Source organism: Corvus cornix, chromosome 21 (assembly GCF_000738735.6).
Source record: "Corvus cornix cornix isolate S_Up_H32 chromosome 21, ASM73873v5, whole genome shotgun sequence".
Taxonomy (NCBI): Eukaryota; Metazoa; Chordata; class Aves; order Passeriformes; family Corvidae; genus Corvus; species Corvus cornix.
In genome coordinates this window covers 4210068-4336244 of record NC_046350.1, presented here as the reverse complement: position 1 = coordinate 4336244, position 126177 = coordinate 4210068, and the positions used below count along the sequence as shown (strand labels likewise).

Genomic DNA, 126177 nt, shown 5'->3' with positions numbered 1-126177 from the left:
ATATACGTTCTTGCTCAAAACCAGGTGGAAAAAGTTATGTGTTCTTGTGAAGCATTAGAAAGAATGAAGCAAAATTTGCTGTCTGCAATTTCTTTATTTTTTTCTCCAACCAAAACTTGAAATTTTGTGTTATTATACACATCTCATCCAAACCCTCAGTGGCCTGGTTCCCAGGAGAGGGAACACTTTGTCAGGAAAGTCGTCTCATCAGAAGCCCTTGGATGCTGTTCAGATCTGAGGAGCTTTTGGGGCTGAGCACATGCAAATGCTTACAGACACAAGAATTCTCTCCCTCCCTGACTGACAGGAACACTCCTGATCACTGTAGGAGGAAATGGCCATCACTGAGAGAACAGTTTACTTTGCAGGACGTCGATTTGCGCAAAGCCAGCGAACAATTACGCTGGAGTCTCTATTTTCTTGTACTGAACTCTATGTGCTCACAGTTCCCCTTGGAGATTCACTCTTATCTACAGAACAGAAAGCTCTTACTACAAGAAAAAGAAAGAAAGAAAATCAACCCATTTGCTTACTTTGATTTTGTTTTTGTTAATTTCTGAACAGATGGTAACATACCACAATGGAAGTTTTATAAAAATTTCCATCTTTTAACTGAGTGCAGGCCTGAAAATTTTCCCTGGTGAAAAAGCGGAGTGTGAGTCATTAAACAGGCTCTGTGCTATCTGCCTGGGATTTTCACTCTGCAGTCAGAAGAGTCAGAAAGCCCTTCCATTACAGAAACTACCTTTTTTTTCCCCCCTTCAGCTGGGCAAATGGCCAAGTCCATCATCTCAGGCTCAGTAGGAACAAGGAAGGTACAGTCTGAGGAGGGATATAATGCACAGACAAGGGGAGAGGTACTGCTACAGGCCAAGAGCAGGAGTCCAGTTCTAGAGCTCAAACAATTGTCAAAAGGAGTGGCCTGATTTATGATTTCTCCAGTCCAGTCTGAATTCAGTAATTGAAAAGTTATGGCCTGGGTTTACAAGTGAGACGTTCTGTTGCCTGCAGAGTGCTCAGCACCTACTGACTCTTGGCCCCAGATTATCATTATGGAGATAAAGAGTCTAAACTTAATCTTTGTTTGGACTCTGTTTGAAATTTGGCACAGATTGCTGTGGGACAAATAAGGCCCAGAGATGCTGAGTGTTCTTTTCTGCAGGTCCTCTGATGTGACCTTGGAGAGCTGGAGGAGTCCAAGCTCTCTGGTCTCCAGTACTGTTCATCTTAGTGAAGTTATAGAAGTTTGCTGGAGGGGCTTGGAAATAAAAAGGGATTTTTACATTGAGGCTTCAGGGCATTTGTAAAATCCTTTGTGTCTCCCCAGGGCCCTGAGTGCAGGCTCTGGTGCCCAGTCCTCACACACAGCATCTCCCTGAGCAGTGCAGTCCTCACCAGTCTGTTCCTTGTCTAGGCCTTTGTAACACCTGTAGAGCAAAATTACCTTGGAAAAATCAAATTGGGGTCTGAAATTTGCATTTTGGAATTTCCTCCGTATCACCTCGAGGTGATGTCTTCAGCTTTGGAGTGGAGACGTGACAAAGTTGCTGACAATTAATGGGTGTGTTAGAAATGCAGAAGGATGGATGGATGGATGGATGGATGGATGGATGGATGGATATATCAACTTTCAAGGTCTCTCATTCAGGAAAAGATGAGTTAATCCTTCTCAGTCTTAGTGACACTTAATGACATGTACAAGAGAGGTGAATGGCATCTTGTTGCATAGCAAGGGTAATATAGAACACAATTTCCCCTGAAGAAATAGCTCACATACCTTATATAATGAATGAGCTCATTTTGCCTGTGTTTGCCAGAAACAATAAAAGTTAGAAAATGTCCCAGTAATTAAAATAAAGTGTTACCCAGATTTATGGTGAGAAATGTGAAATGTCAGGCAATTGAGTGCAGCTCCACACTCACAAATAAGCTTCACATTCGCTAGAACAGGTTGCATTCATTAGGAGGAACAGTGTGGGTCCAGTGCTGGCCCCAGAAGGCAAGGAATGGCTTCTCCTGCACAGGGAAAGAAAGCAGAGGGGAGGGAAGGGTGCCAGCTGGCACATTCCCTGATGGATCCTGGTCCTAGTGGTGATGCTGCAGCAGGCACGGGACAGACAGGATCATTGCTTCAAGATGGGCCTTGGATTACATGATGGATGGCAGGGGGAGAAGAGAGAGAGTCCCCTTGTCAGCCTGCCACGTGCAGGAAAGAAATCCAGTAAAAGTTTTTGAAGGGTGGAGATGAAAAAGGGAATCTAAGCACAGCCAGCCTTTCCTGCAGTTCTTCCTCTCACAGTCACTGTTCATTATTTTAATATAAATGCTGTACCCAGGAATAGTTTAGAAGTTTACTAGATATGAGCTCATCTCTTGCTTAAAATAATCTTAAACCCTAATTATTCTATGCACCATTCTTTGTCAGAGGGCCACGTAAGTGAAGTGGGTTTAATCTACATAAATACCATTCCTGTAGCCATAGGGAGCTCTGAAAGTGCAGAGCTGCTGGAAAGTGGAAGTGGAACTCTCTGAAAGTCTGGTGGAAGCTCATTTGAGCAGATCCTGCTGGAACATCCCCAGTGCCTCTGGGGCTGTGGAAATGTCCTGCTGGGACACAGGGACTGGAATACTGGGAACCTGCTGCCCCAACATTGCCTGTCACCAGCTTTTGTGCTCCTCTCTTCTGACACAGCTAATTAAATATTGAAGAGACTTGAAATGGAAATGCTTTACATAAAAGCTAGTCTGACAGTTGATGCTGTCTAGAAATGAAAATGTTCAGTGCCTTTTTCCTGAAAAAGAGAACAGGGCAGTGTCAAACCAGACACTTCAGTAAATACAAATCTAGTGGGGGACGTTCACTACCTGCTTCTACCAGACTGAAGTGTCTGGTTCAAAACACAGCCTGTCTTGCCTACTGAAGTATGGAACAGGTCTTATGGACAAAAAGAAAATAATTCAGACAACACCAGTCCTCTTTGTTTTTCAGTGTTGGATTCTGTTATTGCATAGTTTTGATTTGGGAGTAGTTCTAGGAATATTGTGGAGTTTTGTTAGGAAAAAACCCAGTCACGAAGTTAAAAGCAGTTGATTTTAACTTGGTAAAAGATTTGGATTGTGATAAAGATCTGCAGGGTGGCCTTAAGCCAGTTGTATATCCTCTCTGTTCTGCAGTTCCACATCTGTAAAATGACAGAATGAATTTGTTTCATTTTCATTACATGCTTGTAGGAAAAATCTCATTATGCTAATGAGGTGTGCATGTGCTTTAATCACAGGTTCATTCAGAAAGGCCATAAATGAAATAAATATGAGATCAACGCATAAGAATTTGTGAGAAAGGAGTAGAAATCCAGGATTTTTAGGACAGCACGTTCTGAATGAGTGTGAAGTGATGATGCAAGCACTGATCTCCACAGAGAGCCTGGTGCTCTGTGTGTTATTTATAGGAGGCACAGGCCTCTACAATAAATTGCAGGTTCACCTGTCAGACCAGCAGACAGGGGATCACTTTACAACAAGAGGGAAGAGGTTGTAAATTTCAAGCAGATTCATTCCCTGCCATGATTTTGGATGTTGAGCTGTTGTAAAGGATGTACCAAAGGACATGAGGAGAGACACCAGGATCAGAAGCCGTGGTGATAAAAACCCAGCAAGCAGATCAGAAGGTCTGACAGAGTCTTTCTAGCAAAGGGGCATTAAGCTTATCAATATTATTTGCAAAATACAGATATCATGATGATGAGAAATGATCTCAAAGATGGAAGAGATTACGTAAGAGAGAGGTGAATTCCCTGGAGTCTGTGAGAGGCTGTGGAGGGAGGAATGTTTGGCCTGTGGGTTCTGGATGAGGGGGAGCGAGGCCGTGTCACTGCTGCTGTCACAGTCGGTCACACCAGTTGTGGAGCCCAGCTCTGCTGCCCTTTACTCATCCCAGCAGCTGCAGCAGATCCAGTCAGCATTCCCAGAGCTTCTCCTGATGGCAGAGCGTGTGGGGGAGGGCAGGGGAGGGCAGGTCACCCACCTTGTTTGGTGCAGCTCGGGTTTTGCTAATCCAGAGCTCCTGGAGGGCAAGGCTGGCACACTCATTTCCTTTGATATGGATTGCTTTGGGATAAGCTATGGGAGAGACCTGCTTAAATCCAGGCTGAACTTTGTCTGAAATGTGTTGATTTTTCTTCCCTAGAATGGTGATGGTGGCTCTGGGAGGAAATGCTGAGGGTGGGCAGCAGCAGTTCAGTTCATTCTTTGCAGGGACAAGGCTTTGGCTTGGTGTTCTTGTCCCTTCCTCTGCTGGATGTGGATGCTCTGCTTTGTTTGCTCATTGCTGGCTGTGCTGAGAAATGAAAGATTTGGTGTTCAGATAAGTGCCAAAAAGTCTGTGCAGCTCTGACTCCCCACAGGACTATTCTGTGAGCTCCTTTGGGAATCCCAAGAGTTCCAGCTTTATTCCCTTCTCTGACTCTGATTTTCCCAGTGAATTATTTTTTTTATTGGCAGTAGCTAGCATGTTTTTTGGATTTTTTTTTTTTTTGGTGAGGTGTTTGGCAGCATCCACTGGGGCATGTAGGTACAGAGTGTGTGAGGGAGGGAGGGGCAGCCCTGAGCAACATACCAGGCAACTTGGAACAAAAAAATTCCAAAAGATGGAGAACTCTTTCATGTGTTTGTAACAACCCCTCACCTCCCATACTTCCTGGGATGCCTGATGATTTCCTGCAAATTAAATATGAATTTTAGGTGAGAGCGAGTAGTGTTTTAAGCAGGTCATATGTTCATTACATGTATTCATCATGGATATATGGCCACCAAGAGGTTCTGTGCTTGGGAAGGAAATAAAAGATACAGGAGACAGGCTATGGAGCTGAGCTGGACAGAGCCAAGAACTGGGGAAAGGGTTAAGAAAATAACGATGAATTCTGAATCCATGGGTAGAAGCTGCTGTGAACATGGTAAAATAAAATCAGTTAGCTGGACCAAAGCCCTAAAACAAAGCCTTGCTGCCATTGCTGAAAAGTCACAGCCACCTCACTGAGCTCTTTGCCCTGAAAGGTGTGCTGTAAATAGTTGGTTTTTCCATTAATTAAAAAAAAAAGACTATTTTTGTTGTCACGAGTCTATTACTGATCTTCTCAGACAGTGAAAAGTTTTGTTTGGTTCATCTTAAGTATGACTGATTCTTGAAACTTTTTTTGGTGACTTTTTAGATGTCTTAAATTCACTTATTTCAGTGCATATCTCAGAGAAATATGTACAAAAAAGAAGTGCTGTCTTTAAAATAAATGTTTCAAAAAATTTTTTGGCAAAAAAATAGCTTAGTTCACATTTGTGAAATAATTTTCTGTAAACGGAATATGTGTGTTGATGAAAAATTGAAAGATTTGAATGCAAAAGACCACTTGACCCTCAGATAATCCTTTCCAATAGAGAATTTGAAACCTTATTCCACAGGTTCTGGCTAGTTTGGAATTCCCCAGTTTCGCTGTAACTGATCAGTGAAAATGACGACCTTGATAAATGATAATCTCTAAAGGAAAAAAGGGAAGGAAATATCCTGGCCATGCAGAAATTGTTTTACTTCTGTCACAATTAGCAATGAATATGTACAGTACAAGCATGGAGGAAGTGGAAATTGGCTGCTCCAAGGGCTGTGCTGTCTAATGTGAGCTGCAGCAGGAATTTTGACGTGTCGCATTCGCACCCACGCTCCCCCCCTTCCTTCTTCACAATCTTCACAATAGGCCCTTCCCAAACGTTTTTTCAAATAGCTGCAATATGCAGCACAGCCCTTGCTAATCCCCAGTTCTCCCCGAGCAGGCAGGCAGTGAGAACCAGAGGGGGCTGGGGGGAACCCTCTCGGAACACACTTCTCCTCTGTGTGTACAAACATAGGCACAAACATCCCCTCAGCCTGGGGGACGTGCAAAAGGTGGGACCCGGTGCTGGGGAGAGGCACCGGCTTCTGGGAGTGAAGGCGATGGGGAGGGAAGCGAACTGCCTGTTAAATATGGAAAATGGAGTCTGCTTTTTGTTCTGGGCCTTTGGAATCTGTGGGTGGATTGGAACTGGCAGGCAGGGAGCAAACACCCACCCACCATAGGGCTGTGTGGTTCAGAAGTTTACAAGAGTGTTTGTGTTCCAGGAGCTGTTGGCCTTGAAGCCAATGGAGAGGGGGAGGAGAAGAGGGAGAGAGTGAGAAAAACACTGTGGTGTTAGGGCCCTTCCTCGGAGATATTTTTCCCCTCTTCTTTCTCCAGCTCCAGGGCTTTGGAACTGGAGCAAGACAAACAGTTACTGTGGGACAGATTAATCTGATTTTAGGATGCGCAGCACTCACAGTCCGTCAGCGAGAGGCAGAGACGCCACTGTCACCTTCATGCCACATGACGGCTCCCTTTGCTCCCCCTTCTCCTGCCCTGCTGCTGTTCAGTTCTGCAGAGTCTGTGGGATGTAAAGACATGGAAGTTTTGCTGTGTTGTTACTGCAGGAGTTGAAGCTTGGTTTCTGTCCCGTCATGGCTTTCGGTTTGGAAGCTGCCACTCCAATTGCTCACTGTCTGGGTATTGCAGATACAGAAACTGAGGCACAGAGAGACTGAACAACTTGCCCAAGACAACAGGAAGTCTGTGGGAGATCTGGGAATAGACCCCAGATGTCCTGAGTTTTCTGTCTTAACCGCAAGACCATCCTTCCTGTCTCTTTGGTAGTCCCCTCTGCTTCAGGAATTCCATTTACAAATTCCACCCATAAACAATCTGTTGCATGATCCAGTGATTTACTTGCATTAAAAAGTCATTTGGAAGAGAAAATGGCACCTCTCTTAAAATGAACTGCAGCTACTGCTTGCTGTCCTTTTTTTCTAGGAGATCAAGGAGAGGGGAAAAAAACCCCCAGCTTCCAGAGCTGAGAAGCTTTTCCATTGCTATCCAAACTTCCTGCAGGCATTAGTTTGGTTCTTTAACAGAATCAGGAACTCCGTATGTGATGTTTGAGTATATCTGGCCATTTATATTTTAGTGGATTAAAAAAAATAATAATAAAAAAGCCTGAAACTGCGCTAAATCCATCTAGGGAATGATCCTGCTGCTGCTCCCCATTGTATCCGAGTGTCTCTGATGACAGTCTGGTCAACTGCCACAGCCCTGGGGGAATTCACTGTGTGTCTGGTGCTTCTCCCTTGTCACAGTCACAGTCAGAGCTTCTCCAAGAGGAGGCTGAATGCTGGGAGGGGTTCTCATTCTACCAAAGCACACCTTTTGGTTTGGAAATGATGGAGTGGATGGATGTCCTGCATATTATCAAAAGGTACCATACACACCTTCTGAAGAATATAATTAAAAATTTATTCTTAACTAAAACCTTTTATATACTCCTGTTACCCAGTGAAGAATATTCCTAGCCCTGCTTTCTCTGAAAGTGGTAACTTCTTTAGCATCAGGAATCAACAAGGACTGTATGGCCTAGATTGTTAAATCCCATCTTTAGACCTTGGTATTGTGGCAATATCTAAAAATCCCACTCGTGGATCACCAAATCCATGTGTGCTGGATTGTATAAACAGAAACTTCAAGGGTCGTTCTTGCCACCAATGGCTTTCTATTAAAGCAAATTGGTGAAGACCCTACAAGTGTCTTCTCTGAGCACATGAAGACAGCTGCTGACTTGGACCAATGTGTTTGGTTCCTGCCTTCTCTGAAGCCATGTAACACTTTAAGGGTTGATGTTGAAGTTGAGTATGTGAGAGTGCGTTCCTCTCTGGGGAATTGCTGACTTAGAGGCAGGGTTAAAGCTCTTACACAACTCTGACACCTTTTCCCTTTATTCTGAATGGGATTTCAGAATATAAAAGTACAAATAAAACACAAGAGCTTGGTGTGTGCCCTGCCCCATTACAGTGAGTATGAGTAAATCACAGTGGGTTTGTTTTTGCAATTGCTCTTTTAATCACTGTTTGGATATTTGTCTGTTTGCTCCTTCTTTTTTGTCCTGATGGGTTTTTTCTGCTGTTCCACTGCCATGGTGACCTCTTTCAGAGGAGACTGTCCAAAATTCAGTGTCTGTGTCACTCAGTCACACTCTGTGGATGAGCAGTGCTTAAAGTCCTTGTTGCATTACAAACACTATTAACAATTGCACTGGTGTGAAAGTGCTCCCCAGCCCTTTTTGGCACACACTGTTGACAGAGCAGTGAGATAACAGTGGAAACCTTTTCAGCTTGTTCCTTATGGTGGTGCTAAGTGGTGATTGAAATGTTTGTTAGAATTCTGGGTGTGCAGTCCATGGAAAATGGGAGAAGACACAGTTTTTTTTGCTTTGAAATTTGATATTAATAGAAAGTAAGAGCATCTCACTCCTGATTTGAATAATAAATCCATAATGGAGTTGGCAGTGCTGCTGGGTGCCCGTGCCTGGTCATTGGGTGTCCATGCTGTGGTCCATGGGTGTCCATGCCCTGGGCACTGTGTGTCCATGCCCTGGGCAGTGGTGTCTATGCCCTGGGCAGTGGTGTCCGTGCCCTGGGCACTGTGTGTCTATGCCCTGGGCACTGTGTGTCCGTGCCCTGGGCAGTGGTGTCTATGCCCTGGGCAGTGGTGTCCGTGCCCTGGACACTGTGTGTCCATGCCCTGGGCAGTGGGTGTCCGTGCCCTGGGCAGTGTGTGTCTATGCCCTGGGCAGTGTGTGTCTATGCCCTGGGCAGTGGGTGTCCATGCCCTGGGCAGTGTGTGTCCATGCCCTGGGCAGTGGGTGTCCGTGCCCTGGGCAGTGTGTGTCCATGCCCTGGGCAGTGTGTGTCCATGCCCTGGGCAGTGGTGTCTATGCCCTGGGCACTGTGTGTCTATGCCCTGGGCAGTGGGTGTCCGTGCCCTGGGCAGTGTGTGTCTATGCCCTGGGCAGTGGTGTCTGTGCCCTGGACAGTGGGTGTCCATGCCCTGGGCACTGTGTGTCCATGCCCTGGGCACTGTGTGTCTATGCCCTGGGGAGTGGTCAGTGGGTGTCTGTGCCCTGGGCAGCGGTCAGTGGTGTTCGTGCCCTGGGCAGTGGGTGTCCGTGCCCTGGTCATTGGTCAGTGGTGTCCGTGCCCTGGGCAGTGGTCAGTGGTGTCCGTGCCCTGGGCAGTGGTGTCCGTGCCCTGGGCAGTGGTCAGTGGTGTCCGTGCCCTGGGCAGTGGTGTCCGTGCCCTGGGCAGTGGTCAGTGGTGTCCGTGCCCTGGGCAGTGGTGTCCGTGCCCTGGGCAGTGGTCAGTGGTGTCCGTGCCCTGGGCAGTGGGTGTCGTGCCCCGGTCATTGGTCAGTGGTGTCCGTGCCCTGGGCAGCGGTCAGTGGTGTCCGTGCCCTGGGCAGTGGTGTCCGTGCCCTGGGCAGTGGTCAGTGGTGTCCGTGCCCTGGGCAGCGGTCAGTGGTGTCCGTGCCCTGGGCAGTGGTGTCCGTGCCCTGGGCAGCGGTCAGTGGGTGTCCGTGCCCTGGGCAGTGGTGTCCGTGCCCTGGGCAGTGGTCAGTGGTGTCCGTGCCCTGGGCAGCGGTCAGTGGTGTCTGTGCCCTGGGCAGTGGTGTCCGTGCCCTGGGCAGCGGTCAGTGGTGTCCGTGCCCTGGGCAGTGGTGTCCGTGCCCTGGGCAGTGGTCAGTGGTGTCCGTGCCCCGGCGGCGATTGCGCGGGGCGGTCGCGGTGATCTCTCGTCGGTCGGTAGAGGGCGCCCGTCCCCGGCGTGCGGGGGCGCTTGGCGCCCCCGGACAGCCCGGACACACCGGACAGCCCCGGACACACCGGACAGCCCCGGACACGCCGGACAGCCCCAGCCCCGCGGGTTGGGTGCGAGTCCAGGAGCCGACCCGCCCGTGTGCCACCAGCGTGGCCTTAGTGCTGCCTCTGCCTTCCTGCTCCAGCGAGGGCTCGGGCAGCCCCCAACCTCTGTCCACCCGCGCTGCGGTTGCGCCTCTCGCTCCTTCCCCGCGTTAAGCGTCGCCTGTGGATGGAAGGAGCGTGTGACGTGTGCCGGGAGCGGGGAACACATGTGTGTCGGGACAGGGAAGCACATGTATGTCGGAGCAAGGGAGCACACGTGCGCCGGGACAGGGGTGCACACGCGTGTCGCTCGCCTGTAGCGCTCGGTGGGTTCGGGGCTCCGGTGCCCCGTGGCGCCCCGAGGATGCGCTCTCGTCCCGCGCGGTTGTCGCCCATCAGTCGCGCTCTCACGCCTGTGATTGCTGTCGGCGCGGGGCGTGTGCCCGCAGTTGACGCCGGGCAGGGCGCTGTGAGTGCTCACACACGCTCCGTGCCCGTGCGAGCGCGACCAGCGCCGCTCCGTGAGCCTGCTCCATTTCACCGCTGCCAGAAATCCAGCGGCGAGAGGGAAAAAGCCCTCGCCCTACCGCCCCTCCTTGGCGGCGCGGCGGTCCGTGAACCCAGCAGTTTATCCTCCCCCCCCGCTCCCTCCCTCCCTCGCCGGCGCTGCCGCCGGGGCCGCGCCGCGCGCCCGCCCGTGCAGCAGTTCGGCTCGGCTCGGCTCGGCTCGGCTCGGCTCGGTTCGGCTGAGCTCGGCACGGCTCGGTTTGGCTCGGCATCATCAGCACAGCTCGGCTCGGCTTGGTTCGACTCGGTTCGGTTCTGTTCGGCACAGCTCGGTTCGGCTCGGCACGGTTCTGTTCGGCTGGACACGGCACATCCCAGCTCGGTTCGGCTGGACTCAGCTGGGCTCGGATCAGCTCGGTTGTGCTCAGCTCGGCCGGGCTCGGCTCGGCTCGGCCGATCCCGGCACATCCCGGCCGGTCTGGGCGCAGCGCGAGGGGGGAGGCGGGCGCTGTTCCTGGAAGAGCCCGGCCCGGGGAGTTGGTCACATTCTTGGCCGGGATTCAATGACTGAGGCAGACACCAACAAACAGAGGGGGGGAGGCGGAGGGCGGGAGGCTGAGCCCGCCTGCATTAGCTCAGCTCTCAGGCACTCTCAGTCACTGCTGGAAAGAGGAGCTGGGAGGATGTGTGCGCTCTCACCGCGGCTCCCCACGGCACAACGAGAGCACCGGCAGAAATAAGGGAAGGAAGGCGAACCGAGAGCCGAGGAGCCCTCCCAGGCCGAGCAGAGGGACCACGAGGGGCAGCGGAGCCGCTCTTCGCCCGTGCGGAGCCCCCGCGCCGCTTCGGCAGTGCCGGAGATTTGGGCCTTTTCTCCTGCGTTGTTCCTTCCACAGACCGAGCGTTCTGCCTCCTCCTGCTTTTTACTTTCCTCCCCCGCGCCTTCCCTCGGTGGATATGGACAGAAGGGAGATCACTGCAGAGAAGCAGCAGCCGCCAGAACATATTTGAGCCCCGGGTGCTCGGAGCGTGGCACAGACTTTTTGTGTTTCTGTGGGTGGTGTGTGTGTGTGTGAGTGAGTGTGTGTTGGAGGTGTGGGAGGAGGGATTGGTTTGCCTGGGGGTTGGCTGAGGGGGTGAGTGCTCGGATGAAGACCTCGTTTTGCCGTGATTCTGTGCTCCATCGGGGCAGCTTGGAGACTTGGAGGGTTTGAAATTGTAACGCGAACCAAGAGAAAAGAAAGAAGAGAGAGACACGCATACAAAAGGATTTATTTCCTCTCCGTTAGTGGATTGCTGAGTGAAAAGGAGGAAAAACACAAGGGTGGGTTGTTTTATTTTGTTCATATTTTTCCTTAAAAAAATCCCTTAAGTGGATTTGCACCAGGGTGGAAGATAATTGGGGATTTTTGCTGTTTGTTTTGGGAATAGAAACTAAAAAATGGAGACTGTAAGTAGAAGCAGCTTCCAGCCTCATCCAGGACTGCAGAAGACCTTGGAACAGTTTCATCTGAGCTCTATGAGCTCCCTGGGTGGCCCTGCTGCTTTCTCAGCACGATGGGCACAGGAGATGTATAAGAAAGACAATGGCAAAGACCCAGCGGAACCTGTACTGCATCTGCCCCCGATCCAGCCTCCTCCGGTCATGCCTGGTCCCTTCTTCATGCCCTCGGACAGATCCACAGAGAGGTGCGAGACCATCCTGGAAGGGGAAACCATCTCCTGCTTCGTGGTGGGCGGAGAGAAGCGGCTTTGCTTGCCCCAGATCCTGAACTCGGTGCTCAGGGACTTCTCCCTGCAGCAGATTAATTCGGTGTGTGATGAGCTACATATTTACTGCTCCAGATGCACTGCTGACCAGCTGGAAATCCTCAAAGTCATGGGCATCCTGCCCTTCTCCGCTCCTTCCTGCGGGCTCATCACGAAAACTGATGCTGAGAGGCTTTGTAACGCTTTGCTTTATGGTGGCACCTATCCTCCCCACTGCAAGAAGGAATTCTCTAGCACAATTGAGCTGGAGCTCACGGAGAAGAGCTTCAAGGTGTATCATGAGTGCTTTGGGAAGTGTAAGGGACTCCTGGTGCCAGAGCTTTACAGTAACCCCAGCGCAGCCTGCATCCAGTGCTTGGACTGCAGGCTCATGTACCCACCTCACAAATTTGTGGTTCACTCTCACAAATCGCTGGAAAACAGGACTTGCCACTGGGGCTTTGACTCTGCAAACTGGAGATCCTATATCCTCCTCAGCCAGGATTATACTGGGAAAGAGGAGAAAGCTAGACTGGGCCAGCTCTTAGATGAAATGAAAGAAAAATTTGACTATAACAACAAATACAAGAGGAAAGCCCCCCGGGTAAGTGGCGCCTGTAATTTTAAAGGGGGCGGGGGGGATTTCGGTAACATTTATCGATATACCCAAATTGTTGCCAGCTGCTTTTCCTTGGAGTCATTTAGCAATTTTAGTCGTGTTCTCCATTCTCCCCGTGTGTGTGTTGCTGTGAAGCAGCAGCGCTTGTGATGGCACATTTATTTCTCTGGTTGTGTTCTGAGCACGGTGTTTGGAGTTTGTTTAAATTACGTATGTGTATTTGTATATTTTACTATACGTGGACCCTGGTCTTTGAAGCCCATCACCCTGCCCCAGACTTTATCTGGAAGTGCGTGAGTTCGGCTCTTAAGGGCTTCTTCACTCAGGGGTCAAGACAAGGGAGAAGCCAGAAAAAAGGAGCAGGTACTGATGGCTCCAGACACAAGTCCGTGCACTCTTCTGGTCGATTGAGTGTCGCCAGGGATGGAGGTGGGGGTTAATGCTCTAAATGGTTGTATGGAAATAAAATGTGCCTGTTAAGAAAAAAATCGTGCCGGTAGTGCAGGTTACTGGTTTTCAGATGAAGAGTGCGGAACGTGAATGGAGAAGTCCCTGCTTTTAGAGTATCCCTGTGGAGCCTAAATTTCCCCAGCAGACAGGCTTTTGTATATTGGATTATGTCTACATCCAGCAAATGACTCTGTCTAGGGCCAGCTGCAGCAGCTCCTTAAGGTATTCCATGCCGTGCTGTGCTGAGCCAGACAGCTAAAGCACATTTTTTTTTTTTAGGTGTCGCTTGTTTTTCTTTCAGTCTGAGCTGCCTTTAGATCCCAGAATCCCTGGTGTGTGGGTGGGAGGCTGCCTTGGCATCTGGCACCGGTCCTGCTCCATGGGCAGCAGTGCCACAAGGCCTTGAGGACTCCCAGACAGCGGGATGTCTGTCTGGCTCCTGGCGATGGTGCAACTGGCTGGGGATGAGCAATTCTGCTTCCTGCTCCTTCCCCCCGGTGCAAGGGGAAAGCAAACTCCTGCCTCCCGAGTTTTCCCCTGCAGGTTTGTTGCTTGGGCTCTGCCTCATTGTCAGAGATTTCCAAACTTTGGGTTTTTATGTCTGGAGTGGAAGGGCAGTACACAAGCCTGGAAAAGAGAAGCGATATTTAAAGCCCACGGTGAAAAATCTCAATTAACTTACCAAATACCTGTTTAAAGGGTCAGCCACGCACTCTGACTAAGGTAGAGCTTTTATTTCTAAAAAATTGCAACAAAAATACCCAACCAAAACCCAGATTTTTTTTTTTAAATATGCTGTGCAAACAGTACAGTAATTCCACAACCAGCCTAGGAGGCCTAGTGAGCCCATCTGACTGGGCTCCACGCTTCTGGATTAGGGAGCAGAGTCTCACTTTTCCAGTTCCAGTTTCTCTCCTGGCCCCCGGCTCAGTCCTTGTCTTCACCCCTCCTTTTCCTCCCCGGAGTGTCAGGACGCTGTGACAAAGCTGGGCTGTAATGAGGCACATTATCCCCGTGGTTGGAGGTGGATGTGTTTTTAATGGCTTGTCTATTCTCCGTCAGTCATGTGCTGAGATGGAATGGTGGGATAGATCTACATGGATGTGAGAGGAGAATATGGCTCTCAAACTGGAAACATTTTTCATGCTGGGAAAGGAATTTTCTAGGGCATGCTTCGTTTGGGAAGTAAAAGTAAAAAACCTCCACATTCTTGTTGTAGAAAGGTCTTGTGCCCCTGACTTGGTCATTTCCAGAGTTTAATTAAAATGAATGTTAGTAGAGGAGTACTTTCCTTTTCTTGCAAGGCTTTTTCAGTGTTCTCTTCAGCTGCATCATTTATCCAACACCCTAGGCGAGGCTGCAGGACGAGAACAAGAAAAGGTTACTAAACCTTGGCTGTGCCTCAGTTTTTTTGGGGACCCTTTCATAGGTCCTAGTTCAGAATATGAGAAGCACTCTTCCCTCACCCTCCAAAATCTGCCTGGAGCACAGCACTTCTTGCAAGAGTGAGTTAAAGTTATCTAATAGTGAACGCCAAAAATTCTGTGAGGAAATGGTGGCCATCTATTTTTTGGAAAATTTTGCCAGAAATCCATCATGGTGAAATGCTAAGTCTCCTGCATAAATTCATTTGAAAGGTGGCAAGGGGTAAGGTGGGGAAGAATAGAGTGGTGTCTGCTCAGACGATGGGGTAGAGAAAACAGAATGTTTTATCTCATATTAAGTTTCAAGGCTTTTGAGCTGCCTTCAGGATGCTTCTATTGAACCAGTGCAGTCCTGAGGAGACCCTGACAGTGCTGGCAGTGTTTTGTACGCTTATCCTTCCTTTTCCTGAAGTCTTTTTCCATTGGGCTTAGCCAACGGATATCATATGCTAAGGTCATTTGTGTTGTAGCAGTGTGTGTGGATAATTATGGAGAGATTTAATCAGGCTCTAAGATTGGTAGGCTGTGGCCAGGGGCAAGTAACATTGGAGTAAAGTTTAGATGCCTAGTGAGGAAATGACAGGATGGTCCCATTCCATGTGTGTTAAATCCTGTGTGGGTTTTGTGTGTCTGTGGGGCTCTGGCTGTCTCTGGGGATGAAAGGGTGAAGCACATGTGTCTTTGTGGTGGGCTTCCTTTTTGATGTAGATCTCAGCTTTGCTTTGTTCTGTTTCATACAGAGGTGTTCCTGTGCGTGGCGTGCCATGAGCTGCTGTGTCAGATATTGGGTTTTCTGCTTTCAGGAGTGGCCTTATTTTTTTCAGTTTCTCAATTTATTTATTTCTCTCTGTGTGTACACGCATTGCGTTGTGTGGTGTGTTTGCCCTGGGGTTCTGGTAGTATGTTGGTAGCATGGGATGCATATGACCAATTTTATGGCTGTTTAAGCAGCAGTGAGTGTTTTGACCTTTTCATGTGTCTCCATGAGGTTTCTGTGATGAGGTCGGGAGATTTCTGCCAGCACAGCTCTGCCTTTTAAGGGTCTGACTTAAATGGAGGAGCTGGGTTGGCACAAGCCCCTGATGCAGATTCAGCGTAGTGGCAGAACTGCCTTTTTTTCCTCTCTTTTTTCTTGTTTCCCTTTTCCTTTTTTTTCCTTGGCGTGGTTTTAAAGCTTTGCTACAAGGTGTAGCTTTTCCTAGATATTTCATTCCCAGTGCATATTTCTCTGTACATCAAGTATCTGTAGTGCATATCCATCCGTCTGTACCAGGAGATGGATGTGTAGCTGCAGAGGTCTCATCTCTCGGTCAGCGGTGTTGGTTGAACAAGACTCCTGTTGCCTGGTCTTGCAACTTGCAGAAGAATCCTTTGTCTAGACCTGTGTGAAGCCAGCAAAGGGTCTTAACCAAAAGCTGGAGGGAGTTGTGACAGCTGGAGCCCCCCCACTAGAGCAGGGACCATAAAGGCCTCAGTCACTATCCTTTACCCTCTTTTAAAATTTTCGTTTTTATATCCTCCTTGTTCATGCTTGGATGAGTAATTGACTGTCCATAAGGTCTTTCACCTTCCTGCCACTTCCCAATGCTCTTTCTTTTCTTGAGCCCTATAACTTCTCCGTTTTACTTATTTTGTATCCTTCACTGGGTGTTCCACCTTCCCATGCAGGGTTTGTTGTGCTTTGCTTTCTCTCTGCACCAACACGGCTTTTACTTGTGTGGGTGTCCTGTTTCCCTACCTGTCTCATTTCATCCACCATTACTGGCATGCAGCACAACCATTACATTCTGGGGTATTTCTAGAAATTAAAAATGTGAATAACCTGATGGGGTTGCAAAACAGGGTCCTAGATATCCACCATCAGTGCCAAAGCCTTTTTCTTGGGCTCAACCTCTGGTGCCTGGTGCATGTTCTCCTGTGGGACTGATGTGGCTTCAGTGTGTCTGTGGCGCTGCTCTCCTCTCCCGTGTGACAGACAGCTCCCTGCTTGCCTTACATCAGGATGCTCCACTCGCACAGAATTAATTCAGACGCAGCCCTGAAGGCTTTGTTGGTTGCTATTTCCAGAAGAGGAGGGTGGGTTTGACTGTGTCTGTTTCTAACCTTTTTTCTCCAATGCTGAACCGAGCAACATTTCACAGCGCTTTGAGATTCCCCACCTGTGTGCCAGACATCTGTGCCCTGAGCAGGACTGGCTGTGAGCAGGGCGCAGGAGAGCCAGAGCTGTCCTTGCACGCGTGTGAGCACACCCACACACCCAGTGCTGCCGTGTTCCCACGGTTCAAGTCCCAGCAGCACTTCTATGAAGTCGCTGGAAGCCAGAAGCAGCATTCTGGGTACTGACACACAAATGAGCACATGAGGCCTCCCACTTTATTTCACAATGCCTCCCAACCCAGTGCTGCCACAACATGCAGCTCGCTCAGCTGGAGGAAGGTTTAGCCAGGTCAAGTGTGCAGCCGAATCAAAGAACCCAAATTGCTGCGAGTGGAGCGGCGCGGCGCTGGCGCGGCTGGAGGGAGGACGTGGGCTTTTAGGTGCTGCCCAGTGGTTGCTGTGCTGTGCTTTATGGCCACCTGAAAGGCTGCAGGAGTAGGGCTGGAATGTGTGTCTTATCCTAAAGTCCTGCCTCCTGGCAGTAGTAACCTTTATGTGTTAATAGGGTATATCCTATGGTGGGTGTAGCAGAGAGGTTCTGAGTTTATTCCCTGGCAGTGGTGTTCAGACTGCAGGATGGATTTATTCTTGATGCAAACTGACACAAGAAATACTGTTGGAAAATTTTTGCCTGAGAACTGAGGGTTCAGTTGTTTTCCCATAGAATATTGAAGTCCTGTTTTCTACTTGATGTCCAAGAATTGTTTTAGAGATGCTCCAGTAAAAATTTAGAAGTCCCTAAAACAAAAACATTGATGTCTTGGGGCAGTAGCTTGGTTAAGAAGCCTTTTACAGCTTAAAAGTTGGACTTCAAAAGTGACACCAGCCTGAATGAAATCCCATGTACCTGGGGAGATTGTCAGTGTTTAAGCAAACATCAGCAGTTTTTCTCAACCCTGCAAACAGTTTTACAGATGTTGTAGATCGAGAACAAAGCAGCAGGTACGTGCATGTGTGTTGGACAAAGAGTGTGCTGTGAATGATCTAATGGTGTTGAGTCAACCATGGCTCTCTCTTGCTGCAGAAGAGTTCCTAAGTTCCTCAAGTCAGTTCTCTTGAATTAGGGAGGGAATTATATGCAATCTCTGCTTTTGAAAATCGCTGCCTAAAATATTTAAACCTCTGCCTCTCCCTCCATTGTCTGGGCTGTCTCGCTTGCCTCTCCATTTCTGTGGTTTCAGGCTTGGGCGTGTGTTCTGCCCAAACAGTAGTGTGCTTTGAAGATGCGTGTAAACACCGCTTATTTTTTGGATGTGCTGGGAGCCCGACACCTGGTCCCTGGCAGGCTGAGAGCCCAGTTATCGCTGGCTGGGGCTGGCTGACCCGGGAGGGTGTGTTTGCACTTGCTGAGAGGCGCCTTTGGATCGGTGTTGTAAAAGCATCTGGAGGCGTCTGCGCCAGGCTGCTCCAAGCGTGTCCGGGCAGCGCAGCAGCCCTGGGCTGGAGCCTCTCGTTCCTTATCTGCACCCCCAGCACCAGCACTGCCAGAGCAGGGGGGCTCCAGAGCCACAGGCATTGGGTGTCTACAGAGAAGCAGTGTCTAGTCTCACTGAAAACTCACCTTAGGTTCATCTGCCGGCAGAGTAATTTCACCGAAGCGAAGGGTTTGAATGTCCCCAGTGCCGTAAGGAGTGGGCTGGCTCTTACTGGGGATCACTGGTGATTGAACTCACATTGCTGACTCAGCTGGCCAGACTGCTTTGCCATCACATGAGGAGCTGTGTCTCCATGTGTGAAGTATTAAGACAGAGGTTTTTTTTCTAAAAAATATTTGGCTTGGTTTGGTTGTTTTGGTTTTATTTTAAAGCACACTTTGGACTTGACACTGTAATTCTTACTTAAGAGGGAACTGTCGTGGAAGAGTTACAGCAAAACCAATAGGAGGATCTTGGAAAAAATAAGACAAAAATGACTTATACTGGATTGTGGAGAATCTACTGATAGAATCCCATCAATTACTAGGCTGATCTATTTTAGCTGAGTGGCCGTAGAGCACTTAATTCAAATTAATCTTCACATACAGGAAGCATTACTTTAAAATGTAGGAATATAGCATGTTTTTGTTTGAAGTCTGTCAATTAAAGCATGTGTGCTAATGACACATTTTATTAGATAATATCTACTTTGCATATGTTTTGTGTATCTGGGTAATGTGTATTATGAATTAATAAATCAGCACCAGTTTTTTAATGCCATTCCACTCTCTGTCTCTAATACAGGCAGTGTATATTCTTGGAAAATAATTTCAAAGAAGCAGGTTTGCTCTGAAAAGATGTGCTCTGGTCCCTTCCCTCCTCCTTTACACCTTGTGCAGTCTTGTATGCCTTACATTTCATTGTCAGCATAGAGATTCAGACTCAAATCGTTACTGAAATCACCTGCTCCGTATCTTCTGGAGCACCAGAGGTTAATCCGAAGGTTTGGGGCTTTGGAGCCGGTTCTACAGCTCCCACTGAAGCAATCAGCCCACAGTAATTGGAACCAGTTCACCCACAAACCACAGCAGACTCTGTGTAATAGACTCCTTCCTGTGTGTTGACTGGCAGTAGTGGCAGAGACCAGGGACAGACTCTGAACCAGAATGTCCCAGTGCTGAGGCAGAGTGGCTTCACCAAGTTAATGGCCTTAGCTGGTATTTACAGGACTGTGCTGACTCTGAGACCCTGTAGTTCTGCTACTTGAAGTATTTTCATTTTGCTCATTAATGAGGATTTGGTTTAGTAGACATTTGGTGCTCTGATCCTGGTGGACCTCACTGAATGGGGCAACTGAGAGCTGGCTTCAGACTGAAGGGGTTTTGTCTGTTGGTCACTACATGCAAGATTTGGTTTTAAGGTTGTGGTAGAGATCTACCACAGAGATCTTCTCTTCCTGTATTGTCCTTTTTTGTTTGTTTGTTTTTTTAACAATGAAGAAATATGTCTAAGGTTGGGATAAGGATCAGCCTTTTTTGCTGATGCAAATTCAAGGACCGTAAGCTTGGCCTCAGAGTTAAATCTGACGCAGTTCATGGGGTGTGCAGCTTTCCTTGGCGTTGGGGACTCCTGCTGGCTGATAGAGACTGGCCCCTCTGCACTGAGATAACGATTTTACTTTGACTTTTGGTTGGATGAGGTGACGAAAACACTGATACTAATTCCAGCTCTGATCCTGTCAGTGTGTGATGGACAGAGCTCTTCTGGGAGCCAATGGGAATTCCCATGTGTGGAGCTCTTATCATCGCCTCCATCTATGGTTTGGTTGCTATCATGTAAGATTGGGCTTCTCCAAGCAGTGGATGCATATTAACACAGCCTGATAAGCTGCAGAGACATATGTGCTGTGAAATGAGGCAGGTCCTGCCATCCTAACTCAGGCAGTCTTGTTCTAACAGTCCTGTTTAAAGAGTCAGGGAAAATGTACCCGAGGCTGGAGATTCTATGGGTATGTAAAAATTGCAGCATCATTCTGTATGCTGGAGGTAAACAGCAAAGTAGCTAATCAATAACGTAGGCTCTGGCTTTGTTGTTTATTGATTTCTGTACAGTTACCTTTGCACATGCTTTGTAGAAAATGGGACTTTTATGTTTGGTTTTCTGTAGATTTTTTTTCTTTTTTCTTGAAGAAAAAATGGAAGCTGTTTCTGTTTTGGTATGAGAATCAGTGCCACTGGAAGCACAAGGACTGCTCAGGCTTTAAGGATTAAAAGACAGCAGCAATATCAACAAGATAAGGTAGAGCCTGGTGCTTGTCTTTTCCTGGGGAAGACTTCAGTGATGGATTTGGGGGCCGTGGTACCCTGTGCTTTGTTCCTCGCCCGCTGTTCACTCAGTGGTATCGTTTTATAGAATAAGGTCATTGACTTGGATTGCTTCTTGGTTTCTCAACTCTTTTCACCAGCCAGTTTGTGTAATGTCTGTCTGAAACATTGAGTAAGGGCATTGAAATAGCAGACAGGATATCAAGTGTTCGGAAGTCTGGGTTAAGTATAACAGACAGTTCTGGCTGGTGAAAGGGGAGCAGCCCCTGGAGCTCTCTCACAGCTCAGTCTCTGTGGAAACAGCAGACTCGGGGCTCTGCATCCCTGTTCCAGCTCTTCCCCTCTGTTCCCTCCACACCCATATAATTAATCGTGTGTGGGTGCACCTCTTTTCTAGATATGTCTTCCTTGTTTCTTAGTGGCACAGAATTGTATGTAATAATGTCTCTTTCTAAGGATTACATAAGTTGAAGATGATTTCTCCACTGGGAGAATTATGCAAGTTTAAACTGAAATGTATTTAGAAAGCTTTTATGTGTGTGTTTTCTGACTTGCAATGCAGAGGGTGATTTATTTGCATCCTTAATTGAACAACATCTGTTGGGGTTGGAAGAAAAACCATTTCATATCTTTTCACTGTCATATCCTGCATTTTTATTAAGTCCTCTACCCCCTCCACTTCCCACATTACCTGTGTTACAGGTGGTGATTTTTGTCCAGGTAGATCAGCCAGGCACTCATGTGGGACATCCTTCTGGACTCTGCAGCACTGTTGATGCATATCTGCTGTAGTGTTTTCTTTCAGTTGTTGGATTTCAGGGAATCATGCAATCATTGAGGCTGGAAAAGACCTCTGGGGTCCTGGAGTCCAGCCACTGATCGCCACCTTGTCTAGAGACACTTGAGTGCTGTGTAAGAAGTCGTTGCCTTTACTACCATTAAAAAGTCTGTAATGCCTCTGTAATGCTGCTCTTGGTATTCTTTGACCATTTATTAAGGAAGTTCCTGCTGCCCTTGAGCAAAATCAAAGTTTGTGTCCCAGGAGAAGAAAGCACTGCAGTCAAGAGTGTTTATTGAACTTGAAGAGGGTGAAACAACTTCTTGTTTCAGTGTGAATTTCTGTGGGAGGCTCTTTGTGTGACTGAGTCCTGGCACCTGTACCCATTCCAGAGGGTGCACAGGTCTGGAGAGCTGTTCCTGCAGTTCCACTGGCATTGGGAGAGTCATTCTCTTTCCATCCCTGTGGAATGCTGGAGTGCTGCACTCATGGTGCTGGGAGCTGCTGTTTCCAGGATCGAGCTCACAAAATTAATTCTGCTGAGTAGTAAAAAACACAGGTTGCACAGGCATCCTGCTGCTTACTGAGACAGAGGTTGCAGTAGTACCAGTTAGAAGCAGTGAATTACTTTCAATAATTAAAAAACTAACTATTAAATTTTTCTAGGTTCGATATTTTTTCACCCTACAAATTCCTCAAGATTGTTCAGGTTTACCTATTCATAGTAGTAAAATAAGTTTTATAGCTTTTATAAAGAGTAATGGACTAAAAAAGGCAGAAAATGCGCAATATTAAGGCTAAAGTATGGTTTGATTTTGGTAACCTTCATTGATGTAGTGGATTTCAGACTTAAACTTCTGTTATTGTGAATTATATGTCAAACAGGCTTTTCTGAAGCACCATCATTCCACAGTTGGAAAACTTATCTGAGTTGAAAGGATAACAGTCATCCAAAAAAAAAAAAATTGCCATTCTTAACTCCCCACTGGCAGTTCCAGTTTATTCAGTGAATTATCTCACCCATGCTGGTATAATTTAGAAATATTCCTTTGAAATAACTGTGTTTAGAGTGGTGCAGAGCTGCTGGGAGAAGTAAATCAGCCTCAGAGGAGCACAGACTGCAGCATCAGGTCCATCATTGATATTTCTTTGTTCCCATTCAGTCACTAATAAGAAACAGGGCATGCAATGAGTCCTTGCACTAATATAGCCAAAGATTTACTTTCATTTGGCTTTTTGCCCTTTTCTTACCACAACAGTGGAGTTTTTTGTAAAACCAGGGGAGCCAAATAACCTTTGGGCCATATTTAGTGACAGACAGGGATAAAAGTGGAGTAAAGTGCTCTCTTTTCCTATCAGTGAGTATGCAGAACTACTGCTCAAAGGTCTTGGCCCTCACAGCCTGCAAATTAGATACTCCTTTTCTAAAACCTTAATTTCTAAAAACATTTCTGTGACAATCTTTTTTTATAATGGATTCATTGATCTTTCTTTTGCCCTGCTGATTCTAGAGCAAAGGTATTGTATTGAAGACTACTGAGTTCTGAAGGAAAAAATTAAATTATATTTTTATTATTATATGGTTTTATACTTTTATTATATAAAATTGTGAATACAAAATAAAAGTAAATCAGTAATTTTGAGGGGAAAAAGGAGTAGGAGTTGGCAGTGCCTTAACTACTCTTTGCTTGTATTTGTTGTATGACTTTCTTGATTATTTGTAGCATTAACTTACTCATGTGTCTTTTAAGTAAATTTGGTCTTTTTGCAGTTTTTTGGCAATTAACCTAGCTGTGATGAGGCTTGAAAGAATATCATCTGCACACCTGTTTAATGTTAAAGATGAGGCATTCAGTGCTTTGTGGCTTTAGCTTGAAATTCAAGTTGCTTTGAGTCATCCCTTTAGTCTTTTGTTTGGGTGGAAAAAAGGAGTGGCAGCAAAGGGCCTGCAGCTAAGAAATGAAAGAGTTGAATTAGGTTTTAGAAATGTTAGTCTTGGCATTTGGGCCATTTGCATTTGTAGAGATCGTCACGCTTCGCTTTAGCTGGGGTTGAGCAGTTCGGAGCTGGGGATGGAGAATGTTCCACGTCTCTGTCCCAGTCACTCCGCAGAGGTACTGGGACAGTGGGGAGGAGCTGGAGTGGGAGCTGTGGGCTCACTTTCCACCACATTCCCTCATGGGGATTATTGCCTCACCTGTATTTCCATGCTGTGGTGCACAACTGACTCGTTTTTTTCCTGACAGCAGCTTCTAATTCTGTGACCCAGAGGACTCTCCACTCTCTAAATCACAAACTGAGTCCATGGGACACAAACTGCTACCAAAGAATCGCAGTGTTCTCTTTGTTTCCCTTGTTTTGGGTTGTTTTGTGAAGCTTCATGAGTTCCTGCAGCTCCAGGAGAAGCGACAGTGGCACAAGCAGAGGGGACAGCGTGTGGGGAGGTTCCCAGCAGGAACATCTTCCCTGGAATCATGGCTGAGAATTGTGTGAGCAGCCCAAGCTTGTGTGACATCACTGCACTGCTTAGTCCTGCACTTCCATTGGTGTACCCATGGTGAGCTTTAACTCCTGCCGTTAGAGAAAAGAGAGAATATTCTAAATGTCCCTGTGCTCCACACCTTGAGGGTCTTTACCCAGTTCTCTTGGCCTGGGATGCAGCCAGGATAATCCATGTGGCATCAGTGCTGTCAGGGAAACCCTGCCAGGGTTCGATGCAGGGAAAGGGAAGAAGTTGGAGCTTCCCTGCCCCAGACCCTGCCATGGAACCTGGACTGCCTCGCTCCAGCCTCTGTGGTTTGACTCCAGTGAGGTCACTGGACTTGGTCCAAATTTATTAAAATGTATCTCAAAGTGGAAATCACTCCCAAATGTGGCCAGGTTTTCCTCACTGGCAATAATCTGAGGGTCACATTCTGCTGAGATGTTACAAGTGAAAATTTTAGTAATTGATGGGATTTCAGTGGAGGTTTTCCTTTCAGATGTCTATTTCAACATTTGAATTCTGCTCTTACAAATTTACATGCAAATTTATAATTTAGGTTTCTAAAAATTTTATCAAATTTGTCCTTGTTAGCTGGACTAATTTATTGGTGCAGTTTTCTCGTATTATAACTTGATTTGATTTCAGTGGAGTCACACAAAACTCCATATATTCCTTTGTTTCTAAGAGGGATGCTCATTCATATGCTTGTAAAGGAGCAGCTGGATCCCATCTTAGCAGATGTGAAACCCTTACATTGAAATTGCTGTACTTCTTGTATGTGGGTTTTGTCCTTGAAAAAATCTCTTATTAATTAGATCCCCCTCACTTTTGAACTTTTTTGCTCCCTCAGCCAAAATCTTAATTCCCTGTGACATCAGAATTAACTGCTGTAGACAATTATGATGTCACAAAGTCTCAGGGAAGAGAAATATGGAGACACACAGATGCTGCTCAAACCAATTTCTTAACTAAGAAAAGGTTGCTTGGGTTTTGTTTTCATTTTAAAACCAAAACCAGTTTTTGCCTCAGATTATCATGTCAAAGTAACAGTTGAGTTGGTCCAAATTCACCCTCAGCCGTCGTGTAAAGGCTTCTCCAATCTGTGATTCCTCCTTGGGCAGGGGAGAGCTGCAGCTTTGGGCGGTGTCACCGTAGGGCCAAAAGTGAATTGCAGCCCTGGAAAATTTGGTAAAGACCAGCAGGGCAGAGCCATGTCCCGAAGGAGAAGTCTGCAGAAGTAAATTCGTAATTACCAGCTCCGTTGCTCCTCTTCCTGCTGGTTTGGACACACTTGGTAGCGCTTCTTTTCCTTCTTTTTTTTGGAGGGGGTGTGTGATGGTGTTTTTGTTGTTAGGTTTGTTGGTTTGGGTTTTTTTCTCCAAGCTCCTTCTCTAGGCTCTGTGCCCGAGTGCATCTCGGGATTTCCCTTTTGCTGAATGAGCTGCTTGTTTGAGAGGGAGGAAGTAAGGTCCCTTCTGGATTAGGAGGGAATGGGGGTGGAGGGTGGGGAAATGTCCTGTTTCATATGCAAAGCACACTGAACTGAAAAAACCCCACATGAAAACCTTTTAACAAAACCATCCATGTCACAGACTGGCAGAGCAGCTGCTGGCTTTGTTAGGGAGAATATTAATGTTTCAAAGACTTACAGAACCTTTTAAAATGAGATAAAGAATTGATTTTATTTTTTTTTTTAAGATACAAGATGAGGTAAAAAAATATCTCCTTATCAATATATCTGTGAATGGAATGTGCAAATCAACTGATGTGACACCAACTTCTACACCAAAGTGGTGAGATGTTGTTAGGATCTACACTCTTCTTTTGGAGACTGGAATGCCAGAATGGCCCTGATTCTCCAGGTGCTCATGTGTACATTGGTGTAAGAACTCTCACTTGAAAAGCAGATTATTGAGAGGAACTCCTAGAACCGGTTTTTACCATGTGGAGAGATTGTGTTCCTGACTCTGAGTCTTTACCCACTTTAAAAAAACCTCATCTGGCCTCCTTGGAGCAGAGCTTCTGCCAGGCTGGATTCATCCTGCACACCTTGGGTCATTTGGGGTGGGAATGGCAGATAGTTGTGCATTTTCCTTGACTGTAGTTGATCTTAAGAGTCAAAGTGTTTCTTTGCTGCTACAGGTCTGGAGGCTTGCTCAAACCTTCCTTAAATGCACACTAAGTTTAGTGGTAGAGAGGGACAGACACTGATACTTTTTATCCTATGGTTATTGAAATGAAGGTTATGGGAGTTTTCCAAGTAGAAATGGATTCTCTTGGTTGTAAACCCATTTTTTAGAGTAACTGGGAGCTGTATGGATGAGCAGTAAGTGATCATGGGTTAAATAGTAGGGAAATAGAACAGATATAAAACATTTGCTGTAGTTCTGAATATTACTATTGGGTAGTAACTGATTGCAGAGAGTTCTGTTCTAATGTTCCTCACAAAACCATGTTGAAAATCTCTGCTGAAAATTTCTATTTCATTCAGAAACTGGGCATTGTTTTTGTCTTATAACTTAGTTTATGTTACTGAGCTGCCTTCCTGTACAAGGAAGTGCTTGTGTAATGCCCAAGCCATTCCCATTCCTCACTGAATGATATGCAAATCTAGTCAATTAAGCAGGGGGGATTTAATTAGCAGTTTAAGTTCATGTGTGAAGTGTCTTGCCTTAATTACTTAACAGTTTTGTTGCAAATTTGCTAAGGTTTTTTTTTTTTCCCACAGAACTATCAAAACTGTGATTATATTTATTTATTTATTTAATTTTTTTGGTAACATTTTCCAATCCTGAGCATTGTCCAGTGCCTCTAACCTCTGTGTGCGTGTGTCCCCCTCTTTCTGCAGCTCTTTTCAAAACTGGAGGGACAAAGCAGAGCTATGGTTATTGTCTCAGAGCAGAACAACACATAGAGGAAAGGAAAGAAGGAACTTTGGAGTGAAAAGCCATTTATTTGTTGTTTTTTTGCAGCTAGGTGACACCATTATAGTATCAGTAGCAGCCTGAAGGAGCCCTCAGGACCATGTCGGGGGTGGATGCTGTGGCTTTCTGGCCCAAGGGTTTGACTGAAGCCTGATCCAGGCTGTGGGATGGAGCCATCCTGAACTCTGATCCCTTGAAGAGCCTTTCTTGATGGACTGAAGGTGTCCATCTGTTTGTCTCTCATGGCAATGTGCCAGTTGTGATCCTTTTCCTGCTCCCTGGCTCCAGTTTTGGATCTGTGAGGTGCATGCATGGAGGAGAGGCTGGTGAGGGACAAGAACATTTTCACATCCAAGGGCACTGCACCAGATTTACAGGTGTGATCCAGTGATTTTTTTAAAGGGTCCGTTCTTTAGGATTGACATAACTTTTTGATTTCCCTTCACTACCTTGTGGAATTTTGTCTTCCACAAAGCACGAACTGCCTTTAACTTCTCTGGGTAGTTGATGCTGTAGTGGTGACATCCTGGGTTTAGAACTTTCAGACTTGAAAATGGGGTTTCTGCTACACGGGAGTTTGAGACACATGGGTAGGAAAGTACTGCATTAGTTCTAGTGACTAATTCTCACATCTGGGCATCTTGTAGAGAACAGATTTTAAATAATTCAATGCACAGATTGAATTGTCTGCAGTAGGAGCGTTGTTAGAATCACTTCAGTCAGCAGACTTCCAGTCTGGGCAAAAGGCTGGGGTGCTCATGTTACCTTCAGGTCCTTGGGTTAAAGGATCCTGTTTAAAGATTTACTGTAGCACCCTGTGATGGGAAATTCACCCTTTTAATAATTCTCTTTATGAAGACAGGACTCCTCATTTCATGTAACTGCTCTTTATAAATTGCTTTTGTGAAACAAAGTGATCAAAAAAAAGAATAAAACCACTACACTTCTTACAGGCAGAGACTGAAATCCTGAGTTATCTCCACCACCCAACCCCCAATATTAGTGGAAATGCCAAAGAATACTGTAATACAAAGCACTTCTCCCTCTCCATGGCACGCAGCACATTTCATATCAGCCTGTTGAGGTCTTACTTCCTAAGTGCGATGTAAGGGGCTCAAGAAAGCAAAAGTTACCAAAGAGCATGGAGTGACCTGACCTGTTTGGTTTCCAGAGGTGTAAACGATGTGATTCAGAGTTTTCATTTTGCTTTTAAATTTCATACCACTTCTAAAAATAGAATAATAAAAAATACCCACTTTTAATTGGATGTGTTCATTCCTTCATTTTTTTCTTGTGCTTTCCCAAGCTACGTTCTGGAGGCATTTTCTGCAAATTTATTATTATTACTAATCTTACTAAGATCCTGCATTGGTACCAGGATATTTTTAAAGAGAATTTCTTTCCAGTTCAGCCAGGGCAACCCCTTTTGTTGAACCTTCTTTTGGATAGTGTTCCCATGTGCTGCAAAGGCGCTGACACATGACCTCGTTACACATAGAAAATCCTAAATGTCCTGCCCCTTGCCAAACCTATCACAAAACTACCCATCACCCCCTTTTCAGGATCCCAGATGGTAAATAGCAGCAGGAGGTGAAAGGGGAGCTTTGTCTCCATTCTGAGGCCTGTTTTAAGTATTCTGTGTCTGTCTGTATCCCTCTGCTTTTCCCACTCTGCCCATAAATTAGCAAGCCAGCTTTTCTGACGAGGGAAGACAAAATGTCCATAAGCTGCAGTAACATCACCTACTCAACAGAATGTTTTTGAACAGTTCCATTTATTTGCTTGTCATCTCTCTTCGTTTTGCTAGAACCTCTGCCTGCCCTGCCCACTGCAGCACTGAGGGAAAGGCGGCTTTCCCCAAATACCAGGCTGCAGTTTATAATCTCTGTGCCACATTGGAGTTTACCTACAAACGAAAAACCCGAACCCAAAAAAGAAAAACCCTACAACGATCTGCCTGTCTGGTTCCAGTGTTTTTATAAAGCCAAAGTGACAGGAGGAGCAGCAGTTCCTGCTGGATGGGGAGTGCTGGGAGCAGCTGGGAGCTGAGTTAGGAGGGGATTTCTCAGGCAGGCAGTGAGGGGAGCAGGGATATGGGCAGGGGATTCAGCAGCAAATCTGGGACCGTTTTGAGGAGCTGTGGGGATGCACCAAGCAGGATACTGTCTCTGCACACTTCCCATGGAGTTCCCCTTGCTGGCAACAATTTCCTGTCGCTTAGTGCAGGAAAGATGTTGTTGACTTTTGTGCAGGGGGGAATTGTGTGGTGTGAGCTGTGCTGCCCTCTGGACCAGCCCTGGCAGGGTCTGTATGGAGGCAATAGCTGGGTACTCGCTGTGGGTTTGTGCTGGCAGGGGTGAAGGACGTGTGGAATTCACACATGAGCATCTCTAAAAGCCAGATGTCAAACTGACCTAAACATGCAAGAATAGGAGACTTGGTGGTTTCTGTGCCCTGCTCTGTGCAGATTTCACACAGTGGCTCCAGTAGCACTGATTTGTGCTGCCCGAGTACATATCCTTGTTTGTTGGCACAGGTTGTTTGTTTTTCCTTAATTAAGATACTGCATTCTCCTTATTCTCCCTTATAATTCCCCAACCATCCTGCATTCATCCTGAACCTGGAATCTGGCAGCTTTGTCAGTCTGGTACTAGTCTTTCCTCTGACCTGGGCTGTAGCTGAAGTAATGACTTTCCAGTTTCAGCTGACTGGAAATCAGAGACTGGTGAACTGAAATACTGAAGGCTTAATGAATTCCCTGGATTCCCTGGTGGTTTTTTGGTACATCTTTATTTTAAACTGTTGAATATTAATAAGGAAAGGGGAGTGGGAGTGCAAGGCCTGTTTACTGTCTAGTACTTGAAAGGGATATTCTTTTTTATTTGTTTGTTTCATTTTATGTTACAAATATTGTTGTAGAAATCCTGTATGTTTGCCAAGTTCCTACCTAGCCTTTGGATGCCAAGTTGTTGTCAGCTGGGAAGCTGCTAGGAGGGATTTAAAGCAATATTACCTCTTTTGCAAATGTGGCTCTCAAACCAAGAGTGAGTCCACCTTTGACCATTTTTTAATGAGCTTTCATTTGTAAGTTATGAGGAGAACGATGAAGAAGAGAGAGAAGAGCTCATGTGTCATTTGCTCCTTTTTTCTGGGTGAGATTACTCTGCTTTTCACATTGTAAATTAATTAGCAAAGGTTTTTTCCTCCTCTGAGATCTTCTGTGTTTCTCCTGACCTGTAATTCTATGTATAGTCATCAAGTAAACTCGATCTGATGGGCTCAGTTCTGACATGTTGTGTTTTGACAGCACATTTTGTTCATACTGACTCAATACTTTTGAAGCTGTAGTTGCTTGGTCACTTTAATTTGACATATACTTAGTTGCTGCCAAAACTCCTTTTGGCTTCTGCCCTAACACCAGCCTACTGTTCCTGTCACCTTCTTTGACTGTCACTGGTGCTTTTATGGCTGCACAATGTGCAACAACTCACCAGGGAATCAATCTGCCTGAAAATTAGTTGTTATATAAGGGAGAGTCACAAAAATGAACTGAACAAATGTGCTGTTGAGTGCCCAGCAAAAGCACTTTGGGGTCGGCTGGTTTGTTTGCTGGGGTTGTGTGTTACTGTTTGAGATTGCCAAAGGTGTTAGAGTTTCACTTAAAAGTAGGGTGTGTTCATGTTGATGGTTTATCCTTTATCCTAAACCCAAAACCCATAAATAACAGCCCAACAATGGTGGGTGTGTGGGTTAGAATCAAATAGTACTTCTCTAAGTACATCTGTAATTTGTTAAACTTTTGTGTAGTAGATATGGCTGCTAAAGCTTAGGTCAATGTCTTAAACACCTTATTACGCTGTTGCTCTAAACCAGGAGCTTCTGGGAATGCATTTTTCAATTTTTTAGAAAGGCTTTTGATGGATGAAGCTGTAAAATGAATAGAAATAGTGTCTCCCTCTTCCTTTTTCCTCCTACTCAACGCTCACACACAGTCAGCCCTGGGGTCTTTTCTTTCTGTGTGGTTGGCAGAACAGAGGAAAAGAGAGAGAGCAGGAGACTGTCTGGGCCCCTGGTGCTGTCAGGAGAAGAATAGCCGTGCTGTTACCGCTAAATCCAAAGGGACAGCCTGGGAGATGTGTGCTGCAGCAGCCAGCGGGCTGAATTAGTGCCATTTAGGCACTGCTAAGAGGCTAATTGAGTCACTGGTACTTGCTGATTAAACCAGCAAATCCAATAATGTATGGATGTGCATGTTTGGGTTTGGTTCTGTGCTCCCTAGAAAATAAGCACGCTGGGTTTTCTGTAACCCCTTCCACTTTGGTCAGGTTACTCAGTAGCTTAAGGAATATCAAAATGTCAAAATGAATGTTTTGGGAAGAGCTGCCTGTATTTCTGTATTCGATTCTCCTCCTCCTTTTTGCAGTAGGATTGGATGAGAAAACATTTAAGCAGTTCCATTGCCAATGGCTGAACTCCACCAGTTTTAAAAACACTGCCTTAAGTGAGCCCTTGGTTTAATGTGGGATAATCTGAACTGGGAGGTGACAGAAGGTAAAGAACTGAAGCCATCTCTGGTGGGTGATACATCCGTGCCACGTGGGGATGACAAAGCCTGTGTTGGAATTTTGGTTGGCAGCTATCTCCAGCCACCCCACCTTCTCAGAGGTGTGTTAGTAATGCACAGGTGGTGCTGGCACTGTGTAATAATGAGGATTAGAATGTGGGTAAAGAGAATTCCTGTTTTCAGTGGGTTATAAGGGGAGTTCATTGAGAGTCTGTAAAGCTGACCTAAACTTTAATACACGCTTGCCGTGTATTTTCTACTCCATTGTCACTCCTGAAATGTGCCCACAGGCAGGCCCTGCTTCACTTTTGCTCACAGTGGTTGTTACAATGATTGTGGCTTGATTGACTTCAGCAGAATTATTCCTAATTTGCAGCACTCTGACTGGAGAGCAGAATTAGATTCTTGTGTTTTTCTTTGAAGTATGCAGAGCTCTCAGGGAGGCTGTTGTGCTGAGGGCATATTGCTTTCAGTGATTCTTTTTAATTTCGTTTTTAACATTTAAGAAGAATAAGACGCCTCTCAATCTAAAGCAGAAGGACTTGTATGAAAAAATAGTGAGACTCAGAGGCGAATGGTGGGTTCAGAACCTTGTGAGTCACTGCGGGGAGATTGACAGTTTGGGAACATGAACGCGGAGGAGTGAGGATGGGATGCTCAGGGGCTGATGAGATAAGGGAGTCTATGGAGTGGTAGCACAGGGGTCAGCAGCAGCGTGCATCTCATTCCAGAGTTAAACTCAGGCATTGGGAAATGGCATTCCTTGATGGCAAACACAATCTGACAGTTCTCAGCTAGCTACAGTATTCACCTCCTCCTCCTCCCCCCAACTGCGGAGCAGTGGGTGCTTGGGAGATCGTGTCTGTTCTTGCCTTCAAAGCAGCAACAAGAAAATATTTAAAGCCACAAGCACACCTTGGAGGCTGAGCAGGGTAAGTCAGGTTAGCGAGACATTTCTGCACTTTAAAACCCGTGTCCCTGTTGAGGCAGCTCTGTCCTTGGGGCAGTCAGTCTGGTTTAGCTCCTGCTCGGGGATTACGACGCTTTACTTGATATGGAGCACTTCACTTCTGTCTTTCTTCTTTGTCTTTCTTTCTTCTTTCTGTGTATGTGAAAGAATTTCCCTCTGTTCGTGGGCAGGCCTGAACTGGATCAGCCCCTGGAATTAACTACATAGGAGTTCATTCATCCCTCCTCTGGAATGACTTGGTGTTTGCTAGGTATAACTTGTTCATGGGTGGTGGTATTGTTATTACCAAAGGTGCAGGGAGGTAATGCTGCCTCAGTGGGTAGGGCAGAAGATTGAGGCAAGAGCAGGTTTTTATAGTCCCAGCTCCTGACACCACTTAACTGGGTGACCTTGGGCAAATTACTTCCCTGGCAAGTCACCTCACTTCTCTGTGAACAGGACTAACAATATTTACCTCCCTGCCCAACACGGCTCTTAAGAGGAATTTGGTGAAGCATTTTACATATAGACAGGAGTGTGTTACTGCTGAGAGTTGTTGTTTCTTTATGAATATGTATGAAAGGTGCCAAGACGTTACCTCACCTTGGCCTTCACACGTTACTCATTACAGGCTTGTGGTTGCTCTGAATTTAGGCAGTGGCAGAGACAGGGAGTGTTGTCCTCAGAAGCTGGTGACGTACTCAGAAGAGAAAGTGCCAAACAATTTCTCCTCTAATTAGCTCTGTGTTAAAAGAAAAATGTATTTATTGTGAACGTGCAGTCCTTCTGGTGACATTTTAGGGATGGGGCCTCGGAAGGCTCCTGTCAAACTAAGCCTGTATTGTTTTTCTGTAGACCTTTTTGTGAGATCCTACAGTGCAACTCATACTGCTGAGGGAGGAGAAATAATGGTGAAACACGTTGTGCTATAGTTTTATTTTTGATTCCTGACAACTGAGCTTTGACAGGGAAATCAAGAGCGCAGCCCCACGAGGAGGTTGCACAAGTGCCGTCTCCAGGGTGTCACTCCTCTGGTGGCAAGGAAAACTTCCTCTTTTAATCAATTCCTCAGTGCAGCTGCTCTGAAAGGGTGCTCAGAGCTGGGAGGGTTTCCAGTTTGTAACAGAGAGACGTGATCCTCATCTCATTGGATCTTTTAAGCAGGGTGGGGAAAGGGCAGGAGTGCTGTAAAGGAGATCATCATGGATCTGGGATGTGGAGGGGGAATGTTCTTAGGCAGAAGCTAAGGAACACAGCCTTGTGTAGTGGCACTGGTGCCCATACAGCCAAACCCTGCTTATTTTATCATAAATGTATGTTCCCAGCTGCCACACGAAGAATTTGTAAATTCATTTTTAAGATTTTATGGATGTTATTCTTGAGCTCTGCCAGTATTTAATTCCGTTTCTGTTGTGCTGTCTATGAAAAAAAAAAAAGGAAGGAAAATTTTTGATGGAGTTGCCGTAGGACTTTATGTTTTGGTTGCAGCTGTTGAAAGGCAGACAGACCTGAGTACCAAGTGCTTTGTAATAACATCCCAGCCCTGCAGTCCAGAGGTCTTCTCAGGTGATGTGACTCAGTGGTATAATGACAGCTCTCAGATAACATCTGTCCCTGCTCAGAGCCAGCAATCTTAGATTCAGTCTGCTGTGTTGGCAAGGCAGGTTTGGGTCAGAGAGAAACCTGTCAAAGCTCTGATCTGAATAGAGAACTGGGCTTCGTTCTCTTCTGACACCTTTGGGTTTGTGCTTTTTGGCCAGGGCGTTAACACTCGTCTCTAAAAGCTCATGGTGTTCATTCCACGTGGTGGATATGAGGAATTAAAAAGTGCATATGTGACATGAAGAAACATAAAAGGCTGTAGAGCGGGTTAAGCGTTGCTGTTGTTCTTATCAGTCTGTAAGAAGTTTCTGGAGTGCTGCAGTTCGCTCTTCCACGAGTCTTGTCAAGCTGAATGGTTCAAGAGATGCAGTGAATTTTCACACATTTTAGGGGAGGTCTGTGATGAATTAATTGGGGTTTATTCACTAGTAAAACATTTGGTGGTCAGTTTTCTCCCCAGTCCTTACGTGAGTGGATTTCTGTGCTGGCTGAGAGTGGGGCACACACAGTTCCTCAGCTCCCCATCCTTTTTCTGGGACTCGTTCTTCCAACTGCTTTTCACCTTCAGTTCATCTGGGACTTCCTGGAGGAGCTCTTTACTCAAGGTGTTTTAGTGCAGACTATGATAAAGGCTGATGGAGGAGGACAAATTGCTTGCTTTGGTCACAGAAATACTTTTGTTTCTAACTTACCACAGGATCTGTAAAGTAGAAGTGCTTCATATGATCAGACAATGTCCAGTCTTTGAATGAACCCCCTGACACCTTCCCAGCCAGCTCCTTGTGCACTTGGTGTCTGAGGTCTCTTATTTCCTTGTGCCATATTGGCCTTAGCTGAAATCTTTGAAAGAAACAATGGTATTTTTCCTGTATCCATGTGAATTCTGGGCAGATCTGTACCTTCATTTGCATACTTAGAGATTTCACGTGGGGTTTCTCAGTTTTGTGGGTGTTCACATTTGCAGATGCAGCTTCTGTAAGTGTGTGTGTGTGTTCTTATGAAATTCTGTATCGGTGTGGTTAAACTGAAAATGCTTTACCTGGTAAATGAATGAACATGTAAGGTCAACCGTTTGTTAAGGTTAAAAAATTCTTAATATAAATCATTATTTACAATTTCGGCCCCATATTCAGGTTATTGTTTGGAGAAAGAAAAGTTACTTTCAGTGGTGGAAGATGGAATGAAACTCAAACTTTTTGTTAATTTTTGGTTTTTGTTAATTGAGGACAGAACATAGCATTTCCAGATTGCAAGCAAGGTGCTACATACAAAAGTCTGGTCGATTTTCACTAGAGGCAGGAATTGCTTGCTGGATTCTGTCCATTTTAAGGTTTGGGAGGTTTTGTTGTTTGTCATGTCTCTGTGGGCTCTTCTACCCCTGACACAGCCTTGATCCTGGAAGGGCTGTGTGAGCACAGTGGGGTGACCTCTATTAAACAGCCAGGTGTTGTGGCTGGTGGGGACTGTTGGAAGGTTACAAAATTTGGTGTGACCCGTTCCTTTGTCCTCGCCTTCCTCCTGACCCTGACTTGCTAATAGTTTAAAAATCATAGGTTTGAAAAATTTTATTTTATTCATTTTAAAATTGCATTATCAGTAGGCATCAGGTAGAGGATTGGTGTAGATCAGAACTTTCCACAGTAGTAAAAAAGGTTCACATAGAGAAACACTTCATTTCGTGGTTTGAAACACAAGTGCACTGATTGATACTTCTTCCCTGTATTTGTGGCTGACTTCACCTTGTGACATTCGGGGAGATCTGTGTCACTTAGCACCTGATTCTGCTGTGCAAAGGTCAAGCAGCTTTCACAGAGGATCTTTTTGGGATGTATCAGGGATACTTTCTGATATGCTTACACTCATACACACTTAAACTCATGGCACCTGTGCATTCCCTTCTACTCAGGGAGTTGAGTGTAAGTGAGAAATAGTTTGTACACTTACTAGGAGTAGCATTGCCTGGAAAGCACCACTGGAACAGTGCAGATGCTTACGGGAAAGGTCTCCAGGTTTGAGGTTGGAATTCTTACCTTTGAAAGCAGGAGAGGAATTTGAATACGGGCAATTACTCTATATTAAATGTGCTTTCTTAAAGTGCTTGAAGATGTACTGACATGAATGGCTCTGTAAAAGGGTGAGTCTATGGCAGTAAAAAAGGAATTTTGCAGATTTCTGTTCTGTGTGAGGGCTGATTCGACTGGAATGGATTTGTTTAGTTGAAGTGGTTCTTGTTTGAGAAAATTAGAAGGGCTTCATTCCTGTCATAACAGAATTGGGTCACTGTCTTTAACTGGGTCATAGGAGTTTCCAGCAAGAGTTGCCTCTTACCATGTTTGATGAGGGTAAAGTATGAAGCAGCCCAGTCCTGTTAACTCTTAGAAGGTGGTGTGTTTTCTGCCTGAAGTAGTTGAGAGAAAACCGCATGCCCTCCGAAATGCCAGGTACTGCACTACCCGTGTTTTTGGTAACTGAACAGGGAGCCAGGTTTTGGCTTCTGTTGTGGCCCGAGGCTCTCCTGTATCTCGCCGAAGGAGAGGGAAAATGCAAATATGTAAGGAGCTGTGACCTGCGTGCTGTGGGCTCATCTATTCCGAAGAATCCTGCTCTAAAATTACTGCGTTAGTGAAGCACTGGGTGAGTGTGGGAAGGCTTTAGGAGTTACGGAGCAAACCCCCTCTCATTAGGGAGAGAGGGAGAGTCTCCCCATTTGTCTGCGTGCTGTGAAAAGAGGCAGTGTCTGAAAACCCAAACAAAACCCCTGAAGCACAACAACTGGCCCGGCTCCATGAGGCAGCCCTGCTCCCAGGCTGTCCCCGCTCCAGGAGGCAGCCCTGCTTCCAGCCTGTCCGGCAGTACCAGGGGCACGGGCTGGCAGGCAGAGCCTGCTCTTGTGTGTCCATAAAACCCTGGGATTTGTCTTGGAGCCGGGAGGCTCCTCGAGTTCAGCTCGGCTGGAACACAATGTTCAAGACAATACTGTGGGATCCAGCTGGAGCTTCAGCGTTAGTGCAGCGTCAGCCAGATGGAAATGAGGTGGAGAGGGCTGCGCAGCGGTGGGGGATGGGGAATCCCTTCCCTTTACAGGGAGGGGAAAACAACAGTAACTCTGAAATCCATATTCACATGTATCTGCAGAGTTCAATGCGAGCTCTGATGGGCATGTTGGCAGTCAGCTCGTGCCAGCGAGATGTCACTTGTGCTTTGTGTGGGATTGAGGAAACAGGGCAGAGACGGCGCAGGGAGAGCCTGTGCCACTGCACTGGGGCTGGATGGACACCACAGAACCAGAGCAGGATTTGCTCTTTGCCTGTGTGTTTCAGCAGCCCCCGTGAGTTTGTGTGTGCAGCTGCTGTTGACCTGCTTTTCAAAAAGTACCAGATGTACACATTCTAAAATTGCCAATATTGAAAGGTACAAGCAACTCTTTCAAAACTTTAGAATCATTCCTCGATGCACCATGCAGCTGGTAAGTGGTGATAGCCCAAATTTGTCCTTTCTGACACCTTCTATTTCTGCTGATGAAAATGGATGTGCTAATGGATAGCTGAGTACAGAGCAAGGTCCATCAAGTTTTTCCTCCTCGATTTACAGCATTGCTTTGTTCTTTGCAATGTCTATGATGGGGTAAGGCATCATCTGTTTGGATAAAATGATGGTGAAACGAAGCTCCCATCTCCTATTTGTGCATGTTGATGCAGTTGAAGTTTTAGATCTCTCTTTGCACTTGATGCCAAAATTTGATATGATGAAAGTAATTTCACGTTAGTAGTTGCTTTGAAGAAAAATCTGTTCTGTTTCATCTCTCACTTGCCATACAAGATTGAAAATTGTGAACTCTAGTGAGCTTCTGGAAAATCTGTGTGCCTATGGAGAAACTGGGAGTGTTGAGTTCATGTTTTCATGGAGAACACAAGGTAACTTTTTGCTACTTCGTTTCTCAGTCACACAGCCTTGTGCTGCTCTCCTGAGAGAAAGCATAAAATTCAGCAACCCATTGTCCTTCATATCTTGGTTTAAATGAACCAAAATCCACGGAGTTCACCTGAGGATGGTTGAAGGAGCTTGGTAGGTGGCTTTCCACTGGAGCCATGGAAGTTCTTCACATTGTTTGTCTCTCCATTTTCTGTTCATTTCCCATTTGAACTGTGCAAAAGCAAAACTACCTGAATGCAGATTGAAAGAGCCAGTTCTGTTTTTACAGAAATAGGGTTTTAACAAGAACGAATCTCTCCCTCTTCTGTTGGTTCATTTTGCTCTTTCCTCTTTAAGACTAGAGGTCAGCAGGTTCTAGTGAACTCTACTTGAAAAGATTGAGAGGTACCTCATGGTCCATTCCTGTAAGCAGGCTTGGTTCAGCAATGATTCTTAGAACATCTCTGAAAATGCTGTGGGGCTCTAAACCACGTTTCAGGGCCCTTTTGAGTAACATCAGGCATTAATTTAACATCACAGAGCCTGGATGGCTGCAGTTGGATGGGCAGTGGGGCAGCCAGAACATCTCTGGGGAGAAAACATTTCCTTCATGTAATAAAGGAAACACTTCTAAAGTAAGAAGAAGAACAAGGAGAGGAAGCACAGAGGTGTTGCACTTATTGGCCTCAGTAGGCAAGAGGAGGTGCATTCTCTCTCCTGGAATATTCTGAGGTCATTCTCCAAGGGGCTGAAGACTGGCAGTATCAGAGTTGGCTGCAGTTGTGTGTTGGATGCTGAACTGTTAATTAAATTATCCACAGCACAGGTCCCTGGCTAAAGCCTTTAAAAGTGTTCAGCACTCTTTGATCTGTGCCCGAGTATCTTCTGGGAGCAGCTTGCAATTACAGTCAGAACCTGATGAGAACTGTGGAGGCTCTCGAGCAGGGCAGTGTTAGTGGCAGTAAAAAGCCAGCAAACTCAATGATTTACTGGTGGCAGGTCAGTGCTGCAAAAGCCCCTGCCCCTTCTTTAAAAGTCACTTTTAAAGTTCTCCCAAACCTGCAGTTCCCAGGCTCCCATTCACGACTCAGAGAATGAATATGTCTCTGTCCTCCTCTCCTGCATGTTCCTGTGGTCCTGCGATCATAAGTTGTGTTGCTGTGTTCCATTTTCCCCTGCCTGTGGCTTCTGGGCTTTTGTGTGACTTCTTTAGAATTTCACAAGTACATCACAAGATGCTATTTTGAGTCTCTACAGGATAAAGAGTGTTTAAGATCTTCAGGATGCCCTTTGCCACTCCCCATTAAGACTGTGGAGATACTCAGAAAACAAAATGAATAAACCAAAACTCTTGGTAAATCTTGGTTCAGCCTGTTCACTTTTACTTGCATAGATGAGTTCAAAAGGTGTTACTTCTTTTTTTTTTTTTCCCCCTGGGTTTATTTTGATCCTGGCACACAGTTTTCCAAATGCCTGAGTCAGAGGCATATGCCTAATCAGCCACAGAACTGGAGCATGTCCCTCAGCCCCTCTGACACTTCTTACACACTGTCCTTGGGCAAAGGAGCTGGGCCCAGCATGAATAAACACACTGCAGGTATTAATGTTCTGTCTGGGGGCTTCTTATCCCTCAGCTGAGGGATCCTGGGATGTGTCTGAACATCCACCAGGCTGTATTTTGTTCAGGTGTAACTCCTCAGCTCTCTCATGCAGAAGAGGCTTCACTTCTCCATCAAACTTGTCCCTTCTTACATTTGTGGTGCCACCTACTCTTGAGGATAGGGTGCCCTGTGGGTCATGAGTGTTGCTGTTGAAGGACAGAGTCCCTGCCCTGCACAGAACGTTGGAGAAGCACCTGCCTGGAATCAGCTGAAGGAACCCGCTGGCCCCAGCGCTTCCTCCCTCCTGTGCCGCATTCCTGGCGGTTCCCACTCCGAGCTTATGTAACTGTCTGTGAGGCAGGAGAGGGGTCACTCCAGGTGGCTGTTTTGATCCGGTAGTGTCTCCTCTCCTCTCTAATGCTGTCTGGAAGGATTTGTTCGAGTCTTTTTTCAGCAGGAGAGGCCGGCCGTGCACTTTGGCACATGCACGCGGAGCTGCTGCGCTGGGATTTAAGGGCAAATGGAAGCCAGGGCTGTGACGGGAGGCGTGATTAGGAGCACAATCCTTTCACAGCGCTTTGCTTTTGCATTTAAAGAGACCTGTGTGTGCTCAGCGTTCAGATGGCTGCCCCAGTGACATCCCAGCCTGTCGGGACCCAGTTACAGCAACACCCCCAGCAGCGCTTTGCCTTCCCTGCTTAGTTTGCTGGAGACTGTTGGAACATTTACATATGTTAAACAACCATTGTGTGACTCCATGACAAAGAGTTTTATTTTATCCGCTCCTTCGAGGAGTAAACTGAGATAGAGAGCACCCCGTGGCTTGTCTGTGGCCACACAGGAAGTTTTCTGGTGGACCTGCAATTAGAACCCTCCGGTCCAGGCTCTGCTGTGTCCTGATGACCTGATGAGCTTTTCCTCCTGGCACACAGCCTTCGCCTCCAGTGTGATGTTCTGACCTCCCTGGATAAAAGCTGGGTGCCACAATTCCAGCCGTGAGTGCCTGGAGGAAGCCGTGTGGTCCATGGGGAGGATGCCCTGCCAGCTCCCAGGGATCCCGTGCAGCCTGGGATTAACTGAGGGGACATTGGTAGCTGCCTGTATGGAGAAAATCCGTGTGCTGCCTTTGGCCTGGTGAGCTCTTAGAAACACTTATTGTTGCCCTTTGTACACAGAAAAAAACTAAGCAGGATCCTGTTTGGTAACATGGTGCCTCTTTGAAGAAGTAGAAAATCCAGAAACCAACCTCAGTGCTGGAAAGATGAAAGTTTGGATGAATGTCAAAACGCCCTGAGCTGAATTCAAAGTAGAGTTTCTGACGAGTGTAAATAACGGGGGGGGATTGCACAGCACCAGATTGACACATCTCGGTGTCCTTCCCATACAGCGCTGCCTTGTCAAATGGAAATCGTGTTCAGCTCTGGTTTTCCCCTAAACTGTATTCCACTTTTTTGTGGGAGAAGTATCTGGATGGCACTGCGTGTTAGGAGAGCTTTCTGCAGAAACACGCTGTCCAAACCAGCATTTATATTAATGAAAGCTGCTGCTGGGATGTTACTCTCCAGAGAAGATGCTGAAGGAGATACTTAACTATTTACCCAAACCTCTTAATGATAACAACAATTGACTGTAAATAAGCTCAGACTTTACATATCTTGCTTTATAGTGAGCCTTGAATTCGTGTTCCTTTCCTCTGGCTCAGTTGTACATAGTTGGACTGGCTCATGTCCCTTCTGGGTTGGGCTGCTTTTGGGATGATTTGTCCCTTTGCTAAAGAAAAATAAGGGTTACATGGGTAAATTCCTAATTTTTTAAAGACAGTGAGTCCAGCTGTATTCAGGCGCCACTATAAAAGGTATCCACATTCCACATTCCCCTTTCTCAAAATGTTTCCCAGGCCTGTGTTAATTAATAAAAAAACCCCACTTTTTTTCCCCCTGGTGTTAACTCATTTATAGGCGAAGTGCATGTTAAATTCAGTAAATAACTTCCTGCATTTTTGTAAGTATTTTAAGAGTATCAGACTCTCTGGCAGTGTTGGAAGGATTCATGTGGTCTGTGTTTAGTGTTGGGATGTGAGTTACATGCATGCAGTAAAGAAGAGGGGTAGATCAGCCCTTCTGCTGACCAGATGTTGCATGAAAAGAAAAACAGAATACAAAATCCTAAACCAAAAACGGCAGAAAAAAAGGTGTGCAAAGAATTTACTTCTCAGTTCGGTGTAGGTTTTACAACAAATACCAAGAGAACTCAGTATGGCCAAAATAATGTATCCTTTGTCATAGGAGTGAGTAAGGAAAACTCCATCATGGGAACAGAATTGGAAACCCTTCCATTTTTTCTGGAAGTGGGAAAGAGGAAGAGCCAACAAAGACGAAGCTGAATTTCCCAAAGAAATTCTCCCTTCCAGCACAATATGTACTTGTAAAATAAGAGATTAAGTGAATTCATCCCCAAGTGGGACAATTGGGAAACTGCGTTCATATTTTTTGGTTCTGTTCATTATGGAATATTGGACTACATTGACCATTATATTAATTTCTTTTTGGGCCTCATTAGTGAGTTATTTATAGTTTTAATTCTGTTGTATCAAACCTACAGAAATGTGTTTGAAGCTGTCTGATGTGACATATACCATGCACCTCTCTGGGTTTGGTTTTGTTCTGTGATGGGATCTCATGGGTTACCCGAGGATCCCTGCAAGCATTTGCGCTTGTTATTTAGCAGGAGTCAGATCAGGACCACAGGGAAAAGAAAAATAATAAGCATTGCAAAGTCTTCTTGGTCTGTGTCTTTTTAGAAAATTCTATCAGAGCAGGATGAATCCATACAAGAAAAATAACGCTTAAGTAGTGATTGAGCCTGAACAATCCACATGTAAATGAGAAATTCTCCCTAAAACAACCCGAAGTCCTCATTTTGCATGTGTGACTGTGGCTTCCTCCCAGCGCTGGTGATTCTGTGCTGCTGTGGTGAGATCTTGTTCTGAACCACACTGACTAAAGACAGCACCTAAGGGAGAAGAGGGAGCAATAAAATCCAACTGAAGTATGTGAGAGGAGAATCAATCCCCTAATTAAATCTAGGTGATAAAAATTAAGATACCTTCTGAGTTCCTGCCTGTGCATATTCTAGTAAAGTTCAGCAGAAGTTAAAGTTGCGTGTAATTGAGAAGCACGGAGTTGAGGCTTTCTCTGGGTTTGAAAGGCTGAATTCTTTTCTTTTTCACTTTCTTTCTTTCTCCCCCTTCTCTGCTCATTAAAAAGGTGCTATTTGTGGTCATTAGGAGGCACCCAGAGCAATTAGGTCCGAGTGACCTTCGTGATAGCTATTCAAGACAGAAGCTGAAGCAGGATTGTATTGTAAACAACCCCAGAAAGGGGGTCACACTAAACTTTATGGCTTGTTGGTATGTCGGGGGGAGATTAGAGGATGATGCAGTCACCATCCCTGTAAATCTTATTTATCACTGCTGTGGGGGAGGATGCCATATCTGAGGGGAATCCTAGGACAGTGAGGTTGTGAACTTTGGGGTTTTATCAGTTAAAATGGCAGAGGGAGTAATGGGAGGAGGAGGGAATGAAAACAGAGTAAGGCCAAGTGACTCAGCTCTGAGTGTGAACTGCTTGAGGACTGGAGTTAGAAGGGAAAAAATGCCTTATCAGCTGTGATGTGTGAGGGTGACCATTCTGCTCATCCACCTACCCCAGTGCCCTGACTTGGAAAGTGGACAGCAGGGGACAAATGAAGGAAAGAGATTGGGCAGAGCATGCAGAGATGCTTTCCCCAATATATACCCCAGCCAAAGGTGGCTTAAGGGCTTCCTGAGTTGGGAAGTCTGTATTTAAGAGCCTTAAGGGACTTCCCTCCCTTAAGTTTGTCAGCTCTCCATTTCACCAGTGTTGTCTCCAAAGAAAAGCTAAATCTGATTGAGTACTGGAAAAGTGAAGCTATAGCCAAGCAGTCCCTGCCATTTGAACTGCCTCGTCCTCAGCTGGGTGGGATCAGCAGGTGGGTGTGCACACTCCCAGCCTGGGAGAAGTGGGTCTTAAAACATATTTGCTTGTATGGCCCTCCTGGCATTTGCAGTGGGACAGCAGAGTGCCCACCTGCTGCAGTGCAGATTAACTGGGGACAGGAGTGCCTTTAGCTTCATAATCCTGTGGGAAGAACCTGTGGTGTCCAGGCTTTTCTAGCAATAAAGATTTTTGCCCCTGAGTATATTGAAGGAGGTTGGTTTACACCAGCCCTTGAAGCAGAAGCAGCATGTGACACTGCTGAGGTGAGGAAATGGCCAGAGGAACGTGGTTAGGGTGTATCAATAACCAGATTCGTTAAAATGGAGTCGTGGGTGGATCTGCTGCCTCCCCAGTAGAAATTCCTACTTCTTTGGAAAATAAATCCATGAGATTTTTTTGGGTTTTGGTGAGAGGTTTTCTAATTTCTTTGGTGTCTGCTTGAGAGAGATGAAAAGGATCTCCGTAGTGCGTTCACAAGTTGGATGATTCTGGTGATGGGGTAGAGCACGAGGAAAACAGGATTCAGGGAAAAGGATCTGGACAGTTAAAGCCAAACAGGACAGTTGCCTGCAATTGAAGTAGAAATGGGAACTGTGTTCCCTCCCTGCTCTGGGCTCTGTGGTGTTGCTCAGTCTTAGCCAAAGCAGGGGGTGATGGAAGTCCAGAGCTTGTCCACGTGGGGAAACTGAAGGCGATCGGAAGAAAAATAAGAGTTCAGTCTCGCACAGCAACTCCCTGCCTGGGATTCTGCGGTGTAATAAAAGTTGACTGTACTCCGTAGCTCTGCTGTGGGAGCTCCCTGGGCACTATGGCATAAAATGCCTTTTATTTGGAGTAGTGTATCCACACACAGGAGCTGTTCTGGAATAAGTGTTGGGATTTTTTTTGTGTCCACAAGCCAGTATCCTTAAAATTGCAGTTTTGCTTTCCTTGTATGATTGTGTTCACTCATTGCACAGCAATCAAGAGAAACAGTTGTGAAATGCTCATCCCTAAGACCATCTCTACCTGTTGTGTGCAGGGCAGTACCGAGGTTTAAATCCCATTCTCAGGGTAAGGAGCTCATCTGGTGTCCCCCTCCTGGGCTTGCTGTGTACTTTCGGTGTAGTGTAATGTTTTACGAATGGCTGACCTGCTGCTGGTTCTAAATCTGGGTGTGAATTCCTTACACAGAATTGGAAACAATGTCGGTACAAATGGGGTCGGCTTCTTTAAGGTTTGGAGGTCTCGGCATCCTAGGTGGTGGGATGGGTAGGGAAAGGCTCGGCCCCTTCCAGTTTTATGTGGGGTCAGGCAGTCACGGGGATGAAGAAGGCTCTCAGTAGAGTCCACCATCTGGCAATCATAAAACAAGTAATCAACATTTTTCTGAGGAGGATGGTGAGGAAACAAGCTGCAGACGATTGTCGTGAGATCCCGGCCCTGCACAGACACCTTTATGGCTCTTCTCTGTTCTGGTTGGGTGTCTGTGCTGCAGGTCAAAAGTTCAGCCTGTCCTCTCCCCCTTCTTTTCTCTTCCAAAGATGGGAATTAGGCAGCGGGCTGGAATGCCGAGAGACTGTAAAATGGCTTGTCCTCGAGCCCCTCCTACCCCTTTCTCCGTGGTCTCCGTGCTGGGAGGAGGTTGGGCAGCGCAGGCTCACAGTGCTGGGGAAGGCAGGAATTAAACACGGCCTCAACTTTGTCAGGGAATGCAGGAATTAAACACGGCCTCAACTTCGTCAGGGAACACAGGAATTAAACACAGGCTCAACTTTGCCAGGCTGTGCTCAGATGGAGCGGGCAGGCAGCTCCCAAACAATGAGCTGGCAAGGGCATGCTGGCTGGTTACTATTTTTTTTTTTTTTTCTCCCTGAACACAATTAGTAGCTTATAAAAGTTGTTCTGCTGCAGCAGCAGACCTTGGAGGAAACCACGAACATGAAGGTTTTGGAGTCTGCTGTTCAGAACAAGACATGAAATCTTTTTGAAAGGGATGAGGTGTTGTCACTGGAGCAGTTCTGGGCAATGCTGACAAAAGAGCACATGACATTAAGGGGGCAAACATGTCAATGATTCAGCAGATCTGATATTTCTTTGAATTACACCAAAAGAAAGTAAAACTTGGAATAACTATATAAGGCTTTCTCTTCTGCTGACTTGCATGTTGTGTACAGTCGCAGCTCCTCCCACTGAGCTCCTTACCCAGTGCCGTGGCCATCCCTCCCTTCCAGGGTGAAAGTTCCAGCTGCCCAGATGTGACAGGAGTAACATCTGACAGATGCACTTTGTGCATTGCCCGAATGCCATGATGGTTTCATGCTGAAAACAAAGAGCAGGAGGCACTGCTGGGCAGGCAGCTCCATCCATGGCAGGGCAGGAGGGGGCTCAAGGTGTTCAAACAACTACAACACAAGTCAAAGAGCAGTGTCTGAAACCAGCAGCGAGAATGAAATACAAGGGAGGTTCAGCTGTGAACATGGAATGTTTTTAAAGTGATGGGTGGTAAAAGAACTGATCTCTTTTTTTCTAAAGAGGAGAACCTGATTAAGTTCTGTTTCTGAATAATAAAGAGCATTTTAAACCAGCCATACCTGGTTAATATGAATCATTCTAGAGACTGTTTTTTCCTCCCACACAGCACAGAACCTCCAGATTAACAAATATGCTGGAATGCAGAAGGCACATCTGGTCTGCATTACTGTGGACCCGGCTGTAATCACATGAGAAAGCTACCTTGGGTTTTTATGTAGAAATGTTTGTATTATACAAACCCCTGTTGCCAAGCAATTTTTATTAAAACAGCCAGTTTATGCTCAATATAGTGTCCTGCTGAGGAGCTTGGAATGCCATGAAAATCTACACACAGCTTCACTCCCAGTGCTCGAGTTCCAGGGGCTGAGCATCACCAGAGGAGGAGGTGATAGCCTGAGCTTTGTCTGCACCAACAATTTCCCTTTGGAATCTCCAGTTGTTGCTGCCATCCCAACAGCCTTGCCTTGTCACAGTCACAGTGGATTGCTAAGGAAGCTGGAATTGTAGCCACCATTTTGCCTGGTTCTAATGACATGGAAATTAAAATATCACTACCTAGGCTAAGCTAGTGCTCCAGGTGGGCCTGGATTCCAAAAGTGGGGAATTAAACCAAAGCTCATTGTAGCCAAGGGGAGCATGGCAGGGTTAGTTTTGAGGGCCGGAGGGTTTCTAATGATGCATGGAAGATTAGAAATGCTTACTTTGAAATCCCAATTCTCAGGACATAATTTTAGAAGTTGCTTAGGATAATTCTCTTAGGGACTTAAAATGATTAAGATTTACCATGTGCTTTAAAGATGCTTCACATTAGAATACTGATCTGACCTGACTAGCAGTGCTTCCCAGAACTTGAGTCTAAAAGTGTAACTGTAAATCCAGAAGTTTGGCTGAGTGAAATTTAGGTAACTAAGTATCTGTGAAACTTCTCACACTCAAGGCATGTTCATCTAGACATACTGGGGAGGTGCCTAGGATTAGAAAGTTGGAAATAAATACTACAAAATTATTCTCCTTTTATCCTGCAAGAGTCAGAACAGTTTGTACTTGTGGTAGATTAGGAAAACTTCCCCAGCATTTTTCAAGATTTGACTCTCCTGAGTTAAGAATGTTGTTTTTTTGCCTTTCCAACTCAGAGTGTGCTTCAGAAATTGTTACACACAGTAAACCTGAACAAGTGATACTAAAGGTCATGAGACAGGAAGGGGAAGGAGGAGGTTTTTTTGGTTGTGTCAGTCACAACTGTCTGCAGGAAACCACAGAAACCTGCCCCAGTCTGGGGGACGTCCAGTCACAACACACGTCGTTGGCCAAGTGGTTCCTTCCTGTCCAACAATTCTGCATGTCCTCAAACAAGGAACTTTCTTCTCTTCCCCAGCCAGTCCAGGGGGAGAGCTGGGAGCTCTCACAGAGTGTGTGCAAATTTATATCCTGCCCTGGCATAGATTGTCTTGCTTTAGTTTGTTTTAAAATGCTGTTGCTGGACAAGCAAGGACTGAGGATAGAGGGACTGCAGGTGCTGCATCCCCTTCCGGTGCCCTTTCCTGCATTCCACAGTGGGGACATGGCTCTTCCTGTCCAGACTGGCTGGAAATTGAATGTGCTCTTTCAAATAAATGTGACAATCCTCGATGGTTTTTGCCTCCACAAAGTGGTGAGGAGTTTGTTGAATTGGGCCCTAAGATTTTACACATCTGGGATCCACTACATGCTGTGTCCACATGGAAAATCTGCATAATATTTAACCTAATGGGTGAATTTAAACTCCTGCAGCTAAGTCAGTGCAGCTGTACTTGGAATGTGTGCAAACAGATCTGATAAGAATAGTCTTTTTGTTTAGATTTGTCAGTTAGGAACATCTTTATTTTAAGTACAACACGAAAAAATACGAGCCTATTGCTGTTGACACCAGTTTAGTTTGAAACGGGTGCGACTTTTCAGTGTAGGAATGATGTTGGTGTTCCTTTCCTCATGAACAGTTTAATTGCTCTCCTTTAAAGAGAAGTTTAAATCTCCAAGGGAGTGTGTGCCAGACTCCTGACACGCATGACAATTGAACTGTGTCTTTTCCTGCCTGCTATTTAACAACACTATTGGCATATAAAATCACTTAAATGGAATGACTTGGCCTAGCTGAAAGTGGTGTAAGGTGCAGAGATAAAACTAAGGTAATGAAGTTGCCTTGTTAGCATAAAACTGAATTTTGCCTTGATACTCTTATTACAGTGATGATTAAAAAAAACCCCAACCCACCATGCCTGTCCTGTAGCAGGACTTGTACAGCTTATTAAATCCATACACAGTCATGCAGTGAAGTGCCACTTTCCCTTATTTGTACTGAACATGCTCATTATATTTAATTTTTTAGTGCAGGAGCCCTGTTAGAGCTATAGATGTACCACCTTTTTTGAACACATTTTCTTGGCACAAATTGGTGTGTTTTGTTGGTCTGTCACATCAAGCAATATCCTTGTCAGTGCCAACTAATTGCTATCAATCAACTGCTGAGCATGAAAGGCTGGTCTGAACGTTTATTAAAGCACGTTAAAAAGCACAGGACACACGATTCCTCCTCAAATAGGAGGCTGGGAGGGTGGTTCTGTAGGAAATAGGCTGACACATCCCCGTTTTGTGTGGCGGGTGGGTAGATGAAGCAGGCGTGAGTGATTTATGTCAGGATTTAGTGCCTGTCACTTGAGAGCGGGTGTGAAAGTGGTCAGGAGGAAACCATTCCTCCCTGATTGCTGCAGGGACCATCAGGGACCATCTGCCTGCTCACACACGGCTGGCAGAGCTGCTGCTGGTGGGGTGGTGGTGTAGGGCAGCGAGGAGTGCAGGTGATGCTGCATGGAACAGGGCTGAAATAATCCACCAGCATCCAACTCGGGTAATTTAGGGCATAATTGACTCGAGTCTGAATTTCTCCCTCTTGTTAATTCATCTGTTTGCAGGCTGTTTATTTCAGTGTGTGCTGCCTCTTGGATTGTCTTGGCATCCAACCTGATGTTTAAATTGCATATAATTTATTAAGATAGCAGTAGTCTGTAGCCTGGTTTTCCGGAGGAAAAAAAACAGGGAGGAATGGTTGCTTCTCCTGCCTCCCTTGTTCCTGGGTTCAGACCCAGGATCCCTCTGAAGGCTTTGCAAGCCCTGAGTGAGGAGCTGCCTCTGCAGCTCCCAGGTGTCCTTCCCATGGAACAGTTGTGTCCAGCACCTCCGTGTGGATCCAAGCCCAAAAGGTCAGAGCTCTCGTGTGTGCAAGTGTTTATTACCTTCCCTTGGGTTCTCAGGAGTCCCATTTCATGACCATCATCAGTCCTGGCCAGGGCACCAGGTGGGTCAGGGCTGTTGCCTCTTTTTTTATGGCTCCTGATGTTTTTTTTTAGGGGAAGCAGTCACTCCTTCTCTTTCTCACCAGCTCGATTGAAAGTTCTAGAAATAACGTTGGCTATCAGTGTTTGAAACGTTTTTATTCTCTAGGAGAAGCTGAGTGTTCACCTTAATTTTAAAACAAGACATAAACTTCAAAACCTAAAGCAATTGCAAGACTTCACAGCTGTCTGGAATAACAGCCTGAGTGTAGGAAAACGGGCAGGGTTGGAAATAAGGAACAAACAGCTGTGCCTCGTTTTGGCCTCTCTTTCCTAACAGCAGGAACCCTTTTCCCAGTGAAGGACTTGTAGACTACAGTTTGCTGGTGCCCAGTACACTCATAAACAATTTCAAGGGCCCTTAGGATTTTTTTTTCCCTTGAAAATGTGAAACATAATTCTGGAAAATGTGACTTGCTGTGACAGGAGGCACAAAAAAAATACACTTAAATTCTGAGGAGAAGTGAACAGGTTTGGGGAGAAGGAGGAAGAATCACACTCCCCCTCCCCCTTTTTTTAATCTGTGCTGGATGGTGGAGTTGGGTAAGTAATACCTATTTTGTGTCTTGTATTCATTTAAATTGTGGTGATGGGTTTGGAAGATTTTTCCCAGATAAATATCTTGCATTCTGACCAGAAGATGTGTTTTGTCCTTACTGTTCTATTCTGGCATTCTGTTACCTATCTTCTGTTGTTTCACAAGGGATTCCTTGTGCTTTGGGAACTTTTTATGTAGTAGTAGTTTAGTTCTCCCCCTCCCCTTATTTATTTAAAATAAGCAAACAAACAGAAAGTGGACAAATTATCATCAAAACACTTGAACACCAGAGCAGTGTATTGCTCCTTCTTGTTAGAAGATATTTGTCTTACCATTCATATGCATTGTCATTAAATTACATTTTAATTTCCTTGTGAATGGTATAGGAAAATATTTTCCAAATGGATTTCTCGAGAGCTTTGCTGATAACAGGCAGTAATGGGGCATTTTTCTGCAAAAGCACAGCAGAGCTGCTGTTCTGTATCACAGAATTTGAATGTATCTTTGGAGAAATATCCAAGAGCGCTGATTGCTTTGCCCAGGTGGACTGTTAGAGAAGTGCACGTTCCCCAACTGCAGATCAGCTTTCATCATTCACAGGGGTCTTTCCTAATCCATCACAGGCGCCTTCGAAGAAAACCCCAGAGAAGCCTGCAGGAGACCTGGGCTTTTGCTGGGGTAGCCTAAGTAACAGAACGTAGTCAAAATATAGAAAGAGGACTTTAAATTTCATATGCTGCTTTATAAATGGGCTAATGTTTCAGGATAATGTTGTTGTTTGGGTTTTTCTTCCTTTAAAATTAGGCAGTACAAGGCCCAAAAAGAAATATTTGCTCATCGAAAATGAGGGCTATGAATAGGTAAAAAAAATGAAGATGTGTTTAATTAAGATAAGGATCTTCACAGGAAAAGCAGAGAGATTATAATGCACTTAAGGTCTTAATTTTTGTGTTCTCATACTTCCAGGGAGGCCTCAGTTGTCTTGACTGGAAGTGTTGGGTTTCTTTTCCAGTGAAGCTGGGCTTTGCAGACGGTGTTGGATGAGAAGCTTTGCTGAGATGCTGTTTGGAAAGCAGTGCCAGGAGAGGAGAGGCACAGGCTGTGTTAGTCCAGGGTCTCTGTTGTGTATTTGGGTTTGCCTTTGGAACCCATTTCTTTCAGGCCTGTGGACTTCAGGCCATGGGACTTTGCTGGGGTTTGCCAGGTGAAGCTTTGTTTGCTGCAGGCTTAAATTGCATTTTTCAATACATTAATTCAGAAGTATTTCAAGTATGTGTTTTCCCCTTTCCCCCCCAGTTAAAATAAGATCAACCTAAAGTCTGTCAGCTCTCGACTTCCCTCTTGAAGCCTGAGCTGGACCTGTCCTGGAACTTCCCAAATGCAGCTTGGTGGTGTTTCAGTGCAATGAGTTGTTTGCAAAGTTCAGCATCTGGCTGCTACTGAACTTTTCCCTTTTTGTCACAAAATATTGAAAGTGAGGAAGTGAGTATTTGTTTTTGGTTGTCCAAACCAAAACCACCTCAAAAGGGTTCAGGTTCTGGGAAGCAGTGAGGCTTGTGTTGGTTTGTAGGTTTGTCATAGAGTGTTCCACAAAGTGTTATTCAATCACTGCCTGTATTTTTAGTCACAGTTTATTTGTATTATGGTAGGAATTGGAGATAGTAAAAACACAATAGATGTTCCCACCACTGGGAAGTTTAGTACATAAACCCAGAGAAAACTCACTGCATGCAGTGGGAGAGTGGAGGAAGAAAACCAAACCCCACAATGTGCAGTGGTAGATGTGTCCTAAAACCAACCCCAAATCCTTGCCAGATTCCATTGGCTTGGTTATCAGGCCAGAGCAATTTCTGAACTGCAAAAAGCAGGAGTGCCATTATGTCCCAGGGAATGTTGCAGGATCATTATTCACATCACACCAAATCTGCCTGTCACTGTTTGAATGTGGAATAGATCTGATTCCCAGCTGCACTTCCAGAGGGAATCTGAAAAAGGCAGGGTCACAGGGAGGTGTCCTTTTTGGCTGTAGAACTGGTTACAAGATTATTTGCTTTTTTTTTTTGGTGTATCCAGCAACAAGAGCCTGGTCTGTATGTGTACGCAACTTGAAAGCAGAATGATTTGCATTCGATGGCACAGACACAAAAACGGACATATGGATTGTTTTGAAGGAAGTGAAAGTTGTTTTGTTTCTGCAAACTGGAGCAGTTAAAAATACATTGTCAAAAAATTTCCAAACCCTCTTTCCCTTCAGGCAGTTCGGTGAGAGAGCTTGTTTAGGGGTTAATATTGCAGGCTTGAGTGACTTGAAGTTGTAAGAACCCTTGGAATGTGTAAAGAGGGGAAGGATTCTGCAGATAAGGCTGAACTCTGAACTCGGGGCACAATCCAGTTTACAGTTAATCTCCCCCCATAAAAGCAGCATCAGCTGTCAGACTGAGCCAGGACACCGCTCCTCCTCTTCACCTTGTCCAAATAAAGAAAGTAGGCTATTGCACCTGAGAGGAGGGCAGGGAAGGTGGATTGTGTGATTGCTGAGCTTTGAAGCACACAGAGCAGTAGTAGAAAAAGAAGGAAAAGAGGAAGTGTTGTTCTGAGGTGGCTGGGTCTGTTCAGTCTCATGGAAACTGAGTCCTCTTGCAGGGGAGTTGTTTCTTGTGGGTTGGTTTGGTTTTTTTTAAATACTAAGCCCATTGCTCTGACACCCCGTGATCCCCCCAGCCCATTTCCATTCCTGGATGTCATTGGGAGCTCTTGGGGACTGCATTGTGCAGCTGTGGAAGCAACAAATTCGGAGTTACCTGTTTGTGTGCAAGCAGGGAAGAGGGGGGAAAAGAGACACCCACTGCAGCTGTGCTGTCATTTCAAAATGATAAAAATCTGATGAAGATGTGACTCGAAGTCCAATATTTTATCAGTAGAAGCCTGTTACTTAGTTTGCATATTAATGTGCTTTATTTTTTTGGATTGTTATTCTGTCCTAAACTTCACCCCTCAGTGAAGTTCTGAAGAAGTTGCCCATGTTGGAAAACATGGGAGTGAGTAGGTTTGTGTGCGTCTTACTTTCTCAGACACAAAACTTTGATTCTGTAGCCCCCAGTGTTGTTCATGTGTTTAATCTTACATATTTTATGTGAGAGTAACCTCTTTGAGTTTATTCTAGAACACAGAAAAATAGTTTGTGATTATAAACAGAAGTAGGACGAGATTATTGTTGGCTCATACCTGCATCTTGATGATAACGGTCAGCTCGAGGCTATTTGAAATGTGGACTTAACAGTTGCTGAAAAATCTGCAAGGGAAAAAAAATACATCAACTTTAAATCCAGGAATTTGCATTCTTTGCCAAAAGCTGATTGTGAATTTCCATGGACTGCCCAAGTAATGACTGGGCAGCTGGTGACAATTAGATCTCTTTATCTTGATTTTAGCACCTGATGTGCGTTGACCTTCTCTCTTGCTCCTCCAGAAATGAAGGGATGAGAAATCATAATTTGTTCCCAAAATCTTAAACCAGTCCCACAGGCAGAACAAACTCATATTTGGTCATTGTACCTGGAGCAACAATTTGTGACCTTACTAAAATCAGGAGGTTGCTGTGTCATTCTGACTCTCATTCCCTCAATATCTTTTCTTTTTACATCATTCCAGCTGATTTTCTGACCTAGGCCATCATTAATTTTCTTACAGAGTATATGGGGGTATTAAGAACTGGGCACAGGCATGAAGGTCGGGCAGTTGGTTTCTATTTTGGACTGTTGCTGAGTGATGGACTCGAAATCCTTGTCTCTGTTAACCTGCCTGCAAAAATGGAGATAATGCTGCTTATAGACTTATATGAAGCACTTAGAGGGTTATCTTTTTTGATAGGCTGCTTGTTAGAGAAGGATAAAATGGCTTGAGAGCTTGTGCCAAAACTAGACTGCACTGAACATTTGGAGAAATAGATTTTAATTTAAATTTTCACTCTCGCTGCTGGTGGAAGCCAGAAGGGAAGGAGCACTTCAAAAAGCAAGTCTCACTGGCTTTTTTTTTTTTTTTTTCCTTTTTGGACTCTTTTTGGAAGACAGGAGTGCAGCAGTTCCCACAGAAGAGGTGCAACCCATGTTTTTAATGACTGAGGCTGGGGGATCACTGATGAGGCTGAGTTCTTACTTAAACTAAGTTTCAAACCCAGCTACTTGTGCTGAAGAACAGAGTCCTGTGAGGTGCAGAAAATACCCTGTTCTGCCATTCCTTTTCAAATAGGGCCCTGCTAATATGAGCAGAGGCTCTTGCTTAGGAGATTCCCAAGGACACGGTTGGACTTTGAAATAGAGACAATACCAGAAAAAACACCCACAGGACTTGAAATGGTACCTTTAAAGTCTGTAGGGCAGGGATGGCAAAGCTTGCTGCTGTCAGCTGGAAAATTTATGATTAAGAGATCATTATTAGGAATGCCAGCTTCTTTTCAGTGCCAGACTTGGTGGTGGTGTCAAGGACTCACTATTCCCACTGCAAATACATATTTGAGAGAAGCCTCCTGTATCCCATTGGGATTGCAATTCCTGTATCCCACTGGGATTGCTGGTGGAGCCAGGGTGTTACAAGAGGCTGTTTGGCTCTTGCTGTGCCCTTTGGAGCTCCTGCAGCCACCCGGGCTTGGAGAGGGGCACAGGAGAGGTGAGGGAGTGTCTGCTTGGCTGGCCCTTATCACCTGCCACCACTTCTTCAAAGGTTGCTCAAGGTTTAAAGTTCTGGGTTTCAGTAATCGGCCCAGGAGGACCTTACAGAGGGAAACAAAGGCTGAATGCAGAGCTGTAAACGCCGTCACTAAGGAAGTGACTGGGTTTGTCTGAATTTACAACCTTCTGAGACAACCCAAAATGCTCTTCTTACATTCTGCCTTTGAAAGAAAAGTGTCCTCTTGGCTATATTTTTCAGCCCAATTTCTGCTCCTTTCCCCCCTTATTTTTTTAAGCCACCATTTTCTTCTATGCTTGTTCTCTAGGGTTTTTTTTTTTGTCATTATATCATGTTTCTCAGTGGAGATGCTTTTTTTTCTTAAAAAAAAAAAAAAAGAAAGAAAAGCAGCCTCTCATCAGAGGAATGTGCAAGCAGAGTACATTTAAGAGCCACATTCTGTGCTGCCATGGCAACCAGAGTTTTAAAAATGATACCGTCGGTGTTCCAAAATGATGCAACCTACAATGAACATCAGGAATAATTAAGAAAAGTCGTGTGTGCTCTATGCTCAGGAGAAGAAATGATGGGGGGACCGTTTCTCTATTGATTTTTTCCCCCTCCAAGTGACATGTGCTGCTGTTTGGGGTGGGTTTTTGCACTGGCAGTACTCTCACAGGGGTCAGTGGTGTGTTTGTGAGGGACCTCCTCGTTTTTTCCTGAGGGGTTTTCTAAGGTTTTCCCCTGCTGAATCTATTTATTTATTTATTTCAATAACTGCAGAGCTGGGATGTAGCTCTGGGATGAAGGTCCTGCCCCAGTGTCCCATGTTTGCCTTCTTCCAGGGCCTTCCCACCCTTGCTGGTATCCACAGCCAGGAATTCTTGTCACAATGTACAGGCTGTGGCATAATATAAAGGCTCTGCATTTATTATTGTCCCTTTTTAAGCTTCCTTTCCATCTTTCATTCTACTGCCAGTACTAGAGAGGGGGCAGTAAAACCTGGAAGTCCCAGGGGTGGATGCTGGTGCGTGGAGGAGTCAGGAGGGCTTGCAAATGGTAAAGGTCACAGGTTAAGACCCTTCACTGAGGAGCACAGAAGTCTGAACTTGTTAATGAAATGACTGGGATTTTTAGCTGGGTTGGGAGAGTGAGGAGATTGGAAAAGAATAGCAGCCCCAGCTTTTGGGAAGTCTCATGAAGCTTAATTGTGAATATTGCTGCTAATCCCATGAACTGGATACCTTCTCCTACCTCATTTTTTTTTCCAAACCAAAAATTAGCTTTTTTCCAAAGAAACTGTTCAGTCTATTTAGGAGAATAAGACTGAATCCTGCTGTTTGCCAGACATCTTAAGTAGAAATTATATCTGCTAATTAAATTACTATGAACCAAATAGCCATGCAAGTTCCAAACAGGATTGCTACTCTGGGGGAATTTAGTGCCTTTGCAGTTGGAAGAGAAACATTCCTTTAGTGGACATGGAAGGTTGTGCTCTTTTGCTGGTTCCTCAGGTCTTCATTACCAGCCAAACGAAGTATTTCAGACATAGGTTTGTGCATGAAGGTAGTGTAAAACACCAAAATTACTTCCACTTCCTGAAAAGCTGTTAAGTTTGTCTTTCCTTTTCCTGCTCTGCATTGTGTCTATTTTTTGTGCCCGAACACAGACAAGCCTTGAGAAACAGGTTCTGTATCCCTTCAAGGTTGTTTCACGAGGCTCCTAAACAACAACGATAATAAAAGAAAAAACCCTAACCAATACCCAGAGCAGCCAGAAGTGAATGGTCCAAGGCCAGCTCACTCCCATCTGTTCCAGAAGGGTGAGATTGCACATCCCAGCAGTGTAATTGCCACCCACAGCTGTACCTCCACACCCCCACGCTCCCTTCCCTCTCCTTCCAGCATCCCCACCCGGAAAGCGAGAAAGAAACAGTTCTGTGGTAACGTGGAGTTTCTTGTTGTTAATTGTTCTGGGTGAATCTGTAAAAGAACACGGAGTTCATGCCCCAACCACTTCCCTAGAGTCTGGTATTATAAGAATCTGATTTCTTTCCTCCTTTGCTGACGAGACAGATTGAAAGTGTATTTTACGGGCACACCCTTTCAGGTTTCTCTATCTCCTCTCTTGCATTAATTTTTAATCACTTCCTCCAGTTGACATGCAACAACGCCTCTGAGGACTGGCTGGATTTATTCTCAGGCAGGCACTGCTCAGCCTTTATCAAAAAATCTAAGGTGACATGACCTTAAAAACTTCAGAAAACTGATTCTGTTTTCAGATAGGCTGGTGTGCATTGGCTTCAGGGGAGCAACACGAGGCTCCAGGAGATGGGAATCACAAAAACACCCCTTGCATAGGAGAGCAAATTCAGGCTTCTGGGTTTCCTGGGCTATCACGTGTGCCTGTTAGCAGAGGATTCCTTGTGCAGTTATGGAATTATGGAAGTGCTGCCCAGTTTTCAGGCAAGAGAGAAAGGTCCTGCTGGTTCATTAACCCTCTTGTTCTGAAGTTTTACACTCAGCAAGGGAAGTGAATACTTGGGAGGATGCGAATGTCTGTGTATGAATATGTATTCAAAGGCTCTGTATGAAATACTCCACAGATGATTAAAGATGCAGTTTCATTTCCCAGGTGATGTGCCAAATTCATTCCAATTAACTAGAAAACCAACACGGGGGGAGGGGGTTTATATACTTAGTGTGAGTAACCTTTTCACATTTTGAAAAGTAGCCAGCACTGCGTCCGTGGGATCCCAACACTCTTTACTACTCAGTTTACTGGCACAATGGGGGCAGATTTTAGTGCTGGACCCTTGGTCTCTGTCTAGCAGCCTCTGCTGCTCGTTCATGGGCTGAGAATCTGGGTCGGAAACCCGAAAGTAGCTGCAGGGGAGTTCGGGGGGGAGCCCCTGGACACCTGCGCACACCGAAATCCCGAGAGCAGCAGCTCTGCCCATGCAGGTGCTCCTTTAAGCCACTGCTGGGGGTTGCCTGTCCTGGAGGCACGAGAGGAAGTCATGCGGTGCTGCTGAATGGATTTGCCTTGGACACAGTCCCAGCCAGGGAAATTGTGTGACAATTTTAGGGCAAAGGTTCCCCTTGGGTGACATTCGACAGTATTTCAAATATCCCATGTGTTTTCCCCGGCCCGGCCCTACTCCGCCCCGAGACAAATCAGACCGCGGAGAATTAATGAGCTGCTGGCTGGGGATGCCCTGAGCGTCCCGGGGTGACAAAGGGTGACAAAGGGTGACAAAGGGTGACAAGGGGTGACAAAGGAGCGGCGGGTGCGGGCCGGGCTGGGCAGGCGCCTTTGCGGAGCCCGTGCGCTGTACCCGCACGGAGCAGAACGCCTGGGAAAGGACACGGCACATCCCCCCGGCGGGATGTCGTGCCGGAAAAGCAGCCAGGGCTGCAGAGGCCGGCAGGGAGCCCAGGCTCCCCCGGCTCCTCCAGGGATGCCTGCGGGATGCGTCAGCGGCGGCAGCCGGGGCGGGCGGGCGCGGGGCGGAACAGCCGCAGTCTGGGCTCCAGCCTCCTGGCTAGACTGGAGAAACTTCTAATTGAGTTCCTGAGCCTCCCCTCCCCTCCCTGCAGCTCGGCTGAAAAACACCCTGGCTCCCAGCCATGCCCTTTCGCAGTGACCTTGCCTGCAAATAGCGCGCAGGAATTTTTACAGGCGCTGTGCACTTGGAAAAAGGGCTGGGGGGGGGGTGACAGCAGGGAGCTGGGGAGGGGGTGCTGGTCCCTCGGCTTTAAAAGTCAAATCCATCAGCTTCCCTTGTCAACCTCCTCCCCTTCCCTCCCCCCAAAAAAACCCACTGAGCCCATGAATTGCAAATTTCGATTCATTGTGCTTTCTCCTTTTTTACAATGCTATAGATTAATTTCTCTCTCTGATGGTATGACAAATTTTAAGACTCTAAAGATTGATGGAACTGATTGGTTTAAAGGGAATTGTTTTGTGTAGTGGCAGGATGATACACTGTGTGCTGAGTTTCCTTGCACATAGAATTACTCTTTGACATGTATGTAAAAAAGACATACTTAAAATGTAGGGAGAGTGTGTGTGTATGGATGTATAAAAATGTTCCTACATCTAGTTATGCATGAACATAATGTAAAATGATCCTGGTAATGGCTGTCTCCTTAGTGTATATACATAAAAAGCAGCAGCAACCACTGGCTAAAAATAACCCCAAATTCTTCTCTCAGATTACATCAATTAAACTTAGAACATTTGATGCAAAAAGTTGGGCTGTTAAATTCTGGTTAAGAATTCCTGGTTCTGGGATACTGGGATGCAGGCTGTGGAAATCCCCGGGGCAGGGACACAGGAGCCACCCGTGGCTGTGCCTCTGCCCAGGCGTGTGACGGTTCCTCCACCTCCTGTCAGCAGCACTAAGTCAAATTACGAGCTTTTCTGGGAGGGACGAGTATGACCCGTGTCAGCAGAGGTGTCAGAAGGGATATTCCTGCTGGAGCTGCATCGTGCAGTCTCTTGGATCTGGGGATGTTCAGCACTTTGCAGGATCCTGCTGTTCACACGTTGCCACCTTGTTCTCAGTCCCCAATCGCCTCGTGTAACGTGTCGCTGGTATCACACTCTTCAGGCGTATGTTCGAACTTCGTGGTACAAAAGGGAAAATTGATAATCTAGAAGTGGCTTTAATTAAAACTTGTTTTTCTTGTTCCTTCTCCCGTGTTTGTCTGGGGCAGCCCCACTCCCTGTAGTCAGCAAGCTGCTTTTCCCTGCTCTCAGAAGTTCAACTGTTGCAATCAAAGGTAATTTTGTTTGTGCAAGATACTCATCTCCAAAGGAAGGGCCAAGAATAGGGGTGAAAGAGAGGACAGCAGGCTGATGACTTAAGTGTTCCTGTCAGGCCTTTCTGACAACCCCAATAATTCTTTAATGGCTTCCTAATAAAGGGTAACATCATTATGTCTGAGAGGTTTTTTGGATCGCTTTTCTACTCATTTGCTAAAGAGGGTGAATAAGAAGTGGTCAAAACCAGCAGACCTCTGTTTGTGCCTCCACGCTGTGTTGAGAAGATGCTTCAACAGTGTCCAAGTTCTTTTTAGCTTTTCTACAAAAAAAAGGAGTAATAGACTAAATTTCATTGCACATAAATTCAACTGCAAGATTCACCAGTACACATTATGCTCCTGGCACTTTTTGCATAAGCACCCCAGAGTCTCCCGAGGGTTCTGATACCTGAGGGATCCAAAAGGGAAAAAAAAAAAAAAAAAAAAAAAAAAAGAAGGATTCTTCTGTTGCAAGATAGAATTTGCTTAGTGTGACTTTCTCTGAGACATATGGTGCAGCAGCACCTGTTTTGTAAGTATGATCTCAGTGCAGAGAGAGCAGATCCTCGAGAATAGAGGAAATTTCTGCTTTCCTTCCCATAATTCCACCTGGCTGCCACCTGCTCCCACATTTAATTGGCCTTAGTCCCTTGGCTTCCCACTCCGACCGCAGGGTAGGCAGGAGGAAGCAGAGACAGACAGTGAGTGTGCAAAGTGTTGTGGGGAAACAAAAGGGACTTGGAAAGAGCAGCTCAGGGAGAAGCTGGGCTGCTTTGTGTGAGCCTCATCATCGCTGGGAACACAGCATGGCTTCTTGTCCACCTGGGCCAAATAACTTCAGCGCTTCTACACCATCCTCTGCTCCTGGGTACTGGACTGCTGGTTCTGAAATTCCCATCTTTCCAGTTCTGTAGCACAAGATAGTGGTGATAACAGCTGGGAGTATCCAAGTGTAGCTGGCAGTGATGGAGCCACACACCAGGGATAAACATCCTGACAAAATTGAAGTGTTTATTTGCATGTGCATGTCACTGCTTGGTAAATCCCAACACATCTGGTTACCACCACTGAGATTTGCCAGTAAAAAGGAGGGTGTTTTGCCTCGTTTTTCCCAGAACAAAGTGAGCATGGCTGCTCATGGAGAGGAGCTTGGAGGAGCTGATACTTAACAGATTTCATTCCTCCTTGGCTGTGTTCACCACACCCCTACAGAGTTCAACCACCTTTTTTCACTTAGTATGACCACAGATATTTAACCACGGATTCTTAACTTGATCTAACCACACTGGTAGCCGTGGTGAAGACAAGCAGCTTCGGAAGGAAAAGGTGGTAGTGACACATGAACCTGTGGGGATCTGTCTGCAGAGCTGAGCGCTTGCTTGAAACACTTTTTGTCTCTCTACTTCTCTTTTACACGTGTGCCCTGGACAGCAGGCTGGAGTTAGAGGCTCAGAACACTTGAAGTAAGGGCTTTTTATGAGATAGGCCCTGAGTTACAGGCAGAGCTGGGATGGATCAAAGCAGTTCTTGGTAAAGCCAGGATTCCGATCAGTATTGTGCTGTAAAGTCAGCGAGCTTTCCCGTTCTGAGTGAGGCTTGCAGTTGCTTAGTGTCTTACAGCGCATTCTGAAGTGTTCTCCATCCATTTTCTGCTGCTGAAAATACTCAGGTCTGAACTATTCTGAGTTCCTGAAGCCCAGAATTTCACTGACACGTGTTAGGAGATGCTTCTCAAATAGCTCCGGGAAGCCTTTTTCCATCCTAAGGTTTTGCTTTTGCTGTGCAGTGGAGCTTGGGATTTCATTTCAGCACCTGGCTGGGGGTTAGTGGATGGACACCTTCTCCCTCTCAGCGTGCAGGAAGAGGGAGGAGAAGGACATCCGGAGGAACAAAGTGGCTTAGGAGGTGTCCAGACTGTCTGCAAAGGGTGTGCTGGATAATCTGGGGCCACTCCCAGGCAGTGTGAGGTGGCTCTTGCTGATCTGCAGCATTAATTTAAGGTTCTTTCTATGTTAGTGCACTTTCACTTCCTTTTCTAGAAAAATAGCAAACTGTAGCTGAACGCTCCTGGTACTGCCCTGTAGGCCCCTTATGCAGCACTGGGGAGAGTCTGTGGAGGGAGGAGATAAGAAAACCACCTCACTTGAATGAGAACTAATTACTTTTGTCTTGGTTCTGGAACATTCCTAAGTGTAAGGCTGTAGTGGTTACTTTAATATATACAGCAATATATGAAATTGTCTTTTTTCTCTGGGAGCCTTTGAATTTTCTTTAACTTCTGCCTACACGAGAGGTCAGAAAGCGCAGGAAGCAGGGCTGACTGAACTTTCCGCTACTTACATGAAGGAATAGGTGCACTCTTCTTCAAGTCCAGTGCCCACTTTTCAGTGCTTGGGTCACTGTTGGATTTAGCAGAGGAAGGAAGAGGCCAAGATGACCCTTGTTTAGCTCTCCCTCAGTGATCTGGCTTATAGCTTTTGCCTCTCACCCCTCAGTTCTTAATGGATTTTAAAACATTTTAAGGAGTTGGAAGATGATGGATGTGGGGGCTCACATGTCTGCACGTGTGGAGAAGTGGACATCTGCAGGCAGTGTCCATAGCAGACATTCCAAGGTGAGCTGTCTTTTTTGGTCAATTAGAACTTGAGACCAGCCTCAGGCCTGCTCTGTCTCGCAGTTCCTGGGTAGAGACATGACCTGGACGGGTGCAAATACACACAGAGTGCATTGTTACACCTGTGCTGGGGCTGAAACAGAACTTGTACCCTTACACAAACCATTGGTATAAAATCTGTTCTTACAGGGCCTTTTTGTTTACTTTGAGGCTGCTTTATGCTGCTGTAAAGAGGGTTTAAGGCAGTTCAGAATGCGCTGCATGCAGTCTGTCACCAGCCTCCGAGCACGCAAATGGGAACATTCACAGCTGGTTCCCAGTGAAGCTGATTTCCCCAGGCCCACCTCTGCCCCTGTCACAGAGCACAGAGGTGAGAGTGAAATGCAGTAGCAGAGCAGCAGGAGCTGCCCCTCTAAATCATCTCTCAGTCAAGCAGCACCGAGCAGTGCCGGTGCCAAGTGCGCGTTATCGGCGCGGCTCCGGAGGGCAGATAAGGGAAGGTCAGTGCCCTCGGAGCGGTGTTTGCAGAGGTGTCTGCACAGTCAACACAGCATCTGCTCCTCTGCCTTCACTTCATATTTAAGGCCCAGGTAGAACATGTCTGACTCGGCACAGAGGCAGCCAGGCAGTGTTCTGAGGATCTAGAGTTCCATGCGCTCCATGGAATATCGTAGTGAGGAGTCTCGCAGCCGCTCCAGTGGAAGCTGGGACTAAGGATATGTAAATTTAATTCCTTTGCCACATAAATCCTCTGTAAGTATGATCTAAATCGTGTTAATCCAGATCTGCAAAAAGGGGCCTTTCTTTTCCTTTTCTTTGGGTTTAAACTCTTTGGAATAGGAATTGCTTGTAAATGTGTGTGCTCGCAGCACTGTGCTCTTGTTAGAGGTCTGTAAAAACTTCTGCAGGGTCCCTCCTGAAAGAATGGGATCCATTGGAAGTTTTTAGAGAGAGAGCAAGGTCTTAGTGAACTGAGAATTCTTCCGTCTGCCAAGGAGGAAGCGAGGGCAGAGATAGCCTGGTGCTGTTTGATTGCAGAACAAAGAAGGAAGTCATTAGGCCACACCCTTTCTGTGTTCCCTTCCCCTGCACGGATGTGAATTTCGGACTGAGACTTAAAGAATCCTAAAGGTAGGGGTGTACTTGTGCCCTAGAAAAACCAGCCTGAGTGGTACAGAGTCCTCACGAGCTGCTGTGCACCCACCGAATCTGGGTTTGCTGCCAGCTGAAACAAGAAGTTACGTATGATTCTGTTTTTCTCCTTTCCATATTTCTTTTTTCCATTAGCTTTAGAGTCAGTTAATGTTTATACAGACTGAGTCACTCATCCCTACCCAGCCACCAAAGAATGCATTTAATTCACAGCTCAAGAAGCAAACTGAATGTTTAAATTGACTCAACCTTTGTGGAGGCTTTGATCCATTCTGGAGCAGAGTGACTAAGTGAAACCAGGGGAAGTCAGATTGCAGTACCCAGCTCACGACTGTTGCTGCGGGATCATTTTTACAAAGAACCCTGAATGTTACAGCACTTTGGGAGTGGCATCGGGGGTTCTGGGCTGGGACAATGGCTGCTTTCTGCAGGGCACCACAGTGCAAAATGACTGGGCAGCAGCCAGCGGCACAGACCTTTGGGGCTCTGCAGACTGCTTTTAGAAATGCCAGCCCCTTCCAGGGCTTGGATTTGGATACCTTGGAGGGATTTAATTTTCACAAAGTGCTGAATACACACGCTCTGAAAAACAGGGCACTGGAAACTTGTCCTGAGCAAAGCCTTGCTTGGTGCCTTTTTCAGAGTGTGATGTTGTCAGTCAAAAGTGGCCAAAGACCAAAGCATTAAAAGAAGCCTTTTCTCTGTCGTCCCTGTCTCATCTGTCTGTCCTCAATCCCTCTCCCCCATTATTCCTTAAACTTCTGGAGCACTGCAGGATTTTAATGCAGCTGGATTTAAGGTGTAAATAGCTAAGCTGTGTGTGGCTGGCTGTGGGAAGTATCCTGGATCTCTCCTCCAGGGACTCTGCAGTATCTGGAACGTGTCCTGTCCAGGCTGTAGTGCCATGCTCCTGTCTCTGACCACCATTCCATACTGAACCAAGGGCTCCAGAGCCTTGGAGAAAGGGGGTAAATTGTCTCTTTTGAGCTGTGCAATTCCTGTTGTACGTTTTCTGGGGAGCAGCCAGAAATCCCTGCACACTGCCTCTCTCTTCTCCCTCTTATGCACACTCTGTCTCTCTAGCTTTTCCCTTGCCTTTTGTGCCAAGAATGTGGTGGGGGAAGGGGGAACCGCACAGGAAATGCCTCTTCTTTTCTCTAACGACATTTCCAGCTGCATTTGGATGGGAGAATTCGAGGAGGGGGAAAGCATCAAATCAGTGGAAAGTTGTTCAGCTGCCAAGTCAAACTGGTACATTTTAGCTCTGGAGACAGTAGAGCCTTTTCTCCTGAAATTTGGCCCATTTTTAAAGTTCCGTTTTTGGAAAAGCAGGGGGAAAAGAAGTTAGTGACATCAGTGCTCCTGGTTTTTATTTATATGTGTATTTTTTTTCAGCAAAAATGAAGCTAAATTGTAGCTTTACTTTTAAAGGTTGAAAGTGCAATAGGAAGGGGTTTAGGAAAGCTTTGACCAGGGTGATGCCTTTTTCTTTCACAGCAAGGAGTGCCTGCCTGCCTCTCCATCTTTTATCATCTTTTATCCATCCAGCCACCCACGTGCAGAGCCAGAACCTCCTGCTCTCATTCTTCTTGGTGTTGTTGTTCAGTAACTCTCCTGTCACACCTGGGGCATGGGCTGAAGCAACACCCTGCAATGCAGGATCAGCCCTTTTCCAGCAGCTGTGGATTGATCCCTGCAAGGGTGGCCTCGCAATTTATGAGGTGCCAAGGACGCAGAGGGGGTAGTTGCAAAGTGAAGATGTAGATAGGACAGGAGATGAAAGGTGTTCCAGCCAGACAACAGGATTTCTTCTCTTCATCTCTGTCCAACGAGGAGGAGGAGTTCTCCCTGAGTTGTCTGAAGTGTTGCAGGAGATGGGCTTTGCCTGTGACAGGCTAAATTTGGAGTTTATCTCTCTCCTTGGTTCAGTGCCCAGCATCCTGAGATGTTTTGTTCAACTCATGCTCAAACAGTATTCTTTTTTTGTGGCCCGTGAGAGTAAAACTTGTGGTGGACCAACAGAAGTGGCAGGCGAACACCAGGATCATTCCAGTGGTGCCTGTTACACTTTTAACAGCTCGAGTGCTGTGGATTTTGCAATTGTTTGCCATATAAGCTGTGTTTCTTTGAGTAAGGTGCAGTGAGACATCAAAGCTCTGCAGCAGTTTTACCTTGCGAAAAAAAAATACAAAAGGAGGAGGAAAGAAAAGGGGAAAAAAAAGCAGCTTGTTATTAGCAGCCTGGTTGTCTGCATTTAGAAAACCTATTAAAAATGCATCATGCTGAGGAGACAGTCTGCACAGTGTGTAAAAAAGATGGGTTGCAATAATTCTGTCTCGGTGTTTTGAACCACAGCCTCAGACAACATACACAGGATGGGGAAGGGGGGTTGGGAATAGAATTCTAAGAAAAGTTGTTTATTGCAGTGCAGTCGTATCCTGGACTGGAACCAAATGCGTGACTGTGCCAGGGTCACAGAGGAGCTGCACCAGCAGAGAGGAAAAGGGGAGCAGGATGGTGGGGGGCAGGAGGAGAGCTCTCCCCTGAGCTGGGATGATACTCTGGGGAAGGTACAGGAGAGCTGGAGTTGAGCTCATCTGGATTGATCCCAATGTCTCTTGAGCTGGGGTAAATCAAAGCTGGATTTCTGGAAGTCACATGGCAGTACATTGATGGGAATCTCCAATATGACTTAACTGAAACACAGGAGTTGTTTGATTCTTCTCTCTGTGTTTGTTCGGGTTAACAGGAGTGCACAGAGGGAGCAGAATGGAGGAAGCGGGGGAGAATGGAAAGTCCAGTCTGTGAACTCTCTGTGAGGGAGTGTGCTCTGCTCTGGATGCTGGTGAATGCCCTGGCACAGAGTTTCAGGTCACCACCAGCAGAGAAGGGGAATCAGTCACCTGCATAGGCCTTGTCTTCATGCCCATGGGGGCTCTGGTGCTGCCAGGAGCGCGTTGTGTGTTCAGGGTGTGCCACGGGCCCGGCTGGGTCACAGGCACGGTGTGCAGCATCCCACACAACCCAGCTGCTGTCCCGGGGCTTTTCCCCCCAAATCTGCAGTTGCTGGTAAGTTTATTCTTTCTCTGGCAGCACAGATGAGCAGATGGGTCATGAAGCAATGCCAACTTCTCTGGAGATGCTCTGCAGCCTCCTGTCTCTGTGCTTAGAGAGAGGAGAGGAGGGAGGGGGAGTTGGAGCTTCCTCCTTTCCAGGGGTGAATCCCCATTTGCCCACAAAAGCCAGAGTCACCGAATTTGCGTGGCACAGACTGTTTTCACAGCCTTGAGGGTGATGTCCTTGCTGTGAGCAGTCTCTGCCCTTTTCCTTCTCCTCTCCAAAAATGCTGGGTTCCTTTATCTCTCTGCTCCCAAGCCTCTGTGGCCGTGTTGTCCCTTTCTGCTTTCCAAGTGCACAGGGGAGGCCAGTGAGTGCCCAGGGTGGGCTGGGCTGGTGTTTCCTGCAGATTGGGAGGGAAGGAGCAGCAAGGGAGCTTGGAGCCTGCCCCTGCTGATAGCAGGAATTGTTTTCACTTGGCTTTTCCATATTGTAGCAGTTTTTCTTCCCTAACATTGCAGAAGAATAACTGTAATGTAGCAGGTCTGGGAGTGCACTTTCTCTGGCCTCTTTGAAACCTTTTTATTCAAAATTCTTGTGTTGAAAGGCAACAGAAACATTGCAGAAAGCCCTACATACCATAATTTCTCCCATTTATTACTTTGTAACTCTCTCTTTGCTTCAGTTTTTTGTGCTAAGATCTTTCTTTATGAAAATGCACTAATGGAGCACATCAGTGTCCAGCAAGGTGTTTTCTCCCAGCCTCTCCACTCAAAACTTCAGTTTAACATTGGAAACAGTCTCCTGCTCTTGCAAGCATAAATTCCTTTATTAAGGAATAAAAGAATTTATTTGTGCTTAGATAGGGGGGAACTGTCTAATGGCTACACATGGCCTTGGACACACAGCTGAGCTGTTCTGCTCCTGCTCAACAGGTTAGGGCACAGATCCGAATTGTAGAAGAATTGGGGTTTGTTCTTGTATTTGCTTTTCATGGCAAATTATTGTGTCCTCTTATGTCTGTTTCTCCAGCTGCAGAAAGTCACTTATAACCATGTTTAATTTGTGTGCATTTTGGTATCTGCACAGTCATACACGAGTGAGGTGTGTGGTGATATTGTCACCTGTTGTGACAAACTGCTGCTTCTTTAGTGCCATTCTGGGCACATTATTCCTTCTGCTGTGCTTGATTAATTATCTGTGATGGGCACTGTTTCATAATTTCATTATTTTATATATGCTGGAGGAGTTGGTGTGGAGGAGGGGGGCACAACGTTGTGTTGCTGTGCTGGACAGACCTCACTGGACAGATGGGACTGTGCCTTTTTCCTGAGCAGTTCAGAGCAATACCTTGAAGGATCAGATGTGCTTGGCAGCCTGTTGGTATCCTGGACATTTCTTTCCATGTCTCTGTGTTTCTCTTGAGTCTGCCCTGGGCCAGGCTGTGTTTGTGGAGCTGGAGCCTGGCTCAAACTCGCTGTTATGTCGGTTTCTATGGAGGAAAAAAAACCACATGGGTTGCCAGACCTGGAAGAGTATTAAAAAAAGGAGAAAAAGGAAGTGTAGGGAGGGTGGTGAGGGGACTGTGGGGTGGAAAAGAAATGTGATCCTCTTGTGCTCTGAAGGTGGAATCTTGATTTCACCCCTTTCTCCCCATTTTTGAATTCTGAGGGGTGGGTTTTGCCTTCCCAGGCGTGCAAAGCCATACTGAAATCTGTGTGTCTTTGACTGAGGGGTTTTTCCAGCAGGGAGGGATTGTGGCCCTGAACCCAGCTGGTGTGGGGAACACATTGGGGTTCACCAGCACGGAGGTGATTTCTGCCAGAGCCTCTGGGTGAGCTGCAGAATCGGCGCTTAATGGAGCGAGTGTTTTCATGCACGTGCTTCCAAACCCTCCCTTGCCTCCCTCAGGTTTTTCAGTCAGTCTCGACAAGCTCTGTGCTCTGCTTTTCTAGGAGTAGTTTCAAACTGCTCCCCCTCTCTTCCCATCCACACTGTGGGTTACATTTCAGTAGGTGCATTTCAAGTGGCTCAGGAGCAACCTCTGGCATCAGATAAAAGCCCCTGCACTGTTCCTGTTAATGGCAGTGAGTGGGTTTTATCATCTCCTCTCCATCTGCCTGGTGCAGAAGACATCTCTTAAGATCCTGACTCTAGGGAGTTGTTGGAGGTTCCTGTAAAGCAGCGAGGCCTGACGTGTGCTGGGCGGGCTGCAGGGGAACCACAGCACATCAACAAGAAATTACCTGCCCCCACATTCATCCCTGGCCTCCAGCCTCTTGACACATGTCCATTTTTAAATACCTTCATAGCTGTGTTCTGGGATGATGCCTGAAATTGTTTTGGATGGGTTTGTAGCTTTGTGTTGCTCTATCCCTAAAGGAGAGACATCCCCCTCCCCCCCAACCTCATTTCACTCATCAAAACAGCCCTAAACAAGAGCTGGTGGTGTCTCTGCAGGGTCCCAAACCTCAGACTAGAAGGAAATTCTGGGGTATTCAGGTGTCATTATAATAATTGAAACTTGGGCTGAGGTGGTTGAGATTTGGAAGCTTGTTTTGTGACCAGGCTTGAAGCTGGCTTCCAGGGAAGCTGGGAGCAATTTATGGTTTTGTGCACAAACCAGACAGAATTTCTGTGGGTTTTTTCCCCCTGAGTTTTGGTTTTATTGGCTTCAGAAATAGTCACAGGACATATACAGGCATCTATAGCTGAAGTGAAAAAACCCTCAGTGCAGTTTCTCACGGTAGAATATTCAGTTGTTCCTCATTATAGGGAATATTCCCTCCTTTAAGACCTAAAGGTACATCTCTCAGAAGTGCTGAGTCACAGAACTTTGGTATCTTTTCTTTAAAAGAAATCCCCAGCTCTCATTTGTGTGAACTTTCCTGTGCTGATAAAAGTGTGTCACATTTGGGGCTCTTCTTGCTTCCACATTTTACATTCAAAATCAAGATAAATCAAGGAACAAACTCTGTACTCTGTGGACATAATTATTTGCACCTTAGGGCTCAGTATAATTGCTTTTACAGGTAGATCATATTCTCAGAAATATTCAAAAAACATGCTCTATTTGATATATTGCTTTTACAGGTAGAAGATTATTTTTTTAAAAAAGAAAAGGAATCCATCAGAATCTTGCACATTAGTGACAGTCTTAAGATAAATGTATATTTGCTCCAAGCAGCCCAGTGTGTCTTTTCCTTTTCACCAAAGAGAGGTAATTTTATTTTCAAACAGTGTTTGCATCTGCTTGTTGAATGTTATTTTCATATGAATGTGGTTTTTGGTATTTTTACCTGGGGAAAAGATGGGTGAAAGCACAGGAAAGGCACAGACACAGCCAGGGGATCCTCACCAGCCTGGGAGCAGGAGGGAGTTTTGTGCTGAGATAAAGGTGGATGAGCTCACATGGGATTGTGTTGGTGTTGTTTGAGGGGTCCACACATCTAATTTAGAATCTGGCTGTTCCCGTTGGGTGTCCCGGTGTCATGTAGGATGTCCTGACATTGCTGAACAGTGTCATTGTGAGCAGCATTGTAACTGCAGCCCAGAGGTCAGCCTTGAGAAGATCCTGGGAAATGTGCAGCTCCTCCATATAATAGCTGGTTTTAGAACAAAGCCTGGAACACTTAACCACATTTCCCCTTTTATTTTGACAGTTCAGGCACTGACCACAGGAAAGGCAGTTCCAACCATCTTAATTGCAGCCTGGGCTGGAGGAAGAGACATTTCTGTTGAAATCCTCCTCATTCCAGCAGCGTGGCCCTGGACTAGCAGGGGAAGGTGTGGTGGTCTCATTCCATCACCCGTGAGGGATGGGGTGGGATGTTTGGAGCTGTGGTGTGGGACCCAAAAAGAGCTCAGAGGCTGTTCAATGCACCCTTGTGTGTGACCACAGTGAATATGATATTTGTAAAAACTCTGCTAATAACCAGCTAATAAGCTGGAAAAGTTTGATAAGGAAGGGAAAAGCAGCAGTGGGTCCAGGCTGCCACAGAAATATTGTATGGGGTAGGGGGGCACAGCCCCTGAGGTTGCTGGAACTCCTCCACCCAAAAATCTCTGTGGTTCTGAGCATTCCCCTCGGCAAACATTGGCCTCAGCTGGCAGCTAAAGCAGGGCAAGAGTTTATTTTTATTTCTTGGAATTCGGTAGACCTGAAATCTCTGTTAAATGTTAACTTTCAAAAGGCACATGCATCAGCATTCTGAGCCACCGCTGGTAGGAAAAAAGAACAGATTATAGAGAACATAAATTAAGGCAGATTTTGGCCTTTCTCAGCCTGCTGTCTTCCCTCTCCTCTCCGTGCACGTCTGCATGACCTGAAGAACAACCTGCAGACAACTGTTCACCATCTAATAACTACTATGGTTTGCTTTTAATTTGATCACAGAAGAAACTGTGCTGGCAAGGATCTAATCCCATTCCCTCTCTTCTTTTTTTTTCAGAATGTTTTCATTTAAGTGAGTATGGTGGTTGCCATAGGAAAAACCCAGCAGTTCAGAGTCAGTTGCTGGAGTGTTGACTCATAGATCGAGTGCTAAAGAGGTGTTTGAGTCTGCAGAACTGTTATCAGAAATGGCACAAAATGTCTCTCTTGACTCAGTTTGTAAACTGCATATGCATATATAACGAACAAAGAGACCTTGTTAAATAGACAGTTTTGACCTCAGAAAGGAAAAAAAAAAACCTATCTGGAATTTTAGCTTAAGTTTAAGCAGTTTCTCATTCACATTAAGCTTCATTCTGTAAAGACCCCAGAGAAGAAATGTCTCTCTGTTGCATTAATTTGGTACTTTTAGGGATTTCATCTGGTCATTTTAAGTTTTTTTTCCCACTTTTTCTTCCCAACAGCGATTTGAAATTATTCCAGATTTATGTCAAACTAGATGACAATTGAAAGAATTGTAGATGTATTGAATCTTCTCCCACTTCTGAGTATTTGTGGCTAAGGACAATAATCTGTGCAAGGAAACAGTCTGAATTATTCCCCCCCCCCCCCACCAAGTTTCAGGTTTGATTTTCTACAACAGTTGTGTAAATCTGGACTGACTCCAATTGACATCATCTTGGCATTCATTTGTTGACTTTTGTTTCTCTCTATGCTAATAGTAGTACGTCCCTCTCTGATCTCACGCTGTGATTACAGGCTCCATTTCACTGTAACACCAACACCAGATTCATTATTATTCCTGCTGTAGTAGAGGCTGGAAAGCAGAGTCATGACCTTCTGTGCTTCATGCTCTGTAAATGCATCGAGAGGGACCGACTTCCTTCTTGAAATCTAATTTAGCAGAAAATGAAGCAAATGAATGAGAGTGTTGAGAAGAGGACAAAGGTAATGAGTAGGTGTAGCAGAGTCGAGGTGGCTGTTGTGCAACCTGATTGTTTTATCATAATACTAAATATATGGATATAAATGTAATCCACACCAACTCCCTTCACCCAGCACAGCCTTTCAGTGTGCCTGAAATCAGAATAGGTATGAGAGCAGGGAAGTGTTCTAAATAGAGGAGTGTAGGGGTTTCAGGGGTAAGCTCAGGCAGGAGGATTCCATCCAGTGAACGCTTCCAGGGAAAGATGGCACGTGCCAGTCCCTCAGCTTCTGCAGAGGTCCTTCCTCAGGCTGGGAGACTGTGCCCCAAATGTTTTCCGTAACAGGTACTTTGTGAAATGAAGTTGTTCCTATTTGGGAAAGAAGTGAGAGAGAATCAGAGTTTTTGGAGTTTGGCTTTTTTGCTGCCGTTTGTTTTAAGGATGAATTCCAAAGCACCTCAGCTATGTAGTAAAAATAATAATATCTACTTTGCCCTCTCCCACTTCCCATGTGAGCTGTGCACTCCTTCGTTCCAGCTGTTCTCATCGAAGTGGGGCAAAAACATTTGCTTCTCCCAAAGCTTGTTTATCCTAAAGGCATTTGCTACCTTACTGTAATTCCGAAGGGCGATGGGAAACCATTGACAGAATCTAACTGGTCCCAGCTGTGTGGGGTGAGCACGAGCTCTGGGGCTCTGCTGGGATGTTTATAGTGCATCCTGGAATCTCAAGTGAGGCTCCTCTGGCTCCAAGTATCCTTTTAATTTACACAGATGTTTCTTCATCATCTATTCTTTTCGGGCTGTTGGAATGATCAACAATTTAGTCTAATTGTGCTGGCTGTTTGGGTTGTGGGGCTGTTTATTTTGTCTGTGTGTCTGGAATAGTCACTCTTTCAAGGACTCTGCTCCCCAGACCGCACATGATTTAGAGAGGAATGGGTTGTGTTGGCTAAAACCTTGGAGATGATGTGCCCAAGCCTTGTTCCAGGCTCGGTTCTGTTCCTGGCCCTGCTCCATGGCAAATTGCTTCACTCATCTTCGTGCTGCAGGTGGGAAGGGGCAGCGATGGTCATGATTCCCTGGCTTGGGATCAAGGGATAGGAAAGGGCTGTTATGCTGCTCACAGAGAATCATTTCCCTTTTCTGGAGATGCCTGTAGTCAATCCCTACACTACTGTGTCTTATTTTAGCATCTAGAATTATCTGTGTGGCCTTAGAACAGCGCTGGCAAGGATTGTGTCAAAGCATCCAGCACCAGTACCCCCAGTCTGTGTGTCAGCCTGGGCTCCATGGCCATTCCAGTTCAGTAGCTGCAATTTCTCAGTCGAGTTTGTGTTGCCTGATAAATAAAAGAGGTGGTTTGTCTTTTAAAAAAATAAACTTTATATTATTGGTTGTGTGGTTTTTTTGTAATTAAGGTATTGGTTGTAAGTAGATGTTTATGACAGGTCCCAAGGCAGGGTGGTTGTTCTTGGGGAATTCATCCCAGCACACCTCAGTGACTGGAGTAAGTGCAGGAGATGCTGTGATCCCTGATAAAAATGGATGTTCCTGTAACTGAGGGAGGTGAAGAGAAACTAGAAAAGCAATAGAGTAATTGTTCCCTTTTTAACAAATCTGATGGATCTTTAATAGCTGTAGTCAAACAACCTTTCTTCACCTCCTGTGATCATGATAGATAATCAATTGTCTAGGACCACTGATGTGTAATAAAACACCAGTTAGTGCAAGAAAACCCAATGTGTGGAGAAAGAAAGAGCCTTTAATGATTATAAGACTATTATTTAATCCCAGGATGTTCCTTGGAGACTTCTTGAGTTTATAGAGGTGTCCCGGCCTACAATACATTAGGTTTGCAATTAATAGCTGGTTTTCACTGATGAAAAGTATTTATAAAGTGACTCAAGTATTGCTTTTTAACACAAGCAGTAAATTTAGATGTGCGTGGCATCAGGTGGTGTTCTTGCCATGGAGTTGTTGGTGTCTGGAGTGTGCACTCAGTTACACTGGGGGAGGTGAGCAAAATGTACTTTCTCTTTTTTAGTCTTGCACTTCTCCCTTAGCCACTGTGACTTTATTCAGAAAAAGTGTTAGTTTTCCTTATTAGCAAGAATAATAATTTGAAAGCTTGCAGACCACCTGATGGAGGCCGTTTATTAAGTAACATTTGAAATACATAAAGTTGATGGGTTGGTTTGTCACTTACTGCATTTTTCCACAGCCAGCTGTGGGACCTGGGGAGGTTTTGGGCAGACTGGGAATGTGTGTGTGTGTGTGTGTGTGTGTCTGTGCTTTCCACCCCACAGCTGGTCAGTGCTCGCGTGTTTTCCAAGTTATTTTCAGTGTGAATGCATTACCTTGGTTTGTGTTTTAGTCCTGACCAGCACTTAGATGGAATTTTCCTGGTGATACTGTGGTCGTGATTGATGGTTCTGCAGGTGTCAGTCAGCTCTGGTGGCTGGAGCACAAGGGGAGTTGTATATTCCATATTTACTGCTGGGACTTGGGCGGCTCGGAGCCAAGGTAAGCAGGGAACATCAAGAGTGACCAGAAATGAGACCTGGTCTTTTCAGGACTAAGCATTAGAGCCAAATATTGGGCCACTGATGATGGGAGTGTGTGTTCATGTTTCTGGGCAATAGTAGCCAATAATCACAGTGTGAGCAAGGCTTTTGTGGCATTCCAGTGACACAGCCCCCAGAACTATCAGTTGTGGATTTTGGGAACTGACAGCTGCTGTCATGAACTGTTCCATGAATTGATCTGCTTTTTAGGTAAAACTCCATTTGAACAAAAGCATGAAACCATTTTGAAGACAAACTGTAAAAATGGGATTGCCCCTTCACTGGTGCATTTTGTTCTTTCCTGGCGGTGAAGTGGACAAGACAACTCTTCACTGGAGTGTCAGAGCTGCCTTCTCAAAGTTCCTCTGGTTGGGTTAATGACCCATCTTAATGACCATGGTGACATTGCTGGGTGTTTCTTAATCTCTTCTTGCACGGATGGATCAAAACTCTCGTAGCTGGGGCACATTCCTTCGTTTCAGGGGCCGTTTACAGCAAACAGGTCCTGTGGAGAAAGAAAGAAATAAAGAAAGGGATGCTGAAATTGGGGCTTTTGTCTCATATTGCAGGTAACTTATATTTACAAATTGTGGTTTGGTCAGGAAGTCACCACAGGGACTTCCCAAGGGATGCACATGCTCCCCAAACCAATGGGATGGGATGGGATTTCTCCCTGTCACATTGGTCAGTAACTTGCAGGGCAGGCAAGGCTTGGGATGCATTTTGATGTCTTAACTGTGGGGGCTGGATTCTACGTCTGAAATATTTCATTCCCTATTCTGCTTTATTTAGCTTTTCTCCTAAAACTGTGAGCAGTAGCATGTCCTACCCTTTCCAAAAGTTCCTTGATTTCCCTTCCCTTTTCTTGTTGCTTTACCTGATGTTTTCTTCCTTCAATTCATCATTCTATGCCAAACCAAGAAAGAATCTTTTGCATGGGGAGAGGGGAGAAAGAAATTAGAGGAAATAAAAGGTTTTATTTTGCATGGAAACTTGGCAGAGTTTGGTGCCAGCTCCCAGACACAACCAGTACTGGGCCTACCTTGCAGAGGGGGTGATGTAAAGAAATCACCTCTTGCTGGACATCCTAGAACTTGTTTTCTTCTTGTGACTCCTCCTTTATCACCTTCAAAATGGTGTGCTTTGCAGCAGATTACTTTTCCTGACATTCCTCTCCCAAGTCTTTAAGGCTAATAGCCAGTGGAAAGAGCTCTTTCCTGTTGCTCTTTTTCCTGCGTGTGCAAATAGTGACGGTGCTTTGCAATTCTATCGGTGGATCTGGGGACGCTTGGCAAAGATGTGGTAATTACAGGCTCCCGGTGGGTGCTTCTCAATGGGTCGTTGCTGCAGTGAGCAGAGAAATTCATGACTCGATTTAAGCCCTGTCCCCCTGTGCTGGGACCCTCAGTGCAAGAGAGACATTGAGGAGCTGGGGAAGGGTTTGGAGCCCCAGGAGTGGCTGAGGGAGCTGGGAAAGGGGCTCAGCCTGGGGAAAAGGAGGCTCAGGGGGGACCTTGTGGCTCTGCACAACTCCCTGACAGGAGGGGCAGTGAGGGGGGCTCGGGCTCTGCTCCCAGGGAACAGGGACAGGAGTCAACCTGTGCCAGGCTGGACATCAGCAGGAATTTCTTCATGGAAAGGGTGGTCAGGCCTTGGAAGGAGCTGCCCAGGGAGGTTGGGAGACCTCATCCCTGGAGGTGTCCAAGGAAGGCCTGGATATGGCACTGAGTGCTCTGGGCTGGTGACAAGGTGGAGAGTGGGCACAGCTTGGACTCTGATCCTGGAGGTCTTTTCCAACCTAAATGATTCCATGATTCATCGTCCAGACTTCACCTAGGACTGGGCAGTACCCAGAATTTGCCCTCTTGCTGTTGTGAGTAGCTGCTGATGTCAGAAATGTCACTCCTGTCACAGCTGAATGTGGTACATCTGTATGGAGTCTGCAGCCTGTCAGTATTAGCATTCCATGGAAATGTGGCCAGCTGTCCTGAAGCACTATCAGCTCAGGAGGAATGGTGTTTTAACATGCATAATGTTACTTTTCTGATTCTTAAGGTGCTGTAGTAGAAAATCAACACCCCGGGGGTTTAGATCTTTCTGGTTTTCTCTGTTGGTCTCCCAGAACTCTGAACTGTCTGGGGTTAAAAATGTTTTGCAGGCCCCTTATGTGTTTAATTTCATCAAAGGTGGGAAAATGTCCAGCCAGTGATGGATGGGTTTTTGGAACTTGTTCAGACCTTTTACTTCACTGGGATGGAGAGGGTTCTTACACTGGAATTGGATCCAGCCTTCCCTGTGCTGCAAGGCTTCCCACTGACTTTTTGCTCTTAAATTTATAAAGAGAAGAGAGGGGAAAAGCAGCAAAAAGAGCAGACCTGAAGTATTTCAGTTGATTCTGTGTTGAGGATGAAATTTACAATTTCAGAACAGACAGGTCTGCACTTCCTGCTTCCTTTTTTCCCCTTGTCTTGTTGCCCTGCATGGGCTCCTGTGTTTTCTGAGATTTTCATCTGGAGCCAAAATCCAGCTGATCAGGTGAGTTAAATATGAGCAGTCAGTGTTAGAGGACGGTTCCTTCTGTGGAGTTTTCAGTGGAAGTTAGAAAACTTCCCAAGTTCGGGATTTTTGAGGACCCTGGTAAGTGTTAAATGCTGAGCCTGAATTGGGGCCTCATTCCAGGAAAAGGAGATGTGAGCATCCCTGAGGGAGCTTGGGACAGGTGTGTCCCAAAAGGAGCAGGTTTTGAACAGCGCAGCAGAAATGATGTCGAAACCCCTCCTGATCTCTGTGCAGAAAGGGGTTTGGAAAACTGACTTAGAAGGCAGGCCTGGTGCATCCTTAATGCTGGAGCAGCTTTCAAGCAGCTCTGTAATTTGGAATGTGAGTGACGTCAGTTCTTCTGGCCATCTGGTTAGAAAATCTAGTTGTAACTGAAAATATCCAGCCCTTTTTTCTCCATTGCTAGGTGGTGACTACACACTTATGTAATTTAACAGCTCAAATTCTTTTCCATTCTGGTGATCTCTTCACGAAGCCGTAACGGGGAGGATGCTGCGGGAAGGGCATCAGTGATTCCTCAGCTGAAGGGTCACTGCTCCGGGGGGAAGCACAGGGCTGGGGGTTAGAAAATGGGATCCTGTTTGTTCTGGGGCTGTTTGCTAGGTGACCTTGGACAAGAACGTTCTCTTTTTTCCCTACCTCAGTTTCCCCCACTTATTAAATAGTGATAATGACACTTCCTATCTCCCAGGCATTGTTAGGATCTAATGAGTCATGCTATGGAACACTTAGCAAGGCACAAGGTATTGTTATAATTACTGCCTGTGCTCTTCTGCTCAGTCCCTGCCTTTTCCCCCCCTTCTTTCCTGCTCGGCAGATCCAAACATCCCATTTTAATGCTGTTCTTTAAATACCTGTCGAGCTGCACCGTTCCTTCTGCACGGGTTGTAGACTGGGTTATAAAATTGTATTGATGGAAGACATGCATGAAAATGCACCCTGTGATACTGCCTGAAAAATAAAGGGAGCAGAGCTGTCGGCCATTTCCTAAACCCCTTCTAATGGCAAAAACTTGTAAGAGCCCAAGAACAAGTTGTAAACCTAAAAACTGTATGCATTGCCATACAAACTTAATGTTCATATAAAACATTTTTTTTTAATTGTTTACTCATTCCTAGTAAATCAATTTTCCAAGCAGAGTAATGACAACGCCCTGTGATTCATTTTTGTTTAGCATTTCCTCTAATTCTTGGTGAAAAAGTTAAATCTTTTGGTGTTACTGATCTTTAATGCCAGCAGAGTCCTGGAGCAAGGATCCCTTTAGTTTCCTCCCCTTCACCAGTGACCATGAAAGGAGAGCTGATACCCCTGGGGAGAAGAATGACAGAGAATTTGCCAGGGATGAGCTGAAGTTTTAGGATCTAGGGGGGAAAAAAAAGACTTTTTGCATATTCCTTATAGCTGCTCAGGTCATTCATGTTAAAATTAAACTTGGAACAGGAGGAACTACTCCAGTTTATTATTCCAAAGGAGTGCATGAAGGGGAAAAACTAATGATAAATAAAATAGAAACCAACTTGCTCAGTGAAGGTAAGAACTGATGAGAGTGTTCTGCCCCCTCCCCTTTTTTTAAAGCAAACACATTACTGCAGGTAAAATGGGGTTTGAATTTGCCTTACAGCAGCTACTTTGATAAAAGACTTTTAACTCCTGTAAATACATAAATAGTGGTGAAGGGGAAGCTGAATCACTGAATGCAGAGCTACCCTGGCCTTACAGGAATATATGTCTGGGCTGTATATTTGCTCCCTGACATATTTGCTTATGTGCCACCACTCCTGTGCTCTTAGGAAATAAATTAAGAAATAAATCAGTTGTCAGTGAATAAATAACAGTGAAAAAAAACCTCCCAGCCTTAAGGAAGGTTGTGATAGGCAGGAAATGCTCTCATTTGTATAATATCAGAACCAGCCACTATAAAATAATTTATTTTTTTTTCCCTGAAAGCTTTTCCACCTGTCATGCATAGCTGAAAACTTTAAATGACCGTTCAGCTGGCTCCAGCACCCGCTCCGGGAAACAGTAAATCTTTGTGTTGCATCTCCTGTTACAATGCACCATTTTGGTACAATAATTCTGACTTGGAGCTCTAGAGCTTACATTTATTTTCCTAAAGCACTAGAAAGAATGATTTCATATCAGGGGAAAAAAAAAAAAAAAAAAAAAGGAGTGGCAATTACTCAGTCGTTAGGTTTAATTGTTCCGAATCCTTCCAGTGCTCCATGAGAAAATGTACTGAGGAGATGTGCAATATAGTGGGAAATGTGATGGAAAGGTATAATTTGACCACCTACCAGTAGCAGCTGAAAAGCAATTCCAAGGGCTGCATGTCTATCAGGATTAATCACCGGCTCATTATTGAAAATCCCTTCGTGTTCGCTCCTGAATCCTCCTTCAGGACGGGCTCCAGCTCAGCTCTTCCCCTCGCTGGAGGGAGGCTGGAGTTCCAGCCCAGCTCTGTGCTGGGAGGTGCACAGGAGCGCCTTTGGTTTGGTGCAGTTTTGGAGCTTTTTGCTGTGGCAATTGCCTTGGTGGAAGGGCTGGGAGGGCAGGGCAGCCCCCCCGGAGCAGCAGCATCTCGAGACAGTTTATGGCCCCCCTGTCTGGTCATTTACCTCCAGCTGAACTCTGCCGGTGGACGTGGCCAAGTATTTCATTTGGACAAGAAAAAAAGAGCATTATTGAAAGGGACTGACCTTTCCGTCACCCTGTTCTGTCGTCATGGTGCTTTTATAGCATTTCTCTTGACCAACCCCTTCCCTTTTCTCAACCACAGTAATTCCCCTCCTCCTCTCCCGTCCATCCTCCCTGGAGACCTGGTGGTTTCTCTCTGTTTCCACAGACACCTGCCCTGCTGCCCTCATCCCTGAAAGTCCTGGGGGCTTCTGGCAGAAGCTGAAATCATCAGCTTTAGTCCGTCAGCAAAGCTGGGAGATGCTGGGTTTCCCTCTGTGCTGGTTTAGGAGAGAGCCCAGGACACAGGAGCCTTGGGAATGGATTTCCTCTTCTGCTCTGGGGAGAGGAGCTGAGGGATTTCATGGCACTTGTGCTCCTGGGGCATTTGTTTTCTAGAGAGAGTGGCTGTTCCTTTGTGGAGCAGGGACTTCAGTGCCTTTCCTCTGATGTGAAATCCATTTGGAAGTGGGAAATAATCTCGTGGAGCCCAGCAGTTGTGAGAACTGGGCTGTGGCTGTGCTGAGGCCCAGGGCTGTGACACTGAAGGGGTAATTTGGGCAGAGCAGATCCGTGCTGGACACGTGGGTGAGCGATGGAGAGAGAACCTGTGGCCATGGGAAATACGTGTCATTTTCAGTGAAAAGTCCAGCCTGAAAATGGGATTACTGATTTTCCCTGAGCATGTAGGAAACACCTACATTTGTGTCGGTACAGTGGTAACAGTGAAAATGGCAATTTATTATATTTCATTTTTATTTTCTTTACAGAAATTCCTGGCCAATCTAGAATTTTTTTAAAAAAACAGATTTACAAAATATCAGGGAAGGTGGGGTGTTTGCATGAATTTGTGTCCAAACTGCTCAAAGCCATTTTCAGGGGAGACTGAGATGGTTTTGGGGGTGATAATTTACACTAAAGAGTTTTGATTGCCACTGGATTCCTGGGATAATTTGATATTCTGCGTGGAAAAATTCTACCTGTCCTGCTTCAGTGTATTTTGCACAATTGGGACCTTTTTTTCTGACTGTAGTCACCTGGACTGTACCTACTGTACAGTTTCACATGGACCCTACAGGAATCTGTGCAAAATTCCAGGTGATCCCTTGTCTTGCTGCAGTTATTACTGGACACTTGGTGTTTACTGAGGGCATAACCTGAGTGGTCTTCTGGATACAACTCCCTTGCACTGATTCTTGAACCTCACATGATTGTAGGGTGGAATCCAAACTTGACATATCCCACAAGATTGAAGTCAAGCACAGCCTCAGAGAGGTGGATGTTTAAATACTGATCACATATTTCTGCTTCAAAACTTGGCAGAAAACCCGTGGTAAAGTAAAATTTCAATGAAAGCATCACACTTGCGCATTCCTTAATCAAAGATTCATCTCTGTGTGCTTGGACAGGTAAAAACCTGGATTTTGCTCCAATTTCTGATGGATGTTTTAATTCAGTAATATTCAGCTGACATGTACTTGGGCTGGGATAAACTGACTGTTCTGTACAGGGTCTCTTTGGCCAGTTGAAACATTTTTATTGAAAACCAAGTGTGATGCTGGAATCTTGAGGAGGGGTTAATGTAGTTCAGCCCCTCAGGTGAGACCTCGGCAGGTCAGACAGCCGAGGCCTCGCCTGGATTTTGTTCTTGCTACTTTTGTTTTGCACCTCTGCAAATTTTAATCTTTGTAGTGATCGCTCTGCCTGAGCATGAGGCTTGAGGGAGGAGCCAGGAGAAGGAAGAGAGAAGACAAAGTGCTGCTGGGTTGTTCCACCCGCCGTGTCGGTGGCTTATTGATGGAGCACGGGCCATGTGCCAGGATTCCCTGGCCTCTCCCAGATCTGGGGGGGATGGAGCAGGGGGGCCCTGGCACGGTGTGGGGGAGAGCCAGACAGAAACATTGATCGTCCCTTTAATGTGATCTGACATCAGAGAAAGTGGAAACAGAGGACACAGAGGAAAATCTGCAACCTCAACACTCCATTAGGAGACTTTATGGGATGGATTGGTGGCCTTGCTCTCCCGGAGATGAGTGTGTGGGATCCTTTCTAGGGAAAAACAAGGAGTGTGTGTAGTTCAGTTGCTCAGTGTCCCACTAGGGCTGTGTGTACATTAGTCAGACCCTTGATGATTCCTGCAGAATTGTAATCTCCTCTTAATAATGCTGTCAATAAACCCATCAGAAAGGGTAAAATCACAGTAAAATGATTCAGGCGTGTGTGGTTGGAGTGGTGAGAACCTTCCAAACAGTGTAACCTGTGTATGGTGGCTCAGCCACCTTGACACAAGGATGACTTGCTTTATTCTTAATCTTCATTTTGGGCACAGTTTCAGGTATTTGCAAGTAAAACATCTTTGCCCACAGGAAGGAGTTGCCTTTCACTCCCTCTTTCCTGCCCCGGGGCTTTCTGTATATGGCGACAAATGTACCTTGGTTTCCTTGTGGTTCTGAACCAGATCACTTTTGTTCTACTGAAAAATGTAATCATTAAAAGAGAGCCATTCATTAAAATAATCCTTTAGACTTGTTGTTTCGTGTGGAGGAGAAAACACCACAAAAATAAATCTGACTTATGCATGAGGCATAAAAGTGTTGTCTAAGATGTTAACAAATCTCAGTCAGCTGACGTGAGGGAGCTGGGAGAAAAGATGCTTAAATATTGCCCCTTTAGAGAGGGACCGGTCTTGTACAGGGGCTTTGAACAAGTTTTTGAGGATATTTAGACATTTATTTCTCTCTGCGGGGTCTTGTCAATGAACCTGGATAAACCCAGGACTAAGTTACTGGTTGGCTCCAGCGTAGGTGTCTAAGTCAGTGCTAACTGGTGGATTATCTGTAGTTTTTAAAGCATCTCCTTCAGGGTGAATTGCAGTCCAAAAGTGCCTTTCTGTTGCCTGCAAGGGAATCTGGACAACTGCCTCAAATACAGGCAACTCCATGCAAACATCCGTAAGCAGATGATAGCTATGGTAAGCCCAATTTTAAATAACCATATTCCACATATCAGTGCTTGGGCATGGGCACATGGACTTGGTGTTGGAGAACACAATGAGCAGGAGTTCACAGGGATGTGTGAGATGTGCCAGGAAAAGGAGCAAAATAAGAGCAACTCCTGTGGAGTGTCCAGTTTTGGAGAACTTTATCATAGACTAACTTAAATTTTCTTTTCCATTGAGCTCCATGCTTTTGTTCAGAAAGATGAACTGAGCCCTTGTGAGTTGTTGGGGGTTTCCACAACTACGTCCTGCAACAGTTTTCTGCAGCTATTGACAAGCTGCAGTAAAGGGTTTGAAAACTGAGTGTTCAACGTGCATGAGACAAAACTCATGAGCTGCATCTTGAATTGTTTCCCAGCTGGAATTAACAGCTTTTAACCCTATTAAAGAATCAGGAAAAGGAGGTTCTTTGGGGTTTGTTGGCTATGAAGACATCAGTCTTGTTTCTGTAGTGCCTTCTGCTGGAAAATACCAAACTCCTTCAGAAATTGTGATACTGTTCACATTTTTTAATGTTTACGTTTGATTTACCTAAAGCCATTCAGATAACGTCAGTGGCAGAGCCAGGAATAAAATCCAGTGCCGCTGACCTTCAGGCCTGTGTAATGCTCAGTCCTGCCCTAAAGCTGATGGACAAATCATTCTCCAAATGTCACAAGGGGGAGAAGGGGGGTGAGCTTTTCTTTTCTTTTATTTTAATTTTTTTTCCGGGAAAACAAGGAATAGTTATTGGAAATATCCATGAGAAGGGTACGTGCCCTTCATGTGGGCTACAGTGAGACGAATTAGGTAGAACCAGTGAGTTTTGCACAAACCCCAAGTCTGTGACCCTGGATTTAAAATATAGGTGCCTGCTTTAATTCAGTAGATCTTAGATTTGGGCTGTTGGCATTTATTCGTTCAATGTCCTCACTCCCAGGAGTGCTTGAGGACGACTTCATCTCCCCTTGTTTTGGGTTTAGACTGATACACAAGCTAAAGAAATTGGCTCCACGAAGAGTGAAGTTGAGGTTTGGGGATTTTGGTGGGATTTTTGTCCAGCTTTAATTCTATTTAAAAAGGGGAAGAAAGTGCAAACTGCTGCTTTCCCACCCATCTGAATCTGCCTCGACTTGCATTCCACGTGGGTCCTGCTGGCTCTACAATGTCTGCTGCTGACAGCACATGATTTTAGTATCTAATTCTATTAGTCATGACCCAAATCAGCTCTAAAATGGTTAAACACATAGAAGAGGAGTAGGAGTAGAGTGTCAAGAATAGCTTGGAAGAAGATGTTATCCCACATACCAAGGAGCTGGTATCTCAAAGGTGTCACAGTGATGGAAGTGAGGAGAGGGCTGAGCTGCCAAGTCGGTGTAACAAATAAATATTGACTCCCAATGGAACGTGCACTTCTGCAGTAATTCAGAATATCCCATGGCACTCCTGGGGCAGAGCTGCCACGGAGTTCAGGGGAAGCTGTTCTTGTGCTGCACCTTTGGGAACCATTCCCATCCAACCTGCCGGGGCTCAGGGAACAGGAGCAGGAGCCAGAACCCAGCAGCTTCATCCTCAGCTGCCGAGTGAGTCACTTGGCCTCTTTTTGTTGTGCAGGAGGAAGCTGGGATGGGGCTCATGGATCTGATGGCACAGCTCGTTGGCTCTTCATGCAGGTCATGATGTAAAATTAGGCCTCATTTCTGAGACCAATTGTCAATAAAAAGGCATTTTTTGCCTTAATGTTTGGGTTGCTCTGGTTTACTCTGTGTAGAGCTGTGGAAATGCTGCTCCATTTACATTTTTTATAATCCTATTTCTCACCACTCCCAACATGCTATCGTGCTGTCTTTGGATGGATGAAAGGAACCACAGACCTACAAAGCAGCAAGTGGAAAACTGTAGGAAAGAATGTCAGGAGCACTGACAGGGTCTGAGGGAGCTGTGCTGGAAGTTTACAGTGGATGTGTTGGAGCGAAGGGAGTGTCAACAAACCCACCTTCCAGGGTGTCTTGGTGGTGTTAATGCATTCACATCAACTGCAGCCCTTAATTCATTTGCATTTCTTCATTTCTTGGTACTTGCCAGGAGCTTCGCACCCTATCGAGAGGAAAGGTGACCCAGAAGCAGCAAAAATCCAAGATTCTTTAAAAGCATGCATTTGCCAGAGATAGATATTGCTTCTCCTTGGATTTTAAAGGGGGAGAGCTCATTTGGAGCTCTCCCTTTAAGGCTTGTGGTTATAGCCCATGTTTTAATCGCTACTTTGATCTGATTAAATCCTCAGCCACAGAGAAATCAGCTTAGAGAAACATGTCTCCTGTTGAACCTGAGAGCAGCAGCAGTTCAGAAAACCAAGCCAAGCCAAATACCATGAGAAAAAAAATGGAAGCTTCAGGTCTCAGCAAGAGTCTGTGACGTGGTGAATCACTGGCACTGCTTTCCAGCAGGGTGCTCGAGCCTGCTCCTGGGGATCTCCAGATTCCCCTGTGGCTTCGTGTCCTGTGCAAACACACCAGACCTGTCCCAGAAGTGAAACCTGGGTTTGGCTGGGTTTTCATTCTTGTGCCTTCTGCCTCTTAGCAGTGTCGGGATCAGGTGTGTGTAGGATGGAGGACAGGGAGGAGTTATTGTGCTTTGCCTGGGAGTTGGGGATCAAATGAGTTTTAATCTTCTTTCAATCTGTCTGTCACCTTATTACACTCAATCTCCTTTCAAGATGTTATTCAGATCCATATGTGGGTCTCTTTACGGAGATTATAACGGAAGAAGTATCCCATTAAACAATTCCGGTGGCACCCTACAACAGTCCTTAACCTCTGGATCAATATTAAAGTTGCATGGAGAAAAAGGGGGGCGGGGGGGGGAACACCACTTAAAACAAGAAATGTGTTTTCTCTGATCTCACAGTGCAGCTTTCAGCAGGCTCTGTGTTCATCCCTACTGGTACAGGCAAGGAATGTCTGTCATTGACTGCTAATCTTAAATTAAACTTTTTACGTTTCACCTGATCTTGTGAGCCAGCTGGACTACAACTGTTTCATCCTAGAGTGAAAATTAAGACCTGTTTCTCCCCAAACTCACACCAAGTAGGAGTCAGGATATGGGAGTCTTGGTTAGAAAACTTCTGCAAGAAAAGTCAGTGTCTTCTGGCTGTGCCTTCATCTGAAATTCCAAGGAAGCAGTGAAGTCCTTGTCTACACTCTCACTTCAGCTCTACTAAGCCTGACCAGTTAGACTCTACCACCGTGTAAGAATTGCCATTTTAAAGCTCTTCTGCAATGGAATCAGGTTTGCAGCATTCCTGGGGCACAGCAGCCATGGCTGGATGAGGGTTCAGTGCCTTGCCCAAGGTCGTGCAAGGCTGCAGTGAGAGGCAGGACAAGAATCGTGTTTTATTTACCATGGTGGCCAGAATCTTGGCAAGCCAATTTTTGGCCGTTTTTGTTCACTAAACTTTGTGAACTGTTAACAGACCCTGTTTTAGCCCTCTGGGTGCTACAAGCTCTCTTATACTCTGTACAAACACCAGTGTCTCCACTCCCCTTTCTCCCTGTTGTAAAGCTGCTCAGTGGTGACTGGAGCTCAGGAAAAGCTGGGATTCTGACAGGTTTGTCACAGTGTCCTGCAGCATGGCATTAACCTTGTCCTGGGAGAGAATTTCAGCTGAGGAGAGGGATCAGAGAAAATAAGTTTCATGGGACTGATTCTGTTTTGAGCTTTTTTTCTACCCCTTGCTGAAGCTTAAAGCTTCCACCTGCCTCCTTGGTCAGCTGAAGGTATTGCAGAGGTGCTTGGGAGCCAGGCACACAAATGGGGGGATGGAGGTGTCACTTTTCCTTTTAAATTGTGGAGCTGCAGGGGAGAAAAGGCCTGTCCAGACCCAACCCCTGAGCTGCCCCGAGTGTAGCCAGCTATTCTGGGAAGGCAGCAGCTAACAAAAGCCATGAGAAAGGCAAGAAGACAGAGGGCCCCAACCTATTGTTTCCCCTCTTCATTCCAAATAATCGTGACTCCCGTGACCTCCTGGCTCATTCCCTGCAATGAGGATCTGGGGACAGCTGCTGCCCTGGACAGCTGAGCCCGGTGTTATCCCGCAGCTCCTTCCTCCCACTCCAGCAGAGCAGCAGTGGCAATGATCACCTTCTCTCCCACAACATTAATCTGTACTCATTAATGAAGGTTTGGGATTCTGGTTGGTATTTCAAATGCTGCTTCTCTCCCTTCTCCTGAGATTTGCTGCTTTATCCCCATTCCCTGTTCCATTTGCAGTTGTTACAGTGCAGCTCTGCCTGTTTCTTAGGGAATTTCGCTGAACTTGGCCTTGTTGAGCAGGATTGTGATTTTGTCAGAGTTCAGCAGAGGTGGGGAATTTGCAGCCTGGTTCAGTTCTTCTCCCTCTTAAGCAGAAGTTTTCCTATCCTGGTTGGAGGAACCTGCCCGAATTTCTTGGACAATAATTCTCAAGCCATGTGTATGGAACAGCTTTGATGGTTGCAAGGGATTTTTGCCTTCACATATTTGAGGCCTTTTCAGCTTTTGGCTGTTGCACCACTTAAATTAGGTTTATATCCACCTAAAGGTGATAGGTTTTCTTTCCATTGGTGGCTGCTGGCAAAATTTTTCTTGAGGTGAGCTTTGATTTTCTCAGCCTCAGTTGTGTTTAGGTGAAATGTCAACTTCCCTCTGCTTCAGGCTAAATGTACACCACAGCCACTGTGTTTAAACCAGCAGGTTGTTGTGTTTTTCCTTGGGGAGACAAAAATTGACCCTGGCTGGAGTCATCCCTCCATCAAACCCATCTTGTCCCCTTCTCCTTGATTTCTGTGGTTCATCACCTCCTCCAGCCTCTTCTTGCCATGCATGGAGAGAGAAGGGATTTTCAGCCAGAGAGTGACACCTTGTCCCACTGGGATAGGGACCAGTGTGATCCTTCACTGCTCTCTTCAGTGCAGGCCTTGGGCTTCACCTGGCTTAGGTATATTCTGTTAAACCTTCAAGTTAACCTGCCTCAGTTTTTTTAGTACTCAATCTCAGAAAAATGGGGCAGAGAGATCTGTAATGTGAGGTAGGTATAGACTGAGGGGTTGGGATTGTTGGTAAAACAGGCAATAAATTAAATACAAAGCTTTAGTTGGAACACATCACTCCTGATGTCACCATGTAACAGTAACATCTGAGCCCTGACTTTGTCCAGGCTCTCCTTTTCTGTTGGGTTGCACAAGTGAACAAGGGGATCAGTCTAATTTCAGATTTTTCTTTCGTGCTTGACTTGTGCACTTTTTTCCTTTGGTGTTTCAGTGCAACGAGACACATCAGTGAAGGGTGATTTGTAACTACGTGAAATCCTTGCAGCAGTTTATTCTCAGAGTTTTGTGCTTCTTTAGACATCCTTTAAAGCAAGTAAAGCTGTGGCAGCGTAAGAATGGTTAAATTATCCTTATGGGGAACTCCAAAGATCAAAGCAAACCTTGGGATTACCCTTCTCCCAGGACTGCATTGTTGTTGGATTCTTCACTGGGATGTGACTGATTGTGCTGGCATGATGAGTGACACTGGCATGGATGCTTTGCTTGGGTTTCAGCTGGTCCTTTTGGGAAGATGTCAGGCCATTTTTCCACACAGTCGTCTTCCTGGTGTTCATTCCTGTTTCTCTGTAGCAAGTGCAGGCACCTGGCTGAGCGCCCTGGTCTGGAACATGTGGTGCACACCCAGATTGAGTGGCCCAGGAATACCCAATGTCCTGCAGAGAGCAGCAGCACAGGACCTTGTGCCAAATCTGTCCTCTGGAAAATGACTGGGAGTTCTCTTCTTCCTCCCAGGAGCATAGGAGTTTGTGTCTGACTGCAGATATCTGACATTTCTGTTGCCACCCCACAGATCTGAGCCCTTCATCCATGTTAACCACAGTTTCCTACAAACTCAGCCTATGGTTATTAAAGTCCCTTCTGTGCATGATCCACCCTCACTTCAGCTCCTGGCATTAGAGATTTCCTGTCCCTATTCTAGGTGGATACACACCACCTCCTTCCCTGATTTGTTATTTATTTATCATTCCTTGTGTGCTGGATGTATGAAAACAGCGCTGAAATGCAGAGCCTGAGAACCTTTTGTGTCACTGAGCAGTGACGTTCCTGCAGCTCCCACTGATGTGACAGCATTTGCTCTTGTGGAGTCAGGGTCTGAGTCAGGCTTCTCTTTGATCCAAGACTTTTAGGTCAGCCTTTTACTGGCAATTTATATCACTACTATGGCCAAAACATCACAGTTCTACTCTGCCCAGGGTATGGAACACCACAAACCTCTGCTTTCTGTAAGGTCTGGCTTCATTTGGTCTCAGCTTCTCATGATGGTTTTAGCCTCCTGTACTTCTCAAAGCCTTGTGTGTGTCAGTCCCTGCATTAGAGGCTGCCACAGAAAAGTTCAACCCAAGTGGGTTTGAGGCTTCCAAGTATCAGACAAAAGAAGAAAATTAAATGTGACACCTGGAATCCTGGAGTTCAGCTCTGTGTTGGTCCCCATGCTGGGTTTGGTGCAGTGTCAGTGTTGTGACAGCAGAACTCCACAAACAGAAGGACAGCAAGAAAGGCAGCCTCAGTCTGACACCTTGGGAATCTTGCTTACTTTGCAGTTTGGAAGTTGGTTGTGTTGACAATAATAAGAAAAAAAATCCGTCCCATGGTTCAAGCAAAGCAAAGTGGGGGAAGGGACGTTGGCATTTAGAGCTCCAAACTTTCCCTCAACTCCTTTCTTTGTGTTTCTGATCTCAGGCTGCAGTCCAGACTCTGTGGTGGTTTGTAATTAAACCCAAGGCTTGAAGGTTCTGTGGAGTTCTCGTTGCCTACCAGGTCAAACTGAATCTGGTTTCTATCATGGAATATTTCAGTTCAGTTACCCCTTGAGGAAGTCTGGGAACAGACAGGCCATTCATATTAAACAGATGACCCAGGCTTAAAAAAACCCTCTTTGTCTGTTAAGCTTATGGCTAAGATATTATGAAAACGGCTTAATAATGTGCCCTAACATTTATACCACACTATTTTCTTACTTTAATTTTCCAGGCAATTAAAAATAATTGAAAGTTACTGCCAAACCCCCTGAAGATATACTTTTTCTTTCAAATAAGCTTATTTTCATACTTGTGAGGTCACCAGATATTTATTTGACCATCTTTATAGGGGTCAGGCCCGTTACACACACAGAATGGGGGTGTGGAATAGAACTTGCATTGTAACAGCAAAGTGAGAAGTGAGAGCCAAGCCCAGCACACGTCGTGAGGGGCCGTGTTTATTGCTGGGGCACCACAAACAGGACTTGTACATCGACCAACCCAGGCCTAAATTCTGCAGTTCAGCACTAAAAATCCCTGTTTAAAGCCTGTTAATTCTGAATAGAGGCAAACAGAACTTTGAATGCTTGGTGAGGATGAGTTAGGGTCAAGCCTAACAGGGGGGCTTCTCAGTAGAAGGGTCTGGTTTGGGGTGGCAGTGGAGCCTTTTTGGGGGCTCTGGGCATTCTGAACCCCCACATGGTCACTGTGGCCATGAGAGGGGATGCAGTGGGGAGGGAAAGCGAGAGTTTTATTGGTGGATGTGGAGTGTGCACAGTCAAACCTCCCTGATCTGCTCTCCTATTAATAGAGTTGTAGCAGACACAACCCATGGCTGCACAGTCACGCTGCTCTCAGTGTTGCTCAGCCAGTTCTCCCCTAAAGGCTTAAAATCTATCATGTTATACAAGAACTGAAAGCCTTCTTGGAGTGTCCCAGATTTCCCCCTCCTGTCCATCCTATTCCCCTTCCATTTTTCCCTTCAAATTATCTTTTGCTGCCTCATCTGATGTTACACAAAGTAGCTTTTTTGAAATGTTGTGCCTTTCTCTCTCTGTATTCACATACATGGGGCATTTCCTCTTAGATCTCTTACCTGTAGTCAAAAGGTGAGTTTATGTTGGGAAAAAGGAGAGAAATGGGTGGGCTTTTTGTCAAAATTCTGTCTGTTGGATGAGACAATTTGCTAAAGGCTTCTTCCTCTGTGATGGTGTTCACGATGAACATCCCAGTGGAGGGGATGATATTTTCACAGAATATCCTGAGCTGGAAGGGACCCACAAAGATCATCCAAGTCCAACTGCTGGCCATGCACAGGACACCCCAACAATCCCACCGTGTGATTTTGCTCAGTTACTTCAATTTTTTGGTAACTGTTGGAAGTGTTTCTCTTTTCTCAAGGTGACCAGGCCTTCTGAAGGACAAAAATCCTTTTCTGAGTGCATCACCCCTGCATGTTGTGGCTAAAACTAATTCTGTTTAGACAAATCACTCACTGGAACATGGAAGGTTCCTCCAAAGCAAACCCTTCCTGACACAGCAGAGCTGCTTGGCTTTGGCACAAAGAGCAAACTCAAGGGCCCTCTCCTCTCCTTCATTCATCCTCCTCCTCCTCCTCCTTCCTCCCCTCTTAAACCACCCTTAACCCCCCCCTTAACTCGATGTCTGGTGGAAAGAGCATGTGATGCTTATTTCTAAAGGCAGCAAAATAAGCTTTGGTAGTCTAAGACTGTAATTGGTTGTCTGCCTTTATCCTGGGAGCTCTGGGGACGGTTCAGAAGTAATAATTGTTACTTAAAGTGGATGAGCTTCTTGTGGCTTTCTTAGAACTGCAGAGCACCATGGTTGTCGGGTGCTTAGGAAGCATCTGCCTGTCTGCAGCTTTCAAAACATTTTGTAAGCGAAGAATTTAGGTTTTTTCCTCTCTCCTGTGTATGGAGAAGTTACTCCTCAGTGTGTTCTTACAGCACTTGACGGAAAACTGAGTTCCTTGGAAGAATATTAAAATTGCTCAGTAACTTAAAGCCATTGGCTAAAATATCTGGAACTATATGGTTGCTCCTCCTTCAGTCATCTTCTGATACAAAGACTCAAGGTGTGAGTTTTTAGATATCTGAGGACTTGCTCTGGTTTTTTTTTCCCACTGGAACTGGGGGTTTTCCATGGCACTGCCTTGTAACCTTAATAGGATTTGTAACTATTAATCCATGGTCACTCTATTGACTTTCACTGATATTTATGTAAAGCAGTCTTGGGTTTAAAAACTGCACTGGGTGCTGAGTGGAGCAGAAAATCCAGACTCTGTGGTGATGTTACAGTGACTTTGTGAAGGTATTGGAGGTAAATGCAGTTGTGTCCCTACAGCTCATTGTACTTGGGCTCCAAAGCAGAGCCTGTCCAGGTCCTGTCATTCCACACACACTGCATCCTCCAGAATACTCTGAAGCATTTCCTGTGGTCATCTCCAGTAAATGAAATTCAGTGAAAACTAAATGTAGGGCAGTGCTGCCTTTCTGCAGCCTGAGGATCCCAATTGTTTCGTACAGTTTTTATTCTCTATGACCGAAAAAGGACCCTGCAGGCGGCTGGATGAGCTGATCAACTGCATTTCCCCGGAGTGGGAGGGTGGGGATGCAGAGCAGGAGCCCTGTAAATAATCCAGGTGAGTGTGAGGCACAGTGCAGACGATGGGGGCTGTGCTTGCTGTGCTCCGCTGCCTCTTCAGCCTTTGAAGTAATTCCCAGGGATGTCCTCAGGCTCTTGTCCCAGCTTAGGCTGACAAAAGGCTCTGTCCCTGCCCTCACCAGCAGTGTCACACGCTCACACACATGTGCCAGGCCAGGAGAGCCAGCCTGGCAGAAAGACTAGATTAGGTGCTGGGAGGATGAGTGGGGCGTGGGCTGACTGTATTGATTCTTCAGCTGAACTGGGGGAATTGTTAAATCAAGGCTGGTTACTGACTTGGCTGTTCTCTGCACTGTTTGCTTTTCCTCACAAAATTAAAAAGGCTGGGTGCTGGCAGCTCTTCAGTTGAGGCAGGGGCAGATTTCTGTGCCCCAGGGAGTTCTGCAGAGGAGCTGGGGGAGACCCAGATCAGGGCACTCTGGGGCTTGGCAGCTCCATGCCCAGGTACTGCAGAGGGGTTTGACAAAAGAGCATCAAAAGCCCATCAGTTTTATCAGTTTTAGAGCTCCCTCTCTCCTTTCTTGGCTTCCTAAACTGTGCTGGAGTTAGTGGAAGTCACAAGGGGAATACTTGTCCTTTTATATAACATTGGAGACTAAACTGAGGTTCTTGGCTGGCAGAGTGGACATGTCTCCACAATCCAGAACAGACTCCTGGGAGAGTTTGGAGCTGGAACTCGAGTGCAGTTACAGCAAGGGAGCCTGGTTGCATTGCAGAGAAAATGTGAGGAGAAAATTTTGTTCCCAAACATCTTTTTAATTACCAGAACTGTGACCCCACAAACAGCGACTGGGCAAAGCAAGTCTGTCCACAGGGGAAATTCTGCTCTTCCTTGACGAACCTGATGGCATCACTGCCCTCCCCTTGGTTCTTTCTCAGTGCCAGCAGTGCTCCCTGTGTTCCTGGGACACCCATGCCTGTGTGTGCAGCACAGATCCCTGTCCATGTTTCCCTCCCTTGGTCCTGACAGGGCATCCCAGAGTTCCCAGGCAGCTGCTGCCAATAAAAACAGCCAGAGGAAAAGGGGCCATTCTCTCTGCTGAGCCCCTCTGACCTGGTTTGTGCTGGGCTCCAGCACGGGCTCTGCTCAGCCAGGGGGAAGGGTGAGTTGAGCTGTTTTGTTTTGGTTTAAACTACAGGGCAGGGAATTCTTTTCAAGCTGTAACTTTTCGTTTTCACTGGAAGGGCAAAACAGACTCTTAGCCAGTGGAAAAGAGGCTTCCAGTTGCATCAGCCAAGAGGCAAAAGGCAAGCACGTCATGTAACAAATGATCAGCTCTTGCAGAGGCTTCTTTATCAGAAGAATCACGGGTGCTTCACTTGAGGGGTTTAACACTGAGGTTGAGGTAGCCACAGTCACACATGGCTTTTCCTTTTTTCTGGCTTATTTCAGTGTTCCCAACTGGGCAGAGGGTATCACCCCACGATGGGTTTGTGCTCTGCCCATGGCAGAGGGATTTCTGGCGGAATCAGAATCACTCTGAATGGGAAATACTGATTTTGTGAGCAACTACTAAAGATTCATAGAATTTTGAGAACGAGAGAATGGCTGTTAAGAAGTCATCATTTGTAGAAGACTTGGAGAGTTGTATGGATTTATAGATCCATATCTATATCAAAGAGTAATTTTACGTGATGGATGTACCAGGAGAACAGTGAATTAAAAGAATAATTGTAAAGATCAGCAATTAAACAGCCAGGTGAGCTGCCTGAGCATTTTTTATCAATGCAGGTTTCCAGGTAGAATCTTCATCATGGAACTTGGGAAAAAGTTCCTAAGTTGCAGTGAAGTCCCCAGTGGCCCAGCAGCTTTAGCAGTGTGTGGGAAATAGAAAAGATTTGCCTTTCCTCCCTGCATTTCAGACTGGAGTTTGTGGATCTGGGGTGTGCCTGGGAGGTGCTTGCTGGGTTTGCTGTAGCACAGCCTGCTAGAAATGCCTTGTGTTTGCTCCCAAGGATAAGTGCAATCAGCAGATGTCATCTGGCCTAATTTTTGTGCTAAAGGAATAAACGGAAAGAAAAGTTGAGACAGGAGAGAAAACGGGTTTTTTTCTTTCTTTTATGCTAGCCAAGAAGCTTTGAAAATGGATGATGAGTTGTGCCAGGGGCTATGTAGAGTGTTCTAGAAAATAATTTAAATTTGCCTTTACAAAATGAATTCATCAAAGGGTACTTGTAGGACTTTGCTTTAAACTGTGATAGTGCCTGAAATAAAATAGCCCAGTCCCTTTTCACTTTTGCTGTTGGAAATTCTGGATGTGTTTCCATAGAAATTAAAGATTTTTGCACAGGTGTGAGAAAAACTCAGTTCCCAGCTTTCTCAGATGAACCTCCCATGCTGCCAAATGACCAAACCATCTCCTCTTTACATCCAGTTCTCAGATGAACTTCCCATGCTGCCACATGACCAAACCATCTCCTCTTTACATCCAGTTCTTCCAGACCAGCTGGGAAGGTGCATTTGCATTGAAAAATCAGATTTTTGCACTGCCAGGAGCCCCCTCTGAGGAAGAGACAAAGCCCCCGAGGCTCATCCATGGGCAGGGAGAGCAGGTCAGTCCAGGAGGGATTTTTCCACAGCTCCTTCTCTGCCTGTGCCTGGCAATTGCTCCACGCTGTGGTTGGTGGAGATTCCCCCCGGGTCGCACTTGGGGGACACACTGGCAGCCAGCATGTGCTGTGAAGGCAGGAATAGAAAGCAAATACTTCCCGTAATCACACGTCCCAAAATGACAGGGGAAAATGAGTACTTGTGCTTCCACCAGAGCAGCGAGAAATGGGAAGATGGAAAGTCTGGATTCCTGCCCAATGAAACCAAAATTGTAAAAAAAAAAAAAATAGGAAAAAAAAAAAGAAAAATAAAACAAATGCTCCATATACTCCCTGGAACTGACACTGCAGTGTGGTCGGTTTTTTCTCTTTTAAATATCTACAGGAGACAAGCAGTAAATCTTCTTACAGCTCTGTGGCACAGCTTTATTTTTAGCTTTTTTTATTATGGAGACAACCCTCCCCAGCTTTCAATCTGTACCTGAATATATTTATTCCTCTAATCCACGTGAAAGTGCAGTCCTTACAAAGACCTCTAATACCTTATTAATCACTTCTGGACCACGTCACAAAGAGGCTTTAGGAAGAAATGTTCTGGCCATGGGCAACGTGCTCCTGGAGGCTTAAAGGATGTGGATAAAGGGCTCTTTTCCCACGTGGAAGAAGCCTCCACTGGGCAATTTTTAATTTGATTTTAACTGGGAATCTGAAAGAAATCTGAAGACAGAGCTCTCTCCCTTCTCGTGTGGTTCAGCCTGTTCTTAGAGAGACTCAGGCCTGTGATTCATGAAAGCAGCACATGGAGAATTCCAAGTTCAGTTCCCAGGTGTGGGAATTGTGGTCTCAGTAACCTCCAGAAGTGGATTTGAATCCTTGTCACTGGTCAAGGTACATTCCTTCTGAAATGCCATTTTACACAGCTGGGGAACTTCATACATCCCTGTGCCAGCAGGAGCCCGAAAATGGGTGCTCCTAGAGGAGGAGTGGCCCCACAGGGTCAGGACTTCACTGGGCTTAAAATAAAACCTTGCATCCATCTCTTCCAAGTAAAAGCAGCAGATAAATGTCATGGCACCCTTTAAAAATGGGTCAGTGGTGTTACCCATTTTCTCTCTGCTGCTCAGCTGGGTGTGACTGGTCTGTGGTCACACAAGTGAACCAGGAAAGCCACCTAGAATAGACCCTGGAAGTTCTCTCTCTCAGTTCCACTTGTATTTCTCAACGTGCCCTTCGTGGAGCAGGAACAGGGCTCAGACACTGATTGCTCAACCGTGGTTTATTTTCTGGAGTTCAGAGTACCATGAAATACAGAGATTGGCAGCTCCTTCGGGGGCACAGGGTGCTCCCTGTTGGCTCTTATCTCCTCTGCTGTGGTTTTTCCTGTACTGTCTGGCACGTCTGGGCCCCAGCAGAGCCTCCCTGGGTTTCTCTGGGTTTGCATCAGCCCAGCTCTGGTGGTTGCTGCCCTGCTGAGAAAGTGGCTGAGTTTTTGCACCCAGACGGGGAATCCGATGGGACAGGAAGCTCCACCCGTTCTCAGGGTGTAACTGAGCTCCCCGGGTGAGAATGAGCAGCGGCCTGAGCAGGATGAGAGGATGCTGTAGATTTGCAGCCCAGTTTTTATTTTCTCTGCTTAGCCCTGCTTTTCCAGCTGCGGGTTTTCCAGTGGAATCGTTTCTGATTTACACCTGCCTTAAGGATGCAAAATGGAATTCTTCAGCCTCGCAGTATTTTCCCTATTAATTTTTCAAGAGGTTGGAATACAGATTTCTCTGTGTTGGGATAGTTCAGTAGCTTTGGGGACAGTAAATCTTTAATTTCTAAAGATGCCACACGATGTGCCAGGATTCTGCTGGTCTGGGGCCCACATTTCCCACCCCTCTTCTAAAGGAGGGGTCGAGGCCAAGGGATGGATTCCCCAGTGAAAGCAGCACAGAAGTGCAGTCACCCCTGGCCTGGGAAAGGTGACCAGCACAGATAAATGTGTGCCACTGCCCTGTTTTACCAGATCTGTGTCTTCAATCAGGTTTTGGGATTTCTTGCCTAACTCGGACCCAGTTACAGGGAGATTTTATCAGCAGAGGGTAAATCAGGATTTGGAGCGTGGGCTGATTTTTGAAGGTACATTTCTAAGCTAAAAATTCCACAGGTATGGAGGCCTCATAAATCTTTTCCACTTGTTGATGTTTTCATTCTGAACAAGGCAAAAGCAGCCCAGTTTTCAGTACCACATGTTGTGGGTTTGGGGTAGAGGAGCAAAGGATGAGGAGAGAGGAAAAACCTTTTCTCAGGTGCCCGGCATTGGGATACAGCAGGGGACAAAAAGTGAATTATTCTGGAAATGTGTTTTGGTAGATACTCAGGCACCAAGAATCTTCATACCTGTGAGCACTCCCACATCTTAAAATAAAAGAATTCTTTTTTTGGCTTATTTTCCATTGCTGCTGTAGCAAAAAGTGTCGTTGAGGTGCCTGACCTGGAACTGCTGGTTCTGTTCCTGGTACCGAGCTCTGGGGCAGGTTTGTCTTCCTAAGAAGGAGAGAGTCAAAAATTTTTTCCACTGGTCTCATGGTTTGTTACTGTAATACTTAATTGAAGTAGAAAATTTGATCTGACATGTCAAATGTGGCCCTGGTTGGCTGCAGGCCAAGCTGAGCCACCTAATTTCGGTTTGCCTTAAAATGGCTGGCAAAGTTCACAGCCCAAATTTTCCTGTGGAATGTACCTCTGAAATCTTTTTTTAGTGACTTTATAAACCTTCCTGTATCTTTTTTCCCCTAAAATTTGCTTGCTTCAGAAACCAACAGTCCCAGAGCTTAAGTAAATGTTTCACGTAAGCATTTCTGGGCCCGCTTTGAATCCTGAAGTTTCTTCCATCTGTGGGTTGGAGAAAATGTCTATTAACGAGTGGCTGTGCCCAGCACAAAGCCCATTTGACAGCAGATGATTAAGTTGCCTCCAATGGAAATAAAAATGAATAGGAAATAAGGAAATATTTATTTCAGTCTTCTCGAGTTTTTGTTCAAATGTTTCATAAATCACTTATGAAGATGGCAAAAAAGTTACATCGGGTTTTCAGTGTTTCTTTTGCAACTTGGTGTGTTTCACTGTTTGGCAAAGAGGAAAAAATGAAATCAAATCATCCCCATTTGAAGCAGTACCGAGGTTTGCTGGCTGCTGTGGCTGGGCTGGAAGTGTCGGAGTGGGGTATCTCGGTGCCTGGAATCTGTCCTGGAGTGGGATGTAACGGCTGAGTCACATGGAGAGAAGATTTGGTGTTCAGTGTCTGTCTTCTTCCACATCTGAGTCTCTTCCTGTAGTAGAAACTACTGGAATTGTTGCATTTTTACATTGTTAAAGTGAAACCTAAATCCAAGGTGGGTTTTTTAAAGCATCTACAAAGAGGCAATTCCTGCCTCAACCAGCAGATGATCCATATAAACCAACCAAGTGGGATAGGGATGGAGAGATTGGAGGAGTCATCACAGCAGTTCCCAAACCACGTTGGCAGCAGCCCCTTCTTGAGTCGAGTGCTGCTCCACGTCGGGCAGCTCTGGGTTGTCAGGAGTGTCCAGGGGTGGGGGGATGACTTCAGGTTGGAAAAACCTGCAGGCTCTGCCCAGCAGCTCCTTCTCTGTGTCCTTTCCATCCCTTTGGGGGAGCACAGCCCTGTTTTCCCCTGTGTTTTCCTCCTTTGCTGCTTTTTTCCAGCTGCAGCCCACGTTTCCAGATCATCAGGGGCTCCTGGACAGGGAAGTGAAGGAGCATTCCCCAGGTTTTGGGCTCAGACCCTCCTGGTCCTTGGGATCAGCCTTGACTTGAAGGCGAAAGAAGGGGGACAGTGGAGAAGGCTGGAGATGATTCCTTAGAGAAGCAAACGAGATCATTCTGTTGGAACATCTCCCCCCAGCCTTTCTGGGCTGAGCCTCCTCCCCATTTCCAGAGCTGGCTGTGCTCGGGGTGCCGGCGGTGCCGGTCCCGCTCCGGTCCCATTCCCGGGCCCGTCCCATTCCTGCCTGGACAGAATGTTCAGGACGGACGGACGGACGGACGGACGGGGGGAGGGACGGGTTCCATGCTGAGTCTTGCCACCTGTTGCCTGTTTCATTCCAAGCCCCCCTTCCTCCCCACCCTGCAGCCCAAGCTCCCCTCCCTACACAGCTCCCCATCCCCAGTGGATAGGGCTGGGATCAGGAGCCACTTGCCAAATGCCTTTCTGATGCTGTCACTAATTCTGCACAGGCAGCATCTCTGAGAGCAAAACCAAATCTTTTCCAGTTCATTGTCCTGTGTTTTGTACAGAAAGGGCTCAGGAATGCCTTTTCCTAGTTGGGCACAAGGGGAGGGCCCGTGCCACGGGGGGGCAGGAGGCAGCCCCGGGGAAGCCTGAAGCTGTGCCCAAAGAATCCGCTGCAAATCCCATGGAGCTGGAATTTGGCACTGGCACGGGCTAATTTTGTCGTGGGGGTTGCACACACACACACACACACCCCCCCCTCCCATGTCATCCTCCTTCATCTGCTGCGTATGGAAAGCTGCCCCGAGCTCCGTGGTGCCAGGGAATGTTGTGCTGAGCCCTGCAGGCTTGGCTTGGTGACGGTGCTGGGCACACTGGGCTGTCGAGGGCAGCGAGGGGGTGCTGCCAGATGGGCTGGCATGGGCTGGAGAATCATCTGCCCTGCTCCCAGGGGAGCAGCAGGCTCTGCTGGGACATGAGGCTGTCATTTCCTCCTAAGCGAGGTGCTAATGGGGTTAGAGAGCTCTCAGGTAGGGAGTCCGGAGGAGGGCATTTGGACAATTCCGCGGGTTCTTTTCAGGTAAATCATTTAAATCACAGTGCTCAGGGTTCAGTAATCACCTGGAGAAGCAGCCTCTGAGTTCCCAACTGAAGATGCCTTGAGGGGACTGATTTTCAGGACACAGGACATTGGCAAGTAAGATCCTTTCTGTCACTGGGAAGGACACCTGAGCTGGAGCAGTTCAGGCTCCCAGGATGTTGCCATCCACAGGTTCTCCAGACACACCTGGATCAACACTTGTTTGCCCACAAAAATCATAGTGAGGTGTGAGGATGAAACAAGTGAATGCAAATATGAGCAATTATTAATTACTGCAGTGTGGTTCTGCCACCTTTCTGGGAACCAGGCAGAGTGGGAATGGGGAAAGGTGGAGAGTTAACTGCAAAAAGACAGAAAAAGGAATAGAAACGGGGGTGGGATGTTTCTTTTATTGTTTCTGGTCATGATGCAGCACAAGGTCCAGAACCCTCTCCCTCCCTGCTGTTAGAGGTGTTTGTACTGGCAGGGCTTCAAGCTGGTATCCCCAGTGCACCAGTTAAACCAGTAGTTACCAATTTTTTTGCAAGCCACGCTGGGACTATAGGAATTTTATTCCTTCACAGTGTTGAAGGAAAGGGATTTTGCTTGCCAAAGGGCTTTCTTATGCTTGAGGATGATTTATGGGCCAAACTGAGCCACTTGTGGAAAAGGCAAAGCAGCTCTTGGCAGCACCCCCAGAATCCACTGCAGCTGTGGGGTAGTGAAGTCATCGGCATAACAACCACTGCAAACAGAATAACAAAGTCTGTTCTGTTCTCGTTTAAAATAATCTTTCCAGTTCAGCAACCACATTAAACTTACCTTTCTGCATACAAAAATCATAAAAGGCCGATAGTTCTCTGCAGCTTGGAGCGAGTGTCTCACTTTGTTCACTGCCCATCTCTCCTGCGCCATCCACACTTGACCCGAGTGTCTCCCATGAAGGAGTGAAGTGTGTTATGTCACAGCCTGTGTCTGCCCCTTGTTTGCACTCCTTTGTTTGGCTTTACGTTTGAAAAAAGCAGAAAAACACCTGGTTTCTTCCTTTTAAATAACAAAATTTGCTTTTGCCTTGTAACTTGTTTCTAAGCTGATTGCAAAATGAGGAATTCTGACTTTGACTTTTTCCTGCCTGTTTTTGTTTCAGGTCTCATCAGATCCTCCTGCTTCCAAAAAGCCCAAAATAGATGACTCTGCTTCCCAATCTCCAGCTTCTACTGAGAAGGAAAAACAGTCCAGTTGGTTACGGTCCTTATCCAGTTCATCTAATAAGGTGATTGTTGAATCTTTTGTAATCAAGAGAGATCAAATTGGCACAAAGCATCACTCCGCTGAAACCAGAGGAGAAAGTGAGGGAAAGAACATGCCCAGGGTTTCTAACGTAGTAACATTTCTATAATTTTCCTGGTCAGCATTGAGCTACACAGTCCCCCCAGATTCCTTGCCACCTTCCAGTGCTCATTGACCTGAATTGTGACAGGGAAGTAAGGAATTCCCTCGTGCCTTTGAGGTACAGGAATCCTGCAAGGCTCAGGAGCTGTTTGTGATCCCTACAAACTACACTGAACTTGTTGAGTGCAGTTCCCCTCCGCCAGTGGAACCCCTGAGCGAGGAGGTCACGGCCAGTGCGGAGCAGTTGTGGGGATAACTGAGGGTGCCCTGGGAAGCCCGAGTTCCCCTCCGTGGTGATTTTATGGTTTCAAAGGTTGTTGGGAGTCACTCATTTCCTGCCCTGTCCCCAGAGCATCGGCTGTGTCCATCCCCGGCAGCGCCTCTCCGCCTTCCGGCCCTGGTCCCCCGCCGTGTCCGCCAGTGAGAAGGAGCTCTCCAGCCACCTGCCCGCCCTGATCCGGGACAGGTAAGGACACAGGGACAGGGACAGGGGGCTTGGGAATGGCAGGTGGCTCTGGGTTTGTCCCCGTGCTCAGTCAGAGCCTTTGCAGCTGCAGGGATTTAATTTGCAGAAAGGAAACACAAAAAAGTGTTGATGGTTTGTGAAGTGTGGGGTTTTAGGTGACACCTGCCATGAAAGTGCCAGGTGGAGGCTGCTGGGAAGGGGCGGTCACTTGGGGGCACAGTCATTGAAGTTCTTGGGCTTTGCTGCTTTAAAGGAAGACGGAGTCCCTGTCCTGGGGCGGTGGTCAGGGAACTCCAGCCACTCCCAGGCCCCTGTCCGTGGTACCTGCAGCAGCTCCTGGGGCTGGGCAGTGTTCCCAGCACAGCTCCATCCTCCCCCATCCCCGCAGTGCCAGGGAGGCCGAAGGACAGCAGAGACTTCCCCAAAGCCTCTGTGGGCCCTGGCCCTGGGGGGCCCTGGCTCCTGAGCCTGTCAGACCTGTCCAGACACCGAGGCCACGCTCTGCTCTTGGAGAGGAACAGCACTGAGTGAGTCACCCACAGCAGGTGGGACTGTGGTGTCACACTGAGAACAGAAAGTGTGGGGGCAATTCGACATCCCTGTGCCAGACTGGAACTGTGCAGTCTGAAAAACCTCCAAGCCAGATTTCTGCCTGAGGGTGATGATTTCTTTGGAAAGTTTGACTTAAGTGACCAGGTGTTTTTAGGGAGTATTATGGAGAACATACTGTGCTGCCCTAATGAACAAGTTTCTTAGAAACTGCGGGGATTGATTAAAAAAAAGAAAAATAGAAGGAAAAAAGCCTACCAGCATATCCTAATTTTTAAACTAGGTGGAGAGAGAAGTGGTATAAGAATGTGCCCTTGGTATCTCTGTGAGAAATTTGGCTGATTTCAGTATTGAATAAAACCCACCTTCAGCAGCTCCAGGAGAAATTTTAACTGATACCACATCATGTTGTAGGTGCTGATTTGAAGTTGCAAAGTCTTTGCTCTGCTTTTTGCAAAATTCCATGTGTTTGATGTTATGGTATTGCTGCCCTTTAACACCAAGGTTTAACCAAAGGTTTGTTGGGTGTTGTACCTTTGGTTTTACACACAGACGCTCAGGTGTGTGTCAGAATCACAGAGGCACAAGAAGATGCTTTTCCACTCCATGGTTTTCCTTGAGGAAGTGCTGTTTTGAGATGACAGAACATTTGTGGATAGACACAAGTCCAGCTGCGCAGCTGCATAAAACAGCAGTGCCATGAAGAGCAGGAGGAAACAGCTTTAGGACTTTTAGGCTCTGGGAGATCTCATCTCTTTGGTGCTCTTAGGATATGTGGCACTTGGGATGGGATCCCATCTCAGGGACAGCCATCATCCCCGGGTTTAATGAGGGCAAACCACTAAAAGGTACCATGGGCAGGTTGTCAGCTGGTGTAAATCAGTGGGATTCACTGCCATTCCCACGTGTGTTTGCAGCTGCAGTGTAACTCTGGATTGGGAAGCTCTCCAAAGGCAGGAATGTGACCATTTTCTCCTTCCTTTTGCCTCCCCTCCGAACCAGCTTTTACTCCTACAAGAGCTTTGAGAGCGCCGTGGCCCCCAACGTGGCCCTGGCCCCTCCAGCCCAACAGAAGATCGTGAGCAACCCTCCCTGTGCCACCGTGGTGTCCCGGAGCAGCGAGTCCCTGGGCTCTGCCCAGCCGAGGAAGAGGAAACACGGCACGGAGCACACGGCTGTCCCCGAGGCTGCGGCCACCGCGGCCACCGCGGCCACCGCGGCCACCGCCCCCGAGGAGGACAAGGAGTCAGAAGCAGAGATTGAAGTAGAAACCAGGGAAGAATGTAAGTGACACTTGTGGCTGCCTTTGTTTCGGTTTAGGTGGGCTGGGTTTTCTGCAGGAGTTCCTGTGCAGCTTCCATGGGATTGAAATGGAATTCTGGAAGCCCAGTGCCTCAATGGTACCTTTGTGACATGAGTTGCACAGTCACAATTCAAACTAATTGCAAGTCAGTCCCTTAAGTCAAGGTTGCATTTTCATCATATTTCAAGTATCAAAGTATAAAATGAGTAGTTTTTTAATTTTCTTTCCTTTTTTAAATTGATTATCAAGTGTCTCTGTACAGAAGGGCCTCAGCACATTTTGACCTATGTAAATATATAAAATACATATGCGTTGTATATAATTATGTACTAATTTTTGACATTTTCAAATTAATTTTTAATGTTTCTGTTTTCCAGTCACCTCCTCCTTATCCTCGCTCTCCTCCCCATCCTTCACCTCCTCCAGCTCTGCCAAGGACATGAGCTCCCCTGGGATGCAGCCCCCAGCCCCTGTGAACAGCTCCTACGAGGTGGCCGCACACCCTGACTCCCACAGCAGCGGGCTGGAGGCTGAGCTGGAGCACCTCAGACAGGCCCTGGACAGTGGCCTGGACACAAAAGAAGCCAAAGAGAAGTTCCTGCACGAGGTGGTGAAGATGAGGGTGAAGCAGGAGGAGAAGCTGAACGCGGCCCTGCAGGCCAAGCGCAGCCTGCACCAGGTAAGGCTGCCCTGCCCTGCCCTGCCCTGCCAGGTACAGCCCAGCAGGGAGCTCTGAAAAAGGAATTGCCTCATTTTTCCCAAATAGCAACAGCCTTTGCTGGGGCTCTGTTTGTAAATCCAGCTGGGAAACCAAAGCGCAGGAACCAGTCCTACATTTTAAGCTTGCCACCTGTTTTTCCTTGGGTTATAAATCCATGGTTACCAAAATCAACATCTTTTCATTACTGAAAAAATCTTCTCGTCCAGCAGAGTTTATTTTGTTTTCATTTCACTGAACAGGAAACATTTCTGGAGGCTTTAGCTGGAGTTTTAAAAGCTTTGTGAGGGAGGGTGTTCCTGGGACATGGCCACAGCTGAAGTAAGGGCTTTGTCAGGCATCCCACTGGCCTGCTGAGCTTCAGTCAGGGAGGCAGCTCCTTACTTCTGGACTTCCTGGATCCATCAGTTGTATCAGTGGTCAGACAGGGCTGCAGATCAGGACTGAGCACAGTGATGGGTGAACTGGCTTTTGTTTGAGCTGGGGTAAAAAAAGTGCAGAGAAATAGAAGATGGAGCCAACGTAGAAGATTTGTGTGTTGTCTTTGAATGTTTTGTGTGGAGCTGTTCCCAAGCTGGGGCTGGAATCCATGGGATGGAGTAAACAAGGGCCTGGTTTCATCGAGTATGGGACACACAAAACCAGCATTGGTTCTCCTTGTTTTTAGTTACCCTGAGCAAATTGCTGAATTCCTTTGTATTGCAGTAAATCTGTGTTTTATTTTATGTATTTAAAGTAAACATTTATGAGTAATACCTAAAACGTGTGTACTTAAGGCAGGAATTACATGAAGCAGTTGAGTGTTAAATCAAGCCCTGTGTCGGAGGCAGAGGGACTCTGGTGTCCAACCATTGTTTTCCATTTGGGAAGGTGTGGATTCCCAGTTCCACACACAGAAAGCTTGTGTGTGTGTGTGTGTGTGTGCGTATACTTCAGAGGCTGTGTTTGTACTTCCAGGGGCTGTGTTTGTACTTCCAGAGGCTCTCTGTACTTCCAGGGGCTGTGTGTGTATTTCCAGAGGCATGGCCAAGCTAACAATGGCCTGGCTGGGAAGTGAGATTGTCAAGAGAGTGAATTTCCCATGACCCTGCAGTGTTACTTCACAGCAACCAGGGCTGGAGGGTTTGACTCGGACAGGGAGGAAATGCTGCTTCTGGGGCAAAAAATAGATCTTTAGTTTCTAATTTAACCATTTAGGAAACGTGAGCCACATCTCTGTGCTTGCTGTGAACGTGTATTTGAACAACTTAAGAGTTTCTTCCTTTGTACTTTGAGGTGCCTTATCATTATCACCTCAATTAATGGCTCCCTCGTGGATTTGAGATTCCAAGGCAGCAGCTCCCAGCCTGGACAGGGGGAGTGGCAGCTCCCAGAGCAAAGTGTGGTTTCAATTCACCTTCAGGTTTTAGCCTGGAGTTTTCCAGCTTTTGTGACAGAGCAGCCCATGGGCTGGTTGTCAGGCGTCTTGGGGCTCACCCCAGTCACCTACAGCACCCCAGAGCCAGGAAAAAAACAGTTTGTGCTTTGTCCTTCCATTAAGTGGATTTTTTGGGGCTTGATAAAATGGAACTGATTTCTGCAGGAAGTAGAGAACTGTCCTGTCGAGCTTTGCCGTACACAAAGGACACTCAAACTGCACTTTCCACGTTGTGCATCTTCAGAGCCTTCAGCTCCAGCCCAGGCACTGCAGTCGAGTGGTTTGGAACGTGGAGCTGGTGCTGGAGCTCTCTCCAACTGCAGTTCATCTTTATTCAGGCCCAGATGGTCGCAGCTATTCTGCTTGACAAAGCAAAATGGGGCTGTAGCACCGAGCTTTTTGTTATGCTGGGCTTCAGGGTAGCTGGAGTGCAGGAACTCCACAGGATTTAAAGGCGAAGGGCTTGTACAAAGTTCAGAGTGGGGTTTAGCCATGGGCTGCCTTGGTCACAACCAGCAGGAGGTGGGAATGTGGTTTGGATGGCTTCCCTTGCAGCTCTGCTTCCTTGCACTCACTCCTTACCTGCTTCTGTGTCCCAGGAGCTGGAGTTCTTGAGAGTGGCCAAGAAAGAGAAGCTGAGGGAAGCAACAGAAGCCAAGCGCAACCTGCGGAAAGAGATCGAGCGTCTGCGAGCCGAGAACGAGAAGAAGATGAAGGAAGCCAACGAGTCCCGGATCCGGCTGAAGAGGGAGCTGGAGCAGGCCCGGCAGATCCGCGTGTGTGACAAGGGCTGCGAGGCCGGCAGGCTCCGGGCCAAGTACTCAGCACAGGTGAGACCCAGCAGGGGCTGGAACAGCTCCCTCCCCCTGCCTCTGCATCCCCTGCCAGGCACTGCTCCCAGCCCTGCTCCTGAGCTGGAAGCCTGGCTGGGAGAGGCATCAACAGAGGGCAGGGGCCAGCCAGGGCTCCAAAAAATGGGGCCTGAATTTAAACGCATTCCGTGCACCTGCCACAGAGGTGTGGGGGGCCTCCTGTGTTAAAGGGAGCCCTCAAACACAGCCCTCAAAAGCTACTGTTTAACATACTTCAGTATGTGTATATTTATATGTACTTCAAATACTTCACATAGTTTAACACAGCCCTGAAAAGGTCCTGGCAGAGGGAATTCCAGGAGTTGTGAGACATAGGTGCTCCTGGAGGTGTTGCCAGGCCTGAAGTGGGAGCTGCAGGTCCCTGGCGTGGTGGCTTTAAGGGTGCAGGGGAAGAGCAGAAGCAAAGCTCACACTCTCCAGGGCTCTGATAAGAGGAAGGGGAGTGGCCGCCTGTGCCCGCTGAGACACGTCTGGCCAGGAGCAGGAAATGATGTGGGGCTTCCTCCCAGCATCACAGGATGTCTCACTGATAAGGGGTGATAAGGGGTGTCCAGACTAAACAGAGCCGCCCTGGGGCTGCTGTGCTGGGCGTTCCCCCTGGGCCCTGGGGAGCAGCACCAGGGCAGGTGAACATGGGCAGGGCTGGGCTGGGGGGCTCAGGTGTGTCCTGACGGTCACTGGGGATTTTCAATCTCCTAATGCATTCCCTCCTTGGGAAGGAACAGATGAGGTTTCCTAAGTTTAAAGGCTAAAAATCACCTCAAAAAGAACTCAAGTAGCCAATTACTCCTCTTCTCTGAGGCCAGGCCTGGCAGGTTGGCAGTGTCCCCTGCAGCAGCCGCCTGTCACAGCCACTCCTGAGTTCCCCAGAGCTGTCCTTGGGCAAAGGGCACGTGGCAGCTCCTGTTTTGGGGCTGGCACAGCTGGTAACACAAAGCTCCTGTGAGAACTCACTCCCAAGGCTGAATTTTTTAGGATGTCATTATAACTTTAAGTTCTTAACTTGTGAGAAATTTTAAGATAAAGCTTTATACATCCTTGTAGCTACAGCTGAGGTGCAACAGGAAGTTGGTCACACATTATTTTTGAGGAAACCACGGTTCTCTAGACAGGCTCAGTCTGACAGAAATAGCATCAGGCCAGGAGGGAGAAGACAACAGAGTCAGGGTGGAAATGTCTCTGTGTAGGCTTAAAGTATTAATGCTTAATACTCATTGAGTAGCTGTGGTTTATGCCTTCTTTTTTCTTACCCTGAAATCTAAACATGGATGGGGGAGGTATACCTGCATTTTAGCCCAAACCATTGGAGGTTTCCTTTCCTTGTTAAATGGCCATCTCACTGCCGAAATCTCCTTTTTCCAAGGGTGCTGTTCTCTGGTACTTGCACCCTCCAGTCCTGGGAGTTTTCTCTGCCTTTGTTGTCAGAAAGTACCAAACAGAGAGATCAGGGAGGCCAAGGGCAGCTGCAGGTCCTGCTGTGAGCAAAGTGGGGACACTGCAGGGCTTTAATCCATAGCTGGGACAGGCCTGGCCCATCTGCAGCTGAGGCCCTTTCTGGTCCCTTCCATTAAAAATCATTGTGAAAGAGCTGAAAGTGAATCCCCTGTGCCAACACCTGGGGTTTGCTTTGCTGAGCTGCTGCCACTGCCTGAAGAAATAACAGCCATGCTTGAAGAAGTGACCAGAGTTCCGTGGCATTAAGGAATTCTTGAACTATTTCTTAACTCTTCTGGTTTTCACCTTCCTTTCTGGAGCTGGAGTCACTGGCCATATTTAGGTTTCAAAGATAAGCAGGCACTGTACTGCAGTAGTGTATGGAAAAAAGGAACAGGGAATTCCTTCCTTGCCTCAATCTTGATAATCCCATGCCTGGGTACACATTTTATTGCTTCCCTGACTCTGTGCAAGGTCTGTGGAGAGGTACAGGCTCCATCCTACCCCATGTCCTACACCCATGTCTGTCCTGTCCCCACAGATCGAGGACCTGCAGGTGAAGCTGCAGCACGCGGAGGCCGACCGGGAGCAGCTCCGCGCCGATCTCCTGCACGAGCGGGAGGCCCGGGAGCACCTGGAGAAGGTGGTCAAGGAACTTCAGGAACAACTGTGGCCTAAAGCCAGCAGCCAGCCCAGCAGTGAGAGCACCTCGAGCCCCATGGAGAACTGACCCTTTGTCCTCCAGCACAGGGAGGGAGAGAGTGGGACTGGGAGTGCACGTGTGAGTAGTGGTGTCCTGGCACACACTTTAGGAATATGGATTCTCAGTAGTTGGAAGGCAAATGTTGTTACTCTCTAGAACAGAAGCACTGAATTCCGCCTCTTTTTTTTCCCAATCCATATAGCACAACATCTTACTGTGCCTAGAAAACACAAAGTGTTTGTAAACAAAATACTTTTAAGTCCACAGCAAATTTTCTACTGGCAAACTCCAAGCAAAGCAGCGTGGTCCAGCTAAACCCGGAGTCCAAGGCGAGCACGGCAGTGGCTTTGTGTTCTCCTGCCTGTTGGAACATTTTGGAATTTAAAAACAAACCAACTTTTCTTATAAGCTATTTAAAATAATTCATTACACAGACTTGGTATTAAAAAAAAAAAAATTAACAAGATTTTTATAATGAACCTTTAAAAGCAAAACAAAAAAAAAGACAAAAAACAAACCTTCGATGCACAATTTTTAATGACTTTATAGGCTTTGGGATTCTTTGTGCAGAAGCCCCTCTGTGGTGATGATGCCATGTCAGGAGCAGTTTTCCAGCCATCTCGGAAGCCATTGCGGTTCCATCCCGTCACGTGGGTGTAGGAGAAGTTCAGAGTGCTTTTCCAAGTTGATTTTTTTTTTCCTTAGAATGAATTATGTCCATTTCCCGCCCTGGACACAGGAAGAAGGGAAGCTGCAGGAGTGTGCAGGGGGTGAGGGGAGGAGAAGGGGTTGGATTGAGAGCCCCAGCCCGGCCCCACAGACCCCCCTGTGTTCAGAGACTTCACCCAGGAGCACTTCAACCTTGGGAAAAGAAAGAGAAAAAAGGAAGAAAGGAAGGAAATGGATGATGAGTTGGTAGAGGAACAAAGCAGAGACATCTGTCATTCTGAAATCTTCAGCTTTCAGTTTTCTGGAAAACTCATCTTGTTGCACCATCTTACCATGAATTCAGTATTTCCCTGCTTCCATTCTGAACTGTCAGTCAGGATTTCTGTGCCCAAGGAGAGTCCAACGTCGCAGTGTCGGATACTACAGAACAGAAAACCAACCTTTTTGCTGCTGTGAATAAGCCTACATCTTTTTTTAAAAAACTTTTTTGTTTTTAAAAAGAGAAATTACTTTAATTTTGGGATCCAAGCCGCAGCCCCGGGATACAATGCAGCAAACCATCACTGCCTTGGGGGTAGTGCTGAGGCTTTTTATATGTTGTTGTTTTTTTTTTAAACCTGCACTTTGTCAGAATCTTACTCTGCATTTTATTCCCTATTTCTAAAATGTACATGTCGAGCATTTGAGATTGTGCCCTAAGAGCTGTGCAAACCATGAACCCAGTCTGCCACCACTGACACCTCCCATCAGCATCCATGTAAGCAAAGGAGGATGCAGCAGGCCCAGAATCCCCAGAGCAGGAATTCCCCCTGTGCTGCTGGTTCAGTTAGAACCTGGTTTCGTGGCTGTGTATCTGACCCGAGCTGAGGAGCAGCAGAGATGCTCCCAAAAGTGCTTAACAAATAAAGCTGGTGCTTTACTGATCATGAGAAAAGTTAATTTTCACCCATAAACACTCACCTCTGACACACTCAAGCAAGTGAAAATGTGATCTGGGGCTGCAGATGTGCCTTCCAGCTCATTTTTCCTCTCAGCATCTTCTCTAGGCAATGCTGACACTTTTTTTACCTTAAAAGAATAAAAAAAAAAAAAAAAAAAAAAAAGGGAAAAAAAAAGAGAACCCCCTATGCATCATCATACCCAGAAGTTATTCTAAAAGAAGAAACATATTTCCAGTAATCTTTATTTGCTTTTGGACATTGATGCAAACTATGTAAGCTTCAAAATTATTTCCCAGTAGACAGAAAGCGGCTTCCAATCCTAAAATTATGGTATTTACTTACCATACATTAGAGAGAGTTTTGTTTTTTTTTTTTTAAACAAGAGCTGTTTGCTTGAAACCATTATAATAACCATGATAATAACTGTGAGCATTAACAGAGAAGTTCATATATATGTTTTAGGTACAAAAAAGAAGAAATATGAAAGGAGTGGAATTACTGGGACAATGTAAAACTGTTGGGAGCAAGAAACAGTCACACCAAGTCAATGACCTGAACCTGTCTGTGGATACAGGGGTTGGCCCTTGTGTGTTTGGGATGCTGGAGACTGGCTCTAGGTGCAGATCTCCTTCTAAAGTGCAATGCAAAAGGAATTTTGATTATGCTTGAGCAGGTTGTTGTTTTGTTTTTTTTTTAATGTGGGGTTTTATTTTCTTTGTATGTTTTTTTCTGCGATTATTAAATCATATGCATGGATTAAACTCTGCCATATAGTCATTAATGGGCATTATTACTGTCTTATGTAAAGGGGTTCTTTTGTTATGCAGTATGCAGAAAAATGTTCTCAGCCTTATGATTTCCAGATCTGTATTATCCACTTATTTCTTCAAGGGAAACTAAACAACTGTAGCTGTAGCTGATCACTTTTGTGCATTTCAAGTCTCTCATGCTCTGCTTTACTGCCGTGTTGGGAACCACACAGAGAACAGACCCCGCTCCTGTGGCGGCTCATGGAAGCCTGGCTTTGGAAATTTTGCTTGTTTGGGTTTTTCCCCCTGATCTTTGATAGCTTCTCTCCCTTTATACCCAAGAAAAAATGGCAACATGTCCAAGTCCAGCTGGTTTTTCCCAGGAAAAGCCACTCACCTGAGCACACCATGAATTTTCCTTTTTGTGTTCAAGGAAACGCAGTCACTCACTGGGCATGAGGCTCCCCCGCTCCTGAAGGAGGGAAATCTGCAGGATTTTCAAAGGAAAAAACCAGAACAGTAAATAGTCAATCACCACCAAGCAGCCTCACCTGTGCTGCACAGGTAAAGGGTCACAGGGGCAGCAAAGAATCTCCAAACCAGAATTACAGCTGGGGCTTTCCTCTCTGCCCCACATCACAGTCACTCCATGCAGGGCAATACCTGCAGGTGAACTTGCCCCAAGACTGCCTAGAATTTGGTCCTTGGGAGTGAAAGGCCATTTCTCTCAATTAAGGTTTAAAAGCTCTAAGATAAATAAGGTGCAAGAAGAGCAGGAACAAACATTCTCCAGCAGCAGCCACTGCCCAGGAGGGGCTCACAGGAGTCTGGCTTAAACTACTGGGCATTTCCTAACCATGTTTAACAATCAGATTGTTCTTTCTGCAGAATAGATCAGTTATTTCTGCAGAGTGTATAATTTAGTTCTAATTCAGAGTAATTAGAAGTGTGTCTGTCCCAGCCCCAGAGGCCGATTCTCACCAGGGTGGGTCTGCAGAGCAGCCCCCCTGTGTGAAGGTGCTCAAGGCCAGGGAGCTCTGGGGTCATTCCTGTGTCTGCAACACCTCAGTAAAGCTGTGTGAGCCTGGTCCCATGGAATTCCTTCCTTCAGCCCCCACTCCCTGCTGCATTCCCAGGGAGAGGGGCTGCCCCTCCATCTCCCCCATCCTCTGTGCTTTAGTTTCCTTTAAGAAGTTCCAAGGGAGAAGAGGTGTTTCATACAGGCTGTTGACTCTCCCTGTACCTACAAATATATTACTACTTGTATATTCAGTTTAATTACTCCTTGTTTCTATTACTGAACGAAGACTTAACGAAGGGAAAAAAAAAAAACAACAGCAATAACATTCATATCTATGGAGCAGCTAACTCTATACATAATATTCTGCTTTTCAAACAGAACTAGCCAATGTAAAAAAACATTAAAAGTAAATTCAACATGTAAATACTTTTTTTCATTTTACACTGTTGTATTATAAGTGTATATGGTGTTTACTTTTTCAAAACTCTTTCTTACCTGGTAGTTGTCTTGTTTTATGAGTTGTGTTTTTAACTGAGAAGAACCTTTGCTGTCTGTTAGGAAAAAACAAAACAAAATCTTTTTGCAAGTTTTCAATGTGGGTTATAACCTTTCTCCATCATTTGCATTTTATTTGTCCTTATTTTCACTGTAAAGTATTTTATTACCAAAAGGTTGATTTTTGTTCCATTCTGCCCTCTCAGCAGTCCATGTGTTTTAGAGAGAAGTTTTTTGTTGGCTTGGTTGTTGTTTTGTTTTTTTGGTTTTGTTTTGTTTTTTTAAATCGAAAGAACTCACAGAAATGACATTTTTTCAATTGAAGAAAAATAAATCTTTACATTTATAATAGCCAATAGCATTTCAGCACATTTTTGTTATCCTGGTCTCTCCTATGCTGCTGCTAATGACAATATTATGACTTACTCTACTATTCTAGAACTATTTTTATGTAAGTAATGTATGCTTTCTTGTTTATAAATGCCTGATTTAAAAAAAAATAAGAAAAAAGCTTGGCATATTTATCTATTTCGCTGTGTACCTTGATAGTCCTTTTCCACCCCCTTTTCCACATCCCCTCCCCCCGATGCAGATAATATTGTAAAATAAAGGACTTTATGAGATTATGTATGAAAATAGCTATGCTTATATACCACAGTGACTGAATGTACAGTGTATAGACGCATTACCGAAAATAAAATTGTTTGTCCAGAAAAAAATAAAGAGCTCTGGGATGTTTTTGGAGTTCTCTGTGCTTTGCTGAGGTGCTGCTCCCCCTTTGATGTGCCAAGGCCACAATCCCACAGCACCTGGTTCGTGTCTTCCTGGCCAGCCCAGGAAAATGACCCTCCCCAAGGCATCATTTAACACTAAACCTCTGCAGGGCTGCACAGGACACTGCTGGAAGGAGACTGGAATTTAATTGGGGTCACTGCATTCCCCTGCATGGGGAAGCTCCAACACACAAGTGAAATTTCTTTGGAATAGTGAGAATTGTAAGCATAGAGAAGTTTGTTCTAGGTCAAAGAAAAAGAAACACAAGAGGGGAAAATGCAAAAACCAGGAGATGGAAACATATGTCAGAATAATTCTCTCATGGTTTTCTGAGAAGTGGCTGCAGAATTTCCACAGCTCTGGGACATTTCTGAAATGCCCTTGTAAAGCAGTGGAAAAGCTGGAGAATGAGCAAAGAGCTTAAAAAAATAAATCTCTTCTTCTTATTTGTGACTCACTCAGCTTTCCAATGGACGGGTTTGTGTCCTAAATGCAGCTCCACATCCTTGGGGAGGGATCTTGTGCCCCATATCTCACCCACATCTGTGTCCTTCCACCTGCATAGCCTTACTGTGACTCTGGGTCCTGAAATTAAAAGTTCAAATACCTTTCCTCCTGCTGATCCTTCTCGGAGAGACTTGTCATGGTATTCTTATTACAAACTAAATATCAAAGCAGATTTGGATTGATAAGGCTTAGTAGCAGAGGCCAAAAGAAATGATATATTCTGTCTCCAAGGACCTCTGAGTGCAGAAACACAGATTGGTAAAGCCCAGTCAAGCTGTCTTGTGTTTATGGCTAAGGGGTAATTAACTGGGTTTGAAAATTCTGGTTCTGCTGACAGAATAACTTTAATTTACTAGGAATGAGAAACATTGAGATCTGAACCTGCTCAGTAACAAAGTGAGCTGAAATGACCCAAACTCAAAGTAGCTGAAATAAATATAATAATCAGAAATAAAAATCCAATTTCCTGAGGCCTGGAGTAAAAACTTTCCATGTCTTATTCAACAGCTTGTGTTACCCAGCCATCAGGAAACACCACTAAAAACCCAAACACGGGATGTACGTGGCAAATCCAAACCTTGTGTGGGGCACAGATGAAAGAAACAGCCACAAAATCCCCCAAACCGGGTTAAACAGAGCACCTCAGTGGCTCCCACTGTCCTGTGAACAGCCCCCCCAATCCCAACCTGGCAGATGGAGCAGAGGGAAACTCAACACCCATGGAGCAGGGAGAGGCTGGAGGGATTTTGGGGAGAAATGAAGAGAGTCCTTGTTAGTGCCCAAGGGATCCAAACCCAACCTTTTAGGTGCTCCCCACCTTCATTTGCTGAAAAGACATTAAAGAAACACATCCTGCAGGGAAGGGATACAACGTGTGGAAAATGACAGGAATCTGGGAAGCAGCAGAAGCCCAGGAATGCCAGAGTTAATGGAGATCTGAGCTCCAAGGCACTGTCAGGAGGAAGAGCACAGCTCTAATAAAACCCAGCTGTGTGACGTACACACCACTGGAATTTTTATGAGATGGCTTATGTGCACTTTAAGTATTACCTGACTGCAATGCAAATTCCCACACACTTTTATTTGGGAGAAAAGAAAAGTTTCCACAGCTCTCTGGGCTGGACTGATTGAGCTGAATTGCTCGGCACAGCATCTGTGGGGTTTCTGGCTCATTGTTTTGGATTTACTTTTGTATTTGTTTTCTGTTGAGTCAGCTCCTCAAGCTAGAACCCTGAGAATTTCACCCTTCTAGCACCACCCCAGAGCCACCCTGGCCCAGCCATCCCAGTCCTCTGGTCCTTCCACCACTCACCCCCAGTGAATGCTCTTCCACCTCCCATACTTACAGACTGTTGAGGAAAACTCCAATGAATAAGAGGAAACCTGCACGGGTCAAAAGAAAATGAGGTTTCACTGCTTCAAAGGTCACATTTGCTCCAAAAACTCATTTCTGTAAATGCCATAAGGACCATGAGCTTGAGTGGCCATGATCTTGGGAAGAAAGTTTACAGAGAGCCCTTTATAAACCCTGTTTATAACACAGTGTTTTTGGGTTTCTCCATGTGCTCGGTTCCAGACCTGGAACAGAAATTCCTTTATTGTCTGGTTGTCAGAAAAGATCATTAAACCCTTCCCTTTATGGGGCCAAGGATCAAAGCAGGTACCACCCAGTGCATGAAGAGAGCTCTTGGCCACACAGCCCACGGGTGAAACCACTTCAGCCAGCACAGATGGATTCCCTTTGCAGCATCCCAAGTGACAGCGCTCTGCTGTGGCCCCTCTGCAGTTACATTCCTACTGCTCATGGTCCCAGCAGGAAGCACCCACCAAACATCTCCTTTGCAGTGCCAACTGCAGGCCCAGCAGGGCAAAGTGTCCCTTCCCAGGCTGCTGAGCATTCCCAAATCCAGCTCCTGGATTTCCAGCACTGCTTTGCAGGGTAAGTGACCAGTCAGACACAGAGAAGTCAAATTTCCTTCAGTTACCTTTCCAGCCCACAAGGTGAGTGGAGCAGCAGATGAAGGCACGGCACCAAACCTTCCATGTTCCATTTCCTGGCATGTTAAACTCCCCCACAAACCCTCTGCCCCAAATTCCAGCCCCCCTGCCTGGCAGCAGCTCCCAGCTCAGGATTACACTGCAGTGCCAAGGGATTCAACACACACAGCATTTTTAAGCAATAGAGGTTTCCTAGTCCTGGCTCTGCAGCCTGCAATTACTGCATCTTTGCTGATGTCAGCCCTGCTGCTTTCCCTACAACGCTCCGCATGGAAAAACTGGGATGGGACTTTGGCTACACCAAAAAAAGAACACGGGGTTGTACATCAGGACTGCAAACAGACACGAGGCTCCCACCTGGACCTGCTGCTGTGGGGTTGGAGGTTCTGCATGGGAAGTTCTGAACTCCTTGTGCCCACCTGAGCCCTGCTGGTGTCAGTGGATGCCCAGGAAGTTGCCAGGGAGCAGCAGCCCAGGGCAGCTGCCACCATCCCTGCCCAGCTCTGAGCACACCACATGCAGCTCCCGTGCAGGGATCCCGTGCTGCTTAATTCAATTTGGCAGATAACACTGGGGAAAGGCATTGATTTCCTCCCCTCACTCCCTCCTTCCCTTCCATCAATTTTCCCAGATAAGCAGCCTGTGGCTCAGGTCCTGCTGGTGACGGATGCCTTGTAATTGCTCTGAATGGATTATCCCCAGACATGGAGCAGGCATTTACAGTGCACAGCTGTAATCAGAAACACTTGCACCCAGGAGAGGGGCTCCGAGGAACAGACAGCTGGCTCTGGCCTCTGCCTTTTCTCTCTGCTCTTATATTAAGCCTAACTTTATGTATTTATATTTTTAATACAGTAATATCCAGGACATCCACTGAAATCAGGGTCCAGATGGGCTCAGTGCCATCCCAACCCTTAGAACTGATCTCAGCTTCTGAGAACAAACAGTACAACTCCGGCTACAAAGGGATTGTCCACCCTGCTCACATCTTTCTAAAGATCTTGCAAATTATTATTTGGCTAAGTAAGAATCCACCCACTTCAATGGGTAACATCACCCTAAACTTGGGAAATCCATGCAGACATATTCTGTCCTGGAAATTACTGGCTAAAAGGCATTAGATGAGCCAGTTCTCACCTCAGTTTATTGCTGCTTTTCTCCCTCTGCCTGGACTAATTGTCAGCAGTTTGTTTACCAACATCCCAGTGACTTTCTAATTTGTATGTCTGGGGGGAAAAACCCCTGAGTAACTACATGTGAGACAGACTGTTACATAGGAACAAAACACAGCAATGTCATCCAGTGTATTTTAATTTTGTGCAATTATCCACAGCGGCCCAATACCAAGGGGCAGCAGATCCATGACCAGGATGCTTAAACTGAAAATCTGATCAACATCAAAGTGTTTTGCCCTGCAAATTTCATTAGAGGTAACTCAAGGAATGAAGGAAAACAGCAGACCAGGACTCAGCAGAGCAAAGCTGATCCTGTTCCACATTCCCTGTCACTGGAAGGCCTCGTTCGCTGGAGTTTCCTCCTCCAGCACTGGTTTTTCTCTAGGATCCCTGCATTAAACAACAGAGCATGGATTGTGCTGGAGGAACCAGGACTCAGGTGCTCTCACCCCCTTTGGTTTGGGGCTTGTGCCACCCTGGTTTTCATTCTCTTCTCCTGCAGCACCAGTTTGGTCACCCTGTGCAGGACACGGGCAATGGCACCTCCACAGGAAAGGTTTTGTTTTCAGTATGAACAGTATTCCTCCAACCTTTAATTCTAACCAAAACCTAATCCTACTCTGAAACAAAGTCCATCTAACCCCACGTTCCAGCTCCCTCTGCTATCTGTGAAAGCAACAGGAATTCTTTCCTGGAGCAAATAACACGTTGCTGCTGGTTTGGTGCTGGAATTGGGAATCCTTCCCTGCACACCCCACCCCTCCCTGGCCAGCACAGCCCTGCAGGGCCTCGCCTGAAGCGGTGCCCATTTCCCAGAACTCCAGGGAGTGACACCTTAGAATGTTGCACACTGGTTTATTAAACGTGCAGAAATCAACTGCTCGAAAAAGCAGCTTTGTTAAAAAATCATACAGCACAAACCCCTTTCCCACTTTTGCCCCCCAGAAGCAGCCTGCAGGCAGGGGCAGAGGGGACAGTGGGTTTGGGACCACACGTGCACACCCTGGCTCGTGCAGCTGGGAGATAATGGGCTTTGCAGGTCACTGGCTCTTGAGCACTGTTATCTCTCTGTAACATACACCTTGTTGTGTCTTACTGCTTAATTACAGCTGATACACAGGCCATAATATTGCTTATCATTAGCCAGAGGATGACAATTACCATTTAAGATTAAACAGCTTGCTTTCTTCAGCCAAGTCTCCATGTGACACTTCCTTGCCCAAGAAAAGATTTGCACATGCAGAACAAATCCCCAGACCAACTGGGGATGTGCCCCTCACAAGGAGGTGGAATTTTGGAAGCACACATTGCAGATGAACACCACCAACAGTCACTGCAGGGCCTGGTTCAGCAGAACCCTGAACTTCATGTGAAAACAGTGTTTCACAGAATTTCTAAAGTCTCTTGGCTTTATCAAGGCCCTTGTTTCTGAAAAGGACACAGCGAACAGAGAGTTGGAAGCAGTTGGAAAGCCTGGACTATTAAAAGATCAGCAAAACTGCTGAGGCTGCACAAGCGGAGCTGTCATTAAGTAGCTTCGCCCTTTCCACAAAACACAGATGTGTTCCTGTGCACAAACATGTAATTGTGTTACTGTGCACAGACAACATGAAAACTGCTGGGAAATATTCTGCACTAAAACCGACCAAGGCCTGAGGGGAGATTTCACTACTGATCACCTACAAAAAAAGCATAAAGACTGAGTGAGAACCACGTTCCTGCACCTCTGCTGAGCATTTCTGAGATTGCCTCAGAGCAAAGCCTTTGCCTCCAGAACATAAATGTGATAACATACAGTCGTGGTGACTCGTAGTGTCACAGGTCAAGGGTTTAAATCTCGTGTCCTGTATTTTGTCAACTCCCATTTATCCCATCCAGCACAGCACAAGGGTACCGCACATAAATCTTCCAAAAATGTGCTCTGATCTTTCACCTACAGTAGATTAAAAATAGCCTGGAGCAAGAGCTTTTAGCATTTTGTCATAGCAATTTCACCTTCAAATAAGACGGATCGCCAGCTCCACGGGGAAGGAATGAACCCACCCCGAGATCAGAGCATGGAAAAGGCTGAGTTCCACCTCCAAGAAGCAGGAGTTGTGCCCTGGGTGGAAATCCCTGCTGAGCTCCCCCCGCTGAGCCCTGTTGCAGCACAGAACATCCAGGGAGGCTTTTCTTTCCTCCCTGCACACTTTTCATTTAAGCCTCATAACAGTTTGGGGAGCTCAGGCAAAAGTCTCAGGTCCTCGTTTGGATTTTGCAGTCCTCCAGCATGACTTTGGGCACAATGCCCATTTCAGGTTTTATTTTTAAAAAGTATTGTTTGAAGACAGGTGCTAATTTTGGCTATCCAATATAATTATTAGAGCTCCAGCCACTCAAATTTTCTGAAAACCTAAGGGCCAGAAAGTGAACATCCACAACAAAACATCCTCCCCTCATAATCCTGCTGTTATTATTCTGTTTTTAAGCCTTGTTGTTTCTTAGGGTCTTGTGGTGATCTTGCAGCATTGAGATGCACATCACTGTTACCAAGGCACAGAACATCTTTTCACTACCTGCACAAAGCAAATCTTGACAACAACCTCTCCTGATCCATTAATATCTGCTGGACATTAATGGTTCCCTTTCAAAACTTCAAGACCTAACTGCCTGAAAGTGAATCCACCTTTCTGTTCTTACCAGTTGGTTTGATAAAAGGTCCAGCCTATTGCTGCAACTGGGCTTTACTTGTATCTTTAGCTCCCCACAGCCACAGTTGCCAAAGTGGAATAGAGGTCCAAAGAATTTATTCAGGAAACTAAAGCTTCCAAAGCTGCAGCTGCTTCCATACGAATTGAGTGATCCATGGCTTCCCAGCAGCTCTCAGAGACTGGAACATCTGTTTACCAGACACCTTTATGACATTCTACCTCAGTGTGCTGAGGTCTCAAGAGTCATCATATTAAATCTTGCAGAGGTGCTAAATAAACTGCACCCCAAAAAACCCCAAAACCCACAGTCTTGCTCATAACCCAGAAAATCCTGAGAAATTGAGAATTTGTACTCTCTGCCACAATTCAGGGCCCAACTTTCAGGTTTTCCAGAGAGGTTGCCCTTTTATTTCAGGCTGATTGCAGATCCCATTGTCTCAGAACATAAGTAGACGTAATATCATATATTATAAATATATATACACAGAGAAACAGCAAACCAGTCTGGGAAGTCCCCAAAGCAGCACCTGTAACAGAGATGTGCAACTCTCACTCGTACAAGTTATCAATGAGCACTTTCAGCATCATATGAGATAAACTGGAGCACCACCTGTGAGTCAGAACTGGGTAAAGGCTACAGAATTTACCCAGTATTTCCCACTGGTTCCACTTTTCCAAAACACATTCTCATTTTGATCAGGTTTTACCTTTGCACCAGGGAAAGAGTCTCTGCTTTGCTCTCCACTGTCACAGCAGGAACAACCTCCCACAACGGAGACTTCCACACTTTTCTAATGGGATGCTCATCAAGAAAAGAGCCGTCACCTCGCTTCCTCTCAAGCCCACAGTGCAGCTCTTGGATTAGAGCAGAAAGCATGGGGAAAAATATATTTAGGGCTTGGACTAGATGATCTTTAAAGCTCCTTTCCAACACAAACCATTCTGTGATTCTATGACACTTCTGGTATTTGTGTTTATGTTTTTCCTCAGGTTTTTTTAACAGGCCTCAGGGAACCATTTGTGGGGCCAAAGTAATGTGGATTCACATGATCCCATCACATGTTCCTGTTGGTTTTGATGTCAGGATCAAGAGAAGAGATCCTGTGTTATTTTTATGCTTCTGTTACATTGATGTTATTTTAGCCTCATTAATGGACCTGTGGAAGAGGAAGGGCCCATGAAAAACACACATAAATGCCAGGACGTTGGGTTAATTCAGATTTAACTGAACATTGAAGTATCCTCAGAGCTCCCTTTGGGGAGTGGGGCAGGGGGGCACAGGCTCTTCAGTGACAACAGTGCAGATTCCATCTATTGGACACTGCAGCGTTCTCTGGCTACAGAAACTCTGCAATGCAAGAAACTCTGACACACAGAAATCTGCAATTTCACGTTCTGCAGCAGTGAGAGAAGAGAGAAAACAAAGGTACAGCTGCTAAACTTCCCACCAGAAGCCAATCCAAACGGAGGGAACAGGGGGAGTCAAGCCAGGGCCAACAGCATCATTAAAGGGAAGATGAGAAAATAAAGAAAAACATGTTTATCACAGTTATACTGAAAGATATTTGTGGTTTTTATCACTGATCTTTTGGTGTCCTGTTGATTATTTACATTTGAAGGATCGAGGTGAGTATGAGATTCAGCTGCAGCCCCATGTGATTTGTGACACCATAGATAAGGAAGGGCCTGACTCTTCCAACCCCAGTCAGGGATGGAAATGAACATCTCCCGGAGCCATCCAGTCCCTTTCAGCACTGAAACAGGCAGCATTTCCCATTTTCTTCCAGCTGCCAGTCATCATAATACCTTCTCATCTGTATCCTCAGGATAAATCCTTATGCATTAGAGCCCAAAGGACCCTGACAATTCCAGCTAATGCACCCTCAAAGGGGGACTTTCTCCTTCCTCTGCAGGGTCTCACACCCTTCCCGTGGCAGGAGGAACCTGGCGCTCAGGAACTGAGGCCCAACACTGCCCTCTCTGCCCCTGTCCTTGGTCTCACACCACACTAATTTTCCATTTATAAGCAGTTTATATGGAGGCAATAAACTATTCTCAGGTGTTATAAACATTTTACAGGCTGGGGCACTGCACACGCTGGGGTGAACAATTATTTACTAAAGCAGCCACTAATCATTTACAAAATGGGTATGAACTGAGGCTGGGTGTAATCCCCTGCTCTGTGCAGTGCCTCTTATCTTGGCTGCCCCACTGGGACTGGCCAAGGATCCCCACAGTTCAAAGATTAACCACACACCTCAGGGGAGGAGCAGCCAAGCTTCCCAACAAGGAGCTGTGCAGGCTCACACCTACCACAGGTTGGAGTAACAAAAGTACAATAAATACAGGAAAGTGCACTAAACCTCCTTATCAAATGACCCAAATTTCTCAGTCCTGATTTTTCATTATCTACAGTTTTACCACCTGTTTGTAGGGATATAAAGAATTGTGCCAAAGTTCCTGCATGTGGTGCTGCAATCTTTAAACCCACCTTTAAATTTTAGGTATCCTGATATGATGGGTGCTTTTCTTGACCACCTGGGAGTGTTTCCTGTCCACTCTGGAAGGATACAAAGGAATAGCTTTATTTCTTTTGCATTTTTAGTGGGATGAGTCAGAGAGTCGTGAGCTCAAACTGCTGAACATACTGGTATTTTCAGACACCTCAAATGCTTCTATGACACAGAAACATTATGAAATATAAAACATTTCTTTACTGTCAAACCAACACTGCCTTGTCCTGCCAACAACCTGCCCGCTGATTGTGTTTTCTGTGGATTTTTTTTCCTCAGCATGAATTCAAATCCTGTGCACTTCTGCCATATTTCAATTATCCATTACATAAGTGATCTTCTTGCATTAAATCTGATTTAGGATGAGTTCACAATACAGGGTATCTGCACACAGCACTCCCTTCAGCAAACCAGCTTCCTCTGGCAGTATTTTTCATGCTTCAAAACTACTTGTGAACCCCCAGAACTAAGAGTTCCTCTTCCAGCACCTCTTCCCGCAACAGGTGTGTGCTTTCCACGTGGAATTACGCAGCAGAACCTATTTCCCTCTTGATCATTACATCCTGCTCCTGCACAGAAGCTGACTTAGATGATAAATCAGCCACCCCCAAGCTCTAATCTGAGGAAATGTTTAAGCAGATCCCTGACAAAGCCAAAGGGAACTGCACAGCCACTAAATGGGGCTATTCACTTGCTCAAGCACGTGCTTGAGCACTTTCCTGAATGGAGACTGTGTGAAGCCAAGGGCAGCCCGGTGCACAGTGTAACCCTGGAGATACAAGAAGTGTCCAGGCTGTGTTTGTGAGCCTGATAAGCTCTAATCTGATAAAGACTTCACCAACCCAGCTGCGTCAGAGCCATGCTGGAGCAAGTGGATATTACAAGGGTGCTGCTTATCTGGCTGAGAACAAATGGAAACTCATTCAAAGAGCTCAGTGCCTCAGAGATAAAGCTGGGGAGGCCTTGTAGGGCGGGCACGAGGAGATGAGGTTATCACAGAGACAGACAGGCCTGAAAAACCCCACCTCTTCATTACAGTGGCAATTAAAAGATAAAAGTCATAGACCTTCAAAAGCTGTAGAGGTGTCTCATTCCAATTTAAATCAGTGGATGTAAAGCACTTACGAGCTTTGAAAATCTCGATCCTAATGGCACTGATTTTAAAGGGCAATCAAATTTATATTACACTTTTTAAAAAGACCTGCCTGTCCCCATTCATTTTTCATGAGTCGTTAGAACAAACGAATCTACAAATTTAGGTTAAAAAGGGAAGAAACCATAAGGGAAGCATATTCTGTATTTCATACTGTCCCCTGTGATGGAATATCAGTTCCAAGCAGGATCCCAGCACCAGAAATGAGCCCTTCAGTTTGGTGCAGGACAACAATGAAGACATTTTTGTATGATGAACACCTGTGTACCTCTCCAGTTGACTCTGCGACAGCTACAGGGACACAATGCCTTCAAAAATAATGCTCAATAACTCCCTAAATTAAGCCACTGATGACTAGCACTGAAATTTCAAACAAAAGTATTTCTCCTCTCAAGATATGCCAGAGCTAAAGGAAGTTTAAAATAACTAAATAACTCTTTTTTTCTTCCTATTTCTTGAAAACCACTCTGTAACAAGTCCAAACCCTACGGCATGGGCTGTTTTCTCACCCAGTGAAACAGAGCACCGGCCAGTTTCATTTCCCCAGCACTGAAATGCTTAAATTCCCTGCTTTACTGAAGAATTGCAGCTCTGAGCTCCACTCCGTGCACTGTTTCAGTTCTCAGGAGGTTTGTTTCCCACAGCTGCTCTTCAGCCAAGCTGTGAATGAACCTGAAAATTCATTTGAAAACCCCTCTATGGTTTCTCATGCTTTCACAATTACAGTATAGCTTTTTCCTCAACATTTACACCACCCCCTGCAGGGAATTCACCCAGCACAGGGCTAAAATTTACCAGGAAGGCTTGTAAACCCTGATAAGCATTTCATCTCAAACAAGGCAAAAACTTAGTTTCAAGTGAGTCTGGGAAATTTTCTTTTGCAGACTCCGTGATTGTGTTATGGAAGTTTGGACTTTCAGAGCTCTGTGATCCGGCTCTGGAGCCCTCCGAGGCGACTGGGAGGACTCTCGTTAATGTGAGCGTTCAAAGTGCTCCTGTCTGTCACTTGGGCTGTGACTCAGTAGGAAAGTACGAGAGCTGCGGTTGGGGACAGCCCTCCCTGTGCTGATCAGAGGCTGAGGTAGAGCCTGGGGGACTTTGTGGGAAACGGCACAGGAGCCACTGCCCGGGGCTGGACTTTCTCCCGTTCCAGCAGACAAGAACAGGGTGTGCAGGCTCAGGGTGTGCAGCATGAGGCTGTGCAGGGATCAGGGTGACAGGTCAGAACCAACTCTTCACCAATTTCATTTGCATTAGTGATCACTGAGGTCACAGTTCGCACATCAGAGTGACAGTCACCATGGGAACCACTAAAAACATCTGCTTGATGTTTTAAAGAGCTGGGGAGCTGCTTGCATTGGACAGGAAAGTCTCCTGCCAGAGAGCAGCACCCAGCACTGGAGCATTGATCTCCTTCGTGGCTCAATCGCCCCCCCACTTCCCAGCCCCGTTCCTGGCACATCCCGGGCTCCAAACACACCGGGTGCTCCAGGCTCCTCGGGGCACTGCCACTGCTTTGGTCCTGGGGTAAGATTCTGCCACAACCTAACACAGAGTCAGCCCCCAAATTCACAACCTGGAACCCCAAGAGAAGCTCTCGTTTTTAATTCATACTGATAAATCCAAAACATTTCAAATTCTTCAGAATGTGTATACAAAATATTGATGGTCATCACCTTATTATAATATGCTATATATAAATTTATCTTGTCTCTAAATCTAGCTACTTAAAATCAAGGTAATAACTAAACAAAACCCTGCAAAATGAAAATCCACAGTATGGGTTAGTTTCTAATGAGCCCATACAGAAAAAGATGCCTCCATTCTATACATGAGCCCATATCTATTTTGTTTTTACAACTTACAAATGCCTGGATTTTACATTGGCTACTACCCCGCTTTTCCTAGACCTTTAAATAAACAAAGAGGTGAACCTAGGACACTTCTTCTGTGGATTAGCTCTCGAAACTGTGGTGTTTTGGGGACAGGAACTTCCTACAACGTACGAGCACAACTCTAGAGTAGTAAATCTTTGATCTTTCCTTACAGCCAGCACATCACAAAACAATTAATATTGTTCACAAGTGTCTTACATATTCAAAATGTGCTCCTGCATAAAGTTCATGCCCGTGAACCCCATTTTAAATCAGTACTTGTGACTGATCAAAGGAAATCACTGACACAGAGTCAGCTACAATGACACTCGCTGAAGCATTATTTAAATAAACACCATGTAAACAAGCTCCTGAGACACGTTCACGTTCTCTGAGAAGCAAAGGTGACATGAAAGGCAAAAGGGGGGAGGGGTTTAGGCAGATTTTCACTTCGTGTAAGAGACAGTGGTACGTTTACCAGTACAGTAAATGTGCACAGGAATGTGCCCAAACATTGAGGGCAGCTGACACAGAACAGCTCACGCCAGGACTGGAGACCTCTCAGCTCTCTGAATCCAGGTGACTGCATAAAAACCACTTCTTGGGAATGGTCTCCAACTTCAAACCCTACCTGGGAACAGTTGAGACAAATACCAGCCTGCACAGGCCAAAATTCTGCCAAGCGACATTCCGACACTTCAGTAGTACAGTATCATGTTCCACACTTGAGGAACATTCCTGGGAACATTCCCAGGCATCCTTGATTTTACTAGCATGGACACAGCCTAAGATTTCCAGATGCTCACTAGAATAAAGTTTTGTACTTGGACACTGTCATCTGAACAGAGAACCCAGGCAAACAAACAAAAAACCCCGGGCTTTATTATGGCAGATTGAGGATTAGGGTTACCAACATCTCCTAGGAGGGATTCCAGGTCCAGTTTGGAAGCAGCACCACGGAGCTCTTGCCAGCGAGCCATGCGCTCATCAGACCTTCACTCTACCCCCTCACTCCTCTCCTGCCCTGGAACAAACAGTCACTGCAGGTCTGGCAGATGCCACTCAAACCCCACTGGCTGATCTTCACTTTGGAATTAAAAAGGGGTCTTCAAGCAGAAATTCACCCCAGCTGTGACGTGAAATCACAAGTGTGAAAGCCCACACAAAACACAGGTTCCTGCCCACGAGCCTGAGGTTTCCATTCTCACCTCCTTCACCCTCCAAGTCCCCTTTGATGAGTACAACAGTGTCACCTTAACCCACAGAGACATTGCTGTGTGCCAGCTGCCATGCAGATGCACCTTCAGGCTGGGACAAAAAGTTCCAGGAAAACAGAGAAATACTCCAGGATGTTCAGAAAGGAAATCGGTGGGAAAAATCACTGGAAAGGGAAGAGAAAACAAAGAGCATTTCTTTGTTCCCAGGTAATCTAGGAGTATGCCCACATTTGGGTGCAGTACTGACCTTTTCCCCATTTCATAAAATGAAAATAGAGCTGGAAAAGGCACAGAAAATGGAGGGAAGGATTATAATAATTAGACTGGGGAACACATTTTCTATAGAAATATTTTTAAATGGCTTGAAAATTTTGAAAATTACTTGAAACAAAACCCAAAATTTTCATTAGCTTCCTTTGATTTCTAATTCCTGATGTTATTGGATCACATTTTCATGAGGTTTTTTCCCCCTAACTTCAAAAGCCACAGAAACCCAGCTTTTTAAACACAAAACCAACATTCCTATGGCATGAATCTAGAGGTGGGCTTGACAAAAACTCCCAAGTATCACAATGTTAAAAACCAAAGAATTGGCAAAAT

General features: G+C 46.0%; 1 protein-coding gene across 1 annotated transcript; it reads left to right on the top strand.

Annotated features, from left to right (window-relative positions):
* Positions 1 to 10518: 10518 nt before the first annotated feature.
* On the top strand, positions 10519 to 108193 carry SKI (SKI proto-oncogene). The gene is made up of 8 exons (XM_039563963.1): positions 10519 to 11611; positions 11719 to 12640; positions 100095 to 100220; positions 100690 to 100805; positions 102357 to 102637; positions 103035 to 103336; positions 105392 to 105622; positions 107640 to 108193. The coding sequence occupies exons 2-8, from the start codon at positions 11729 to 11731 to the stop codon at positions 107826 to 107828; spliced, it is 2157 nt and encodes a 718-aa protein (XP_039419897.1). The 5' UTR covers positions 10519 to 11611; positions 11719 to 11728; the 3' UTR covers positions 107829 to 108193.
* The last annotated feature ends 17984 nt before the right edge of the window (positions 108194 to 126177 follow it).

What these genes read in the sequence shown, in the direction of transcription:
- SKI (XM_039563963.1), top strand. Translation starts at nt 11,729, where the DNA reads ATGGAGACTGTAAGTAGAAGCAGCTTCCAGCCTCATCCAGGACTGCAG. An exon ending in CCCGCCCTGATCCGGGACAG is followed by an intron (nt 100,806 to 102,356) that starts GTAAGGACACAG and finishes CCTCCGAACCAG; the next exon opens with CTTTTACTCCTACAAGAGCT. An exon ending in CCAAGCGCAGCCTGCACCAG is followed by an intron (nt 103,337 to 105,391) that starts GTAAGGCTGCCC and finishes TCTGTGTCCCAG; the next exon opens with GAGCTGGAGTTCTTGAGAGT.